The sequence below is a fragment of the Pelophylax lessonae genome (assembly GCF_965119305.1).
Source record: "Pelophylax lessonae genome assembly, chromosome: 1".
In the NCBI taxonomy this organism is placed as follows: Eukaryota; Metazoa; Chordata; class Amphibia; order Anura; family Ranidae; genus Pelophylax; species Pelophylax lessonae.
Genome location: NC_138768.1, coordinates 314879384 through 315023562, shown reverse-complemented (window position 1 = coordinate 315023562; position 144179 = coordinate 314879384). Strand labels below are relative to the sequence as shown.

At 44.4% G+C, this 144179-nt stretch overlaps 1 pseudogene across 1 annotated transcript; it reads right to left on the bottom strand.

The window, feature by feature from the left end:
• Positions 1 to 19173: 19173 nt before the first annotated feature.
• Positions 19174 to 20243, bottom strand: LOC309565567 (glycerol-3-phosphate dehydrogenase [NAD(+)], cytoplasmic-like; annotated as a pseudogene). Its single transcript has one exon. The product of its transcript is annotated as a glycerol-3-phosphate dehydrogenase [NAD(+)], cytoplasmic-like (transcript).
• Between the last annotated feature and the right edge of the window lie 123936 nt (positions 20244 to 144179).

Here is a 144179-nt window from a genome sequence, read left to right as displayed (position 1 = left end):
TCTGTACCACTTTGGTCACATCTGCCTCTTTCCTTCTGCTTCATGCTGATTTATGCCTTTATTATATGTGGCAATGTCTTGATCATCATTCTTGTAAAAACAGAAGCAAAGCTGCACACTCCTAGATACTTTTTCATAGCAAATTTCTCCTTTTTGGAGCTATGGTACACTACAGTAACTGTGCCGAGAACAATACGAGATCTAATAGTGGATGAAACATCTATGTCCTTCATTTCCTGCATCTTTCAGTTCTATTTTGTTATGGTCTGTGGGGGTAATGAACATTGTCTCCTAGCCGTCTTATCGTATGACAGGTTTATTGCTATCTGCCACCCTCTGCATTACAGTACACTTATGAGACTAAGGACATGTGTACTGATAATTGGTGGTGCTTGGATCATAAGTTTTGCAGCTCCTGCCTCTACTGCATTCTCCCTCTTCAAAGCCACGTATTGTGATGACAGCATCGATCATTTTTTCTGTGACATTTCTCCATTGTTGAAGATAGTATGCAGAGAAAGTGCAAAAGCAGGAACAGTTTTCTATATGGTGGCTGCTTTTATTATTCTAAGCTGCTTTTTTATGATATGTCTATCCTACTCATTTATTGTGTATACCGTGCTCAACATAAAATCAAACGAAGGACGTCAACAGGCTTTCTCAACCTGCGCTTCCCACTTTACTGTAGTTTCAATTTTTTACAGTTCTTGCATCTTCATGTATATTAGACCAAGTTCCCATGAAACCTTTCAAGGGGATAAATTTGTATCTCTAGTTTATACTCTTGTTGCACCTTTGTTAAATCCTATGATATATACATTCAGAAACAGGGCAATGAAAGCTGCCATAAGAAAAAAACTTATTATCAAAACAAAATAAATATTAATGGTCTGAAATATTTAGGCTCCGTTCACATATTGGCGTCCCGGATCACGGGCACAACCTCCACGATTCTGCCCGCAATCCCTGTCATCAGAGTACCCGAGTACCTGTCATCAGGAGAGAGAGAGTGAGGCCGAGTGGCAGCTCTGTGTCTGAATGGACACACAAAGCTGCATCTCGGCTCGGGTGCCCCCATAGCAAGCTGCTTGCTGTGGGGGCACTCAACAGAAGGGAGGGGCCAGGAGCACAGAAGGGGACCCAAATCGCGGGATGCCTGTGTGATTCTCAGGACCTGCAATGGCACCCCAAACGTGGCGCAATGTTGCTTCGATTGTCACCCGACGAATTGCAGTAAAATCTCACACACAGAATTGCGTAAAAAAAAGTACAATAACTTTTTTTTGGGCGACAGGCATCTCCCGATTCTGTTTGTGTGATTTTACTGCAATTCATTGGGTGGCAATCGCTGCAAAATTGCGCCGCGTTTGGGGTGCCATTGCAAGTCACAGGAATGGCACGGCCATCTTGTGATTTGCAATGATTCTGCCCGCGCTCGGGAGGGCAATATGTGAACGGAGCCAGAATTTATTTCTTAAATATTAGGGAGTTCACAAGAAGGACAAATTATTAAAGGAGTTGTAAAGGCAGAAGTTTTTTAATCTTAATGCGTTCTATGTATTCTATGTATTAAGATAAAAAGCCCTCTGTGTGCAGCAGCCTACCCGGCACCCCTAATACTTACCCGAGCCCCATTTCTGTCCAGCGATGTCCACGAGTCCCTCGGTTGTCCGGGACTCTCCCTCCTGATTGGCTGAGACACAGCAGCGACGCCATTGGCTCCCACGGCTGTCAATCAAAGTCAGTTAGCCAATCAGGAGAGAGAGGGTGAGGCCGAGTGGCAGCTCTGTGTCTGAATGGACACACAAAGCTGCATCTCGGCTCGGGTGCCCCCATAGCAAGCTACTTGCTGTGGGGGCACTCAACAGAAGGGAGGGGCCAGGAGCACAGAAGGGGACCCGAAAAGAGGAGGATCAGGGCTGCTCTGTGCAAAACCAACTGCACAGAAGAGGTAAATAGAACATGTTTGTTATTATTTTATTTTCTTAAACGAGACTTTGCAATGACTTTAAGGTGATGCAAACATTCAGACCAGAGTGGCAATAGCAGCACTCAAACACAATGTAAGTCAAAGCACAGTGACACGAATGAACCAGCGTTAACTTTGAATATCCAATCCTGTGCAGAGGTTCTTATTAATTCCCCTACACATGACTGGGTGCTGGAACACAGGTTCACCGCAACTCAGTTTACTGCCTTTTTACCTCATTGTTCACTTTAGCAAACTAGGCCCAGTAATAGTAACATTTCATTATGTAGACTCCCACAGACACACAATTTTTTTCTTCGCTTTTTGCGCTGACTATCCTTAAAATCCAAAGAAATACAATTATATAGCTATTAACAGTTTGGAGTGCTGCTATAGCTAGGAAATGTCACAGACATTTCACTTACTGTATGTCTTTTTCATCAATGATGTACTGATTGTTGGAAATATGCTTTGTTTAATGAACACAGAATAATTACATTTGTTTTATTTATTATTATTCATTTTAGATATTAAAATTAATGATAATGGTGATAATAATATTTAGGCCTACTTTTATTACTGCGGATAGTCCAACATACCTGGGATCAAGTGGACTGAATTTGTGTGTATAAGGCTCATGCACACTGCAGCTAAAAAAAAAGCTGGTTTTACAGGCTTTTGAGCTTTCATGAGCTGCCTAAAAGCTTAACGAACCTTGTACTTTTTTGTGCTTTTTTAATGGTCTTATTTGATCTATTATTAGCATTTGTTTTTTTCGTGCTGTGTCCTACTTTTTTGCAGGTTTTTGGGCACATAGGCGTCTTTTCTTCATGAAAGCTCTTCTAAAAAATGCGAGTTTGGAGGGAGGGGGGGGGGGGGTGTTCTGCCTGTAAGAGCATATGCCTGTAAACTCCTGAAAAAGCCATAGTGTGCACTGAAACACATTGGCTGACATGGAGGGGAGTTTCCAGGCAGAAAAAAAATGAGAGCTTCAAAAAGCCCAAAAGCCTGTAGGAGCCGCTTCTTTGAGATGTAGTGTGCATGAGCCCTAAGGCTGCATAAGGATTACAATGTCTATATTTTGGATGCTTAAGCTTTATTATGTGTGTCCATTTGTAACCAGTAATCATTATGATTATGTCTAATGAAAAGCTTGTAGTAGTTTTCTGTATGAGAGATGAGAGTATGTTGCTAGAGTTCTCTGTTGCAACTTTCTATGGAACACATGCGCATGTAAATTGTAATTTAGTTCTAATAAAAGTAGCTTTTAAGCTTGCAATTCTTTCTCTATGACCAATGTCCTAGCAAAGTGAAACGGGTAAGAAGAGTAGGTGGATTACCGCGGTACCAGAGAACAACAAAAAGATTCATCCCTGGCTTTTAGAAGGTGAGCGGTTCTAATTTTGTGCTTGGTGCTATATTTTTATTACTACTAGCAGTAGTTTTTGTAATCCCTTTTAAGAAAATTTTGTCAATTATGCAAAAAAGGGATCAACAGGAGCAAAGCATAGGCCAAAAAAGTGGTACTAGTCAAAGAATTGGCCATGTGGTCACTGAAACAGGGACTTGGGGGATTGACATGAGAAACAGCTGGCCAAACAGCCATTCAACTTAACCACTTGCCGACCACCCGACGCAATTTTACTGCAGCAGTTTGACTATTTTGTGCAATAGCCAGTGGTGGCACACACACGCCGATTGGCCAGAGGGGGAGCCAATCAGCGTGTCTGGTCACCCGCGATCGCTCCCTATAGAGACAGAACAGCGGTCTGCCTATGTAAGTAAGGCAGACTGCCATTCTGTCACAGATGAGCACAGGAATCCCGTGTTCCTGTTATTCAGGTACACAGATCTCTGTGTCCATCCAGTAAGTCCATCCCCATAGGGACACACTTAACCCTTTGATCGCCCCTGGTGTTAACCCCTTCTCTGACAGTGTCATTAGTACAGTAACAGTGCATATTTTTAGCACTGATTACTGTAGTAATGTCACTGGTCCCCTCAAACGTGTCAAAAAATGTCACTTAGGTTTCTGATCTGTTGGCCACAATTTCGCAGTCATACTAAAAATCAAAAATAAATAAATAAAAAATGCCATAAACGATCCCCTAGTTTGTAGAAGCGATAACTGTTGCGCAAACCAATCAATATACACTTATTGGGATTTATTTACCAAAATATGTGGCAGAATACATATTGGCCGAAATTTTTTTTATTTTTTATTTTTTTTTTACTGGCTGTGCTTTATAGCAGAAAGTAAAAAAAAAAAAAAAATATAAATATATATATATATATATATATATATATATATATATATATATATATATATATATATTCAGAATTGTCACTCTTTTTGTGTTTATAGCAAAAAAAATAAAAAACGCAGAGGTGATGAAATACCACTAAAAGGAAGATCTATTTGTGGGGAAAAAAAGGACATCAATTTTGAGTACAGCGTCACAAGACCGTGCAATTGTCAATTAACCACTTGCCGACCGCCGCACGACTATCTACGGCGGCGGTCAGCCCCTCACAGGCAAAGTGACGTAGGTCTACGTCGCTCGCCTGTGAGGGTTTAGGGAGCGAGCGCGCGCCGCCGGAGGCGCGCTCCCGCTCCCGCGTGGTCACGGACCCCCCCGCGCGTGTGACCGGCGGACCCGATCGCCGCCGGCCACTCTGCGATCGGCGGGGGAGAGGGAGAAAGTCAGGCAGCTTGTGTAAACAAGCTGCCTGTCATTCTCCTCTCTGTATGAGAGATGATCACATGGATCTACTATGTAGATCCATTGATCACTCTGCATACAGTTGAAGCCACAGCCAATCACAGTTAGAATCACGCCCCTAGGGACACACACAGCCCCTCCCTCTCAAATAAAGTTAACCCCTTCACTACCAGTGTATTTTTACAGTAACAGTGCATATATATAGCACTGATTACTGTAGAAATGTCACTGGTAACCCCAAAAGTGTCAAAAATGTCAGTCAAGGGTCCGATCTGTCCGCCGCAATGTTGCAGTACCGCAAAAAAAATCGCAGATCGCCGCCATTACGCGTTAAAAAAAAAAACAACAAAAATGACAAAAATCTTTCCCTTTGTTAGTAAACGCAATAACTTTTGCGCAAACCAATCAAAATACGCTTTTTGCGATTTTTTTTACCAAACATAGGTAGCATAAAACAAATTGGCCGAAAATATTAAAAAATTTTGATTTTTACATTTTTTTGGGGGGGAATTTCATATAAAAAAAAGGGAAAAATATTGCTATTTTTGCAAAATTTACGCTCTTTTTTTGTTTATAGCGCGTGATCAAAAAATCGCACAGGTGATCAAATACCGCCAAAAGAAAGCTCTGTTTGTGGGAAAAAAAGGACGCCAAATTCGTTTAGGTACAGCATCGCACGACCGCGCAATTGTCCGTTAAAGTCACGCAGTGCCGAATCGCAAAATACCCTCTGGTCGTTTAGCAGCCAAATCCTCCGGGGCTTAAGTGGTTAAGTAATGCAGTGCTGTGTTTTAAAAAATGGCTTGGTCATTAAGGGGGTAAAACCTTCTATTCCGGAAGTGTTTACAATTCTCTTTGAAAAAGTCATATGACTCCACACCACATTGAGGCCTAAATCCAAAGATTATAAAGCCAGGCATTTTTGCTAGCACTTTAACGCACATAATCTGCCTGGTAGGGTATTATTATAAAAATAATTTAGGCTGTGACTCCTCTTTAACCACTTTACCACCGGAGGATTTTGCTGTCTTCCGTCCAGGCCACTTTTTGCGATTCGGCGCTGTGCGACTTCAACTGACAATTGCGCGGTCGTGCGACGCCGTACCCAAACAAAATTTACGTCCTTTTTTTCCCACAGACAGAGCTTTCTTTTTGTGGTATTTGATCACCTGTGCGATTTTTACTTTTTGCGCTATAAACAAAAAAAGAGCGTTTATTTTGAAAAAATAACAATATTTTTAACATTTTTTTATATGAAATTCCCCCCAAAAAAGATGTAAAAACCAATTTTTTTAAAAAATTTTGGCCAATTTGTTTTATGCTACATATGTTTGGTAAAAAAAATCGCAATAAGCGTATTTTGATTGGTTTGCGCAAAAGTTATTGCGTTTACTAACAAAGGGAAAGATTTCTGTCATTTTTGGTGTTTTTTTTTTAACGCGTAATGGCGGCGATCTGCGATTTTTTTTGCGGGACTGCGACATTGCGGCGGACAGATCGGACCCTTGACTGACATTTTTGACACTTTTGGGGGTACCAGTGACATTACTGCAGTAATCAGTGCTATATATATGCACTGTTACTGTAAAAATGACACTGGCAGGGAAAGGGTTAATTTTATTGGAGAGGGAGGGGTTAATGTATGCCTGGTGCTTACTGACGTGTAGGGGGGGAGGTGACTGTGTGAGTCATGGACAGATCGGATGTCCAGCTATGCTGAACAGTCCGATCTGTCACTCCCTGTCACTATGGAGATCCGCCCGCTGTGTTTACACACAGCGGGCGGATCTCCAGACTCGATCCCCGACGATCGGGTAAGAGCAGCGGCGATCGCCGCTGCTCCTCCCCTGGCCCGACTCCCGCTGTGAATGAAAACAGCGGGAGCGAGCCTCCGGCGGCGCGCAAGCGCTGCCCAGAAGGGGGAGTGTCTAACGACGTTAATACTACGTCGCTGGACGATAACGAACCACTCTGCCGCAGTAGTATTACTGTGAGCGGTTCTAAAGTGGTTAAGCTGCACATTTCTTACAGATTATCTTTAACTGTGTCCAATTTCATTGGCATTTTAAAACAAGAAAAATAATATAATGCAAACCATGTTGATTTTCTTCTGAGCCACATAATGCTTTTACAGGGGTTTTAAATAAATTATTAATTATACGTTTTATCTGGTTGCCTTGTTGCCAACCTGTTAGCTTTAAAGCTTTGTTGCTAACAACATTTCAAAATTATATATAAATATATAACACAATATTTACATTTAAAAATGTTCCCAATTTTATAAGTTAATTTATGTTAAACTTTATAATAGTAATTTGTTTACCAGGTTAGCTTTGCTAACTTTTTTTTTGTTAAGTACACCTGTAGTGTGTTCTACAATATTAATAGACTTATTCACTGGGTTTTGTTTACTAAAGGAGTTGAACATCTTCATTTTCAAAGTGAATTTTTCACTTATGTTAGTGAATGAGGAGAAACAAAGTAAACATTCACCTTGAAATGAATACCCAGCCCAGCCATGTAAATATGAGATATTTGCTTGCACATGATTGGATTATTGAAGTCAGCACACCTTCACCTCGTTCACTAAGCTATGTTATTTCCTTTTTGTAGAGTCAATTTTTAGTTAGTATCATATAGCCCTTACTGCGCTTACTGTCCTATAGATGAAAAGCTGCCATCAGATCAACCGACATAAAGTTATCACAATGATAATATAATATAAAGTGCAGCGCTGAATAGTAACTGATACAAACCAATGACAGTGTATCAAAAAATGACAAAAGTGAAGAAAAATACAAATAAATATAAAGGTGAAAACGTAATAATGAGTTCCAAGTGTTGAAAAGTGAAGCATGTAAGTGGAACCTTCCAAAAGTGGTACAGGTTTTCAAATCTGGTGAACTTGTACAGATGATCAAACCAGGTAAGGAATCCCACACCAACACGTGAATATAGGAATATGCTCACCAGAGGATGTGGACCCAAGTACCACATAGCAAATGGGTCTATAACGCTTGATTTAATCCATAGATCTCACAATCAATGGTGGTCCTAGAAGGTATCATTCATAGGATGGTGATGAATCCCTGGGAGTGGGTGACCGGGGCTCCCAAAATATTATCCATATGCCAAAGTAGATGGCACAAACATAGTTTAATACCATTTTATGATGATTCTCAACGTGTGGCAACTGAAGAGACTGCCCTTTATACTCTGCAACAAGGACAACGAAAGGAAAGGAAAACTTAAATACCAGTATCGGCTCGATCAGTCTGAAGTCCTTAAGGACGAATTAGCCAGAGTTGAGACTCCTACTACCCTCGAAGACCTCATCAAACTAGCCATCCAGCTTGATCGCCACTTGCGGGAGCGACGATCAGAAAGGACTATGTCAGGAAAGGGCTCACCTGCTGGTGGCACTGTAGCTCCCAGATCCATAGGCTGCAGTTTCAGTGTCCACCAGCGGGTGTCTCTCAGCAGCCAGAAGCTGACATCTCATGCAATCAGTCATCACCTGATGCTGGTTGCAGGAAGTGTATTTAAACCCTGTGCATGCTCTTCCTCATTGCCTTGGTGTTGTCTCCATGTGCCCCTGACATGCGTTCCTGTGTCCCTGCATCCTGATCCTGAACCACGATCCTGACCCTGCAGCCTGATTCCTTCCTACTGTAGGATTCTGGTACCTTTGGTACCCTTATTGCCCATTTTCCTCTTCATATTGCGTCCCACCTTCTTAGTTAGGTGGAACGCATATACCTTTAAGCCGGATGACATAATCGCTGAGCGCCGCTCTGAGCGGCTATTTCAATCGCCGGCTTTCTCTCTCACGTTGTTCGTTCAAGCCACCTGTAAAGCAGCCATACCTGATGTCACTCGCTCTTGTATCTCGCTACCTGAACTTGTTTCACTATCTGATCTTGTATCTCACTACCCGATCACTCTTGGCATACCGCTTTCACTCTTGGCTATGTTACCGCATGCTCACAAGCCTTGTCTTATGCTGCCGGAGCCTCCAGCTATTCTCCTTTACCTGGAACAGACCGGAACCTCGCTACTGATCCCGTATCTCGCTACCGGATCACTCCCTCACTACTGGACCCCTCTACTTACTAACCTTACTAGTGATAAGTACCCCACAGGGGATTCCTCCATAACTAACTTACACTATCTACCTCTGCACATTAAGGACTGTTACTTTCTATGCATACTAATTCTATCATCTGCACTGTTACATAGATTGCTAGCTCTTGAGTCTACTACCATCTATCCTTGCACTGGGTTAGTCTATCCTGTATATGTCATCTGCTGTCCTCACCACCTGTTACCATACATGATTACTAACCTATCTGCATTCTACCTATTACCATCTACTACTCTCCTGAACATTACTATCAAGTGCTTATCATTGCTGTCACTGCTCACACCTGTCCCTTCAGCACATCACCTCCATACTGTCATATACATCCCATCACTCCAGGAACATCTTATTGAGTGTGTGTATATCTGTATGCTGAAGCAGACAGGCCCATAGTGATGAGTCTGGAGAGTTGGATCTGGTATTTTAACACATCTCTACATGACTACTGAGTGGAGATTCTGCAGCTGCAAATCCAGCTTACTATAAAAACGCAGGAGCATTACACCTACCTGCTTACTCCGTCTCCTGTTACCCTCTCCCTGTTCTGTCTTTTTCCCAGCTCCCTATGCTTGATCTCCCATGTAAGACCCTGGTTCTGTTACGATTACAATTCTTTTAGCCTGTTTTCTTTATATATTTGGTTTGAACAGTTGTTCATTGTGTGTCACTATTGTTTCGTAATCTGGTTGGATTTACACAGTTTTGGTTTTCTGGAGGTGCATTTACAATTGTGTTATTCACTTATTTTTAAATAAATTACATTCTTTTACACTATAATTGTGCCTGATATTCTCTGTGCCAGTCCACACGTTTCTGGTCACACCTGTTGCTGACATAACACCAAGGCCAGTCCTGACCAGAAGTGACGGCACAGGGAAGCCATCTTGACTCTGCTGTTGTTTTATGCAAGATGAATCCTGAGGAGGTTATCTACTTTTCTTTGCAAGTGACAGAGGAAAAAGAATATGGCTGCCAGATATTAAAGGAGTGGGCCAGTGACCAGCTGTTAGAATGCATTCATCTTGCTCATTTCCTAGTTGATTAGGGCAGGAAGCTGTTTGGTGATATTCAGCCATTGATTCAAGTTTGTGTGGAGTTGGCTTTGTCCAGTACTCCTAAAGGCAGTGATGACTTTTCTCCCCCTTCAGTATGATTCTGGTAGAATCACTGGTATGGTTATTGGAGGATGACTCGGATTATTTCTTTGAACACTATTCAGCATGTTCCCAACAGGTGCTAGTAGAGTGTATTAATATAGTGCAGTCTCTTGTCAGACAGGCAGAGTGTAAACTGAATCTTGCTCAACCGTCACTACAAGCATGGTCAGATATATTGCACTCAGCCTCAGTCAGCTTGAACCAACCCCTTCCTACTGTTAGACACTCGCCAGCTCTAAGATTCCTCTCCCCATTACCCACAGCAACCAGAGTTGCAGCCCAATATACCCTACTACCAACCATATGTTAGTACCCTGTTTCCACTTGATGGACCTACCCTGCCTTTAACCCCTTGAAGAATACCTCTTCCCTGCTGCCTGCGCCAATCCCTCAGAAATAATCCTTAGCAACTTCTTCCACTTTTTCAACATTCCCCAGCTTTTTTTACCATCAGCTGCTCCCCTTACTCACAGCCCTGTGTTCACATGCAGAACCTCAATGGTAAAACCCAAAAAGAAACAAAAGTTTTTCCCAACTCGCAAAATCAAGCCACTATCCAATTCTGGTCCCACGCCATCTCATCTGCTTCAGTCTGCCTCCACGCCAACCGATCTGCTCCAGCCTGCCTCCACGCCAGCTGATTAGCTCCAGCCTGCCTCCACACCAGCCAATCTGCTCCAGCCTGCCTCCATGCCAGCTGATCGACACCAGCCTGCCTCCACACCAGCCAATCTGCTCCCACCTGCCTCTATGATTGCCAATGAGGTTAGGCCAGCCTCTGACAATCTCGACCCTGATAACCCAACTGACCTTGCTGATCCTCTGCCCACTGCCCAGCCTGATGTGCCTCTGCTCGCTGCCCAACCTGATGTGCCTCTGCCCGCTGCCCAGCTTGATGTTTCAGTGGCCACTGCCCAGCTTGATGTTCCAGGGCCCACCGCCCAGCTTCATGTTCTGTTGCCTTCTACCCAGCTTGATGTTCCGGTGCCCACTGCCCAGCTTGATGTTCTGGTGCCCACTGCCCAGTTGATGTTCTGGTGCCTGCTGCCCAGCTTGATATTCCGGTGCCTGCTGCCCAACTTGATGTTTTGGTGCCTGCTGCCCAGCTTGATGTTCTGGTGCCTGCTGCCCAGCTTGATGTTTCAGTGCCTGCTGCCCAGCTTGATCCAGTGCCTGCTGCCCAGCTTGCTGTTCCAATGATCGCTGCCCAGCTTGATGTTTTGGTGCCCCCTGCCCAGCTTGATATTCCGGTGCCTGCTTTCCAGCTTGATGTTCTGGTGCCTGCTGCCCAGCTTGATGTTTTAGTGCCTACTTCCCAGCTTGATGTTCTGGTTCCTGCTGCCCAGCTTGATGTTTCGGTGCCTGCTGCCCAGCTTGATGTTCCAGTGCCTGCTGCCCAGCTTGATGTTTTGGTGCCTGCTGCCCAGCTTGATCCAGTGCCTGCTGCCCAGCTTGCTGTTCCGATGACCGCTGCCCAGCTTGCTGTTCCGATGACCGCTGCCCAGCTTGATGTTTTGGTGCCCGCTGCCCAGCTTGATATTCTGGTGTCCGCTTCCCAGCTTGATGTTCTGTTACCTGCTTCCCAGCTTGATGTTTCGGTGCCTGCTGCCCAGCTTGATGTTCCAGTGCCCGCTGCCCAGCTTGATGTTCCGGTGCCTGCTGCCCAGCTTGATCCAGTGCCTGCTGCCCAGCTTGATGTTCTGATGATCGCTGCCCAGCTTGATGTTTTGGTGCCTGCTGCCCAGCTTGATATTCCGGTGCCCGTTTCCCAGCTTGATGTTCTGGTGCCTGCTGCCTAGCTTGAAGTTTCAGTGCCTGCTGCCCAGCTTCATGTTCTGGTTCCTGCTGCCCAGCTTGATTTTTTTTGGGGCCTGCTGCCCAGCTTGATGTTCTGGTTCCTGCTGCCCAGCTTGATGTTTCGGTGCCTGCTGCCCAGCTTGATGTTCCAGTGCCCGCTGCCCAGCTTGATGTTCCGGTGCCTGCTGCCCAGCTTGATGTTCTGGTGCCTGCTGCCCAGCTTGATCCAGTGCCTGATGCCCAGCTTGCTGTTCCAATGATCGCTGCCCAGCTTGATTTTTTGGTGCCCACTGCCCAGCTTGATATTCTGGTGCCCGCTTCCCAGCTTGATGTTTCAGTGCCTGCTGCCCAGCTTGATGTTCTGGTGCCTGCTGCCCAGCTTGTTGTTTCAGTGCCTGCTGCCCAGCTTGATGTTCTGCTTCCTGCTGCCCAGCTTAATTTTTTGGTGCCTGCTGCCCAGCTTGATGTTCTGGTTCCCGCTGCCCAGCTTGATGTTCCGATGCCTGCTGTCCAGCTTGATGTTCCAGTGCCTGCTTCCCAGCTTGATGTTTCGGTGCCTGCTGCCCAGCTTGATGTTTTGGTGCCTGCTGCCCAGCTTGATCCGGTGCCTGCGGCCCAGCTTGCTGTTCCAGTGATTGCTGCCCAGCTTGATGTTTCGGTGCCTGCTGCCCAGCTTGATGTTACTGTGCCTGCTGCCCAGCTTGATGTTCTGGTGCCTGCTGCCTAGCTTGATGTTTCAGTGCCTGCTGCCCAGCTTGATGTTCTGGTTCCTACTGCCCAGCTTGATTTTTCTGTGCCTGTTGCCCAGCTTGATATTTTGGTGCCGGCTACCTAGCTTGATCCGATGTCTGCGTCCCAGCTTGTTGTTCCAGTGACCGCTGCCCAGCTTGATGTTTTGGTGCCGCTTCCCAGCTTGATGTTCTGGTGCCTGCTGCCCAACTTGATGTTACGGTGCCCGCTGCCCATCTTGATGTTCTGGTGCCTGCTGCCCAGCTTGATGTTCCAGTGCCTGCTGCCCAGCTTGATGTTCCGGTGCCTGCTGCCCAGCTTGATCCAGTGCCTGCTGCCCAGCTTGATGTTCTGATGATCGCTGCCCAGCTTGATGTTTTGGTGCCTGCTGCCCAGCTTGATATTCCGGTGCCCGTTTCCCAGCTTGATGTTCTGGTGCCTGCTGCCCAGCTTGATGTTTCAGTGCCTGCTGCCCAGCTTCATGTTCTGGTTCCTGCTGCCCAGCTTGATTTTTTTTGGGGCCTGCTGCCCAGCTTGATGTTCTGGTTCCTGCTGCCCAGCTTGATGTTTCGGTGCCTGCTGCCCAGCTTGATGTTCCAGTGCCCGCTGCCCAGCTTGATGTTCCGGTGCCTGCTGCCCAGCTTGATGTTCTGGTGCCTGCTGCCCAGCTTGATCCAGTGCCTGCTGCCCAGCTTGCTGTTCCAATGATCGCTGCCCAGCTTGATGTTTTGGTGCCCACTGCCCAGCTTGATATTCTGGTCACCGCTTCCCAGCTTGATGTTTCAGTGCCTGCTGCCCAGCTTGATGTTCTGGTGCCTGCTGCCCAGCTTGTTGTTTCAGTGCCTGCTGCCCAGCTTGATGTTCTGCTTCCTGCTGCCCAGCTTAATTTTTTGGTGCCTGCTGCCCAGCTTCATGTTCTGGTTCCTGCTGCCCAGCTTGATTTTTTTTGGGGCCTGCTGCCCAGCTTGATGTTCTGGTTCCTGCTGCCCAGCTTGATGTTTCGGTGCCTGCTGCCCAGCTTGATGTTCCAGTGCCCGCTGCCCAGCTTGATGTTCCGGTGCCTGCTGCCCAGCTTGATGTTCTGGTGCCTGCTGCCCAGCTTGATCCAGTGCCTGATGCCCAGCTTGCTGTTCCAATGATCGCTGCCCAGCTTGATTTTTTGGTGCCCACTGCCCAGCTTGATATTCTGGTGCCCGCTTCCCAGCTTGATGTTTCAGTGCCTGCTGCCCAGCTTGATGTTCTGGTGCCTGCTGCCCAGCTTGTTGTTTCAGTGCCTGCTGCCCAGCTTGATGTTCTGCTTCCTGCTGCCCAGCTTAATTTTTTGGTGCCTGCTGCCCAGCTTGATGTTCTGGTTCCCGCTGCCCAGCTTGATGTTCCGATGCCTGCTGTCCAGCTTGATGTTCCAGTGCCTGCTTCCCAGCTTGATGTTTCGGTGCCTGCTGCCCAGCTTGATGTTTTGGTGCCTGCTGCCCAGCTTGATCCGGTGCCTGCGGCCCAGCTTGCTGTTCCAGTGATTGCTGCCCAGCTTGATGTTTCGGTGCCTGCTGCCCAGCTTGATGTTACTGTGCCTGCTGCCCAGCTTGATGTTCTGGTGCCTGCTGCCTAGCTTGATGTTTCAGTGCCTGCTGCCCAGCTTGATGTTCTGGTTCCTACTGCCCAGCTTGATTTTTCTGTGCCTGTTGCCCAGCTTGATATTTTGGTGCCGGCTACCTAGCTTGATCCGATGTCTGCGTCCCAGCTTGTTGTTCCAGTGACCGCTGCCCAGCTTGATGTTTTGGTGCCGCTTCCCAGCTTGATGTTCTGGTGCCTGCTGCCCAACTTGATGTTACGGTGCCCGCTGCCCATCTTGATGTTCTGGTGCCTGCTGCCCAGCTTGATGTTCCGGTGCCTGCTGCCCAGCTTGATGTTCCGGTGCCTGCTGCCCAGCTTGATCCAGTGCCTGCTGCCCAGCTTGATGTTCTGATGATCGCTGCCCAGCTTGATGTTTTGGTGCCTGCTGCCCAGCTTGATATTCCGGTGCCCGTTTCCCAGCTTGATGTTCTGGTGCCTGCTGCCCAGCTTGATGTTTCAGTGCCTGCTGCCCAGCTTCATGTTCTGGTTCCTGCTGCCCAGCTTGATTTTTTTTGGGGCCTGCTGCCCAGCTTGATGTTCTGGTTCCTGCTGCCCAGCTTGATGTTTCGGTGCCTGCTGCCCAGCTTGATGTTCCAGTGCCCGCTGCCCAGCTTGATGTTCCGGTGCCTGCTGCCCAGCTTGATGTTCTGGTGCCTGCTGCCCAGCTTGATCCAGTGCCTGCTGCCCAGCTTGCTGTTCCAATGATCGCTGCCCAGCTTGATGTTTTGGTGCCCACTGCCCAGCTTGATATTCTGGTCACCGCTTCCCAGCTTGATGTTTCAGTGCCTGCTGCCCAGCTTGATGTTCTGGTGCCTGCTGCCCAGCTTGTTGTTTCAGTGCCTGCTGCCCAGCTTGATGTTCTGCTTCCTGCTGCCCAGCTTAATTTTTTGGTGCCTGCTGCCCAGCTTGATGTTCTGGTTCCCGCTGCCCAGCTTGATTTTCCGATGCCTGCTGTCCAGCTTGATGTTCCAGTGCCTGCTTCCCAGCTTGATGTTTCGGTGCCTGCTGCCCAGCTTGATGTTTTGGTGCCTGCTGCCCAGCTTGATCCGGTGCCTGCGGCCCAGCTTGCTGTTCCAGTGATTGCTGCCCAGCTTGATGTTTCGGTGCCTGCTGCCCAGCTTGATGTTACTGTGCCTACTGCCCAGCTCAATGTTCTGGTGCCTGCTGCCTAGCTTGATGTTTCAGTGCCTGCTGCCCAGCTTGATGTTCTGGTTCCTACTGCCCAGCTTGATTTTTCTGTGCCTGTTGCCCAGCTTGATATTTTGGTGCCGGCTACCCAGCTTGATCCAGTGCCTGCTGCCCAGCTTGCTGTTCCAATGATCGCTGCCCAGCTTGATGTTTTGTGCCCACTGCTCAGCTTGATATTCTGGTCACCGCTTCCCAGCTTGATGTTTCAGTGCCTGCTGCCCAGCTTGATGTTCTGGTGCCTGCTCCCAGCTTGATGTTTTGGTGCCGCTTCCCAGCTTGATGTTCTGGTGCCTGCTGCCCAACTTGATGTTACGGTGCCCGCTGCCCATCTTGATGTTCTGGTGCCTGCTGCCCAGCTTGATGTTCCGGTGCCTGCTGCCCAGCTTGATGTTCCGGTGCCTGCTGCCTAGCTTGATGTTCTGGTGCCCGCTGCCCAGCTTGATGTTTTGGTGCCTGCTGCCCAGCTTGATGTTCTGGTTCCTGCTGCCCAGCTTGATTTTTCAGTGCCTGCTGCCCAGCTTGATGTTCCAAAGCCTTCTGCCCAGCTTGATGTTACTGTGCCCGCTGCCCAGCTTGATGTTCCAGGGCCCGCTGCCCAGCTTGATGTTTTGGGGCCTGCTGCCCAGCTTGATGTTTCGGTGCCTGCTGCTCAGCTTGATGTTTGGTGCTTGCTGCCCAGCTTTATGTTCTGATGCCTGCTGCCCAGCTTGATGTTACTTTGCTCGCTGCCCAGCTTCATGTTACGGTGCCCACTGCCCAGCTTGATGTTCCAGGGCCCGCTGCCCAGCTTGATGTTCCGGTGCCTGCTGCCCAGCTTGATGTTCTGGTGCCTGGTACCTAGCTTGATGTTTCAGTGCCTGCTGTTCAGCTTGATGTTTCGGTGCCCCCTGCCCAGCTTGATGTTTCGGTTCCTGCTGCCCAGCTTGATGTTCCGATGCCTGCTGCCCAGCTTGATGTTACTGTGCCCGCTGCCCAGCTTGATGTTCCAGGGCCCGCTGCCCAGCTTGATGTTCCAGAACTTGCTGCCCAGCTTGATGTTTCGGTGCCTGCTGCCCAGCTTGATTTTTCGGTGCTTGCTTCCCAGCTTGATGTTTCAGTGCCTGCTGTCCAGCTTGATCTTTTGGGGGCTGCTGCCCAGTTTGATGTTCCAGTGCCTTCTACCCAGCCTGGTGACCTGGTGCCTGCTGCCCAGCCTGCCTCTGGACATCCTGTTACCAACAACTTGCCTGCCTCTGATGGTCTGCTGCTTGATGACAAGTCTACCCATAATGATCTGCTGTCTGATGACCTGCCTTCCTCTGCCTTTGATTCGGTGTCAGATGTCCAGTCTGATGGTCCCATGCTCAATGTCCAGCCTGCCTCTGATGATCCTCTTACCATTAACCAGCCTAATCTTAGTTCTCTTTTACCTACCACCCAGCCCGGTTCTACTGACTCAATACCAGCTGCTCAGTTTGATTGTCATTCAAAGGCTACGTGTTCACCTGCTAATGGGTCTGAAAGCTCTGAGTCCTCACGTGCCTAATATGGGTTACCTGTTTGGTCTGAGATTCGGTTGCCTCGGGTTAGTCCCTCTGGCAGTGTGTTGTTCCTATGGCTCCAAAACCTGGTGGTCCGGACATAACCATGGTAACTAGTAGCTGCATTTGCCTTCATGGCTCTGGTCACGGTAAGCTCCCGGGGAATGGCAGAGTACTATCTGTGCCTCGCCATGATCTGGATGTGCTTTCCTGCAGCTCTGGGCGCACTAGGGGACCTGGGTCGGGTAACCAGTGCCTCAGAGATACCTAGGCAGCTTTTGAAGTGCAAAAACCAGGCAAGCTACTTGGCTATGGGGAGACACTTCTGTGTCAGAGTTCTGATATTGTCACATGACCCCATGGCTAAGTCTGCAGATAACTTGTGGGACCCCAGTATTGGGGTACCTTCTGTTTTGTGGAACTTGGAATATTGACATCTGTACATCTCATCTGGCCAGCAGGACACCCAGCCAGTTGCTTGACCCCAGTGGTGGGATACCCAGTAAGTCACCTGACCCAGGCGGTGGGACACTTTTCCTATTGTTGGATCTTGGCAATGAGGTCTAGCTAGGGTTGTTTGGAGTGTCCTGAGGCCGCTCCTTGGGGGGGGGGGTACTGTCAGAAAAGGGCTCACCTACTGGTGGCACTGTAGCTTTCAGATCCATAGGCTGCAGTACCAGTGTACACCAGTGGGTGTCTCTCAGCAGCCAGAAGCTGACATCTCATGCAATAAGTCATCACCTGATGCTGGTTGCAGGAAGTGTATTTAAACCGTGTGCATGCTCTTGATCTCCCATGTAAGACCCTGGCTCTGTTACGATTACGATTTGTTTAACCTGTTTTCTGTGTAAATTTGGTTTGAGCAGTTGTTCATTGTGTGTCACTATTGTTTGGTTATCTAGTTTGATTTACACAGTTTTAGTTTTCTGGAGGTGCATTTACATTTGTGTTATTCCTTTTTTTTAAAACAAAACTATATTCTTTTACACTATATTTGTGCCTGATATTCTCTGTGGCAGTCGACACATTCCTGGTCACACCTGTTGCTGATAGACTAATTCCTACAGACCCTCTTGGATGCTGCCAAGAGTTCCATCCTTACCTACACCTATGCCAATTTCCCCACCTGCTCCTGCCACTGAAGGAGAACCAATGCAGATTGGACTGGTACGAAGCCCCTTATCTCCGGCTGAAAGGATGCGGCGGCAGGCTAATCTCTGCCTGTACTGCAGAGGCACTGGCCACTTCTTGAGCAACTGCCCTGCGAGATCTAGTAAGTTCCCCACTCCTTGTCCTGTCCAGGTCTCCGGATCTTCTCCTGCTCACCTTGTTTTACCCATCTTGTTGCAGGTGGCGGAAGGGGAAACCCAGCTCCAATTAATCATTGACTCTGGGGCATGCAGTTGCTTCCTGGACATTAACCTGGCAAGGAAACTTCAAATTCCGGACAAAAACAAAAAGCAGAGATTGAAGTCCACCTGGCCGATGGGACGATTCCCAGATAAGGACCTGTGACACAAGAGACTATACCTATCTTTTTTTTTTTAATTGTAAATAGGAGGTTTTATTTACAAGTGTGCATTTTAATCAAACATCTTTCTATTCATGGACAGTGAACATCTTGGATGGGTTTTTAGGACATTAAGACAATACATTAAGCAAGAATAATGCACTGGGTCATTATTAAAACCGATGCAAATGAAAAAGACAATCAAGCTTTTCATAGCAGCTTACCATAGAAAATGACAGCTGGAATCTGATTATTATGGGTCATGCATCCACTTCCTCTGCACCGGTACATTTTATAAATGAGCCCAGCAGAGTTTTAATATTACAGAAGAAATCTGCAAATGGCTGAATTTTATACCTGTCTGCAGATGATGGTATTCCAGTACAAACAGAAGAACTAGAATGTTAAAATAGGGTGGCCTGCATTTATAATCAAAGTTTCCATCTCATGCTTTTAGTTGTTATTTTCCCCCATCTTCCTACAGAGCATCCTATGCTAATAGGATTATAGAGTTGTATTGAGGTTTTCATATCTGGTGAATTGGAATGACCAGAAATGAAATGGGAACCATGGATGATATCATAATTTTATTTATAAACAAGGTAACAAAATTCCCTTGAGGAAAATACTTAAAAATATTCAAATCACCCCCAGAAACAGTTCAACCCGTCAATCTCTGGGTATGAGCACCGATTACAACTAATCTCTATCAGATCAGCCAAAGGGATACAGTCACAGAGTATGTTCTCGTTTCTCCACGTCTGCATATGGTGCATAGCTACACCCACAGACACTTGTATCCAAACATACATCCAACAACTTGAGTTCCTTCTTCTTTTTTTTTTTTTTTTGCTGAAAGGCGCAGGAGGTGAAGAGGATGAAGGTCAGAGTTCACTGGACCAGCTTACATGTGCTCGGGGTTATTCTGGAGGCATGTGATGAACTCTGTTACAGGTTTTCCTTCATAGCAGATCTGATATACAGCAGTGAAGAGAGGAAATTTCTGAACCATGTTTTTGCTCTTGAGGATGTGATTGAGCTCCGTTTAGGTTTGTGGTCCTTGCAGTTCCTGTCTATTCAGCATCTCATTCTGTAGCTGCTCTATGGACTTTCCAGTGCGTGCAAAGGCTTCACCACCTTTTCTGTTCCTGCCTCCATAACATGTTGTGATCAGATCAGAAACTTTGCAGCTCTCCAGGAAGGTGGCAGATGTTACCGTTGGGGCACAAATTAGTTTGGCAAAGGCGATCATCTCCATCAACCCGAGTCAGATAACAACAGCCTTTGTGTTATCTCCAAACCCAAGACCATCACAGAAACCAGCTCCCACTGCCACAATGTTTTTAAGAGCTCCACAAATCTCCACTGTGTCGGCTTCCTCCACCACCGTGATACGGAAATTTAATGTCTGGAACAATTCCTTCAAGATCTTGCCTTGCTCCTTATTTTTGCTGCCGATTGTTGTCTCACAAAGCTTTCCATGGCAACTTCATTGGCAATGTTGGCACCCATCAACATATTTATGGGGATGTCCAACCTCTTCCGAATGATATCTGATATGAGTCGGAGACCTTCTGGCCCTTCATCCACACCCTTTAAGAGAGAAACCCCAAATGCTCCTTTTTTATATGAGATTATATCTGATCACATAATTTCCCAATGAACTGATGGGGGACAACAAAGATGAAGATATTGGCCTCGGCTGGTGCGTCCTTTAATTCTGGCACTGCCACCACATTGGCAGGCAGCTTGTGTCCAGGAAAGTACTTGACATTTTCATATTCTGTGTTGATGATCTCTGTCAGTTTTTTCCCTCCTATTAATGCTTCAAATACCCACATGTACACCACATTATCAAACTGAGGCAGCTTTGCAGCATTTTTGCCCACTATTTTTGAAATGGCATGGCTTTGTGCTGAGCTGTACTCGGCTGTCACCTTGCACTTTGTAACTCCAGATCGGACTAGTCCTCTAATGCTCCCAGACAGACCGAGACTATACCTATCTTAACCTTGACAAACTCTGGTCACCAAGAATTCCTCTGTTTTGATATACTATGTTCTCCAATGTTCCCTATCATTCTCGGGATTCCGTGGCTTCGGCGCATAACCCTCAAATCAATTGGCCCTTGGGGAAGATCTCCTTCCAATCTGAATAGTGCTTACAGTACCATTTTGTTCCAGAACCCAGTAGTCCTTCAAGTTGTCTGACAGTCTAGCCTGTCACCAGTACCAGCCAAGTAGTACCACCAGCCTACCATGAGTACTTGGACGTATTTGACAAGAAGAAAGCTGATGCCCTACCACCTCATCGGCCATATGGCTGCCCTATAAAATTACTTCCAGGTGCAGAGATCCCTTTTCAGGAGAATTTTTCTATTATCTAAAATTAAACTTGAAGCTTTATGACTTTACATCAATGAAAGTCTCGAGAAAGGATTAATTCGACCATCTTCTTCGCCTGCTGGTATTTTCTCTTTGTTGAGAAAAAAGACCATTCACTTAGACCCTGTGTTAATTATTGGGAACTCAACAAGATCACGATCAAGAATTGTTACCTGCTGCCTCTTGTTCCTGAACTTTTTCAAAGATTTCGATCTGCCCGAATCTTCACAAAACTTGATCTACGTAGTGCCTACAATTTGGTTTTCATCCACGAAGGAGACAAATGGAAGACATCATTTCAGACCCACTTCAGGCACTTTGAATATCTTGTCATGCCCTTCAGGCTATGCAACGCCCCAGCCACTTTTCAAAATTTTGTGAATGACATCTTCCGATTTTGGGTCACTTTGTGATAGTGTACCTAGATGATATTCTCATTTTCTCTGCCACCCTGGATCATCATAGGATACATGTAAAGAAAGTCTTGTCCACACTAATGAAGCACGGACTATTTGCAAAGGTAGAGAAATGTGAATTTGAAAGACTATTTATCCAAATCTTGGGGCTAATCATATCCACAGATGGGATTTCCATGGATCCACAAAAGGTGACTGCCATCATTAATTGGCCTGCTCCCACTGTTAAGAGGTTTGGAGGCTTTGCCAATTTTTATAGAAGATTTGTCAAAAATGTTTCTACCATCACCCAGCTAACCCGCAGCATGTCCAGTTTCAATGGTCCCGGGAAGCCCAGTTGGCGTTTGATAAATTAAAAACTTTATTTACATCTGCTCCAGTGTTGCAACACCCAGATCCGGCCTTGCTCTTCTACATCACCCTGCAGCCTTCTTGTCTAGGAAAATGAGTCAGCCAGAGAAGAACTATGATGTGGGTGACCGAGAACTACTGGCCATTAAATCAGCCCTGGAAGAGTGGCAATACCTGCTTGAAGGTGCTACTCATCTAATCTTGATATTTACAGACCGTAAGAATTTAGAATACCTCAGAACTGCCAATTGATTAAGACCATGACAAGCCCGACGGGCCTTATTCTTTTCGAGGTTTAATTTTCATTTTACCTATTGCCCAGGGTCTAAGAACGGGAAAGCTGATGAACTTTCCCACATGTTCTCAGAGACTCCTGAAATGGCTGCTCCCAGTACTATTCTGTCACCGCACAACTTTTTACTGATCCAACCTGATCTAGGTACATCAAGCAAGCAAGCTTCTGCCTCGTGTCCTGAATCTGAAACCCTTGCATTGAGGAAACAAGAGGGACTCTTATGGCATGAAGACAAGATTTTCATCCCTCAAGAGGTGAGACCCCATGTTCTTAAAAGCGTGTCATGACCATCTGCTTGTAGGTCATTTTGAAGTTCAAAGGACGTGTGAACTCATTCAAAGATCTTTCTGGTGGCCCAAACTGCGACAAGATTGTAAAGACTATGTAAATTCTTGTGTGACCTGTCTTCGCAGTAAAGGCAGTAATACCAAGGCCTGGGGCCTGCTTAGACCCCTCCCTGTTCCAGAGCAACCTTGGAGAATGTTATCAATGGATTTCATTGTGGACCGACTTTACCTCCATCAGATGGATTCATCACCTTCCTAGTAGTAGTTGTCCAAGATGGCCCACTTTTTACCCATGATCAGCACTCCCTCAGCTACATATACGGCACATCTGTTTATCAAAGAAATCGTGCGGTTGCATGGATTACCCAGCAGTATTGTCTCCAACAGCGGGATGCAATTCACTTCCAGATTCTGTAAATCTCCTTGTAAAGTCTTGAAAAGAGAAGAACTAGAATAGAGAGAACTAATCAGACTCAGACTAAATCCCAGATATTCGGACCCCAAGGTAAATGACTAAGTTGTCCGTGGAGCCATTTGTTACTAATTTAAAAAAAAAAAAGAGGAGCATTGAAACCATTAAGTTGGGACAGTGAAACGATACAAGAAAAAACTAAAAAAAGTCTACATATAAAGAACTGTGAAATACAGCATTGCCTTTTTATAACAGAGGGTATTTACACTTCCTCACTTCCTGCAAAAAATCCAAAAGAAAGAAGCTCAATCTCTGCTCATTGGTAAGTGGAAAGAGTCATGCAAACCATTCCCTTTTGCCCCTTTTAGGGTATATAAATACCTTTTGTTATAAGAAGGCAGTGCTGTATCTCCCAAAAAAAAACAAAAAAAATGAAAGTGTAATTATCTACATTTTGTAGTCTTTTCTCTTAATTTTTGCCCAGTAATTAAGACAGCCTAAGATTTCCATATTCACAGTCACTTGTATGTTTAACCACTTCAATACCGGGCACTTTTCCCCCTTCCCCCATTGATGGGCAATTTATAGCTTTTAGCGCTGTTGCATTTTGAATGACAATTGCATGATCATGCAACACTATACCTAAACCAAATGTTTTTTTCCCACAAATAGAGCTTTCTTTTGGTGGTATTTGATCACCGCAAGGTTTTTTCTTTTGTGCTAAACAAATAAAAAAACACCGAAAAGTTTAAAAAAAAAAAAGGTTTTTGTTTATGTTATAAAATTTTATAAATAGATATTTTTTTCTTGCACTGATGAGCACTGATCAGGCCGCACTGACAGGCACTGAGGAGGAGGCACTGATGGGGTGGCACTAATGGGGTGGCACTAATATGCGGCACTGATAGGAAGCACAGATATGCAGCACTGATGGGCACTGACATGTGGAACTGATAGGTAGCACTGATATGCAGCATTGGTGGGCACTGATAGGCGGCACTGACGGGCACTGATAGGCGGCATTGATGGGCACTGATAGGTGGCACTGGTGGGCACTGATAGGTGGCACTGATCGGCAATGATGGGAGGCACTGATGGCTACTGATAGATGGCAGTGATGGGCACTGATGGGCACTGATAGGCAGCACTGTTGGGCAATAATGGGCACTGGAGGGCAGCACTGATAGATGGCAATGATGGGTACTGGTGGGCAGCACTGATGGGGAGGGCACTGGCGGGCTACCTGTGCCCTGATTGCCATCCCTGGTGGCCATGGTGGGCATCCCTTGGGTCATGGGTGGGCATCCCTGGGGTCATGGGTGGGCATCCCTGGTGGCTCTAGTGGCTCCCCCCAAGGGTATGCACTGGTAATCAATGCTCTGATTACCATTGCAGACCCCTCCCTGTCAGGTGAGCCACAGATCGGCTCTCCTCTACTCGTGCCTGTCAGGCACAAACTGAGGAAAGTTGATCAACGGCACTTCCTACGTCAGTAGGCTCTTTACCGAGATCGGAAATGTGGTGTGTCAGAGTGACACACCGCAGCACCGAACGTCGCCCTGCGCACCCCCAGGGGGCGGGCAGAGTGCATTATCCTGCCGCCGTCATATGACGGCGTGTCAGGATAATACAACCACCTTCCCGCCGTCAATTCCCTATAGGGTGGGCGGGAAGTGGTTAAATGACACATACTTCTAGTAATAGTTCCTTCCATCAGTTGAAAATGTTAATCTGTTTTAGTTGGCATTGGAACTTTTGCTACAAAGAAAACACCAAACCTAAAATGATATAAAGATATTTTACCAGAAAATGACAAGACATGCATTTAGCTAAATGCCACTCATGCTATACCTTTTCCATGTCATAACGCTACCTTTTTTAATATGTTATTTATGTTTAGACATGTGCAGTTTGTTTCATTCTGAATTAAAATTTGGACAAATTTTCAGTTTCCAAAGTTTGGATGTATCCTAATTCTCGAATTTCAAAAGTACTGAATTTAAACAAATCCATAAAATAACAGAAAAAAATTTGGATGAAATTCAAATTCAAATCAATTTGAATATTTTTTTTATTTTTTTGATTAGTTTTAGAATTTAAATCCATTTGAATTAGAATCGTTTTTTAATTCAAAAAGTTTTCGAACTCGAATAGTTTTCGATTTGTTTTATAATTTCCAAAGAGAAAAAACTAGAATTGAAAGTAAAGGAATAGAATAGAAAAAAAAAACTAGAATAGAATAAAATAGAATAGAATAGAAGAATATAATCATCTTCTGGAACTCTAATTTCAAATAGAATACATTTGAATTTGAATACATAAGTAAAGAAAAGAATATAATAGAAAAGAATGGAATAGGGAAAAAAATAATAGAATAACTATAATATGATAGAAAAGAATAGAATAAAATAGAAAAAAAAACAATAAACTCACATAAAATCAATTCAAATTTGAATAGAATAGAAAAGAATAGATTAGAATAGAATAGAAAATAATAGAATAGTATAGAAAAAAAACAACAGACTAGAATGGAATATAGTAGAGCAAATATAACCATCTTCTGAAATTTTAATTTTAAATAGAATAAATTAGAATTTGAATAGAAAAGAATAGAACAGAATAGAAAAGAACAGTCAAGAATAGATAAGAATAGAATAGAAAATAATAGAACAGAAAAGAAGAGAATAGAATAAACAAATAAAATAAGAATATAATTAAAAAAACTATTGAAAAGAATAGAATAGAAATATTATAACCATACTCCAAAATTCAAACAGAATCAATTCATATTTAAATAGAATAGAAAATTATAGATTAGAATATGTAGATGGTTATATTCTTTCTATATTGTTGTTTTTTTTCTATAATAGTCTGTTATTTTCAATTCTAGTCTAATCTAATCTTTTCCATTAAATTCAAATTGATTCTATTTACATTTTGGGAAATTATTACATTCTTTTTATTCTATTCTATTGTTTTATTAATTCTATTCTTTTGTATTCTAATATTTTCTATTTGAATTTCATAAGATGGTTATATTCTTTCTATTTTATTCTATTATTTTTTTATTCTATTCTATTCTGTTCTGCTCTTTTATTTTCTATTCTGTTTTGTTCTATTTTACTCTATTATATTTTACTATTTTATTTTCTGTTATATTATTTTCTATTCTATTCTATTTATTTCTATTCTATTCCTTTACCTTCTTATCTATTTTATTGTATTTGGAAATTGGAAAACTTTTCTTATTCGAAAAATATTTGAAATTATATGAAAACGATTCGAGTTCAAATTCAAAAAATTCAAATCGGTTAGAATAGGAATAAACAAAACAAATTCCGAAAATGAATCAAACGGGTGAAACAAATTTACCTAAATTAATTTATGCAAAAATCAAAACTAAACTAAACATTTTTTTTCGTTCTGCACATGTCTATTTATGTGTACATCAAATTTGACTTTAAAGGGTCGCCACTGATATACTATATATATATATATATATATATATATATATATATATATACTAAATATATATACTGATATATGACTTAATAATTGAACAGGAGAAAGAGGTAAGAGGATGTTTGTAGTAATAATACATTCATAATAAAAGACCAACATAGCTTTTATATATGTAAGCTGAAAATTGTCCTTGACAGAGCATGTCAGGCTTTTTCTGACATCATTATCCCAAAGTAAAGAGGGTACTTTACTTTCTTACAAAAGTAAATTTATGCCAAACTGTGATTTTGTAACCATTTATAAATGCCCCCCTTTTCTAAACCTGTTGTCAGTTGGCATATATTATTTACCTCTGTGACTATAATGGGCTTCTGTGAGACTAATAATATTATGAATTCTACCGATAAAAATTACAGGTTTAATTATTTAAATTGTACACTAGGTGTCTATTGTCCATACTCCCATGTTAGAATTGTCAAACCCCTTAAGGTTTAAAGGTAGGACATTACCTTATAAAATATCTCCTTCGTTCACTTTACTGTGTTCATTGTATACAATATAATAATATGACCATGATTATTTTTCAGGTAAGCTGAAAACAAGTACAGAGATAGATTTGCTGAGTTAAGTGCAGCATTTGTGTATATCTGTCATTATTTTGCTATAGCAGGATCTGTTTTCATTGGACAAATACATTGATATTCTGGTCTTGTATGCTTTACAGCATCTGAAAATTCATCTTTAGTTCAATTACTTCAGAGAATTTAAGGTTGCAAAACCACACATCATAACTTTAATAAAATATACAAGCCATCATTTTATTTTGAGCTACATTATTATTATTTTTTTTAATTTAAAAATCTTTCTTAATACCATTCATTTTTTACATAATTATGTTTTAGGTCCTTAAAATATTTACAATCTCCAGAAACAAAAAAAAAAATTAGGATCATTACCTGGTTGACTAGATTGTAAACCTATATATATTGTACTCAATTGTTTTAGAAAATTGGATAATATGACTAGGAATCAGACAACATTTAAGGAACTACTTATGAAACAATTTAGCACAAATCTGTCAGTTTTTTTTTTCTTTTTTATTCACAAATTCAGAAATGTAAAACCTGCTGCTTTACCGTACAGTCAGTTTGATGAAAGTGATAAAAGAGAACCACTCTGTCTGGCAAAGTACAGCACAGAATCATTTCACAATGTTATTTTTTAGGAGTGCCTTACCTAAATTAACTAATTTAACTGTGCTCAAGCCAGCACTTTTCTTTTTATAGATTGAAGTAATTGCTTGTGCTGCATACCATATTATAGCCTGTTTTAAAGACATATTTTCACCATTTAACTATAAACTCATGAACATCTTCCATAGATCACTAGTTGTTACAATTATCAATCTTATCTTTCCATAATTGTAAATAAATGAATAATGATTCATTAATCATTATTAATGAATAATTATTCAAAACTGTGATTCTGAAACTGCTCCTCTTTTATGCTCTTGTCTTTTAACTATGGTATGTTTATTTTGCCCAACCACGTGTAGACTGACTCTCATTAACAGCTTGTCATCCTGCCCCCAGCAACTCTTCGCTACCTTTAATTCTCTACTCTGTCCTCCACTGCCTCCTCCCACTGACTCACTCAATACCCAGGAGATTGCCAACTACTTCAAACACTAGATACCTTCCATGCTTTACGCTTCATGCCCACAGGTACGATCACATATTCCCTCATTCAACCCCACCACTATAGATGAGGTTGCTAAACTACTTGCTAACATCCACTTAACTATCTGCCCTCTGGATTCTGTTCCCTCGTAAATGCTACGTTCATCCTCTGGCCCTATTCTATGCTCCCTAACCCACATCTTCAATCTCTCCCTCTTTTCTGGCATCTTCCCCAACTCTCTAAAACATGCACTAGTCAGCCCCATACTTAAAAAGTCCTCACTGGACCCAACCAATCTTAAAAACCTACGCCCTATTTCCTTGCTCCCCTTTTTATCCAAACTCCTTGAACGTCTGGTCTATAACTGACTGTGCGACCACCTTGCCGAGCATAACCTCCTTGATCCCCTTCAGTCTGGATTTCGGCCTAAACACTCCACTGAAACTGCTCTCCTAAAACTGACAAAGGATCTACTAACCGCCAAAACCAATGGACACTATTCTGTACTCCTACCCCTGGACCTTTCTGCTGTCTTTGATACGGTTGACCATCCCCTCCTCCTCAAAAAACTCCATGCCTTTGGTCTCCGTGACTGTACTCTTCACTGGTTATCTTCCTACTTATCCAGCTGCACCTTTAGCGTTACTTACAATTCTACTTCCTCCTCTCCTCTTCTCTTCTCTGTTGGGGTCCCCCAAGGCTCTGTTCTTGGACCCCCTCCTATTTTCAATCTACACCTCCTCGTTGGGTCAGCTGATACCATCTCTATGCTGACGATACCCAAATCTATTCATCCACCCCTCAACCCCTTCCTTAGTCTCCTCACATATCCCTAATTTGATATCAGATATATCAGTCTGGATGTCACACCACTTCCTAAAACTCATTCCATCCAAATCCGAGCTTATAATTTTTCCTCCGCCACATGCCCCTTCCCCAGATCTCTCTGTCAATATCGATGGCACTACCATCAGCCCATCCCCGCATGCCAAGGTCCTAAGTGTTGTACTGGACTCTGAACTCTCCTTCAAGCCCCACATCCAATCGCTGTCCAAATCTTGCCACCTCAACCTCCGCAACATCTCCAAAATACGCCCCTTTCTAACCAAAGACTCAACAAGCTCTTAGTTCACTTCCTGGTCATCTCGCACCTGGACTACTGCACTTCCCTTCTCATTGGCTTACCTCTACACAGGCTATCCCCCCTTCAATCCATCATGAATGCCGCCGCCAGACTCATCCACCTTACCAATCGCTCAGTGTCCGCTGCTCCTCTCTGTCAAACCCTCCACTGGCTTCCGCTCACCCAACAAATTAAATTCAAAATACTAACAACATCTTACAAAGCCTTCCACAGCTTAGCCCCCAGGTACATCACTAGCCTAGTCTCAAAATACCAACTTAATCGCTCTCTTTGTTCCTCTCAAAACCTCCTGCTCTCTAGCTCCCTCGTCACCTCCTCCCATGCTCGCCTCGAGGACTTTACCAGAGCCTCTCCAATCCTATGGAATTCCTTACCCTGTCCGATTATCTCCTACTCTATTAGCTTTTAGGCAATCTCTGAAAACCCTCCTCTTCAGAGAAGCCTATCCTACCCACACCTAACAACTATACCTCTATTTTCTCCATTAGCCCATCCCCCACGGTTATTGCCTTTTGTTTCACCTGACCCTCCCTTCTAGATTGTAAGCTCTAACGAGCAGGGCCCTCTAATTCCTCTTGTATTGAATTGTATCGTAACTGTATTGTCTTCCCTCACATTGTAAAGCGTTGCGCAAACTGTTGGCGCTATATAAATCCTGTATAATAAATAATAATAATAATAATGATTCGTATGTTAATTTGTAACACAGATTTTAATATTTTAGCAAATACAATACCCACAAAGTACCATATTTTAAATGTATAATCAAATAAAAAATATTTCCATGTACTAATATTTAAACCTTAGCATTATTTTTTTAAAGTGTATTATTTAATTAATGTTTAATAACTTGTAACGTTTTATCTTTTGAAGATATTTTTTTGAACCATGAACAGTAATTATTCTCTAGTTTCTGAATTTATTATCTTGGGCTTGTCTACTCATAAAGAACTTGAAACTTTACTTTTTATTCTGTTTTTGATTATTTATATAGTGGCCTTGACCGGTAATGTAACCATCCTCCTCCTGTCCATCACAGATCCTGGTCTTAAAACACCTATGTATTTCTTTTTGGGACTGTTGTCATTTCTTGATATCTGGTGTACTTCAGCTACATTACCTAAGATGCTCTCAGCCTATGTGACACAGTCTAAGGTGATTTCATATTATGGCTGTGTAGCCCAGTTGTTCTTCTTCACATGGCCAATGGGTATTGAGCTTTTACTCCTTACAGTTATGGCCTATGACCGATATGTTGCAATTAGAAATCCACTTCGTTATGCATCAATAATTAATCGTAGAGTGTGTGTGAACATAGCAATTATTATCTCTCTTATTGGCTCTCTTAACTCAATGACACACACATATTGTACCTTTAGGCTTCCCTATTGTAATGACAATAGGATAAATCACTTCTTCTGTGAGATAATGCCTTTGCTGAAACTGGCATGTGCAGACACCTACATCAATGAGATTGTGGTCTTTACAGCTGATTTTATCCTTGGTATTTGCTGCTTCTTACTCACTTGTGTTTCATATGCATTTATTTTCAACACTATACTTAAGATACGTACTGCTGAAGGCAAGCGTAGAGCCTTTTCCACATGTGCTTCCCACATTGTAATTGTATCTATGTATTATGGAGCTGTCATATTTACTTACATCAGACCCAGGTCCAGCCTGTCTTTGGAAAAAGATAAAATAATATCTGCTCTATATGCTGTATTTACACCTACACTGAACCCTATCATTTATAGCCTGCGGAATAAAGAAGTAAAGGAGGCATTCCTAAGAGTGTTTAAGAGACTAGTACCACACGGGTTCCAGAAAAATGCACCACCTCGGTTAAGACTTTTTTAACATCTAAAATTCTGATTTATTTACAGTATGTTATGAAAAATATGCCCTCTATTGCCTGTTGCCATTTTACAACTCTTTCAAAAGAATTAAAAATAATCACAGTTTTAAGTTGCAGTGATTTTAGTAGTTAACCACTTCCCACCTGGCCTATTTACAAATGGTGGCTGAGCGAGAGCACTACATTTCTGAGTGGATATCTCATACCACCCACCTAGTCACACGCCTGGCATGCACCCTAGAGGCCACGCTGCAACATGATCTGCCACCTGGTGGATGACAGATCACTGTATCAGGCAAGCTCTGGTACCATGGGATTACTGTGACTAATCACAGTTATCACATGGCAGTTGAACACAATGAATGGCTTGTATACATAGCTATTCATTGTGTACTATTCCGATGATCTCTTTAATCGGTTACAGTGATCACATGATACAGACAGGGCCGATCACAGCGCATCTGTACCATGTAATAGCTGTGGCCAATCACAGCAATCACAATAGTACACCCTGTGAATGAATAGATGTCATTCATAAAAATTATTGACTGTAACAGTGATCATAACTGTCATAAGCAATTATAATGTAAAAAAAACCCTCCCCAGTGTAGTACAGTGTCACCATGGTAATACTGCCCTACTATGGTTACAGTATGTAAAGAAAAATTGTAAAAAAAAAAAATTGTAAAAAAAGAAAATGTTTAAAAAACATTACATTTTCTTTTTTTTGCATACAGTCACCAGTCAATATCCCTGATCACTGCCATGCCACTCATATGATGATGCTGTACTGCTCTGGTGACAGTATGTAAAAAAAAAAAAAATGTGGAGAAAAACTAAATTTAATTTAATTTATTATACACTGATTTGGGTTATTTTTACCATAAAAAAATGTAGCAGAATAAATTGTGGCCTACATTTATGAAGAAAGATTATTTATTTGCAAAATTTTGTAACAGAAACAAAGACAGATGTGTTTTTTTTCAAACTTTTTGGTATTTTTTAATTTATATACCAAAAAGTAAAACAAATCCAGTTGTGTTTAAATACCACCCAAAAAAAGCTCTATCAGTCTCATAAAATGATAAAATTTTCATTTTGGTACAGTGTTGCATGACTTAGTAATTGTCATTCAAATTGTGACAGTGCTTAAAGCTGAAAGCTGAAAATTGGCCTGTGCAGATAGGGGGTGAAAGTGTCTAGTATGGAAGTGCTTAAAGCTATAATTTAGTAGACATTGGGGGCACTTAATAAAAACTTTGATTTTTTACTACACAAGAATACTAAGGGCAAGAATTCCTGATCAGACCAAGTATAAGATTGTAAAATTCACTAGGAACTAACAATATGGGTTAAAATTCAGTATACATGCACAAAAAAAATTTACCTTCACTATGGTCTAAAAAAGTATGGTTAAACAGTTCAGTGACTTTATGATGTTTAATTTATTGATAGTCTATTTTTACTACTTTTTGTGTGTTTTGATAGCTAACAGATAAGCCAACCCACTCTCATGGTATTACTCCAGAATGAAATGCATTATGACATAAATTGTGTTATCCAGACAATTAGAATAAGAAACCAGTTGGAAGAAACCAATTTCAGTATTTTTTTTTTTTTAAATAAAAGTTGTTCATTTCCTAAATATTACAGAGAAGTGAAAAGTTACCAGTGTAATCCCATGGATGTTGGGTCATACAAACACCAAATACGGTATATTTTTTTGTATATTTAGATTTACTGGTCCTTTCGTGTAGCCTCTGTAAAATGTTTATCTTTTGTGTCACCTACAGCCATGGATGTTTTTAATGAAGATTTTAATGTTTGTGGAGGAATAAAGACTGATTTTAATTATATATGTATGATTAATTTGCTGAGAGGTCAAACCTTAAAAATCCTGTCCAACACTTTTCACTTCTTTGTCTTATGCTTATATCATTATTACTATTATTACTATAATACAGGATTTATGTAGCGCAAACAGTTTGCGCAGCACTTTACAACATTGGGATGTGGTATGACTTAGTGCCCTCTCCATATATAATAAATTACGCATTCTTTGATATTGCTTGCATGATGGTAAACACTGGTTGTATATTTTGGGGATTTATATGGGCATTATTTCTCAGCAATTTGCATATTAATGTTTTGTATGTAATTCGATTTTTAGGTAGTTAAAGTTGTTTGTATCACTGCTCTATGATGGTGCAATGTTGTGGTTAGGTGTGGGATCGTCTAATGAATAAAATTGAGTAGGATATATAATGTTCTAACCATGAAAGGACAGACCTGGAAATGTATGTATACCAGTTGAGAAAAAAGAAATCAAATTTATTTTGGCACATGAGGTTCTTTGACAATCATATTGAAAATATGTGTGCAATAGGAAATCTAAACTGCACATGGGAAGTCTATTTAAAATAAAATGCCCCATTTCATATGTTAGAAATCTTAGCAGATCATTATATGAGTGAAATAAAAATCGATGTCCAAATTCAAGAACTCTCAGCCAAAAATATAAGTCCAAATACTTTACCTGGATTTAAACAACAAATCACCAAGCTACAGAAATATGTGGATTAGTGATGGGCTTGATGTTCGAGTCGAACTTAAGTTTGAGTCGAACATCGGGTGTTCACCGAATAAACAAACACCAGGGGAGCTCAGCGGCAAGTTCGCCCCCCCCCGATGTGTGCCCCATAATGCACTGCGTGATTGCAATGCATTAAAGGCTTGGGATTGGCCAAAGCATGCACCTGGCCAATCACAGCACAATGTCCTGTCAGAGCCATGATTGGCCAAAGGCAGGGTGCTTTTAGCTAATAATGGCTCAGGGGCTAAGTCCACACCCCACACTATATAAGACTGCTGCTGACACGGCAGCTGTGTATAGTGTGTGATAATAGATATTAGGCAGGTGGTTAAGGTATAGTGTGTTGAGTCATGTTAGTGCAGTCAGTGTAGTGTACAGGCATACTTCACTTTTAAAATGTATAGATATGTTGTAGTCGTGGGTCCTCTCTCGGTTCTCCCCAAGTTTTGTATTCCTGTCACTTATAGTTCATGAGCAGTGCCATGCCAAGCTGACCAAGATTTCCCATAGACGCAAAGGTTAAAGACAGGGAGCAGTGCCATGCCAAGGTGATCAATATTTCCTATAGACGCCAATGAGCAATGAAAGCTGAACATTGGTCTAGGCAGGAAGGGGGCGAAAGTGCCCTGTAATTAAGTGTGTGCCCCCCCCCCCCCAAATCCATACAAGGCCCTTTGAGTCTGGTACAGATTTTAAGGGGAACTGCACGCCAAAAATTTAAAAAATTGTGTGGAGACTCCCCTAAGATCCATACCAGACCCTTATCCGAGCATACAGCCTGGCAGGCCAGGGTATAGGGGAATGACTGAGTGCCCCACTTCTATACCATACAAGGCTGCTTGCCCTCAATGCCATATGTCATTTTTCAGCTTTGACAGCTATTTTTTAGCCAAGGGGTGGGGCCATCGGGTTACGTCACTCGGTGGCACCGCCCCTTCTAATGTCACATGACCAAGTGGCCATGCTCCTTGCCTATAAAATAGCTGTCAAAACTTAAGAACGGCATACGGTGGGACGCCTCAGAAGAGGCAAAGCCTTTTTGAAATGTTTTCTATTTTTCGGGTCGGCGGGCGTCGTGATTGACGATGGATTTACATCAAGGGACACAATTTTTTTTTCTTTTTAATAAGGGACTTGTCAAAAACTGTGTTCTGTGGTTTTTCCTTTTTTACACTTCTTTGGTGAATAGGTCGGGGTACGATGTACCCGATACCCATTCACATGGGGGGTGGGATCTGGGGGCCCCCTTGCTAAAGGGGGCTTCCATATTTCGATAAGCCCCCCACCCGCAGACCCCCACAACCACAGCCAAGGGTTGTCAGGAAGAGGCCCTTGTCCTCATCAACATGGGGACCAGGTGCTTTGGGGGCACCCCAAAGCACCCTCCCCATGTTGAGGGCAAGCGGCCTGGTATGGTTCAGGAGAGGGGATGCTCGCTTGTGCCCCCCCCATCCCAGGTCCCCATACACTTTTTATGGCAATAACTTGCATATAAGCCTTTAAAATTAGGACTTTTGATTTTTTCACGTTCGTGTCCTTTAGACTTTAAAAGAGTTTGCATGTTCGCTAGAAAATTTTTCCCGTTCGAGATGTTCTGGTGCAAACCGAACAGGGGGGTGTTCGGCCAATCACTAGCAGCCACGTTACCCTGATTAAGTGTTAGAGACATTGTTATGAACAGTGCATGTTCTTGCCTTCTTGATCCTGTATTTCAATATTCTGCTATGAATTATTTTTTTTTGTCATATTGAACCTGTGTTGCATTATAAGTTTGTATCTGTTTAGTAAACTGTCTGATTATTTACCCAACTGTGTATTTTATTAACCAAAGTTTGCTTCTAAAGACAGAACCATTGTCATGCAGTGCGATCAACAGTACCTTCCATTGTAGTTAACTTGTAGATAGAGGAGGTTTATAAGCGGTTGAATCTAACCACCCACTGGAACACAAACATTTTTAAAATTCTACAGCATTAGGCTAGATAGATAGTAGATAGTATCATCAAACACAGAGTTTGTAATAATGAATAAAGGCATCTCAAAAGAGCTTTGAAAGTTAGTGGCTACCTAGCCTGAGCTTTTGGTACAACATTAACAATGTCAACTAAAAATAAGGGACTATCAATTAAAAGGGAAAAGCAGAACAAACAAATAATACAGTAATTTTAGAGTGTTGGAAAATGCAGAAGTATTTTTAACAAACATCACAATTCTGTTTTGGTAAAGCCCTGCATAGCACTGAAACAGAACCTTGCACATCCAAAATACCCAATACCAAAACCCAAGTGAAGTATCCTGGTATATGCAGTTCAGTGTAGTTTGGAATGCAAATATCTGTTCACTGGGTTGATTAAAACAACCACTTAACAAATGTGTGGCCCAGCATAGGTGGGAAAAATCTGCAGTTCAGGACTTAGCAGTCTTCCTACACCTTAATAATTACTACTTACCCTTTCTTGCATCCTCAGTGGCTGGTGCTCTCCACTGCGCGAAACTCTGAAATCTGTATGGATTTGCACCTGTATAATGCAGAACTTCTGGTTCTACATTGTATGGGATGATTTCAGAGAGCTCCAACTGGTTGAACAGGAGAATGGTCAAATGAAGAGGAGGAAGCCTGTGAAAGTGAGAAAAAAGGTAAATATATCACAATTTTCATCACCCCCTAGACAAAATGAGCAGCTAACACTTGCAGGGTGGAAAGGAGTTAAGCTTTAAGGAGTGCCACTTTTTTTATTTTACATGTTCTTGCCAAATTACATAAAAGGAGCTGAAATTGGGCTTTAAGTCACCCTTAAAGTCACAAGTTAAAACACATTTGAAGCTTTCTATGTATGTTTTGAGGACCAACTCAGGACTGAGAGGGGACTGTGTATGTTCCCTGCATTACCTGGAGAGTTTTCGTTTGGACTGGGAAGGTTGAGTGATATCAAGAAGGAAAATAAGAAAAAATGTACATATCATCTAATCCCGAGGACCCTTGCAAACTAATATTAGGCATTTTTGATCATGGCTTATCTGTTATCTAGATGTTTTAAGGTGTATTGCTAGCAGTTTAATTAAAGCAGCAATTTGTTCACCAGAAACTGACAATTTAAGCATGAATACTCCAGCTGCCGAGGAGGTTCTCATTCTCTCATGTTAGAAGCAAGGTAAGGGCTGCACTGCCAATGATGCTAGAAAGTTTGTGGACACTGGTGATGGTGGAAAGATGCTGCATTTTCTGAACAACTACCTGAATCATAGGGTTGCTTGTTTGTTGAAATCAGGTTTTTCAAAAAATTTGCAAATTCTGTATAATATACAGTATCTCACAAAAGTGACTACACCCCTCACATATATGTAAATATTTTATTATATCTTTTCATGTGACAACACTGAAGATATGACGCTTTGCTACAACGCAAAGTAGTAAGTGTACAGCTTGTATAACAGTGTAAATTAGCTGTCCCCTCAAAATAACTCAACACACAGCCATTAATGTCTAAACCACTGGCAACAAAAGTGAGTACATTCCTAAGTCAAAATGTCCAAATTGGGCCCAATTAGCCATTTTACCTCCCTGGTGCAATGTGACTCATTAGTGTTATAAGGTCTCAGGTGTGAATGGGGAGCAGGTGTGTTAAATTGGATGTTATTGCTCTCATACTGGTCACTGGAAGTTCAACATGGCACCTCATGGCAAAGAACTCTCTGAGGATCTGAAACAAATAATTTTTGCTCTACATAAAGATGGCCTAGGCTATAAGAAGACTGCCAAAACCCTGAAACTGAGCTACAGCACAATGGCCAAGACCATGTAGTGGTTTAACAGGAAAGGTTCCACTCAGAACAGGCCTCACCATGGTCGACCGAAGATGTTTAGTGCACGTGCTCAACGTTATAGCAAGAGGTTGTCTTTGGGAAATAGACGTATGAGTGCTGCCAGCATTGCTGCAGAGGTTGAAGGGGTGGGGGTCAGTCTGTCAGTGCTCAGACCATATGCAGCACACTGCATCAAACTGGTCTGCATGGCTGTTGTCCCAGAAGGAAGCCTGTTCTAAAAATGTTGCACAAGAAAGCGCGCAAACAGTTTGCTGAAGACAAGCAGACTAAGGACATGGATTACTGGAACCATGTCCTGTGGTCTGATGAGATAAACTTATTTGGTTCAGATGTTGTCAAGAGTGTGTGGTGGCAACCAGGTGAGAAGCACACAGACAAGTGTGTCTTGCCTACAGTCAAGCATGTTGGTGGGAGTGTCATAGTCTGGGGCTGCATGAGTGCAGCTGGCATGGGGAGCTAATAGTGCTGTAAAAATATGATTTGATTGTCTATAAAATGAACAATGCCACATTAATAATTAGACCCAGTGTATCACAGTGTATCCTTGCCCTAAAAACTCTTGAACATCTTAATGTCTGTTGATTGTCAGTAGTGACCTAACACCCCCCTGTTTGGTTCACACAAGAACATTTTGAACAGGAAAAAAGTTCTAGCGAACATGCAAACTCTATTAAAGTCTATGGGACACGAACATGAAAAATGAAAGTCCTCATTTTAAAGTCTTATATGCAAGTTCTTGCTATAAAAAGTGTATGAGGACCCGGGTACTGCCCTGGGGGACATGTATCAATGCAAAAAATGTTTTAAACAATCGTTTTTAGAGGCCCAGTGATTTTAATAATGCTTAAAATGAAATAATAAAAATTAAAAATTCCTTTAAATGTCGTGCCTGGGGGGTCCCCTTAATATGCCTGTAAAGTGGTGCATCTGTATGATGTATGTAGCCTGTTGCAGCAATACTGACATTTCTAAAGGAAAAAATGTAATTTAAACTTGCTCGCAGCTGTAATGTGTTTTCGGCCCCTGGCAATACAGATAAAAAAAATGAAAAATGGCGTAGGGTCCATACCAGGCCGCTTGCACTCAACATAGGGAGGGTGCTTTGGGGTGCCCAAGGGCCTCTTACCGACAACCCTGGGCTGTGGTTGTGGGGGTCTGTGAGTGGGGGCGCTTATCAGAGCCTGGAAGCCCCCTTTAACAAGGAGGCCCCCAGATCCCGCCCCCCCCCCCACGCGAATGGGTATCGGGTACATTGTACCCCTACCTATTCACCAAAAAAGCGTACAAATAAAAGAAACACAGAAGACAGTTTTTGACAAGTCCTTTATTCAAAAATAAAAATAAAAAAATAGCATCCATCGATGTAAATCCATCTTCAATCAAGACACTCGCCGCACCCGAAAAATTAAAAAAGCAAAGATGCTTTCCTCTGCTGAGGCTACCCGACAAATTATGCTCTTTTGCTTTTACAGCTTTGGCACCGCCCCGTCTGACATCGCGTGGCATCATGTGACATCAGAAGGGGTGGTGCAACCAGGTGATGTAACCGGGTGGCCCCGCCCCTTGCCTATAAAACAGCTGTCAAAGCTCAAGAGCCTCATTTGGCGGGACACCTCAGAAGCGTCTTTAATTTTTTTTCTATTTTTTGAGTGCAGCGAGCCTCGTGATTGACGATGGATTTACATTGAGGGACACTATTTTTTTGTTTTTATTTTTGAATAAAGGACTTGTCAAAAACTGTCTTTTTTCTTTATTTTTTTTTGTACATTTTTGGTGTCTGGGTAGGGATACGATGTACCTAATACCCATTCACATAGGGGGGGATCCAGGATGCTGGGGGCCCATTGTTGAAGGGGATTCCAGATTTCAGCAAGCCCCCCGCCCGCAGAACCCCACAACCACAGCCCAGGGTTGTGAGGCCCTTGTCCCCATCAACATGGGGACAAGATGCTTTGGGGGGCATCCCAAAGCACCCTCGCTATGTTGAGGGCAAGCGGCCTGGTATGGTTCAGGAGGGGGGCCCTCGCTCGTGCTTTTGTTTACCACTACTATTCCTTTATATTGACTTTTAAAGTTTACAAATGCTGCAGTTTAGACATTTGATAATAGGTTTAGCACTAATAAATAGATAAATAGTGCATTTAATATACAGCTGTATATCAGACCAAAATGAGGGACAAAAGAGGGGGAAAGAGGGACTTTGTTCCAAATCAGGGACAGTCCCTCAAAATCAGGGACATTTGGGAGCTATGGGGGAGCAATGAGAGGGGACCCAGGACTACAACATAGCTATACATTTTAAAAGTGGGGTATAACCTGAACACTACACTGACTGCACTAAACTAACTCAGCACACTATCCCCTAACTACCTGCCTAATTTCTATTATCACACACTATACACAGCTGCCATGTAAGCAGCAGCCTGATATAGTGGGGGGCTTGGACTTAGCCCCTGAGCCATGATTGGCTAAAGGCACCCTGCCTTTGGCCAATTATGGCTCTGACAGGACATTGTGCTGTGATTGGCCAAAGCATACAGGTCAGGTGGATGCTTTGGCCAATCACAAGCACTTAATGCATTGCAATCGTGCAGTGCAATATGGGGTGCTCATCGGTGGGTGAACTTGCCGCTGTGCGCCCCGGTTGTTTGTGTGTTCGGTGACGATGGGCTGGATGTTACGTTCGACTCTAACATCCAGCCCATCCCTAATTTCCAAAAGCATTCCCTTTTCTGTACCACACTTAATATGAATTTGAAAACACTCACTGTATGACAAAATCTTATTATTCCAAAAAAGCAAAATTAATTTTAAAGTTAAAGTATTACTAGGAAATCCTCACCCCACCCATAATACTCCACCTACTTAAACTAATTGGCCCAGAGTGCTCACCGCACCCATATTACTCCACCCACTTTAACTAATTGGCCCAAAAAAAACCAAAAAAAACAAACCTAAGTGGCTTAATTACTTACCAGAATGTGTGTTAATGTGACAGATTCCAAGCTTTCTCTACTTTGACTGCAGAGTAGAAGGGATCTGCCTTCTACTGGGTTCATTGATGGGGTTCTCTCAGGTGCCTGAAGATTACTGGTCATCTTTTCCAGAAGAGTTGCCATGGAGGGTCACATAATGGATTCAGGTAAGCTAAAAGGTGAAAGGAGCTTGAAAAAGGGGAATGGATGGAAATATGGTGGGTGAAAGGGATGAAAGGGTCCAATTTTGTCCAGAGATGAGGTTTGAAATAAATATTTTTCTTAAGTAGCTTAATAAATTGTTCACTTTGAATACCTAATCATATGCAGGTGAAATTAATAAACGGGATTTGTTTTTCACATTGAATAATTAGGTTGAATATTCACTCAATTTATTGAGTGAGGAAATACAGCATTACTGTACTTACAATGATAATCAGCTCTATCCAGTGGCCATATCGTAGTATTTTCTTGATTCACTCTATCAAGAACATTTATCCTGGAAAAAATAGCCTAATAGCATTAAATTTTGCCCCCTTCCGCACAGATCAAATGTTAATGCAGTTTCACGAATCAGATAAAAAACAAAAAATGTGAATCAGCACTTATGATATAAAAGATAGGCAGCTTGCAAAGAAGTGTAAGATATACATACACTGAAATACAAATAAAAAAGGGGTTGCAGCGCTTAAAACTATTAAATTGCAAACCTATTTAAAGTGCAACAATTACATACATTATCCCAGTGAGGGGATTATAACAAATCATGTGATGAATGTTCATTCAAGAAATATCACAAAGTTCATGAATAAATCCCGGTGCAGATGATGAAAAAACAGGGTTGACTAGTGTTGCTGTGTCCACCACCAATGAATGAAATTCAAACTCACCAGAGCCAGGTGCTGTCTAAATTATAGGACAGCGATAAGATATTATTAAACAGGCCTCGTTATCTTTGGACGTCTGGATATTCAGCGACATCCGGCCTTGGGAACAGTCTCCAAAAGGTTTATCGACTCAACATGTCACATGAGAGTTTAAAGTGAAAAAAGGAAGAGGCTCATGGTGTAGTATGAAGTGATGTAAAAATGTAATCAAAATTATATTCTTGTAACACTGACATAAATACAGTGTACATAAATGAAAAAGTATACAATAAAATCAAACAAAATAAGGACATCAAGAGCCACCACTACAAGATGGAGTGATGGCTGAACCTTAGGCGTTTGAGATACTTCACTAATCAGATAGTTCAGTGATTTTTCTTTATGAACACACTCATGTATGTTTTGTTGACAATCTCCTTAGTTCACAATGCAACAGTTCAGAAGGGTCTTTCAGCTTTTGTTTTTTATTCTGCAAGAAAAATATATCACGCACCTACAGTATATACCAAACAATGGGGTCCTACTGAAGGCTAATCCACTATCTACCACATAGGATCACCTTTTGTAACATGTTACATGTTACACCCGAATATACGCTCCAGTCCCCGCAGCCCCCTGAACCCCCATTGTGACAGCAGGTAAGGGATCCTCTTTCCTCACCCATTGTCAAAATTTGAAAATAGTACACCCATGTGGGGCTCCACCCACATGCCCATATCAGAGGTGCAGTCAGACATCTATCCTAAAAGTCTGCAGGAGCATTCTGCTGATTGCAGGTGCAATGTCCTGCAAGCTTCTTAGAAAAAAAATAATAAATGCACATTTTTTTACTTATTACAAACATTTTTATTTTTTCAAAATGTGAATTTAGCCTTTAAATCTCAGGTTTTTGTTGATAAACCATAGGCAATTTAAAAAAATGAAAATATTTCTCCTGGTAGCACTTGTTAGGTCTGTAACCCATTTTTAGTTCTATCGTGCACGTCTGCTGGGATTGTCATGTAAATTCTCCAATGACTTTAATCGTGGAAGAAAAACTATATAAGATTGATTGTAATTAGTTACCCTCATTTTATGTCAAGGGGAATTTCAAGATAGAAGATTTTTTCCATTACTTTTAAAGGTATTTAATTAGAATGGCCTTGTTTGTTTAAATGCCATACAAATAAATTAAGATTTTTGATGAGCCTAGTGTTGTATTAGTTACAAGCATTAAGAAACAGAAAATACTTTATAAAAGATTTTTAACATTCATAATTCATTTTTCCTGTAATTGCTATTTCTGTTTTTTTTTTGCTTTTTTTGCTTTTTTTTCTTAACAATTCTGTGAATGGCAGCAAAGAGAAATACCAAGTGACACAACTGAGTGCGTCATAGTGGGTACCTTAATCATGTTATTTGCATGTAATGTGTATTTGAACTTTATAGACTTGTTGCCATGATTTTACTATACAGAGATCCCATTGAGATATAAGTGCAAGGGTTGCCTTTGCTTACAAACTCAGAGGTTTTCAGGATTTTTTCTGATAAGTAATTTCTAGCTTGTGAAGAAAGGGTAAGTATAAAAAAAAAGTGCATAGCTTGCTTCAGATGTAAGTAAACCCTAACACTAAACTTATATTTCCTCCCCTTTTGTCTTTTAACTACCATTGAGAGTATTTTGTTAAATCTGTTTAATAAGTGTAAAAAATTATTGATCCTGCCCGAAATTCGGGGAACTGGTACATTTCTGTGCACTCTGCATGTGCTGCACAAATATCCCAAGAAGTAACAACAATCCTACTCAGATCTTTTTGTGAACAACAGAATACAAATCAAAAAAGTTCCAAGTGAACTTTTAGGGTACCCAAACATGTGCACATTTTAAAACATTTCATTTTTATTGTGTTCAATTCATTATTACATAGAATAAATTACAGCACAAATTTATTCAAAAAATGAAATTAATAAAACTCATCCAGAGATCCTGAGTATGGATGGGATGTGCAATCTTGGACAAAGCAAGAATATCACATTACAATAAGCATATCAAAAATAGAAAATGATGAGTACTGTGCCCACCACCAAATTTCACACACACGCAAACAAATATGTGTCTGTGGGTGTGCGTATTTGGTGGAGGGCACAGTACGTATCATTTTTTAGTTTAATAAAACTAGATTCCTGGAAACGTGTTAAGTTAAGGGCAGGTCCTGCTCCCAGTCTGATAATGTAACAGTGGGCAGAGCCTGTAATCTCAGAGCGAACAGAGTGGTGAATGACCAGAGGGCACTGGCTGCTGGCTTGTAGCAGTGAATGGTGAAACACATATGAGCATTGCAGCATGGCTAACAGTGTTGCTTGTTCGCTTGTTGTCCACAACATTGTGAGTGCATATTTTTTTTTTTTAATAAAAGTTAAAATGGTGAGCACTATGCATCTCGTTTGTCATTTTGGAACTGCATATACCTAAGAAAGTGATCTATGTTTTGGATGAGACATCTTGATGCTGATATTCCTCATTTTTCCTGGGATTAAAAAGATCACGCTGATTTTAACCTTTGTAGTGAGGGTCATTCAACCAAGTTGAGAGGGGTTGGTTAAGGTGCACATATAAAAGGAAAGTTGGTGACATCAAGAGGACACTTGGACATATATTTTGTAATTTTGATTTTGCCACATACACTATGTTGTCAAAAGTATTGGGGCACCAACTTTTACATGCACATTAACTTTAATGGCATCCCAGTATTAGTCCGTAGTGTTCAGTATTGAGTTGGCCCACCCTTTGCAGCCCTAACAGCTTCAACCCTTCTGGGAAGGCTGTCCACAAGGTTTAGGAGTGTGGCTATGGGAATGTTTGACCATTCTTCAAGAAGCGCATTTGTGAGATCAGGCACTGATGTTCCAGTGCACAAAGCAAGGTCCATAAAGACATGGGTGAGTGAGTTTGGGGTGGAGAAACTTGACTGGTCTGCACAGAGTCCTGACCTCAATCCTAAAGAACATCTTTGGAATGAATTAGCGTGGAGACTGCGAGCCAGGTCTTCTCGTCCAACATCAGTGCCTGACCTCACAAATGCGCTTCTGGAAGAATGGTCAAACACTCCCATAGACACACTCCTAAACCTTGTGGACAAGAAGAGTTGAAGCTGTTACAGCTGCAAAGGGTGGGCCAACTCAATATTGAATCATACGGACTAAGATTAGGATGCCATTAAAGTTTAAGTGTGTGTAAAGGCAGGCATCCCAATACTTTTGACGATATAGTGTATTTTATTTTTAACTAAATTGCATACTTTTTTCACTTTAGTTTTCACACTCTTTTTCCACTTTATACATATATTATTAAGCATGTTCTTGTACAGTATATAATTTTATTTATATCATGTTATTTATATGTTATTATAACTGCAACACACATTTCACACATACTGTAACAGTGATGATATCTCAATACAACTTATTATCACGTATAGATGCTAACTGCCTAGGTAATTATATTTCTATTATTAGGTAGAAGCTAGGCTGACCATCCAACACACACAAAAGAAAATTAAATAGAAACAGATATCTGGAGGTACAGTATCTCACAAAAGTGAGTACACCCCTCACATTTATGCCTGGGTCAGCAACAGCCAGTGATACTGGGGACAGCAGCAGCCAGTGATGCCTGACTGGGGGACAGCAGCAGACAGTGATACCCACCTGCCAGTGTTATGGATTGTTCTCAATCATCATCTGGGAAGACCAGGTGATGTCAATCTCAAAGGTTTTAAATGCCCAGACTCATCTGACCTTGCCAGCAGCAGGGAGCCAGCCATACCCGCCTGGAGGACAGCAGCAGGGAGCCAGCCATATCCGCCTGGGGGACAGCAGCAGCCAGCCATATCCACCTGGGGAACAGCAGCAGGCAGCAAACCATACCCCCTTGGGGGGTAGCAGCAGCTAGCCATACCCGCTCGGGGGACAGCAGCAAGCAGCCAGCCATATCCACCTGGGGGACAGCAGCAGCCAGCCATACCCACCTGGGGAACAGCAGCAGGCAGCCAGCCATACCCCGTTGGGGGGAAGGAGCAGCCAGCCATAACCGCCTGGGGAACAGCAGCAAGCAGCCAGCCATACCCGCCTGGGGGATAGCAGCAGCCAGCCATACCCACCTGGGGAACAGCAGCAGCCAGCCATACCCACCTGGGGGACAGCAGCAGCCAGCCATACCCACCTGGGGAACAGCAGCAGGCAGCCAGCCATACCCCCTTGGGGGGAAGGAGCAGCCAGCCATAACCGCCTGGGGGACAGCAGCAAGCAGCCAGCCATACCCGCCTGGGGGATAGCAGCAGCCGGCCATACCCACCTGGGGAACAGCAGCAGCCAGCCATACCCACCTGGGGGACAGCAGCAGCCAGCCATACCCACCTGGGGCACAGCAGCAGCCAGCCATACCCGCCTGGGGGACAGCAGCAGCCAGCCATACCCACCTGGGGGACAGCAGCAGCCAGCCATACCCACCTGGGGGACAGCAGCAGCCAGCCATACTTGCAAGAATCCTGAGGAAGAAGTGAAGACTGAGGTCAGTTTTTATTTAAAATGAAACCACAATGGGCATATCTGTTCTCTACACTAGGTACACTGGGCTTCTTTCAAACTGATCCGCAGGTGCAGTGCAACCTCAGGTGCAGCACAGTGCACATGTAGCTTTCCTGCGGGTTACCCGCACTGAGCCAAAGACTTCTCTTATTACCTGCGGGTGTGGTGCTCTTTTAGAAAGTGCACCACGCCGGCAAGATATAATAGAAGTCTATGGCAAAGTGCAGCTAACTCACAGGAAAGCTACATGTGCACTGTGCTGCACCTGCAGTTGGGGTAAACCCCAGTGCATCAGTGTGAAAGCAGCCTTAGGCCCCCTTCACACGACAAGTCAAGTCAGGTTTGCCTGTCCGTTTTTCAAGTGGACCAAAACAGTCCCTCCATTTACCTCTATGGAGCAGCAGATGTAAACTGATTTGTGTCTGTTTACATCCACTGATCTCCAATCCGATTTACTAAAAAAAATCAGAAGAGGATCCATCCCCCTCTGTCTGGGCGGATTGGATCGCCCATCGAGGGCTGTGCCCATGTCTGCTCTGCATATGCAATTTGGACAAGGACCTGCCATCTGCCCGCTCCACTTATTGGGGCCCGCATCCCATTACCAAGTCGCTTAAGTGGGCCTCGCTCTTCAAAAGGTTTGGCACCACTGATTTAAAGGGCACTTATGTTTTAACCCTTAATATAACATGATAAAAACATTATTTATATATTCAAAATAATACACAAGACATGATAAATTTGTCAAAATAGAAACTCAAAACTGAATAGGGTTAGAGCTTATACTGTAAATAAAAACATGTTCTTTTACTTAGGCTCTAGCTTTTAAATAGCTTAATATATAAAAAGCCAAAAGCTACATATAGCAAATAAGTGTAAAAACTCTCCATCGCCTTTAAGAGTTGGGAGCTGCCCTCATTGGGGATTGGGTGGTGGGGGTTTTAGCTAGAGAGAGGATGGGAGGAGAGTAAATTGGTAGGAGGAACTGAGGCCAGTGTCAATCATATAGTGGGGAACTGAGAAAGGAAATCCATATTTTTCCTTGCAAGGAGAATCTAGTATGAAATTTAGGGGGAGGAAGCCCTGCTAGATATTTTTTTTTGAGTGGGGGGCCCTTGACATCTATACCAGGCCCTTATCAAGGATGAGGGTCTGGCATGTAATTTTAGGGAAACCCCTTGCCATTTGTTTTATGGGGGTTCCCCATAAACATCTATATCAGACTCTCATTTAAGTTGCAGCAGTATTAAACCAAAAAGAAAACCTTTGTTATATTGCACCTTTACTAATTCTTAGATGTGATGGCTGTATGTGTTTCCTTTTGTAGACTTTCTTTCTTCTATTCTCTTCTGGTGATCAAGCCAGCAAGTCTGTTGTGTTTCAAAAGCAGCAGTTCTACATCAGAATGTATCAGTTTACATGGATGGGCAAACCACTTAACACACACAGGGGTGATTAAAATGATCAGCCTGTATTTATTCATGCAAAACCTTTATCCCAAAAGGAAAACAACTGTTTGCTGTAACTGCTTTTAAAGTGTAAGCTTGAGTTTGGGTTCAATTTGTTAGTGGTTCTAAATCTGCTAATACATTTAACACTACCCTCCTTCCCCACCAGACTGACAATGCTGCTGTCTGCTGTGCCTCCTGTGCTCATTCCTTCAGAGTGTCTCACTAATACAGGAGGTGTGTTATTGGCCAGATCACCAGGTGAAAACAAAGAACACCACATCTAATGATTGGTAAGCTGCAATATAATTCATTTTTGGTTTTGAGTTTAATGCCGCTTGAAGGGTCTGGTATTGATAAAATGCACCTCTGGCTGTTTGTTTAGCTGGAAGCTGTCATTTGCTGGCAGTAGTTTTATGCATGGCAGCTCATCTGTCATATATAGAAATGCAGGATCACACAGATGGAGTGGTGTGTGCAGTATTCTGCACCACTCTGCCCTGCCCTGCAGTGCGAAAGTGGGAACAGGGCTCCCACAAAACCATTGCTTTCTGTGTGCCCTTGTGGTGAGCTGCATTTTTTTCTATAGAAAATGCAGCTTTCTGCACTAGTGTGAACCAGTCCTTAGATGAGCTACACTAACAGATTACAACTGAATTTCAACTAACACTTTTTAAACATTACAACCATTTTTTTTTTTCCTTTTAGGATAAAGGTTTTACATAAATGAATAAAAGCTGACCATTGTAAGCACCCCTGTCAGTGGTAAATGGTTTGTCTCAGTCCTCCAACTGCCACTTTTGATGGACAGCTTGGTCTCTTAGAGGGTGTAGAAAAGGAACATTTACTGGCCAAATAAACAGATGAAAATAAAGGGGAAAAAAAAGCCGTAAAAAGGAAAACTAGTGCAGCCACCACATATAAGGATTGCTAAGGTGCAGTATATTACATTTTCGTTTTTTTGCTTTGTTTTAATACCCCTTTAGGGGGTTCCCATAGGCATGTAATTTAACTAGTTCATATTAATGCCTGGCTTTCACATGTAAACAATGAAACCAGAAGTGATAAAGATTTTATCACTTCCGGTTTCATATCCACCATTTTTTGGCCAATATAACCAGGGGACACATATAACCAAGCAGATATGTGCTTGATTAGATGCTGTGAAGGGCTGGGAAGAAATTGGGGTCTATTAGTCCCCTAGTGTCTCAAAAAAAAATACCTGTCACCTGCACAATGCTATCACATAGGGGTTGATTTATCAAGTAAAAATAAATAGATAAATAAAAGAAAACAGTAAAAAAAAAAAAAAGTTAAAATAAAATATATTTAAAAAAAATAAAAAAAGATTGCTGTAACCCAGGTTGCCCCGTACACATACACAAACGTAAATGCAGCCCATGGTGCGCACGTGTATGTAATCCATGGTCGCACCACCCATGTGACAAATCTCTGCGAACATCAGAGGGAGGACAATTATAGCACAAGGGCCCCTGTTTAACCACTTGCCGACCGCCGCACGCCGATCTACGTCGGCATTCAGCCCCTCACAGGCAAAGTGACGTAGGGCTACGTCACTAGCTTGTGAGGGTCTAGGGAGCGAGCCCGCGCCGCCGGAGGCGCGCTCCCGCTCCCGCATGGTCACGGACCCCCCCGCACGTGTGACCGACGGACCCGATGTCCGCCGGCCACTCTGCGATCGGCGGGGGAGAGGGAGAAAGTCAGGCAGCTTGTGTAAACAAGCTGCCTGTCATTCTCCCCTCTGTATGAGAGCTGATCATATGGATCTACTATGTAGATCCATTGATCACTCTGCATACAGCTGAAGCCACAGCCAATCACAGTAAGAATCACGCCCCTAGGGACACACACAGCCCCTCCCTCTCAAATAAAGTTAACCCCTTCACTACCAGTGTATTTTTACAGTAACAGTGCATATATATAGCACTGATTACTGTAGAAATGTCACTGGTAACCCCAAAAGTGTCAAAAATCTCAGTCAAGGGTCTGATCTGTCCGCCCCAATGTCGCAGTACCGCAAAAAAATCGCAGATCGCCGCCATTACGCGTTAAAAAAAAACAACAAAAATGACAAAAATCTTTCCCTTAGTCAGTAAACGCAATAACTTTTGCGCAAACCAATCAAAATACGCTTTTTGCGATTTTTTTTACCAAACATAGGTAGCATAAAACAAATTGGCCGAAAATGTTAAAAAATTTTGATTTTTACATTTTTTTTGGGGGGAATTTCATATATAAAAAAGGGAAAAATATTGCTATTTTTGCAAAATTGACGCTCTTTTTTTGTTTATAGCGCGTGATCAAAAAATCGCACAGGTGATCAAATACCGCCAAAAGAAAGCTCTGTTTGTGGGAAAAAAAGGACGCCAAATTCGTTTAGGTACAGCGTCGCACGACCGCGCAATTGTCCGTTAAAGTCACGCAGTGCCGAATCGCAAAATAGCCCCTGGTCGTTTAGCAGCCAAATCCTCCGGGGCTTAAGTGGTTAAAGTGGTTGTAAACTCATCCTGTCCATTTTCTGCCAAATAAAGCATTACTAAGCACTTATCTGATAGCTGTGTGTGAAATCCTTACAACTTCATTAGTTTGCTTGTAATTCGTCCTTTTACTTTTCATTACGTCACCGGCGCATGCACATGTTTGTCTCTTTTTACGGCATGCTCATCGTGCTGTAAGTCCTTTGATGACATGCCGGGGCTCTGTTATCTCCTGTGTCCAAGGCACAGCTCTGAGATATCACGAGATTTAATTTCCATTCAGAAAACAAACAAGCTTGCTAAAGAATTGCGGCGCATGCACGAGATTACGGGCTGGGAGAGGAAAAAGAGGCGGAATTCCCGAGCACATCAGATGCAGAAGACAGTAGTTAGTATGGCAGCGGCTACTCCCGGAAATGAGGAAAAGGAAAAACTAAGAAAAAAAAGTGAGAAACGTGCGATGGGGCTTCTATTTACTGTGCACTTGTTTAAAATGGTTTACTTTACTTCCTTCTTTGAAATTTAGCTTCAGAGGCTCAGAGTTTACTTTCTCTTTAACTCTAAACTGATGAGCTGTAAAAAGCTTTTAAAGCATCACCTCTGGAGATTTTTGGGTACCGTTGTTTTTTGGGATATCACGGGCACACACAATTTTAAGGCCTGGCATGTTTGGTATCTATTTATTCAGCACCACCTTATCTTTTATATTTTACCAAAAAAAGTTAATATATCACATGTGCTGGCACTAAAATTCATATTATTATATTTTTTCCTGAAAATTTGTGTTTAATAAACAATTGCGCAAATATCATGCCACATAAAAATTTGCTACTATTATCTTTTTATTTTACAGAGCCTTTGGTTTTAGAAAATATATAATGTTCTGGTGGCTTAAGTACATTTTTTGCCAAAAATGAAGACTTTTACACATGTGAAAAAAATGCAAAAATTTGCTCTAGAGCCGAACTGGTTAAGGGAATTAAGCATTTTAATCTTACCCTTAGAGCATTATTAAAATTGCTGCTCCTCACCAATTGAAATTTTCAAAAACATGATTTTTTGCTTTGGTGCATGTTCTCGAAGGCAGCGCTCAGCCTCCACTTCATTTGTTTGACAATCACTTGCCTTATAGCCTAGAAAATGGCTCTTACAGATCAGGCCTGCAGATGGAGGCGAAGCCTAAATGGAGGACCTACATGACTGGGTTTGCAGTCTAGGCTCCGCAGTACAGGGGTTAATTGGTGGGAGTAAGTAAATAAAATATGTCTTACCTTATTCGTGGAGGATAGGGTGGGGCAGGGTGTGGCCCAGGTGGTCTCCTGATGGTAGGTGGTGCTCAAGGCATCAGTTGCAAGGGACAGTGCAGGGAAAAGATTCTCCCTCCTGCCCTCCCTCAGTTGCTTTTTGTTCATGGTTATGAGGGGGGGTCTCATTTTTTCATAGGGTGGGGCCAGTTTTTTGTTGTAGCAGCCGGCAAAGGTTGATGTTAAGTGTCAGAAGTGATATGTGATTGATTATTTGGCTGTATTGGCTGGTGTGTTGTTAAAAAATTGTCCCCGAGCTGGTGTAGTTGCTGCTGGGGGCCATAGAGATGCGAGTGGGTGCCGGATATAGCCGGTTGGTCATTCAAGGGGTGCCTTCAAAATCCTAAGACCTAGAGGAAGTGTGGATAGTACATTAGGCTGTTAGTTATGATATGTTTTTCGAAGAATGTATTTTTGATGTAATTTTATGTAACAGAGATTTCATGGTTAAATGATGGTTATTTAATAAATAGGCTGCTATGGCCATTTAAACCCATTGTTAAGTTGTGTGGTCCGATTCATTACATTGGGAGGTAAAGAGGGAGGAAAATGTGGTGTCCTTGGGGAAGTGTCATGGCAGATGTAACATGGGCAATACCCCAGTCATGATTTTTAGCATTTGATTCGGCACTCAAACTTTACTCATGTTCTGCTAACCTGCATCAAACCAAACCCAGGAATGTTCAGCTTGTCATTAATCACTATGTGAATAAACAAGAATTTACTTGGGGAATGCAGTACTTGGCCATGTTCCCCCAGGAAGTATGCACTCCCCTTTGTGAGATTTTGAGAAGACATTTATTTAGGAGGAACCACATCTAGCAAAACCTTTGCTGGGGTGTTGGGTGACTCCCACATAAAGTTCAGGGTTGAAACGTTGTCTGGTTTAAAGATTGCCATGGGATTTCTTCCCTGAGAAATATGATGTGGAGATGTCCCAAGAAATGGCTGTTGGACTGTCGTCTGTGTTGGACTTGACTCCTTCACAGAGTTCTATGGTAGATGTTTCTGTAGACATGTTGAAACCTGAGGTGCCTTTCATTTTACAGCCCTGGAGGATTCCCCGATAGCAGTTTTAAGTATTTAGCTGCTATCTGTTGCCTTTAACTCTTGTGCATATTTTTTAATGCAACTGTTTTTTGTTTTTTTGCTGTACTGTTTATGTCTGGCGCTCATATTTAGCAAGGTTTGGCACACAAATGTGCCATAAAATACAGAGAGGGGTACATATCCCTTTAAGGGTCGATAGCCATGGAGGATTTAAATAGATAAGGAGCTGCGCCAAATATATGTAAAAACGATAATGACGAATAAAATAATCCAAGACAATAAAGTCCAAGAAAACAGTCTTATAAATAGAGCTGGATAAGGGAGAAAGAGACCAGATCTCAGCCAACCAATCACCAGTGCGCAGCAGGAAATCCTAATTGCACCCTGTGCTGACATTCATGGCTTCTTACCAGAGAGATTGACGCTCTTTTCACAGAGCGGTCAAAACAGGCATTGGATGATAAAAACCGTGGTGTGACTGGTAGATCCTAATTCACTTCCACAGCAGACACAAGACTTCTTAACATAAATATATGATGATTCCCAAAACCATATACCGTCTCTGGCAAAGTAAGCTCGAGGAGAGACAAAGGACAGCCAATAGTGAAGTAAGTCTAAACAAGCAGGGTTTATTAGAAGTAATGCACTTACATTTAAATCGTCATATCAACAGCATTGCAATATTTGAAAAGACCGCAGTGTGTTGCGTGCTCCACATCGATACATCCACCTTACGCGTATAATCAAAATTGTGACATCATCAGAGGCCCAGAAGTGACATGGCAGGAAGCAGTCACTACGTGCGTTCCACTCGTTCCAATACTGCAACCAAACACACAGGAAACAGGAACGAGTGGAACGCACGTAGTGACTGCTTCCTGCCATGTCACTTCCGGGCGTCGGGCTTTTAATAATGCGTGCTCACATCATCTTACCACGCCTCTGATGATGTCACAAGTTTGACGATACGCGTAAGGTGGACGTATCGATGTGGAGCACGCCACACACCGCAGTCTTTTTAAATATTGCAATGCTGTTGATATGACGATTTAAATGTAAGTGCATTACTTCTAATAAACCCTGCTTGTTTAGACTTACTTCACTATTGGCTGTCCTTTGTCTCTCCTCGAGCTTACTTTGCCAGAGACAGCGGTATATGGTTTTGGGAATCATCATATATTTATGTTAAGAAGTCTTGTGTCTGCTGTGGAAGTGAATTAGGATCTACCAGTCACACCACGGTTTTTATCATCCAATGCCTGTTTTACCGCTCTGTGAAAAGAGGGTCAATCTCTCTGGTAAGAAGCCATGAGTGTCAGCACAGGGTGCAATTAGGATTTCCTGCTACGCACTGGTGATTGGTCGGCTGAGATCTGGTCTCTTTCTCCCTTTCCAGCTCTATTTATAAGACTGTTTTCTTGGACTTTATTGTCTTGGATTATTTTATTCATTATTATCATTTTTACATATATTTGGCGCAGCTCCTTATCTATTTAATGTACTCCATGGGATTGTAATCTTCCTATAGAGCTGCTGCCTTTTTCATATGTTTTCATTTATGTTGTGTTGAATTTATGTCTTGAGCGCAAATATTTTTTTCTTTTTTGTTTTTTTAGCCATGGAGGATTGGCTGCTGAAAGTCTGATCTAGAGACAGAATTGGAGAATAATAAATTGGTAGAAGGGAGTGAGGTTAGAGTGAGTAAGACATATATCAAGTCTTTATGGTTCATGCAGCTGGGGGCTTGGCAGAATGTGCTATTTGCCTACATGCTTTGTGCTAAAAGGTGTCCCTCTTTTTTATGTCAGAAAGACTAGAAACATAGGATTTAGTCTGTAAAACTTTCAGTGCTCTAGAATACAGGAAACTGCAATCTGGATAACCTTTGCTTAATAAGAAATTGAGTGAAAAAATACTTAGGGTAGGAATCCATCCTAACAGTAGTTCAACAAGCAAATAATAAAGAAACCTCAAAGCATTGTTTGCAGTGTGTGCAGCATTGCCGCCTTATTTCTTTTTTCTATAGGTTTTAACTTTTTCTATACATTCCTACAATTATTTTCTTCTAGGTGCAATACATTATGAAGGGATGAATACCAGAAATGAAAGCCAAATGGCAGAGTTTATGCTATTGGGATTCCCCAGCAGCAGAGAACTGCAGTTACTTCTATTTGTGGTCTTATTAGGCTTCTACCTCCTTACCGTTTCTGCAAACCTGCTCATTATTGGGACTGTAACATTCGATTTGAATCTCAGGAAGATTCCTATGTACATTTTTTTGTGCCACTTTTCTTTTCTTGAGATTGGGTATATCACTTCTACTGTTCCCAAAATGCTGGTGGACTTCACAGTTAATAACAACTTAATTTCTTATAAAGGCTGCATCACGCAGATCTATTTCTTTTTTGCATTAGGATTCACTGAGCTCTTCTTCCTTGCCATGATGGGATATGACAGATATTTGGCAATATGTCATCCACTACGTCATAACTCCATTATGACAAGAAAACTATGCAATCAGATGGCAATGTGGTCCTGGATTTGTGGCTTTTCCAGCAGTTTCTTATTAACCATTCCCAGCTCTAGACTTTTATTCTGTGGTCCAAGAGTCATAAATCACTTTTTTTGTGATTTTGTTGCATTGCTAAGCATATCCTGCAATAAAACATTTGCTACAGATATGATTTTGTATGCCCTTGCTTGGATTGTTATACTCTACTCTTTTCTCTTAACTACTCTTTCATATGTACATATAATAAAGACAATTAGTCGCCTTCCATCTCTGTTAAGTAGAAGAAAGGCATTTTCCACATGTGTCTCTCATTTGACAGTTGTCTTGACCTTTTATGGCACAATCATTTTTATTTATATCCGCCCAACCACTCAATACACTTTACAAATGGATAAATTTGCATCTGTGTCTTATGCTATTATAATTCCATTACTGAATCCAATAGTGTACACGCTTCGAAACAGAGAGGTCCATGATGCATTAAGAAAAATAATTACACATGGATGTGTACTTATTTAGAGAAGGAATCCTTAAGGCTCATGCCAGGTGGGCGGTGAACATACCCGATCTTACACTTGATGGCTGGAAGGAAGTCTGTAGCTCCTATCTATATACTGTTATTTCTGCTAGGGATCAGTTAATACAGTTAAGGTATTTCCACCGAATGTATTATAACCCAAAAAGACTCTTTCTGATGCGTAGGCGGCCGTCTCCCATTTGTCATGAATGCGAGATGGAACAGAGGGACTTTATTCATATGGTATGGTCCTATAATACGGTCAGACCATTTTGGTCACCAGTCACCACATTTATCTCAGATACTTTTGCGCTCCCCAACATCTGCAGCCCCAGGTGGTGTCTCTTGGGGGTGTCTGGGGATGTTGAGCTTTCTACTAAGACTAAGTTGCTTTTGCGGTTACTACTTTATTATGCCAGAATAATGATTATATTGTATTGGATTTGGTCTGAACCCTTACATATAGGTCTGTGGGAATGAGTCATAAACCAACACGTCCTGTTATACAAATTAACTTATGAGGCTAGGGACTTCCCTATGAAATTCACCAAAAGTTGGGGTCCTTGGCTAGACTCACAAGACACGAGTGGCTCTTTGCTAAGTTTATTATTTAGCCCCCTCCCTCTCTAGTGAGGGAGTATTTAAAATTGGTGACAACGTTCAAGAGGCTTTTCATGATATGTGAATTTAATAGGTAACCATGTTGCTTGCACTCATTTTCCCTATATGGGAAGTACGGTTATAGATTTACTCTGTTTTACTCTGGTTTGTTTACTGTTCTTTATTCAACAAACAGATTTGAGTGATTGAGAGGTATGTTTCAGTATGTTCTCGCCTTATAATGCTGATATACTTAAATTCTGGTGGTAATATTGTGTAGATGATGGATTGCTGAGATGTATTCCTATGCTTTTCATTGTATATAAGGCAAAAACAGAAAAAATTCCCGGCTCAATTCACCAACCAATCTGCTTACCAACCGAATTAACCTATCTAACAGTATGCGTTAAAAACAGGGGTTTAGTTAAGGGTTTTTAACGCATACTGTTAGACAGCCTAATTCGGTTGGTAAGCAAACTGGTTGTTAAATTGAGCTGGGAATTGTTTCTGTTTTTGTCTCACATGCGTTGCCCTTTCATGTGCTCTATGCTATGAAGGCCAGTTTTAGGTGGGGGCAGGGGCCATTTTGTTTTTTATTGTATATAACCTGTATGCCTCTTCTGTTTCTTTCAATAAAACAAGTTAAAAAAAGGAATCCTTAGCTTTTACAGACATAATATTGTTTTATGAGATAATCATAAAAACACACATGTCTCAGATGCTTTCACATACAGTTCACACATGTGTGGTAGTTCAGTGTTTTTTTAACACTATAAATATCTATTCAACATTTTACATGCACACTAGTAGACCTTTTTAAAAAGCCAATGATAAATGAGCAAAGGGTAGTGTCTTATATCAACTTAGCACTTATAATAATCCTTGCAAATGTTACTTTGAGTAAAAGCCCTCTAGACAGTATGAAGGCTTACCAGTCACAGTCCAGAATTTACAGGACTGTTATTCCATATACAATTATAATGAATTTCATGGAATATGTTTGAGAGATACCATAAACTTTTAGGTCTCTGTATAAAACTGCCCCACTTCTTCACAGAAATTCAGATATTAGACATTCATGTGGAGTCTATTACTTTATGTGGAGTCGGCAACCAACAGAATGACAGGGTCTCAAGCAGATGTATATGGGAAAATATGATAGGGAAACCAAAATATAGTGTAAATCCATTTTTATTATAGTGAAAAAATAAAAGATAAAATTGGCTGCTTACAGTGTGTAGTGCCTTCTCCTGGCACTAGGTGGAAGCGCTGCAATATGTTTAGGGTGTATGGAAGTGACAACTCTGGTGCTCTGTAATAGGATACAAGCCTATAATAATGCTTACCTATAGGTACTGTAAATATCTCTTAAACTTGCACCGTTTAGGAGATATTTACATTGCATGCAGCCGATAACGTCATCGGCGCATGCGCTCTGAAGGAACGGCCACCCGTGCCATTCCTTTAGAGCCCTGTGCTGTGAACGGTGGCTCCTGTACGCATATGTGGGAGTGATGTCATTGCGCCTCCAGCCAATAAGATGGCCGGAGGACACGAATCAGGAAGTAGGATGGCTGAAAATGTCTGCGATTTTACCAGTGAGCAGGCGGCACTGCGGAGGCTTCGTTCTAAGGTAAGTATTTCATAATGAGCTAGTATGCAGTGCATACTAGCTCATTATGCCTTTGTCTTTTAGGTTTTTCTTTTTTTCTTTTTCTTTTTTTCTGAGGTTTAAAACCTCTTTACATTGGCAATGTGCTGTAAAGTTTTGGGGTTTGCAGTGATGTCATGCAGGATGCAGACTTGTGAAAGAATGTCTCCAATCTTTCAAATATTATAAATGTTCCTCTTTTGTAACAGACAAGAGCATCACAATGTACATGTAGTTCTTAATTTCAAATAAATTCTGTATATCAATTAACAATGGCAATATGAGAACTGGCCATGGGAATCTCTCCAGTTAAAGTTTATTGAGCAATTTACATGTTTTTCAATGTTAACACAACCCATGCACTAAATATATATAAGCTGGATTCACAATGGATTTTATGCTCTTTTTCATCCAACATACATGTTGGCCAAGCAGAATTCTATACGAGCCTGCATTCACTATATCTGGTCTCCCACAGTACACAGGACATGGAAATGCAATTATTTTAGTAAATATAAATTGTTAAATATCTTTTCTCATCAGCAGTTAGAGCAGTCTTGCGACTTCTATTAGTGTCTGCTTAAAGCATGTAGGAGTTTTCGTTCTCCTCTGATTGTCCTATGATGCTTCAGGACCCCCTGACCCTCTGTCTGGAGAGTGCTAATTGGCCCTGTGCTGATCACATGCACCCTCCCAAAAAAGAAAAAAAAAAACTCTCTAGCAATACACACCAAACTCAGCATGTGCATAGTGCCACCAAGGCTCTGTTCTATAAGCAGTGGCGGCCGGCCGATAGGGGGAACAGGGGCGCTGCCCCCCCCAAAAAAAAGAAAAAAAGATTTAAAAAAAAATGTCTATTTGTTGCCCACTAGGGGCGCCGGACTTAGTGCTGGGTATGGGGGGTGGGGTTTTTGACCCCACCCTCGGCCAGCAGAGGCGCTGATTGGCGCTCTTCAGGGGGTCATCGGGGCCCAGAGCAATGCGCCTCGACACTTTTCAGATGTCCGGGCTGTGATTGGTCCAGACTCCAGCCTGGACCAATCGCAGTAGGACATGGACCTGGTGACGTGACGCATGGGGGTGGTGCACCGCCCCGGCATCACGATCACTGCTTCCGGCTTCCGAAGACAGGACTCGGAGGAAGGACGCGCAAGTAGAGAGCCGCCCGCATCGGATCGCCTTCGGTCACGGTGGTGAGTCACTCCCAGGCAGCCGACTCGAGTCAGTCCACCAGACCAGTCCCGCTGCTCAGCCTCTCCCCGCATCATCGCGGCCAGGCCCAGGCAGGCCGCACGCACCGCGCAGAGAGTACTCCCCGCACCCACAGGCCGCACCTCAATTGGTCACTCCCAGACAGCCGATGAAGGGGGCCCTTTGAAGGGGGCATGCAGGCTGATCTCTGCATTGGGGACATGTACACTGGTCACTGCATTGAAGGCACGCAGGCTGGTGATCTCTGCATTGGGGACATGTATGCTGGTCACTGCATTGGGGACATGTACACTGGTCACTGCATTGGGGACATGTACGCTGGTCACTGCATTGGAAGCACGCACGCTGATCTCTGCATTGGGTTCATGTATGTTGGTCACTGCATTGGGGACATGTATGCTGGTCACTGCATTGAGGACATGTATGCTGGTCACTGCATTGGGGACATGTATGCTAGTCACTGCATTGGGGACATGTACGCTGGTCACTGCATTGGGGACATGTATGCTGGTCACTGCATTGGGGACATGTACACTGGTCACTGCATTGGGGACACGTATGCTGGTCACTGCATTGAAAGGGGGCATGTATACTGGTCACTACATTGAAAGGGGGCATGTATACTGGTCACTACATTGAAAGGGGGCATGTATACTGGTCACTGCATTGAAAGGGGGCATGTATACTGGTCACTACATTGAAAGGGGGCATATATACTGGTCACTACATTGAAGGGGGCATGTACTGTGGGGTTTGTGCTAGAGGGCCTGTACTGTGGGATTAGTGCTAGGGGGTCTGTACTGTGGGGTTTGTGCTAGGTGGCCTGTACTGTGGGGTTTGTGCTAGGGGGCCTGTACTGTGGGGTTTGTGCTAGGGGGCCTGTACTGTGGGATTAGTGCTAGGGGGCCTGTACTGTGGGATTAGTGCTAGGGGGCCTGTACTGTGGGGTTAGTGCTAGGGGGCATGTACTGTGGGATTAGTGCTAGGGGGCCTGTACTGTGGGGTTAGTGCTAGGGGGCATGTACTGTGGGATTAGTGCTAGGGGGCATGTACTGTGGGGTTTGTGCTAGGGGGCCTGTACGGTGGGGTTTGTGCTAGGGGGTCTGTACTGTGGGGTTTGTGCTAGGGGGTCTGTACTGTGGGATTAGTGCTAGGGGGCCTGTACTGTGGGGTTTGTGCTAGGGGGTCTGTACTGTGGGGTTTGTGCTAGGGGGCCTGTACTGTGGGGTTTGTGCTAGGGGGTCTTTTCTGTGGGATTTGTGCTAGGGGGCCTGTACTGTGGGGTTTGTGCTAGGGGGTCTGTACTGTGGGGTTTGTGCTAGGGGGTCTGTACTGTGGGGTTTGTGCTAGGGGGTCTGTACTGTGGGGTTTGTGCTAGGGGGTCTGTACTGTGGGGTTTGTGCTAGGGAGTCGGTACTGTGGGGTTTCTGCTAGGGGGCCTGTACTGTGGGGTTTGTGCTAGGGGGTCTGTACTGTGGGGTTTGTGCTAGGGGGCCTGTACTGTGGGGTTTGTGCTAGGGGGTTTGTGCTTGAGGGGTTTGTGCGGGGTTTGTGCTTGAGGGGTTTGTGCTAGGGGGTCTGTACTGTGGGGTTTGTGCCACTCTCAGTCATTGTATCCCATAATAGGGTGTCTCTCACAGTATATCCCATAATAGGGCCCCTACTCCCTATTATGGGGTATACTAGTACTGATGGACCCCTTAATATGTGATATATTGGGAGAATTTGTTCACGCAAGCAAAATACAGGGGACAAAATGGGTGGAGTCTATAAGGGGTGGGGCTTCTGAGAAATGGGAGGGGCCAGGATGGAAGGGCGGGGTCTTGCCCCCCCATCTTAAAACTTCACCAGCCACCACTGTCTATAAGCAGATAGGTTGGGCACAGTGGAAGAAGGGGAGGCTAAGAGAAGACAGGATCAAACTGATTTTTTACACAATGCAGAGGATTAGGTTCCACAGTGAGTATAACAAGCATGCTTTACTTCATATACTGTACAGACTGATTTTACTGTTGTGGGTTTAGTAACACTTTAAATCCTGAATATCAGTCTCTATGAATCCTGTCCCTGTAAACTAATCAACTCAAGCATCCAGAAGCTGTAAATCAGTACAAACAATATTTTATTGCCCATCATACACAGAAAAAACAGCAGTTAAAAATAACATAATAAAACTCCTAAAAATATCCCATCCTTCCCCCTAAAAGTGGATGCACAACTTTTTTCAGCATACACCAGAGCAATGTTGTGGTGCAAACTGAGACAATTTCAGACAATGCACTTTGCCTTGTCTATGCATTAGGGCTGCACTGGAAATAGCTGCCAGCACAGCCCACCACATTGGATTACTGCAGAGTAGGGATGATCGAACGGTTCGGGTCGACCATCGGTTCAACCCAGAACATTGACTGTTCGAAATTCGGCCGAATTCCAAACTTTTTGCGGTAAAAGTTCTGAATTCGGCACCAGAACTGCCCAAAATGCAATGGGACAGGGACTGGGCTTTAAAAGCCCGTGATTGGACCAGAAACGTCAGTAAAAGCCAATTGAGGGGGCAGGAGGATGCTAGGAATGTGATTGGAGTGACTAGGGGGTCCAGAGGCCAATCAGTAGTGAATATGCCCCCCAGAATATAACATAGCCCCGCCAAATCTCTAGCACTGTAATACAGGGGCTGTGGAAGAGAGTGGAAGCAGTTCTGTTATTCCTGCTGCAAAAGTGTAATTTAGCAATTATTAGTGTGAGGAAAGGGATATGCAGTGTAGTTAGGGTACTATATACCACTATAGTTAGATTCAATAATCTAGTTTCTGTAGGGAAAGTGTTATGTGTCAGGGTGACCGTAGTGTAGTTTAGGGTGAACTGACTCTGACTGCTATGCCAGGGTGACAGAACTCATCCATGTCAGGGTGACCGCCATAAGAAAAAGATAATTTTTCTTAGAATTATTAGTAGAGCATGGATGGGGCTCCGCTCCTTTTATGCCAGGGTGACAGAACTCATCCATGTCAGGGTGACCGCCATAAGAAAAAGATCATTTTTCTTAGAATTATTAGTAGAGCAGGGATGGGGCTCCGCTCCTGTCACACCTGGGCGTTTTTGTTTCAGGCGTTTATTGGACTTTTCTGTGGACGTCTTTGGAGGCAGGCATGACATCTGAACTTCTGTGTAGGGGTATATATACACACACACATATATATGTATATATACACATTCACACATATAGGTGTAAAAGGAGCGGAACCCTATCCCTGCGCTACTGAAATGATTTGCAGGGATGGTGTTACCCTCCTTTCACACCTATATGTGTGTATGTGTATATATATATATATGTGTGTGTGTGTGTGTGTGTATATATACCCCTATACAGAAGTTCAGATGTCATGCTTGCCTCCAAAGACGCCCAAAAAATGCCCAATAAACGCCTGAAACAACACACCTGGGCATTTTTGTTGCAGGCGTTTATTGGGCATTTTTTGGGCGTCTTTGGAGGCAGGCATGACATCTGAACTTCTGTATATGGGTATATATATACACACACACACACACACACACACATATATATATATATATATATATATATATATATATATATATATATATATATATACACACATATAGGTGTGAAAGGAGGGTAACACCATCCCTGCAAATAATTTCCGTAGCGCAGGGAAAGGGTTCCGCTCCTTTTACACCTATACGTGTGTATGTGTGTATATATATATATATATATATATATATATATATATATTGTGGGGATTCGCTTGGTGGTAGGCGTGGATGACCCCTTTGGGGGGTGCGTTTACACAAGTAGATCGCCGAGAAGTGGTTGCAAAAAGTTTGGTTTATTCATGCAATTTTCTTTACCAGACTGCATGCAGCAAAAACATCCAAAATAAAATAAAACACAAAATAAATCCTTGCCACTGTGGGCGGCTACCTTCTCACACAGGAACCTACTTAAGAGTCTGTCCCCAACCTACTGTTGGGCAGACTTGCTGATCCTACAGCGGACACTCAATAGTCCATGTTTTATCTTCACACAACAAATGTCCATTGAACATGTCCCTTTACTCTTCACATTGAGAATGTCCCTTTGCTTGTCTCTTCACATGGCGAACATTCCTTTATTTCTTCCACATAGAAATAGTTTGTTTTCTCACCTTGAGAAGTCTTCACAACTGTTTACCCTCCTTAGCGCACATCACTTCAGGGGGTCTTCTCCCATGCTCACACAGCTTGTTGGGAGGCACACATCTGACTGTCCTCCTCTACCCACACGGCGTCAGGAGGCAGCAGTCCTTCTCCCATGCCCACACGGTGTCGGGAGGCATACGTCTGACTGTCCTCCTCTTCCTAGCTCACACAGCGACAGGAGGCAGCAATCCTTAGACTTCCTTTGGACAAATTATAGAGGCCTTAATTTCCTCATTCTGAACAGCTGAATGGTTTTCAACTTCCTGCTGGCTATCTCTTCAGCCGACACCCTATAGTAATTGGTGAACTTTCCAAACCAGGTGGGAATGTATCTCCTGTCTGTGACTACATCCACAGATTTACCTGACTTCCTGTCACAATATATATATATATATATATATATATATATATATATATATATATATGTGTGTGTGTGTGTATATACCCCTATACAGAAGTTCAGATGTCATGCCTGCCTCCAAAGACACCCAAAAACACCCAAAAAAGGCCCAATAAACGCCTGAAACAAAAATGCCCAGGTGTGACAGGAGCAGAACCCCATCCCTTCGCTAATAAAAATTCTAAGAAAATTCTAAGAAAAATTATCTTTTTTTTCTGGTTCTGGACATGCTACAGAGCTGAAACTTCACAGGTACTTTTTAGACCCCCCAGACACTAAATCCAAAGAAATCTCTTTTTTCTTTTTTCAATAATTTTTTCAATAATTGGCTCTCTATCAAAAACGACAATTTTTAAGAACTTTTTTTGTGTGATTAATAGGGATGATCAAACTTTTGAGAAGTTTGGTTCGACCAGAACACCTGAATTTCCCGAAAGTTCGGTTCGGATTCCAGAACCCAGTTGAAATAAAAGGGACCCGAACTTCTGTAATCACAAAACACAATTTTGAAGCCCTAAAACCCAATAAATGCCGCTAAAAGGTGCCTAGGGTTCTGGGTCATGCCCCAGGGACTATGAATCAGGAAAAAAAAAGTTCTTAAAAATTGTCATTTTTGATAGAGAGACAATTATTGAAAAAATTATTGAAAAAAAAAATGAGATGTCTTTGGATTTAGTGTCTGGGGGGGGGGGGGTCTAAAAAGTGTACCTGTAAAGTTTCAGCTCTGTAGCATGTCCAGAACCAGAATTATAGCATGCCAAACCTTCAAAAATGACTTTTTTGCTTAACCGCGCCTTTCTTTTGCTCCTAATCAACTGCACAGCCAATGTGTATGATGGGGACATAATGCAGTGCACTGGGAACAAGATTAGAGGTTTTTTTGGAAAAAGGTGCTGTCTCTTTAAATGTGGATATAATTAACGGGTGTATTTTCACAATGGGACTATTATTACCAAATGTTTTCAAGAAGTCAAAAGATGTATGTAGATGCACTTTATTTCATGTAAAATGGTGTTTGGTGCACTTTAACTTGAATTCTCACAAGAAACAGACATACAGTATATGCACGGATACATTGAGGGTTAGGGGTAGGGGCCACAATGTAGTGCACAGTGAACAAGATTAGAGATGTTTTGGATGAATACCGTTGTCTCTTGACTTTGAATAGAAGTAAAGGATGCTTAAAAATTGGGCCTTTGGTGGTGCCGACGATGACTTGACACCATAACCCTATGAAAGTGCTGGTCATGAAGGAAATAATTGCCTTTGTAAGGAAAAAAATTGTAATGATATGCATCTGTGAAACAGGTGCACAAAAATTGTTGTTTGGGTGTTGGCGGAGCCATACCACTGTAAGCCCAAAGAGCAGGTGTTGAAGAAGGCGTAAAAATTATGAAGGTGTGCACCTGTGGAACAGGTGCGCAAACATGGTATTTTTGGTGTTAGCGGAGCCTCCCCACCATAAGCCCAAAGAGCTGGTGTTGAAGAAGGCGTAAAAATTATGAAGGTGTGCACCTGTGGAACAGGTGCGCAAACATGGTATTTTTGGTGTTGGCGGAGCCTCCCCACCGTAAGCCCAAAGAGCTGGTGTTGAAGGAGGCCAAAAAATTATGAAGGTGTGCACCTGTGGAACAGGTGCGCAAACATGGTATTTTTTGTTTGGGGGAGCCTCCCCACCTTAAGCCCAAAGAGCTGGTGTTGCAGAAGGCCAAAAAATTATGAAGGTGTGCACCTGTGGAACAGGTGCGCAAACATGGTATTTTTTGTTTAGCATAGCCTCCTCACCGTAAGCAGAGTCCAAGCTGGGGAGACCGCTCCAGGTGAGACTGGGATCAGGTGCTGGTCGGATCCGCAATCCAGGATTACATCAAGCAAAAAGGAATGACCGCACTTACGATGAAATTCAGAAAAAGGAGTGTCTTTATTCCACATCAATCAAATGGCAAATACAGGTACACACTGTGAGTGCAGGACAAAAACGGTAGACGCGTTTCACGACTGGATGTGTCGCTTACTCATTACCAAGTTCACTCTGTGCATCGGCCATATATACACCCCATACATACAGCTGGCAACAATTGGAGTCATCAAACTAGTTGTTCATCCCATCGGTCAGCTGTTGGGAATCTACGGCTAGATTGCACAGACAGAGTGACCCCAACGAAATCCAAATTTAAACACACTTGTGCAGAAAACATTTTCCATGTATATAAATGTAAATCAAATACAATAAATATCCTAGTGATAAGTGCTAAAGTGAGGGAACAATCAAGAGTAAAGGAACCCATATTCAATATTTTGGTGCATTTGTCATATATAGAATGAAGGTATACATATCTAAAAAAGCATAAAATAAATTAAAAAATGTGTGTGGGAAAACTTTGATGGTGACATTGAAGTAAAAAAATGTGAAAAGTAATCATAATAATAAAAAATGATGAAAAAAGTGTATACAGTGTCACGAAAAAATTCTTGATTTCTAAAAAACCTTTTTGACCGGCTGCAAAAAACGATGTAATGTATTCAAGATAGGAGCAATATAGACATCAAAAAAATCAAAAAAAATAAATAAAAAAAAACTCCAATCTGTGATTTCTGCCTAACAATCATATGTGGAATAGAGGTGTACCGAACTGTTCGCCAGCGGACAGTTCCCGGCGAACTTGCGTTCGCGGCGAGCATGTTCGCGTTCGCCGCTGCCGGCGAACATATGTGATGTTCGGTCCGCCCCCCATAATACATCATTGAGGCAAACTTTGACCCTGAACTTTACAGTCAGCAGGCACATTTCCAGCCAATCAGCATACCTCCCTCCCACACCCTCCCACCTCCTATAAATAAGCAAGGGCAGCATCCATCTTAGATCATTCTGAAGCAGTGTGTGTAGTGAGAGCAGGGAGAGCTGCTGCTGCTGCTGCTGCTGCTGCTGTTAAGCTAGGGACAGTTAGTCAGTGTTCCTGGTCTTGCAGTGTTCTTGGTCCACTACTGCTGTAAGGACAGCACCCCAAAAAGCCCTTCTAAGGGCTGGTATTTGTGTAATTTTTTTTATATATATATATATATATATATATATATATATATATATATATATATAGCGTCCCCAAAGGCCCTTTTAAGGGCTGGTAATTGAGTTTTTTCTTCTTATATATATATATATATATATATATATATATATATATATATATATCTAGTGTCCCCAAAAGCCCTTTTAAGGGCTGGTAATTGAGGAATTTTTTTTTTATTTATATAAATACTTATATATATATCTAGTGTCCCCAAAAGCCCTTTTAAGGGCTGGTAAGGTAAAAATATATATATATATTTTTTTTACTTTGCAAGCTGCTGTGCCACCTTATATATCAGTGGTGGGTGGGCAGTGGCACAGTACACTCTCTGTGGACCTGACAGCAGTCACTGGCACCCAGGCAACTGCAATTATAAACAATATATATATTTTTTTACTTTGCAAGCTGCTGTGCCACCTTATATATCAGTGGTGGGTGGGCAGTGGCACAGTACACTCTCTGTGGACCTGACAGCAGTCACTGGCACCCAGGCAACTGCAATTAAAATATATATATATATATATTTTTACTCTGCAAGCTGCTGTGCCACCTTATATATCAGTGGTGGGTGGGCAGTGGCACAGTACACTCTCTGTGGACCTGACAGCAGTCACTGGCACCCAGGCAACTGCAATTAAAAAATATATATATATTTTTTTACTTTGCAAGCTGCTGTGCCACCTTATATATCAGTGGTGGGTGGGCAGTGGCACAGTACACTCTCTGTGGACCTGACAGCAGTCACTGGCACCCAGGCAACTGCAATTAAAAAATATATATATATTTTTTTACTTTGCAAGCTGCTGTGCCACCTTATATATCAGTGGTGGGTGGGCAGTGGCACAGTACACTCTCTGTGGACCTGACAGCAGTCACTGGCACCCAGGCAACTGCAATTAAAATATATATATATATATATATTTTTACTTTGCAAGCTGCTGTGCCACCTTATATATCAGTGGTGGGTGGGCAGTGGCACAGTACACTCTCTGTGGACCTGACAGCAGTCACTGGCACCCAGGCAACTGCAATTAAAAAATATATATATTTTTTTTTACTTTGCAAGCTGCTGTGCCACCTTATATATCAGTGGTGGGTGGGCAGTGGCACAGTACACTCTCTGTGGACCTGACAGCAGTCACTGGCACCCAGGCAACTGCAATTAAAATATATATATATATATATATTTTTACTTTGCAAGCTGCTGTGCCACCTTATATATCAGTGGTGGGTGGGCAGTGGCACAGTACACTCTCTGTGGACCTGACAGCAGTCACTGGCACCCAGGCAACTGCAATTAAAAAATATATATATTTTTTTTTACTTTGCAAGCTGCTGTGCCACCTTATATATCAGTGGTGGGTGGGCAGTGGCACAGTACACTCTCTGTGGACCTGACAGCAGTCACTGGCACCCAGGCAACTGCAATTAAAAAATATATATATATTTTTTTACTTTGCAAGCTGCTGTGCCACCTTATATATCAGTGGTGGGTGGGCACACAGTGGCACTGCAGTGGGCACAGTACACTCTGTGGACCTGACAGTCACTGGCAGCCCAGGCAACTGCAATAATAAAAAATATTTTTTTTTTCAATTTGCAACAAGATGCTGTGCCACCGTATATATATCAGTGGTGGGCAGTGCACTGCAGTGGGTACAGTGCACTCTGTGGACCTGACACAGCACTCACTGCAATTATGACAGAGGAAAAAAAAAATATGTTTTAAAATGCAAGGTACTGTGCCTGTGCCACCCGAAATTAGTGTGGTGTGCACACAGTACAGTCTGTGGTAGGTCTGTGGCCTTTCACACACAGCGGGCAGGCAACTGCAGTGTACAATAGATATATATATATATATATATATATATATATATATATATATATATATATAAAGAAATAAATCTATTTATAATTGCAGTTGCCTGGGTGCCAGTGACTGTCAGGTCCACAGAGTGTCCTGTACCCACTGCCCAACACTCCTATAGGGTGGCACAGCACCTTGCACTCATAGTACAACACATTAAAAAAAAAAAATGACAGGCAGAGGCAGGCCACCCCGCAAGGGCCGTCGTGGTCGTGGTGCTGTGATTTCCTTAGGCCCTAGAACTCAAAAAATTCTGAGGACATAGTTGACTGGCTTACACAGGACACCCAATCGTCTACAGCTTCCGCTCGGAACCTTAATGCACCATCCTCCTCCAGCTCAACTTCGGGCACCTCTCAATTTACCACTCGCCAGCCCGCCGGCACCACCACCAACACTAGCACCACAGCTGCTTCACTTGATCCGTCAGAGGAGTTATTTTCACATCAGTTGGAAGAAATAAGTGATGCGCAACTATTAGTGCCAGAGGATGTAGATAACGGGGATATGTCTCAGTCAGGCAGCATTATACACATGGACGTACATTGTGATGATGATGATGATGTTGTACCTGCTGCTGCTGCCTTTGCTGAGTTGTCAAGTGAATCGGCTGATGATGACGATATGTCTGTGGATGTCACCTGGGTGCCTGCTCGATGAGCAGAAGAAGAGGGGGAAAGTTCAGATGGGGAGACAGAGAGGAGGAGGAGATGAGTTGGAAGCAGGGGGAGGAGGTCATCGCAAGGAGCTAGTGGCGCAGTCAGACAGCATGTAGATTCGGCACCCGGGGTCAGCCTGACAGCACGCCAATCAACGCAAGCTGTTGCCACCACCAGAATGCCGTCCTTGCAAAGCTCAGCAGTGGGGCATTTTTTTTGTGTGTCTGCCTCTGATATCAGCGATGCCATTTGTAACCTGTGCCAAAAGAAACTGAGTCGTGGGAAGTCCAACACCCACCTAGGTACAACTGCTTTGCTAAGGCACATGATTTCACATCACAAACGCCTATGGGATCAACACATGAGTAAAAGCAGCACACAAACTGAAAGCCACCATCCTCCTCCTGGTCCAGCATCTTCAGCCACGTCAACCACTGCTGTCCTCCATGCCCCCTATCAACAACCCGCCCCTCCGCCTCTCACCTTCAGCAGTTCCTGCTCACCTGCCCACAGTCAGGTGTCTGTCAAGGAAATGTTTGAGCGTAAGAAGCCAATCTCACAGAGTCACCCCCTTGCCTGGCGTCTGACAGCTGGCTTGTCGGAACTCTTAGCCCGTAGGCTTTTACCATACCTGGTGGAGTCTGAGGCCTTCAAAAAATTTGTCGCTATTGGGACACCGCAGTGGAAGGTACCCGGCCGAAATTATTTTTCACAAAAGGCAATCCCCAACCTGTACTCTATTGTGGAAAAGGAAATCATGTCACGTCTGGCACACAGTGTTGGGGCAAGGGTCCATCTGACCACTGATAGCTGGTCTGCAAAGCACGGTCAGGGCAGGTATATAACTTACACTGCGCATTGGGTAAACCTGCTGGCGGCTGGCAAGCATGGAATGCGTGGCTCTGCTGCAGAGGAGTTGGTGACACCGCCACGACTTGCAGGCAGGCCTGCTGCCACCTCCTCTACTCCTCCTACTCCATCCTCTTTGCTAACCTCCTCGGCTGAGTCCTCTTCTGCTGTTGCGTCTTGCTCCACACCAACTGCACCCCCCCAGCTCCCCAGAGGCTATTCCACATGCCGGATATGACAGTGTCACGCTGTCTTGGGGTTGACTTGCCTGAAAGCAGAGAGTCACACCGGACCAGCACTACTGTCCGCCCTGAACGCACAGGTGGATCAGTGGCTGACCCCGCACCAACTGGAGATCGGCAAAGTGGTGTGTGACAACGGAAGCAATTTGTTGGCGGCATTGAATTTGGGCAAGTTGACACATGTGCCGTGCATGGCACATGTGTTGAATCTGATTGTGCAACGCTTTGTGCAGAAGTACCCAGGCTTACAGGACGTCCTTAAGCAGGCCAGGAAGGTGTGTGGCCATTTTAGGCGTTCCTACACGGCCATGGCGCACTTTGCAGATATTCAGCGGCGAAACAACATGCCAGTGAGGCGCTTGATTTGCGACAGCCCGACGCATTGGAATTCAACACTGCTAATGTTCGACCGCCTGCTCCATCAAGAAAAAGCGGTCAACGAGTATTTGTATGACCGGGGTGCTAGGATAGCCTCTGCGGAGCTGGGTATTTTTTTGCCACATTACTGGACGCCCATGCGCAATGCCTGTAGGCTCATGCGTCCTTTTGAGGAGTTGACAAACCTAGTGAGTCGCACCGAAGGCACCATCAGCGACATCATCCCATATGTTTTTTTCCTGCGAAGAGTACTGGATCAGGCCGTAGATGAGCGTGAAGAGGAAGAGGAAGAGTTGTGGTCACCATCACCACCACCAAAAACAGCCTTACCATCGCTTGCTGGACCTGCGGCAACACTGGAAGAGGAGTGTGAGGAAGAGGAGTCAGAGGAGGAATGTGGCTTTGAGGAGGAGGAACACCAACCACAGCAGGCATCCCAGGGTGCTCATTGTCACCTATCTGGTACCCGTGGTGTTGTACGTGGCTGGGGGGAAGAACACACCTTCAATGACATCAGTGAGGACGAGGAAAAGGACATGAGTAGCTCGGCATCCAACCTTGTGCAAATGGGGTCTTTCATGCTGTCATGCCTGTTGAGGGACCCTCGTATAAAAAGGCTGAAGGAGAACGACCTGTACTGGGTGGCCAAGCTACTAGACCCCCGGTATAAGCAGAAAGTCTCTGATATGTTACTCAATTACCGGCAGTCGCAAAGGATGCAGCAGCTACAAAATAAATTGAAAAGTATGCTTTACACAGCATATAAGGGTGATGTCACAGCACAACGGGAATCCAACAGGGGAAGAGGTGAAAGTAATCCTCCTCCTACCACCACAACCACGCCGGCAAGGACAGGACGCTTTACAGACGTCTTGTTGATGGAGGACATGCGGAGCTTTTTTAGTCCTACGCATCGCCACAGCCCTTCGGGGTCCACCCTCAGAGAACGACTCGACCGACAGGTAGCAGACTACCTTGCCTTAACTGCAGATATCGACACTCTGAGGAGCGATGAACCTCTTGACTACTGGGTGTGCAGGCTTGACCTGTGGCCTGAGCTATCCCAATTTGCCATTGAACTTCTGGCCTGCCCCGCTTCAAGTGTGCTGTCAGAAAGGACCTTCAGCGCAGCAGGAGGTATTGTCACTGAGAAGAGAAGTCGCCTAGGTCAAAAAAGTCTTGATTACCTCACGTTTATTAAGATGAATGAGGCATGGATCCCGAAGGGACTGACAGTGGGGGATGCATTTGACTAAAAAAGGCCTGGTGATGACTGAGATGCCTTGGGCTAAAAATGGTCCACACGCTGCTGTATTTAATCATTCTCTACATGCCGGATGACTTACGTGACGTCTCCGCCACCAACTACGGTTCAAGCCGCAATGTTTTAGTGCACTTTCTGCCTTGAAAACCTCAATTTTTCAGGCCGCTGCTACAGCAGTGGCTGCAATAATACCTACTTTTTCATGCATGTGTACATGCCTAATTTTTCTGGCCTCTGGTGCTACACTGTGGCTGCAAAAAAACAAAAAACAAAAAAAAGGCACATACATGTGTCAATTCCCCTTCGTGATCGTTACCTTGTCGTGGTGAAGGGGCTTGTGTATCACAATGAAGCGATCACCTCTAGGAGTGTGTTGGCACACCCCAGATGATAAGGTCGTTGCTTCATTGTGAACAGACAAAAAGCGATCCGCAGGATAATTTTTCATAGAAAAAACATTCATTTTCTTTCATTCTTTCTGCGGAGCTGGGTATTTTTTGGCCGCGTTACTGAATGCTCATGAACAATGGCTGTAGGCTCATGCCATGCTTCCTTTTGTGACAACCCTGGTGGTCAGTCGAACCCAAGGCAACATCATCGACCTCATCCCATATGCGTTTTTTCTGGAGCGTGCCCTGCGAAGAGTACTGGATCAGGCTGTAGATGAGCATGAAGAGGAAGAGTTGTGGTCCCCATCACCACCAGAAGCAGCCTTGTCGTTGTCAATTGCTGGACCTGTGGCAACGCAGAGAGAGGAGTCTGAAGAAGAGAAGTCAGAGGAGGAAGGTGGCTTTGAGGAGGTGGAATACCAGCCACAGCAGGCGTCCCATGGGGCTTGTTGTCACCTTTCGGGGACCCTTGGTGTTGTACATGGCTGGGTGGAGGAAGAGACCTTCAATGATGTCAGTGAGGACAAGTAACGGGACATGGCTAGCTTGGTATCCAACCTTGTGCAAATGGGGAGTTTGCGGTTGTGCAAATGGACTGACTGACTGTTAAACGGGGAGTTTGGTCTGTCAGAGTTTGGTCTGTCACTGTGAAGCGGGCGTAACCCTTACACTACTTGACCGATAAAACATCATACCTGATCGTATTCACACACTGGATGTTTTAAAGCACGTTATTCCAAACAATTTAGGAATGTTAGGTGATTTATGCCCTTTATGGATCAAAATCCGACTCTGCGTCAACTACGTAATTTTCCATGGGAGTTTTGCCATGGATCCCCCTCCGGCATGCCACAGTCCAGGTGTTAGTCCCCTTGAAACAACTTTTCCATCACTATTGTGGCCAGAAAGAGTCCCTGTGTGTTTTAAAATTCGCCTGCCTATTGAACTCTATGGCGGTTCGCCGGTTCGCGAACATTTGCCGATGTTCGCGTTCGCCGTTCGCGAACGGCGAATTTTAGGTTCGCGACATCACTAATGTGGAACAATATGATAGAATATGTGGAAGGATGGAAAGTTCATAGTACATGTAAATTACTGCATAGATGTCTCAAATGTAAATACATTTTCCATAAACAACTATGAGTAGTGAACACTAATAAAAATGCATGAGAAAAAGTCACATATGTGTGAACCATGTATATTTAAGAATATAAAAATATAAAAAACAATTATTTCCATATATAAATGGGTATACATGGTTTACATTAATCAAATATGACATATATAAAGTGCAGTGCACACTGATGTAGCTTGTGTTCTTATGTAATTGTATAAATATGTGTATAGGCAGCAATAAGTGTCAGTCAATGTAACCACATTGTAACAACCCGTTGCTGTATTGAAAGATGCTACAAATACCAGTATGCACATACTTTCTCATGGACTAAATTCCTTACATAGTGTTTAAAACCACAAAAACCTCTTTCTAGAAAAAACTTTCCAGAGAAGGTTTTCCGAAAAAGGAAAGAAATATTTGGGAAGAAAAGGAATACAAAAACAAAATCGGGTGCAGATCACTACATACCAATTGGCTAAATTTGGCTAAATATAGCTCTCCATCTATGTTAGAGTGGCCAACCATTGTTATAGAGAACCCGATATATTTAAAATCGGCCGGTCTATGGGTTAGTGTGGGAATTTATCTCGTCCAATTCAATCCAAGCAATCAAAGCAAAATAATTGTTATATTGTTGCTATAAAGACTGACATCACCCACAGATCCCAGAGGCGGGGGAAAGAAAATTCGGAAACAAACCTCCAATGTGATGTTATATTTGTATATCTTATCACTGAGGATCCATGACAATACAGATGGCTTCAGGACTCTTGATCAAATGTATCAAATAATATGTCACATGTACATATATCCCACACGAGCATATAGAGTCCGGAGTCATTTCTTTGATCATCATAGATCCTGAGAAAAACTTAATAGGTGCTATTAGAGCTCTTGTGTATATATATACATCCTGGCTAAATAAATAAAAGCCTCGGATATTCCTGTGTGAAAAAATGTCACAGGATATCTGGTGTAGAATTACCAAAGTAGGGAAATATGTGCATTGTAATAGTCATGTTTCTGGACAATGTTTATACTGGTAAATATTAGGTGTAAAAGTGTGTCACGTCCCACTCAAAGGTCATGCCTTCAGGTAATCTTGTACGGAGTTTAAATATCCAGAAAACTTCACGTTTGCAAAGTATCTGAAAAATATCTCCTCCTCTTTTGGGTTTTAAGATTTTTTCAATGACCTGGACCATGACCAGAGAAGTGTCCCCTTCATGTAGGTCATTGAAATGACGAGCGACATTGGTTGATTTGAGACAACGAATGTCGCTTAAATGTTCTCTAAATCTGTCCTTTAGTCTCCTAGTTGTTCTGCCCACATACTGGGTTAAACACTTTTTGCAGGTAATCAAATATATAATGTATTCAGAATTGCAATTGAATAACTTATCTATTTTGTAGATCCTGCCACTAATAGTGGATTGAAATTGGGGACTTTTTAGAATATGGGGACAGGTGACACAGTCCTGTGCCCCACATCTGTACTTTCCTCTACAATGTAACCACGTTTGCGATGAGGGGGTTGTTTTGGTTTGATACATGCTAGGGGACAATACATTTCCCAAAGTGGTCGCTCTCTTAGCCACAATATTGAATCCCTTCCCCAAAATTTCATTACATGCATGGTCTAGATGTAAAATAGGTAGATGTTTCCTTATTATGGATTTTATGTTGTTAAATTCTAGACTGTATGGGAGTGCCAATGTGACCAAAGGTGTGGATTTATCATTTTTGTTGTTTCTCCCAAGGGCTAGTCGATAGGCTCTGTCCAACATCCACCTGGGATAGCCTCTCTGGAGAAAGCGCTGGTATAGGGAATATGATTCCTCTTTAAAGGTGTCATTGTCACTGCAAATCCTTCTGAGCCTTAAAAACTGCCCCACAGGAATTCCTTTTATTGTGTGGAGAGGATGTCCCGACTTGGCATGTAATAAGCTATGACTTGCCTGGGGCTTTCTGTATAGGGAGGAAATAACTTTATCACCTGCATGGTTCAAAGTTATGTCCAGGAACATAATTTTGTCTGAACTGGAAATACCCGTGAAGGAGAGGTTCAAGTCGTTATTGTTCAAAAACGATATAAATGATTCAAGATCAACAGATCTATGACAGATAAATAGTAAATCGTCAATGTAGCGACGGTATAAAAAAGTATTATCCCTGTATGGGTTCCCACCTCCAAAGATGCGGGACCTTTCCCACCAACCCATGTAAAGATTGGCTAGGGAAGGTGAGAATTTGGCTCCCATCGCTGCCCCGCATCTTTGGAGGTAGAACACACCATCAAAAGCAAAATAGTTATGTGTTAATAAGTAGTCAAGGACTTCTATCACAAAAGCCTGTAAAACAGGTGACATCTCCGTATATGTTTCTAGACTGTAACCAACTGCTTCCAGTGCTAATGTGTGTGGAATGGAGGAGTACAGACTGGACACGTCACACGTGATCCAGCTGTACTCCTCGGACCACACGAAAGAATCCATGATTTTTAGCAAATGGTTTGAGTCTTTCAAATAGCTTGGAAGAACTTGTACTATATGCTGGAGTTGTCCATCCAGCCATTCTCCTAGTCGTTCGTTGAGGGAGCTAATGCCTGATACAATTGGGCGTCCATGTACTGGATCCAGTCCCTTATGTATCTTCGGCAAGTGATGGAAGATTGGTATTATTGGGAACTCCGGGATCATATTTTCAAATTCCTTGATGGAAAAGGCACCTATGGCTGCCCCTTTCTTGACAAGATGCTTTAAGACATTTTTAAACTTGTTAGTCGGATCACTTTTTAGAGTTTGATATGTATTTGCGTCCATTAGTTGTCTCATAGCTTCCGCTTTATAGTGTGTTTTATCGAGGACAACTACGGCTCCTCCCTTGTCCGCATTTTTAATAATGATAGAATCATCTTCCTGTAGTAATTTCAACGATTTCCTTTCATTCACGGACAAATTATCTGCATTGATTTTGACATATGTAGATAGGTTTGAAGCCAGCTTAAAAATGTCCTTTTCGACTAGTTTTTGGAACTTATCCATTTCAGCTGACCGAGATTGTATGGGATAAAAAGATGATGGTATATTCAAATTAACCCGACGTGTTCCCTCATCCCTATCGGGGTATGATGAATGTGATTCATGGATTAGCTCCTCTAGTTCCGAAACAGCACATTGTTCACGAAACGACAAGATTGGAGAGTGTATTTGGCTGTTGTCGGGAGGATTGGAGTCCAAATTGGTTTCTTCAATCATATTGTCCTCTGTGTCCACAAAGAAATGTCTCCTTAAAGTTAAATTTCGTATAAATTTGTTAATATGTAGTGTAGTATCAAATGGGTCAAAGTGAGTATGGGGACAAAAATTTAGTCCTTTAGATAGTAAAGATATTTCATCTGATGTAAGACTCCGCTGAGACAAATTTACTACATTACTATACATCACTTGCGATGTGTCCTCAGATTGTATTGACCATTTGAAAAATCGCTGGTTTTTCTTTCCTCCTCTCCTTGTTTTGGCTTTTTTGATGATTTTTTCTTTTTTGTTGCATTTCTGCCCTTTCTTGGTTTGTTTTTTGACCCATTAAAGGAACCAGAATGTGGTCTGAGCATCTGTGTATAATCAATAGATGTATCGGACGATGTATAGGCTACTGATGTGTCAGTGCCTGTAGTCTCCGGATCTGAAAAGCTGACTTTTTTCTTCTGGTAATGGCGATTCCAGGTGTTCGTTTTTTTCCAAATATAGACATTATTTGTCTCATAGTCAACTTTATCTCTTGATAGCTTTTCTTTTTTACCGCTGATCGTGTTGGTTTCCAATTTGTTTATTTTATCGATTAATTTAAGATCCAATTCCATAAACAAAGGGTTACTTTTTAACTGAGTGATTTCTTCCTGTAGTTTTGAGATTTCATCTTGTAACCTTTTTAGTTCCAGTGTCTTGGAGTCTACTATGAGCTTCATAAGTTTAAAGGAACAGGTGGAAAGTGTATCGGTCCACTGCTTTTTTAATTCTTCATTAAAGAGATCGAATGTGGGGAACTTTTTTATTCGTAAACCTCTCGGGATACGCTCCAAGTCCAGATACTCATTAATAGTGTTTTTTTCCCAATAGGCTTTTATTTCTTTCACCATAAGTTTTTCCAATTTGTAGAACAATGGTTTTATGGAGACTGAGCTGTCCTCCCTTGTTTGCTTTAAAGTTGCATGTGCATTGCTTCTAAGGGGGTTTGTGTTCAAGTCTCTTAGGGTTCTACTAGTGGATGGTTCTTCCATGTCCATATATGCAACTCACAGGTATGATGATATATATTAAATGCCTTTGTTCGCTGAACAAATGATGTATAGGAATATAAACTCCAAATGAATATATCATGAAAGACACTCACCGAGCTGGTCTATAGTCATGGAGGAATAGGCAGAGTCCAAGCTGGGGAGACCGCTCCAGGTGAGACTGGGATCAGGTGCTGGTCGGATCCGCAATCCAGGATTACATCAAGCAAAAAGGAATGACCGCACTTCCGATGAAATTCAGAAAAAGGAGTGTCTTTATTCCACATCAATCAAATGGCAAATACAGGTACACACTGTGAGTGCAGGACAAAAACGGTAGACGCGTTTCACGACTGGATGTGTCGCTTACTCATTACCAAGTTCACTCTGGATGTGCATCGGCCATATATACACCCCATACATACAGCTGGCAACAATTGGAGTCATCAAACTAGTTGTTCATCCCATCGGTCAGCTGTTGGGAATCTACGGCTAGATTGCACAGACAGAGTGACCCCAACGAAATCCAAATTTAAACACACTTGTGCAGAAAACATTTTCCATGTATATAAATGTAAATCAAATACAATAAATATCCTAGTGATAAGTGCTAAAGTGAGGGAACAATCAAGAGTAAAGGAACCCATATTCAATATTTTGGTGCATAGGTGCCTTTTCCATCAAGGAATTTGAAAATATAATCCCGGAGTTCCCAATAATACCAATCTTCCATCACTTGCCGAAGATACATAAGGGACTGGATCCAGTACATGGACGCCCAATTGTATCAGGCATTGGCTCCCTCAACGAACGACTAGGAGAATGGCTGGATGGACAACTCCAGCATATAGTACAAGTTCTTCCAAGCTATTTGAAAGACTCAAACCATTTGCTAAAAATCATGGATTCTTTTGTGTGGTCCGAGGAGTACAGCTGGATCACGTGTGACGTGTCCAGTCTGTACTCCTCCATTCCACACACATTAGCACTGGAAGCAGTTGGTTACAGTCTAGAAACATATACGGAGATGTCACCTGTTTTACAGGCTTTTGTGATAGAAGTCCTTGACTACTTATTAACACATAACTATTTTGCTTTTGATGGTGTGTTCTACCTCCAAAGATGCGGGGCAGCGATGGGAGCCAAATTCTCACCTTCCCTAGCCAATCTTTACATGGATTGGTGGGAAAGGTCCCGCATCTTTGGAGGTGGGAACCCATACAGGGATAATACTTTTTTATACCGTCGCTACATTGACGATTTACTATTTATCTGTCATAGATCTGTTGATCTTGAATCATTTATATCGTTTTTGAACAATAACGACTTGAACCTCTCCTTCACGGGTATTTCCAGTTCAGACAAAATTATGTTCCTGGACATAACTTTGAACCATGCAGGTGATAAAGTTATTTCCTCCCTATACAGAAAGCCCCAGGCAAGTCATAGCTTATTACATGCCAAGTCGGGACATCCTCTCCACACAATAAAAGGAATTCCTGTGGGGCAGTTTTTAAGGCTCAGAAGGATTTGCAGTGACAGTGACACCTTTAAAGAGGAATCATATTCCCTATACCAGCGCTTTCTCCAGAGAGGCTATCCCAGGTGGATGTTGGACAGAGCCTATCGACTAGCCCTTGGGAGAAACCGCACTGATCTCCTGCAACTTACTGCGCCTAATCACACCGCACCCACAAATCAGGAGTCTGATCCCAATTTTGCACAAGCGATAAAGGGTCCCTCTAGTGACAAATATATAAGAAACAACAAAAAAGATAAATCCACACCTTTGGTCACATTGGCACTCCCATACAGTCTAGAATTTAACAACATAAAATCCATAATAAGGAAACATCTACCTATTTTACATCTAGACCATGCATGTAATGAAATTTTGGGGAAGGGATTCAATATTGTGGCTAAGAGAGCGACCACTTTGGGAAATGTATTGTCCCCTAGCATGTATCAAACCAAAACAACCCCCTCATCGCAAACGTGGTTACACTGTAGAGGAAACTACAGATGTGGGGCACAGGACTGTGTCACCTGTCCCCATATTCTAAAAAGTCCCCAATTTCAATCCACTATTAGTGGCAGGATCTACAAAATAGATAAGTTATTCAATTGCAATTCTGAATACATTATATATTTGATTACCTGCAAAAAGTGTTTAACCCAGTATGTGGGCAGAACAACTAGGAGACTAAAGGACAGATTTAGAGAACATTTAAGCGACATTCGTTGTCTCAAATCAACCAATGTCGCTCGTCATTTCAATGACCTACATGAAGGGGACACTTCTCTGGTCATGGTCCAGGTCATTGAAAAAATCTTAAAACCCAAAAGAGGAGGAGATATTTTTCAGATACTTTGCAAACGTGAAGTTTTCTGGATATTTAAACTCTGTACAAGATTACCTGAAGGCATGAACTTTGAGTGGGACGTGACACACTTTTACACCTAATATTTACCAGTATAAACATTGTCCAGAAACATGACTATTACAATGCACATATTTCCCTACTTTGGTAATTCTACACCAGATATCCTGTGACATTTTTTCACACAGGAATATCCGAGGCTTTTATTTATTTAGCCAGGATGTATATATATACACAAGAGCTCTAATAGCACCTATTAAGTTTTTCTCAGGATCTATGATGATCAAAGAAATGACTCCGGACTCTATATGCTCGTGTGGGATATATGTACATGTGACATATTATTTGATACATTTGATCAAGAGTCCTGAAGCCATCTGTATTGTCATGGATCCTCAGTGATAAGATATACAAATATAACATCACATTGGAGGTTCGTTTCCGAATTTTCTTTCCCCCGCCTCTGGGATCTGTGGGTGATGTCAGTCTTTATAGCAACAATATAACAATTATTTTGCTTTGATTGCTTGGATTGAATTGGACGAGATAAATTCCCACACTAACCCATAGACCGGCCGATTTTAAATATATCGGGTTCTCTATAACAATGGTTGGCCACTCTAACATAGATGGAGAGCTATATTTAGCCAAATTTAGCCAATTGGTATGTAGTGATCTGCACCCGATTTTGTTTTTGTATTCCTTTTCTTCCCAAATATTTCTTTCCTTTTTCGGAAAACCTTCTCTGGAAAGTTTTTTCTAGAAAGAGGTTTTTGTGGTTTTAAACACTATGTAAGGAATTTAGTCCATGAGAAAGTATGTGCATACTGGTATTTGTAGCATCTTTCAATACAGCAACGGGTTGTTACAATGTGGTTACATTGATTGACACTTATTGCTGCCTATACACATATTTATACAATTACATAAGAACACAAGCTACATCAGTGTGCACTGCACTTTATATATGTCATATTTGATTAATGTAAACCATGTATACCCATTTATATATGGAAATAATTGTTTTTTATATTTTTATATTCTTAAATATACATGGTTCACACATATGTGACTTTTTCTCATGCATTTTTATTAGTGTTCACTACTCATAGTTGTTTATGGAAAATGTATTTACATTTGAGACATCTATGCAGTAATTTACATGTACTATGAACTTTCCATCCTTACACATATACTATCATATTGTTCCACATATGATTGTTGGGCAGAAATCACAGATTGGAGTTTTCTTTGATTTTTTTGATGTCTATATTGCTCCTATCTTGAATACATGACATCGTTTTTGCAGCCGGTCAAAAAGGTTTTTTAGAAATCAAGAATTTTTTCGTGACACTGTATACACTTTTTTCATCATTTTTTATTATTATGATTACTTTACACATTTTTTTACTTCAATGTCACCATCAAAGGTTTCCCACACACATTTTTTCATTTATTTTATGCTTTTTTAGATATATATACCTTCATTCTATATATGACAAATGCACCAAAATATTGAATATGGGTTCCTTTACTCTTGATTGTTCCCTCACTTTAGCACTTATCACTAGGATATTTATTGTATTTGATTTACATTTATATACATGGAAAATGTTTTCTGCACAAGTGTGTTTAAATTTGGATTTCGTTGGGGTCACTCTGTCTGTGCAATCTAGCCGTAGATTCCCAACAGCTGACCGATGGGATGAACAACTAGTTTGATGACTTCAATTGTTGCTAGCTGTATGTATGGGGTGTATATATGGCCGATGCACATCCAGAGTGAACTTGGTAATGAGTAAGCGACACATCCAGTTGTGAAACTCGTCTACCATTTTTGTCCTGCACTCACAGTGTGTACCTGTATTTGCCATTTGATTGATGTGGAATAAAGACACTCCTTTTTCTGAATTTCATCGGAAGTGCGGTCATTCCTTTTTGCTTGATGTACTCCTCACCGTAAGCCCAAAGAGCTGGTGTTGCAGAAGGCCAAAAAATTATGAAGGTGTGCACCTGTGGAACAGTTGCGCAAACATGGTATTTTTGGTATAACTAAAATGAGGTTCTGTGAACCTAAACAGAACGAGAAGAGGGTTGGAGGGTGGCACCCTGGTCCAGGCTTAAACTGAGGCTCAGCAGCCACATCGCAATGATAGACTAGTCTACAAGGTCTGCATCAGGTGCATCAAAGCTTGATATCCACGACTGATTCATTTTAATGAATGTCAAACGGTCGACTGAGTCGGTGGAAAGTCTCGTTCGATGGTCTGTGACGAATCCTCCTGCTGCGCTGAATGCCCATTCTGATAGGACACTGGAAGCAGGGCAGGCCAACAACTCCATGGCATACTGGGCCAGTTCTGGCCAGTGGTCTAATCTTAAGACCCAGTATGCCAGTGGATCGGATTCCTCACAAGAAAAGCCCTCTGTGTCACTTTGTGCCCTGACATAATCGTCCACCATGTGATGCAGACGCTGTCGATGCGATGTGGCAGCTGAGAGGCCTGGGCGGTGAGGACTAAAAAAAGACCGAAAGGCATTCGTCAACCGCACGCCTTCTCCAACGCTCCTCTCGTGACCCGCAGTAGAGTCCATGGTAGGTTGTCCCCGCCCCTGCACCCTACGGGAGTCGGGGAACGTGTTCACCAGAATCCTCTTGAGACTGTCCTCAAGGGATTTGATCCTGTGGACTCTATGGGGGATGGGAAAAGCTCAGAGGCTTTTGACTTGTACTGGTGGTCAAGTAGGGTGGCCAACCAATAGTGGTCAGTCTCTTTAATGGCTTTGATTCTGGGGTCCTTTCGCAGGCTCTGAAGCATGATGTTTGCCATGCGTCGCAAATTAGCAAAGGTCAGAAGCTGACTCCTCGGGGTCACTCAAAACGACATAATCTTGAACGTGCTCCTCCTCCTCCCAGCCACGTACTACTCCAAAGTGTCCCGAGGGAGTCCATCTAGGCCTTGTAGATTGCCGCATGTCTTCCTCCTCCTCAAAGCCTGCAAAAGTTCCCGAAGAATCGTCGTCCTCCTCCTCCTCTTCCACCCCTGGATCCTGCTCGGGCCTCTGGGAACTAAGCATAATGGGGTCAGGATTCTCAGGATAAAGGGGGCCTTGAGAGGCAAGGAAGTCCTCCTCTTTCTCCTGCTGCTCTGCCTCCAGTGCCCTGTCCATAATGCCACGCAGAGTGTGCTCCAACAAAAACAGTACCGGTAGGGTTTCACTGATGCATGCGCTGTCCCGGCTGACCATCCTTGTGGCCTCCTCAAATGGCGAGAGGACAGCGCATGCATCCTTAATCAAAAGCCACTGCCATGGCGAAAAGAAGCCCAGGCGCTCTGAGCCAGTGCTGGTGCCGTACTCGCAGAGATATTCATTGAGGGCCCTCAATGAATATGCGTGTACAGGCGCTGCAGCATAGCTACGGTGGAGTTCCAGCGGGTGGGCATGTCACAGACGAGGCGGTGTACCGGTAGGTGAAACTCGCGCTGCACTTCGGCCAAATGAGCAGTGGCACTGTACGACTGCCTGAAGTGACTGCACACCCTTCTTGCCATCCTTAGCACATCCTGCATTCCCGGGTACGAGTTCAAAAACCGCTGTACCACGAGATTCAGGACATGTGCCAGGCATGGCACATGTTACATAGTTACATAGTAGGTGAGGTTGAATAAAGACAATAGTCCATCCAGTTCAACCTGTGTAGGTGTGTGTGGCTGTAATCATCTCACATACCCCCGGAATGTTCTCATCCTTGAGATACGTCTAATAGTCTTTTGAAAGCCACCATACTACCCGCAGAAACCACTTCTTGTGGTAGAGAATTCCACAATCTTGTAGCCCTAACAGTAAAGAACCCCCCACGTTGCCTGAGGTTAAAACGCTTCTCCTCTAATCGCATTGTGTGCCCCCGAGTCCTCATGCAATCCCTTCGACTGAACAGCTTTTTTTCTAAGCTGAGATCCCCATTGAGATATTTAAAAATTGCTATGATGTCCCCCCTCAGGCGTCTCTTCTCCAGGGAGAATAAATCAAGCGATTGGAGACGCTCTTCATAATCAAGGTCCTCCAGTCCCCTAATTATTTTAGTTGCCCTTCTCTGTACTCTCTCCAGCTCCAACACATCCCTTCTGAGCACTGGCGACCAGAACTGGACAGAATACTCCAGATGCGGTCAGACTAGAGTTTTATAAAGTGGAAGGATTATAGTCTTATCTCTGGAAAACATCCCTTTCTTTATGCATGCTAATATTCTGCTAGCCTTGGTAGCCGCCGCTTGACATTGCAAGCTATTGCCTAGTCTATCATCAACCAAGACTCCCAGATCCTTCTCCATTTTTGATTCCCCCAAGGGTTCCCCTCCTAACGTGTATTGTGCTTTTATGTTTCTAGTCCCCAAGTGCAAAACCTTACACTTCTCCGCGTTAAACCTCATTTGCCAAGTCGTTGCCCACTCCGTTATTTTGTCCAGGTCATTCTGTAGGATATCTGCTTCATGCTGTGCTGTTATTGCCCTGCCTAATGTTGTGTCATCAGCAAAAACTGATATCGAACTACTGATCCCGTCCTCAATGCTGTTTATGAATAAATTGAACAAGGTTGGTCCTAGGACTGAGCCTTGGGGGACCCCGCTTACTACCTCAGACCAGTCTGAGTATGCGCTGTTTATTACCACCCTTTGGATACACCCTTTTAGCCAGTTCCGTATCCAAGAGCAAACCCTGCTGTCGATACCTGCAGACCTTATTTTATAAATTAAGTGCTTGTGGGGAACTGTATCAAACTCCTTAGCGAAATCTAGGTACACCACATCCACTGGTTTGCCCCTATCTAGCTCACAGCTCACATCCTCGTAGAATGTTAAGAGATTTGTTTGACAAGAACGCCCATTTGTAAACCCGTGCTGGTTACTACTGATGATGCTGTTGTCCTTAGCAAACTCTACGATATAGTCCCTTATCATCCCCTCCAGAAGTTTACATACTACTGATGTCAGACTGACCGGCCTATAATTTCCCAGTATATGCCTCTGACCCTTTTTGAATATCGGAATCACATTTGCTTTCCTCCACTCCCCTGGTACATCTCCTGTCCTAATACTGTTGACACGGGTCAACTTTCCCTGCCTAAGGGCGGCCAGGAGGTTTGACCCATTATCGGTAACCACCATTCCTGGCTGCAGCTGGCGTGGTGTCAACCACCTCTGGGCCTGTGCCTGCAGAGCCCCAAGAATCTCAGGGGCAGTGTGCTGCCTGTCCCCTAGACACACAAGCTGCAGCACTGCGTGACCCCTTTTGGCCTGAGACATAGAATAGCCCTTTGAACGCTTACGTGGTACCTCATCATATTGAAAGGACCATGCTGCAGAGGAGGGCATGGAGGAGGATGAGGAGGAGGAGCAGGAGGGGGTAGAAGTGATCGATCTACCCGGATCAGAGACACCACCAGCTGTTTGCAGACGTGGGGGCAATACTGGCTGCAGCACCGAGCTCTGGCTACAATCCCTTCCGCTGTCAAGCAGTGTCACCCAATGAGCAGTGACAGAAATGTACCATCCCTGCCCATGTTTGCTTGACCAAGTGTCAGCCGTCAGGTGTATCTTACAGCTGACTGACTTGGCCAGGGACGGCACTATATTGCTTTCCACATGTTGGTATAGGGATGGCAGGGCCTTACGGGCAAAGTAATGCCGACTTGGCACCTGCCACTGTGGAACTGCATATTTTGCAAAGTCGCGGAAGGGAGCAGACTCTACCAGGTTAAATGGTAAGAGTTGCAGAGCCAGTAGTTTTGACAAACTACTGTTTAGACGCTGGGCATGTGGGTGGCAGGGAGTATACTTTTTTTTCGTTCCAGCATGTGTGGAATCGAAATTTGGCATCTAGATGTTACAGCTGGTGGTGTGCTGGAGGTAGATGCGACACTGCCTGCTATATCATCATCCCTGCCAGTGGAGGCTGCCAACAGGTGACGAGTGACTATAGCAGGGACAGATTGATGTGCAGGTGGAGCACGAGGAGGAGCGCGAGGAGGACTAGGAGGCCGACTGACCGATCTTTGGCCCTTTTGTGGCTTCTTCAAATGCTCCTGCCAACGGGCCAAGTGGTGGGTTGTCAAATGCCTGGTTAGGCAGCTTGTACCCAAGTGGTTGACATTTTTGCCACGTTTTATTCCCTTATGACAAATCTTGCAGATCGCAACTGTTCGATCTGCATGAGATGTCTCAAAAAAGGCCCAGCAAGAAGAGGTTTGTATAGTGGCCCCGGGAGACAACAGGTGCGGCCTTAGATGGAGTGGGCCATCTGCTCTCCCCTCTTGCTTGCCCTTCCTCCTCCTCAACCTCAGACCCAACATCTGACTCCATAAAGGACTGAGCATCAGGCGTGACCCAGGAGACAACAGGTGCGGCCTTAGATGGAGTGGGCCGTCTGCTCTCCCCTCTTGCTTTCTCTGCCTCCTCCTCAACCTCAGACCCAATATCTGACTCCATAAAGGACTGAGCATCAGGCGTGGCCCGGGAGACAACAGGTGCGGCCTTAGATGGAGTGGGCCCGTCTGCTCTCCCCTCTTGCTTGCTCCGCCTCCTCCTCAAGATTAGACTCCATAAAGGACTGAGCATCAGGCTGGAGTAGATGGCAGACACTGTGGTCAAACAGCTCAGCTGACTCCTCTGCCATGTCTGAAGTTGGGTCTAAGGGAGGACGTGAGGTGGACATGGACTCATCTTTATTTGTTCTGCCAACTGCAGAAGACTGACCACTTTTCTCTGCCTGGGTCACTGTAGTTGCAGATGATGACAATGATGAGGGTTTGGTAATATAGTCCACCACCTCCTGTACGTACTGTGGACGTAAAGCTTGGCCACTGCGGGAGAACAATCGCAATGGTGGCCTGGCTGAGGACTGACCACCACGTCCACCCCTGCCTCTAGACACCCCAGAAGCTGTGCCCCTTTCCGCAGCAGGGCCACGTATGCCTTTCCTTGGTCTACCTGACATATTTGTCACTGAGACTTTGGCAACTCTGCGCGGTGAAAAACGCACACTGCTATGCGACCCAAAGTTGTCGCTGAATACAGCACAGCAGATGTGTGTGACGCACAGTAGCAAAGCCTTTTGCACAGTGGACTTAACGCTTACAAGAACAGGCGTTAAGTTGTCACTGAGGCTTTGGCAACTCTGTGCGATGAAAAACGCACACTGCTATGCGACCCAAAGTTGTCGCTAAATACAGCACAGCAGATGTGTGTCACGCACAGTAGCAAAGCCTTTTGCACAGTGGACTTAATGCTTACAAGAACAGGCGTTAAGTTGTCACTGAGGCAATGTATTTTGCTGACTAGCAAGCAGGTATACCTGCTGTAGATATATCAGCAGTGCAACGTGCTCACTAGACGGAACCCTGACACTTTTAACTATCCCTACAGAAACTAGATTGTTGAATCTAACTACAGTGGTATATAGTACCCTGCATGTCCCTTTCCTCACACTAAAAGAACAGCTCCATACAGCAGAAGACAATTTCTAACTGACACTGTCCCTTTAAATTTTTTATTTTTTTTCTAATTCAAACAAACAGCACAGTCGCTGTATTTCTAACTACACTAACTGTCTGTAAGCTGAATGCTCTTCTGCTGATATGGAGCTTTAGAATCACTCTGCTATGGAGCAAACATTGTGTAACAAAGCAGGAGTAAGAGAAATGCTTCCACTCTCTTCAACAGACTCTGTATCACTGTGCTAGGGTTGAGCGAACACGGACTGTATTATTCGTGTTCGTACCGAATAATTGGTTTTTTGTTACCCGAACACGGACCCGAAAACTTTACTGTATATTCGGGTAAAAATCCGTGTTCGGTCGTTTTATTTCCGGGTTTTGCATGCATTGGTGCGCTTTTCATGGCGGGCTTTCAACAGCCAATCAACAAGCGTTTAACTGCTGTGCCTTAAGCCATCCCAGCCATGCCTACAAATGTATTAGTAGCTGTGATTGGCCATCTGAAGCATGTGACCAAGTCTTTATAAGTTCCAGCCAGCGCCGTGCGGCGTCATTCTGCTGTGTACTAGTTCAGGGACAGAGCACACATACGTGCTGGCTGCTGATTAGGGACAGACAGGCAGGCAAAACTCATTTGTGTCCGCATAGAATTGAGGGACAGGTCGGAGTGTGTTAGGCAGGGCGAGTTGTAGGCATTTTAGGGCGAGGCTGCTGCTGATTTTTAGGGTCAGTTTTCTACGATCGATTTTGCTGTGTGGGAGGGGTTTTCAGTGACCGATCTACGATCTTATCAATCCTTTTAGGGAGAGGCTGCTGCTGATTTTTAAGGTCAGTTTTCTACGATCGATTTTGCTGTGTGGGAGGGGTTTTCAGTGACCGATCTACGATCTTATCAATCCATTTAGGGAGAGGCTGGAGATAGGCAGGTGTCAGTGGTCCACATCGATTTTGCTGTGTGTGGGGTGCAGTGAACACAATTTTTTTTGCCCACTAAGGAGGAGGGAGAAAAGTATTTTTTTATCAGTCACTGTGTGCAGCGTTTTTCCTTCAGCTGTGCTGTGCTGACTGATCATACACTGCTGTGTTCAGTTCACATGTGCTATTATTGAGTGGTTTCAAAAATCATACACTTTTTTCTATTCCACTATTCAATATACAGCCTTGGGTTAAAAAAAATTAAATTGTGGCCTGCAGCAAAGCTGAATGATATTTGGGGTTTTTGGGGTTCATCTCATACTTCTGAAGATTTGAGGGTGCTGCCTGTTCCAAACTCCTCCTACTCCTCATCCAGCCTTTTAGGGGTACAAACAATAGTAATTGGGGCCTAGTGTGGTTTTGTACGTGTGAGATACATACACTTTTTTTGATCATATTTTCTATTCCGCTATTCAATAAAAACCTTTGGGGATCAATTAAATTGCGGGATAGTCTGTGTTGGTACATGTGAGATCCACCTTTCCAAGTTTTTGGGGTTCATCTCATACTTCTGAAGATTTGAGGGTGCTGCCTGTTCCAAACTCCTCCTACTCCTCATCCAGCCTTTTAGGGGTACAAACAATAGTAATTGGGGCCTAGTGTGGTTTTGTACGTGTGAGATACATACACTTTTTTGATCATATTTTCTATTCCGCTATTCAATAAAAACCTTTGGGGATCAATTAAATTGCGGGATAGTCTGTGTTGGTACATGTGAGATCCACCTTTCCAAGTTTTTGGGGTTCATCTCATACTTCTGAAGATTTGAGGGTGCTGCCTGTTCCAAACTCCTCCTACTCCTCATCCAGCCTTTTTAGGGGTACAAACAATAGTAATTGGGGCCTAATGTGGTTTTGTACGTGTGAGATACATACACTTTTTTTGATCATATTTTCTATTCCGCTATTCAATAAAAACCTTTGGGGAACAGTTAAATTGCGGGATAGTCTGTGTTGGTACGTGTGAGATCCACCTTTCCAAGTTTTTGGGGTTCATCTCATACTTCTGAAGATTTGAGGGTGCTGCCTGTTCCAAACTCCTCCTACTCCTCATCCAGCCTTTTAGGGGTACAAACAATAGTAATTGGGGCCTAGTGTGGTTTTGTACGTGTGAGATACATACACTTTTTTTGATCATATTTTCTATTCCGCTATTCAATAAAAACCTTTGGGGATCAATTAAATTGCGGGATAGTCTGTGTTGGTACGTGTGAGATCCACCTTTCCAAGTTTTTGGGGTTCATCTCATACTTCTGAAGATTTGAGGGTGCTGCCTGTTCCAAACTCCTCCTACTCCTCATCCAGCCTTTTAGGGGTACAAACAATAGTAATTGGGGCCTAGTGAGGTTTTGTACGTGTGAGATACATACACTTTTTTTGATCATATTTTCTATTCCGCTATTCAATAAAAACCTTTGGGGATCAATTAAATTGCGGGATAGTCTGTGTTGGTACGTGTGAGATCCACCTTTCCAAGTTTTTGGGGTTCATCTCATACTTCTGAAGATTTGAGGGTGCTGCCTGTTCCAAACTCCTCCTACTCCTCATCCAGCCTTTTAGGGGTACAAACAATAGCAATTGGGGCCTAGTGTGGTTTTGTACGTGAGATACATACACTTTTTTTGATCATATTTTCTATTCCGCTATTCAATAAAAACCTTTGGGGATAAATTAAATTGCGGGATAGTCTGTGTTGGTACGTGTGAGATCCACCTTTCCAAGTTTTTGGGGTTCATCTCATACTTCTGAAGATTTGAGGTTGCTGCCTGTTCCAAACTCCTCCTACTCCTCATCCAGCCTTTTAGGGGTACAAACAATAGTAATTGGGGCCTAATGTGGTTTTGTACGTGTGAGATACATACACTTTTTTTGATCATATTTTCTATTCCGCTATTCAATAAAAACCTTTGGGGATCAATTAAATTGCAGGATAGTCTGTGTTGGTACGTGTGAGATCCACCTTTCCAAGTTTTTGGGGTTCATCTCATATTTCTGAAGATTTGAGGGTGCTGCCTGTTCCAAACTCCTCCTACTCCTCATCCAGCCTTTTAGGGGTACAAACAATAGTAATTGGGGCCTAGTGTGGTTTTGTACGTGTGAGATACATACACTTTTTTTGATCATATTTTCTATTCCGCTATTCAATAAAAACCTTTGGGGATCAATTAAATTGCGGGATAGTCTGTGTTGGTACGTGTGAGATCCACCTTTCCAAGTTTTTGGCGTTCATCTCATACTTCTGAAGATTTGAGGGTGCTGCCTGTTCCAAACTCCTCCTACTCCTCATCCAGCCTTTTAGGGGTACAAACAATAGTAATTGGGGCCTAGTGTGGTTTTGTACATGTGAGATACATACACTTTTTTTGGTCATATTTTCTATTCCGCTATTCAATAAAAACCTTTGGGGAACAGTTAAATTGCGGGATAGTCTGTGTTGGTACGTGTGAGATCCACCTTTCCAAGTTTTTGGGGTTCATCTCATACTTCTGAAGATTTGAGGGTGCTGCCTGTTCCAAACTCCTCCTACTCCTCATCCTGCCTTTAGGGGTACAAACAATAGTAATTGGGGCCTAGTGTGGTTTTGTACGTGTGAGATACATACACTTTTTTTGATCATATTTTCTATTCCACTATTCAATAAAAACCTTTGGGGAACAGTTAAATTGCGGGATAGTCTGTGTTGGTACGTGTGAGATCCACCTTTCCAAGTTTTTGGGGTTCATCTCATACTTCTGAAGATTTGAGGGTGCTGCCTGTTCCAAACTCCTCCCACTCCTCATCCTGCCTTTTAGGGGTACAAACAATAGTAATTGGGGCCTAGTGTGGTTCTGTACGTGTGAGATACATACACTTTTTTTGATCATATTTTCTATTCCGCTATTTAATCAAAACCTTTGGGTATAAACAATTAAATTACGGGATAGTCTGTGTCGGTACGTGTGAGATACACCTTTCCAATTTTTGGGGCGCATCTCATACTGCCGAGGATTTGAGGGTGCTTCAGTCTGCCTCCTGCCTGTTCCGAACTCCTCCTGCTCCTCATCTTGCCTTTAGGGTACAAAAAATTGTAATCAGGGCCTAGATTGTGTTTGTACGTGTGAGATACACCGTTTTGTAAAATTTGTCCTATTCCGCTTTTCAAAATACACCCTGTTTGAGTGTAAAAAATTAAATTGCAGGATAGTCTGTATCGCTACATGTGAGATACACCTTTTTAAATTTGTTTGGCGCATCTCCTTCTACCGCCAAGGATTGCAGGGCGCTTCAGTTTGCCTCCTGTTCCCAACTCCTCCTACTCCTCTCCCTCATCCTGCCTTTAGGGTACAAAAAATTGTAATCGGGGCCTAGTTTGTGTTTGTACGTGTGAGATACACCGTTTTGTAAAATTTGTCCTATTCCGCTATTCAATATACACCCTGTTTGAGTGTAAAAAATTAAATTGCGGAATAGTCTGTATCGCTACATGTGAGATACACCTTTTTAAATTTGTTTGGCGCATCTCCTTCTACCGCCGAGGATTGCAGGGCGCATCAGTTTGCCTCCTGTTCCCAACTCCTCCTACTCCTCTTCCTCATCCTGCCTTTAGGGTACAAAAAATTGTAATCGGGGCCTAGTTTGTGTTTGTATGTGTGAGATACACCGTTTTGTAAAATTTGTCCTATTCCGCTACTCAATATACACCCTGTTTGAGTGTAAAAAATTTAATTGCGGGATAGTCTGTATCGCTACATGTGAGATACACCTTTTTAAATTTGTTTGGCGCATCTCCTTCTACCGCCGAGGATTGCAGGGCGCTTCAGTTTGCCTCCTGTTTCCAACTCCTCCTACTCCTCTTCCTCATCCTGCCTTTAGGGCACAAAAAATTGTAATCGGGGCCTAGTCTGTGTTTGTACGTGTGAGATACACCGTATTATAACATTTTTCCTATTCCGCTATTCAATATACACCCTTTTGGAGTGTAAGAAAATTAAATTACGGCATAGTCTGTATCGGTACGTGTGAGATACACCTTTTAAATTTGTTTGGCGCATCTCCTTCCAACGCCAAGGATTGCAGGCGCTTCAGTTTGCCTCCTGTTCCCAACTCCTCCTACTCCTCTTCCTCATCCTTCCTTTAGGGTACAAAAAATTTTAATCGGGACCTAGTCTGTGTTTGTATGTGTGAGATACTCCGTTTTTTTATCCTTTTTCCTATTCCGCTATTCAATATACACCCTTTTGGGGTAAAAAACATTAAATTGCGGCATAGTTTGCATATTTGACTGTCAGATACACCCGTGCGATACTGTTGTTGTTTTGTTCCGCTATTCAATAAACACCTTTCTAGGGCAAGATCATAAATTACAAAAATATGAGGAGACCGTCAAATAGGGGCCGTGGCCTGGGTCGTGGTGCTGCTGGTAGAGCTCCTGTTGCAAGGAGAGGACGTGGTCGATCTGTGCCAGCTACACGCACAAGTGAAACACCTTCCTCAAGTGTGAGTAGGCGACAGAACCTGCAGCAGTATTTGGTAGGGCATAATGCGCCTCTAGACGTGATGAGGCCTGAAGAAGTACAGGCGATAGTAGATTGGGTTGCTGACAGTACCTCCAGGTCCTTCACATTGTCTCCCACCCAGTCTACTGCAGAAAGGTCAGAGTTGGCACCTGCAGCCAATGTCCAACCGTCTTTCACCTCACCCCCTTGGAAATCAGGCAAGCAGTCTGAGCCCCAAGCCATACAGCAGTCTCTTCTTCTTTTTGAGGACTCTGTTAGCAGGGTTTCCCAGGGCCATCCACCTAGCCCTGCCCCAGAAGTGGAATAGATTGAGTGCAGCGATGCCCAATCACTTATTTCTCAAGATGAGTACATGCAAGGACCATCGCAGCACGTCTCCGATGATGACGAAACGCAGGTGCCAACTGCTGCGGCGTTCAGAATTGTGGAGACCGACAAGGAGGGCAGGGGTGAAGACTGGGTGGAAGATGATGGGGAGGACGATGAGGTCCTCGACCCCACATGGAATGAACGTCATGCAGGTGACCTGAGTAGTTTGGAGGAAGAGGCGGTGGTCGCACAGAGCCACCAGCACAGCAGAAGAGGGAGCAGGGTGCAGAAGCGGAGCGGCCGTGCACTAGACACTACGCCTGCTACTGCCCAACGCAGCCCAACCAAAGTCAGCTCAAAGGAGTTCTCTAGCGTGGAAGTTCTTTAGAAAATGTGCTGATGACAGGACACGAGTGGTTTGCACCCTGTGCAATCAGAGCCTGAAGCGAGGCATAAACCTTCTCAACCTGAGCACAACCTGCATGATCAGGCATCTAAGTGCAAAGCACGAGCTGCAGTGGAGTAGACACCTTCAAAACCAAGAAACGTCTCTGGCTCATCCTGCTTCCTCTTCTGCTGCAGTCTCGGCCGCTCCAGCCACATCTGTAGTGATACCGGCACCTGCCACCCCGCAAACAGAGGATCTGTCAGCAACACCACCACCTGGATCACCAACCATCTCCACAATGTCCCGTGGAAGCGTTCAGCTTTCCATCTCCCAAACACTTGAGAGGAAGAGGAAGTACCCCCCTACCCACCAGCGATCCCTGGCCCTGAATGCCAGCATTTCAAAATTCTTGGCCTTTGAAATGCTGTCATTCCGTCTGGTGGAGACGCACAGTTTTAAAAACCTTATGTCGGTGGCTGTCCCACAGTACGTCGTGCCCAGCCGCCACTACTTTTCCAGGCAAGCCATCCCTTCCCTGCACAACCAAGTGGGGGAAAAAATCAGGTGTGCACTGCGCAACGCCATCTGTGGCAAGGTCCACCTAACTACCGATACGTGGACCAGTAAGCACGGTCAGGGGCGTTATATCTCCCTAACGGCACACTGGGTAAATGCAGTGGCGGATGGGCCTGAGGCGGATAGCAATTTGGCGCATGTCCTTCCACCACCGAGGATTGCAGGGCGCTTCAGTTTGCCTCCTGTTCCTAACTCCTCCTACTCAGCTTCCTCATCCTCTACCGCCTCCTCATCCAGACAGCGTAACACCTTCACCACCAACTTCAGCACGGCCAGGGGTAAACGACAGCAGGCAGTTTTAAAATTTGCCTGTTTGGGGGAAAAACCACACACCGCGTAGGAGTTGTGGAGGAGCATGGAACAGCAGACAAATGAGTGGTTGCTGCCAGCGAGCCTCAAGCCCGGCCTGGTGGTGTGCGATAACGCGCAAAATCTCATAGCAGCTCTGGGCCTAGCCGGTTTGACGCACATCCCTTGCCTGGCGCATGTGCTGAATTTGGTGGTGCAGAGGTTCCTTAAAAACTACCACGATATGTCAGAGCTGCTGCAGAAAGTGCGGGCCGTCTGTGCGCACTTTCGGCATTCTCACCCTGCTGCTGCTCGCCTGTCAGCGCTGCAGCGTAACTTCGGCCTTCCCGCTCACCGCCTCATATGTGACGTGCCCACAAGGTGGAACTCCACCTTGCACATGCTGGAAAGACTGTGCGAGCAGCAGCAGGCCATAGTGGAGTTTCAGCTGCAGCACGCACGCGTGAGTCGCTCTGCGGAACAGCACCACTTCACCACCAATAACTGGGCCTCCATGGGAGACCTGTGTGCCTTGTTGCGCTGTTTTGAGTACTCCACCAACATGGCCAGTGCCGATGACGCCGTTGTCAGCTTAACTATCCCACTTCTATGCCTCCTTGAAAAAACAATTCGGTCGATGATGGAAGAGGATGTGGCACAGGATGAGGAGGAGGAGGAGGAGGATGAAGAGGTAACATTTTCAAGGCTTTCAGGGCAGTCATTCTCAAGGGGCTCCGAGGGTGGGTTCATGCACACACAAACGCCAGGACACAATTGTCCAGCAGGGGCACAGTTCTGGAGGATGAGGAGGATGAGGAGGAGGAGCTGGAGGAGGAGATGGAACCATGTTCACAGCAGGGTGGCACCCAGGCCAGCTCATGGCCATCACTGGTGCGTGGCTGGGGGGATACAGAGGACACGGACGATACACCTCCCACAGAGGACAGCCTTTCGTTGCCTCTGGGCAGCCTGGCACACATGTGCGATTACATGCTGCAGTGTCTCCACAACGACCGCCGAGTTGCCCACATTCTAATTTGTGCTGATTACTGGGTGGCCACGCTGCTGGATCCCCTTTACAAGGACAACGTACCGTCCTTAATTCACTCACTGGAGCGCGATCGCAAGATGCGCGAGTACAAGCGCGCGCTGGTAGACGCAATGCTGCTGGCATTCCCACCTGACAGCGGGGCCACAGTGGAAGCACAAGGCAGAGGAGGAGGAGGAGGAGGAGGAAGAGGTCGCCAACGCAACCAGGGCACCGCCAGCACCTCAGAAGGCAGGGTTAGCATGGCCGAAATGTGGAAAAGCTTTGTCAGCACATCACAACAAACAGCAGCACCAGCAGCTCATATGGAACGTCTTAGCAGGAGGCAGCATTTCACGAACATGGTGGAGCAGTATGTGTGCACACGCCTAGACGTACTGAATGAGGGGTCTGCCCCCTTCAACTTCTGGGTCTCCAAGTTGGGCACATGGCCTGAGCTTGCCCTTTACGCCTTGGAGGTGCTGGCGTGCCCTGCAGCCAGTGTATTATCTGAACGGGTATTTAGCACGGCTGGGGGCGTTATCACAGACAAGCGCAGCCGCCTGTCCAGAGACAATGTGGACAAGCTCACGTTCATTAAAATGAAGCAGGCATGGATCTCACGGGACTTTTCCGTACCTTGTGCAGAATAGCGATGGATACCGACCTTACCCAGCCATTGTTCTATTTTTGCTCTTTCTCACTCTTTTGGGGTGTACCCTCATTTAAAATTTCTGAAAAGAAGCAGTGTTGGCTACCTCATCCTCCTCAGGGCCAGATTAACGTAGGGGCTATTGGAGCTGCAGCTCCAGGCCCCTACCTTTATATAGGCCCCGGGTTGACCATATTCACTGTTACCGCTCTTCTGTCACTTGTAAACACAGAAGTCTGGCTTCTATGCTCGCTTCCCCAGGCAGCTCCCTCAGAACCTCCCCACACAGCACGAAGGCCGGACAAGGAGGGACAGTTGCCGATGTATGGACGGGTTTATGGGCTTCAGAGACAGCATCCCATGTTGAATTAGGCATGCATGGCTGCACCCTTCCTCCTCTGGGTGCATGCCAAGGCACGGCCCTTAAGGCCCTTCAAAATCCTCAGCACCAAGCCCATGATGCTCTTAATCCGGCCCTGGTCCTCCTCCTCTGCCGCTTCCACCTACACCGCCCATAGGTGTGCGCAGCCTATTGCATTAGGGTGTGCACCCCAAAGTTTAAATACACATGCATGTGTTTGCCTACATGTACATGGCCCCGATACATTACTCTCCCTGCTGGCAAAGTGAAATAGAGCAGAGCAGGTCCGAGGGAGATCGTTCCCATCTCCTCACTGGCAAACAGAGCGATAATGCTATGTGCCCTAGGTGATTAGCGTGTGCCCAGGCACATCCGGCACACCCTGTGCGCACGCCTATGAGACCGCCACATCCACCACCACCTCAACCTCCCTCCTACTCCATATGGGCCTCGTCCTTCAGAGATGAAGAACATTGTTTTATTTTTCTGTTTTGTTTTTTTTTGTTGTTTTAAGTTATTTCCCTATCCACATTTGTTTGCAGAGCACTTGCCATGCTCTTAGCTACGTTTTGCTGCACTCTAGCCCTTTCCATTGGTGTTTTAGAGCCATTTTAGTGCCTGAAAGTTCGGGTCCCCATTGACTTCAATGGGGTCCGGTGTCCGGGAAAAGTTTGGCAAAAGTCCGGGACACGGACCCTGACTTTTTTTTAAAGTTCGGCCGAACCCGCCGAACACGGACATCCAGGTGTCCGCTCAACTCTAGTTATATACTGTGGGGCATATTCACTCCCGATTGGCCTCTGGTCCCCGTAGTCACTCCAATCACGTTCCTAGCAGACTCCTGCCCCCTCATTGGCTTTTGCTGACGTTTCTGGGCCAATCACGGGCTTTTAAAGCCCAGTTCCTGTCCCATTGCATTTTGGGCAGTTCTGCTGGCCGAATTCCGAACTTTTACCGCAAAAAGTTCGGAATTCGGCCGAATTTCGAACACCCAATGTTCGGGTCGAACCGATGGTCGACCCAAACCGTTCGATCATCCCTAGTGATTAATAGTCCCTGGGACATGACCCAGAACCCTAGGCACTTTTTAGGGGCATTTATTGGGTTTTAGGGCTTCAAAATTGTGTTTTTTGATTACCGAAGTTTGGGTCCCATTGATTTCAATGGGGTTCTGGAATCCGGACCCGAACTTTTGGGAAGTTGGGGTGTTCTGGCCGAACTGAATTTTTTAAAAGTTCGATCATCCCTACTGCAGAGATCTAAAAATGAAAAAAATGAATGTGGTGTTAAACCCAAAGACAAAAATGTAACATATTTCAACTTACCAATTCTTAACTACTTGCCGATCGCCCGCCGTAGTATTACTGCGGCAGGGCGGCTCGGCTGTGCTCAGTCACGTAGTACTACATGACTTAGTGCATGTGGTTTCAGCGGCGCGCGCGCTGCCGGAGCCGTGCTCCCACTGTGTTTAGACACAGCGGGAGGTGGGCCGCGGGAGGAGCGGTGGCGATTGCCGCTGCCCTAACGCGATCGTCGGAGAAACCGAGAGAAAACCCGCCTTCTTATGTAAACAAAGCAGGTGGATCTTCTGTCACACAGTATTAACCCCTTCCCTGCCAGTGTCATTTATACAGTAACAGTGCATATTATTTAGCTCTGATTACTGTATTAGTGTCACTGGTCCCCAAAAAGTGTAAAAAATGTCAGTTAGGGGTCCGATATGTCCGCCGCAATGTCACAGTCCTGCTAAAAATCGCTGATCGCCGCCATTACTAATAAAAAAACAAATAAATAAAAAGTCCAAAAATCTATCCCGTAGTTTGCAAACGCTATAACTTTTGCGCAAACCAATTAAAATACGCTTTTTGGGATTTTTTTTACCAAAAATATGTAGCAGAATACAAATTGGCCTAAACTGATAAAAAAAAATTTAATTTTTTAATTTTTTTTATTGGGAATGTTTTATAGCAGAAAGTAAAAAATATAGCGTTTTTTTCAAAATTGTCGCTCTTTTTTTGTTTATAGCGCAAAATCTAAAAACCGCAGAGGTGATCAAATACCACCAAAAGAAAGCTCTATTTGTGGGGAAAAAAAGGACATCAATTGTATTTTGGTAAGGTGTTGCACAACCGCGCAATTTTCCATTAAAGTAATGCAGTGCAGTATCGCAAAATGGCCTGGTCATTAAGGGGGTAAAACCTTCCGGGCCGAAGTGTTTAAAGGCTGGTTCACACCAAAATGCAGTGCAGAAAATGTGCATTCTGTGTGCATTTTCAGCACCACAGTTGAAAACGCTGCCCTTGAGAGACCTATCCACATTTGCATCTTGCAAATGCAGCACATTTGTGGCCATCAAATTGCTTTGTACTGCAGTACTACAGTGCTTGTACTAATTAGTATGAGTCACCTGATTGCTGTGATAGCATCTGATTTGCTATGACAGTGATCAGTCACTGTACAGTCTGCCGTTGTGTGTGTGTGTTTTTTCTCTCCTGAATAGAGAGAAAAGCCCCTTTCACATGGGCGCCTCCATTTTGCAGAATTTGCTTGCTCAGCAGAGATCGCTCCCCTGATCCCCACTGAGCAGGTGGATGACAGGTCCATACCTGCTCACTGTGCAGAGTCCCGATCTCCTCTATGGAGAGATTGGTGGAAAACAGATCGCCTGTCCATTTTCATTCGATCATATCCAATCTGATCCGCCAGACGGATAAAAAATAGGACCACAATCCATCTGGATTTTGTGGACAGGATCAGATAGGGGTGGGTGCCAGCGGACATGTCACCGCTGACATCTGCAGCTCCAAAGGAGTAAATGGAGGGTCCAATTAGGACCACCTGAAAAACTGACAGGCAGACCTGATCGGACAGCCCAAGTGAAAGGGCCCAAAGGTACATAGGGGTTAACTTAATAAAACTGGAGATTGCAAAATCTGGTGAAGATTTGCATAGAAACCAATCAGCTTCCAGTTTTTTTTTTTTTGTCAAAGAGTATTTGAACAAGCTGAAGTTAGAGGATGATTGGCTACCTTGCACAGCTGCACAAGATTTTGTACTCTTTAAATTGTAGTAAATTAACCCCATTGTATCATTTTCTCCTTGCTCAGGGAGAATAATGTAAACAAAAGTGTGTTAAAAAAATATATGAAAAAAAAGAAGGGTTTAAATCTAGGTCAGGGTTACAGCTAGGGACAAGGACAAAAGTCAAGGTCAGAGTCATGGGTCGGTATATTTTAGGTAGGCTGTAAAGTAATATTAAACCTCAAACCAAAAATGTAATATTGGACAGCTTACCAATCATTTAGCCCCGGTTCACACTGCGGCAGCTTCAAAGTCACGCAAATTCCAACTGACTTCAACCCGAATCCCAGCGCAACTTCAGCATTACTTACATATGACTTTAACTTGTTGCCATCCGCGCTATAGCCGAAGTACGGCTGCAGCGCGGACTCACATTTCCGGGAGGCTGTCTTTAAACGGCCTCCCAGAGACAGTCTCCCCGCGCGCTCCCGGGGAAATTCTGTGTCGGCCGTGTCCCTTGGACACAGCCAATCACGGATCGTGGTAAATGGCCAATCACAGCGGCCATTTACCACGTGATCGGCCCATGCAATGAGAGATGATCTCATATGTAAACATCATCTCTCATCGCCAGCGCTCCTTCCTCACACAGAGACTGCAGTGTGAGGAAGGAGGAGAGACGATCAGCCGTCGGGGACACAGTGGAATGTAATCAGGGCACTGATCACCAGTGCCCTGATTACACAAAGGTAAAAAAAAAACACTAAGTGCCCACCATCAGTGCCCGCCATCAGTGCCCCCCATCAGTGCCCATAATCAGTGCCCATAGTGCTGCCAGTCAGTGCCCATCAGTGCCTGCTCATCTAGGCACTGATGAGCACTGACTGGCAGCACTATGGGCACTGAGTGTGGGCACTGATGGTGCTGCCCATCAGTGCTCATCAGTGCCACCCATCAGTGCTCATCAGTGCCACCCGTCAGCGTCCATCAGTGCCACCCGCCAGTGCCCATCAGTGCCGCCTATTAGTGCCCATCAGTGCCGCCCATCAGTGCCACCTCTCAGTGCCCAGCAGTGCCACCTCTCAGTGCCCAGCAGTGCCACCTATCAGTGCTCATCAGTGCCGCCTATCAGTGCTAATCAGTGCCGCCTATCAGTGCCGCCTATCAATGCTCATCAGTGAGGCATATTAGTACCTCCTCATCAGTGCCACCTCATCAGTGCCCATAAGTGCCCATAAGTGCCACCTCATCAGTGCCCATTAGTGCAGCCTATCAGTGCCCATCAGTGCTGCCTCATCAGCGCACATCATTGAAGGAGAAAAATGTATTTATTTTAAAAATGTACTTGCAGAAAATAAGAAAAACTTTTTTTTTCAAAATTTTCTGTCTTTTTTCTTTTTTTTTGTAAAAAATAAAAAACCCAGAGATGATTAAATACCACCAAAAGAAAGCTCTATTTGTGTGAAAAAAATGATAAAAATTTCATATGGGTACAGTGTAGCATGACCGCGCAATTGTCATTCAAAGCGTGAGAGCACTGAAAGCTGAAAATTGGCCTGGATGGGAAGGGGGTGAAAGTGCCTGGTAGGCAAGTGGTTAACAGAAGTCAATGCAAGTTGTGCCAAAGTCGGACCAAAAGTAGTGCAGGAACCTTTTTCTAAGTTGGAGCGACTCAAGTCGCTCCTATTAGAACAATTCCATTGCACTAAATGGAGTGCGACTTCTGATGCGACATGTGCTCCCAAAGTTGGAGCGCATGTCGCATCAGTGTGAACCAGGACTAAATTTGATGTCTGCATTTGTTTTCTTTTTTTTAGGCTTTCTTTCCTTTGTTTTCACCTGATGACCTGGCCATTAACATATCTGTTTTAGAGAGCCTCCACTCTGAATGAGTATGAGCACAGGGGGAATATTTGGACAGCAACATTGTCAGTCTGGGGGGAGGGGAGTATTAGATGTAGAGATGTACCGAACTGTTCGCCGGCGGACAGTTCCCGGCGAACTTAGCATGTTCGCGTTCTCCGCTGCGGGCGAACATATGCGATGTTCGGTCAGCCCCCTATAATACATCATTGAGGCAAACTTTGACCCTGAACTTCACAGTCAGCAGGCACATTTCCAGCCAATCAGCATACCTCCCTCCCACACCCTCCCACCTCCTATAAATAAGCAAGGGCAGCATCCATTTTAGATCATTCTGAAGCAGTGTGTGTTAGTGAGAGCAGGGAGAGGGCTGCTGCTGCTGCTGCTGTTAATAGCTAGGGACAGTTGTTAGTCAGTGTTCCTGGTCTTGCTAGTCAGTGTTCTTGGTCCACTACTGCTGTAAGGACAGCATCCTGACAGCACCCCAAAAAGCCCCTCTAAGGGCTGGTATTTGGGTAATTTTTTTATATATATATATATATATATATATATATATATATATATCTAGTGTCCCCAAAAGCCCTTTTTAGGGCTGGTAATTGAGTATTTATATATATATATATATATATATCTATTGTACACTGCAGTTGCCTGCCCGCTGTGTGTGAGAGGCCACAGACCCACCACAGACTGTACTGTGTGCACACCACACTCATTTCGGGTGGCACAGGCACAGTACCTTGCATTTTAAAAAATATTTTTTTTTTCCTCTGTCATAATTGCAGTGAGTGCTGTGTCAGGTCCACAGAGTGCACTGTACCCACTGCAGTGCACTGCCCACAACTGATATATATACGGTGGCACAGCATCTTGTTGCAAATTGAAAAAAAAAAATATTGTTTATTATTGCAGTTGCCTGGGCTGCCAGTGACTGTCAGGTCCACAGAGTGTACTGTGCCCACTGTAGTGCCACTGCGTGCCCACCCACCACTGATATATATACGGTGGCACAGCAGCTTGCAGAGTAAAAATATATATATTTTTTATAATTGCAGTTGCCTGGGTGCCAGTGATTGTCAGGTCCACAGAGTGTACTGTGCCCACTGCAGTGCCACTGCCCACCCACCATTGATATATACGGTGGCAGGCATGACTTTTTTTGGATTAGTGTCTGGGGGGGTCTAAAAAGCGTACCTGTGAAGTTTCAGCTCTGTAGCATGTCCAGAACCAGAAAAAAAAGATCATATAGGTATAAAAGGGGTTCCCACCATCCCTGCTCTACTGAAAAATGATCTTTTTTTCTGGTTCTGGACATGCTACAGAGCTGAAACTTCACAGGTACACTTTTTAGACCCCCTAGACACTAAATCACACAAAAATGTTCTTAAAAATTGTCATTTTTGATAGAGAGACAATTATTGGAAAAATTAAAAAAAAAAGAGCTTAAAAAAAAAAATTCTTTGTATTTATTGTCTGGGGGGTCTAAAAAGCGTACCTGTGAAGTTTCAGCTCTGTAGCTTTTTCAGAACCAGAAAAAAAGATCATATAGGTGTAAAAGGGGTTCCCACCATCCCTGCTCTACTGAAAAATTATCTTTTTTTCTGGTTCTGGACATGCTACAGAGCTGAAACTTCACAGGTACACCTTTTAGACCCCCTAGACACTAAATCACACAAAAAAGTTCTTAAAAATTGTCATTTTTGATAGAGAGCCAATTATTGGAAAAATTAAAAAAAAAAAAAAAACTTAAAAAAAAAATATTTCTTTGGATTTATTGTCTGGGGGGTCTAAAAAGTGTACCTGTGAAGTTTCAGCTCTGTAGCATGTCCAGAACCAGAAAAAAAATAGAATTAGGGTTAGGGCTAGGGTTAGGGTTAGGGTTAGGGCTAGGGTTAGGGTCAGGGCTAAGGTTAGGGTTATTTTTAGTGCTTAGGGTTAGAGGGTTAGAGTTAGAGGGGTAGGGGTAGGGCTACTAACTCTAACCCTAAGTATCTCACCGTAACCCTAACCCTAGCCCCTAACACTAAACCTAACCCTAACCCTCTAACCATAACCCTAACCCTCTAACCTTAACCCTAACCCTCTAAGCCTAGCCATAAAATAACCCTAACCCTAGCCCTAACCCTAATTTGTATTTTTTTCTGGTTCCGGACATGCTACAGAGCTGAAACTTCACAGGTACACTTTTTAGACCCCCCAGATGCTAAATCCAAAGAAATTTTTTATTTTTATTTTTTTTTAATTTTTCCAATAATTGGCTCTCTATCAAAAAATTACAATTTTTAAGAACTTTTTTTTGTGTTATTCAGTGTCTGGGGGTCTAAAAAGTGTACCTGTGAAGTTTCAGCTCTGTAGCATGTCCAGTGGCGGAGCTAGACTTTTAAAACAGGGGTGGCAAAGGGGTGGCTAGGTATTATTTTGGGGGGTCAATATACAAAGTGTAATTTAGTGTCAGATTCGTCCACCGCAATGTCGCAGTCCCTCTAATGATCGCTGCCATTACTAGTAAAGACAGGATACAGGTGGTGGTGATCAGAGGATACAGGTTTGCCCCCAATGATTATTGCAGTGAGACAGCAATGCCCCCAATGATTATTGCAGAGTGAGACAGCAATGCCCCCAATGATTATTGCAGTGAGACAGCAATGCCCCCAATGATTATTGCAGTGAGACAACAATGCCCCCAATTATTATTGCAGAGTGAGACAGCAATGCCCCCAATGATTATTGCAGAGTGCGACAGCCTTGCCCCCAATTATTATTGCAGAGTGCGACAGTAATGCCCCCAATTATTATTGCAGAGTGCGACAGCCTTGCCCCCAATGATTATTGCAGAGTGCGACAGCCTTGCCCCCAATTATTATTGCAGAGTGCGACAGCAATGCCCCCAATTATTATTGCAGAGTGCCACAGCCTTGCCCCCAATGATTATTGCAGAGTGCGACAGCCTTGCCCCCAATTATTATTGCAGAGTGCGACAGCAATGCCCCCAATTATTATTGCAGAGTGCGACAGCCTTGCCCCCAATTATTATTGCAGAGTGCGACAGCAATGCCCCCAATTATTATTGCAGAGTGCGACAGCCTTGCCCCCAATGATTATTGCAGAGTGCGACAGCAATGCCCCCAATTATTATTGCAGAGTGCCACAGCCTTGCCCCCAATGATTATTGCAGAGTGCGACAGCCTTGCCCCCAATTATTATTGCAGAGTGCGACAGCAATGCCCCCAATTATTATTGCAGAGTGCGACAGCCTTGCCCCCAATTATTATTGCAGAGTGCGACAGCAATGCCCCCAATTATTATTGCAGAGTGCGACAGCCTTGCCCCCAATTATTATTGCAGAGTGCGACAGCAATGCCCCCAATGATTATTGCAGAGTGCGACAGCCTTGCCCCCAATGATTATTGCAGAGTGCGACAGCCTTGCCCCCAATGATTATTGCAGAGTGCGACAGCCTTGCCCCCAATTATTATTGCAGAGTGCGACAGCCTTGCCCCCAATTATTATTGCAGAGTGCGACAGCCTTGCCCCCAATTATTATTGCAGAGTGCGACAGCCTTGCCCCCAATTATTATTGCAGAGTGCGACAGCAATGCCCCCAATTATTATTGCAGAGTGCGACAGCAATGCCCCCAATTATTATTGCAGAGTGCCACAGCCTTGCCCCCAATGATTATTGCAGAGTGCGACAGCCTTGCCCCCAATGATTATTGCAGAGTGCGACAGCCTTGCCCCCAATTATTATTGCAGAGTGCGACAGCAATGCCCCCAATTATTATTGCAGAGTGCGACAGCCTTGCCCCCAATTATTATTGCAGAGTGCGACAGCAATGCCCCCAATTATTATTGCAGAGTGCGACAGCCTTGCCCCCAATGATTATTGCAGAGTGCGACAGCAATGCCCCCAATTATTATTGCAGAGTGCCACAGCCTTGCCCCCAATGATTATTGCAGAGTGCGACAGCCTTGCCCCCAATTATTATTGCAGAGTGCGACAGCAATGCCCCCAATTATTATTGCAGAGTGCGACAGCCTTGCCCCCAATTATTATTGCAGAGTGCGACAGCAATGCCCCCAATTATTATTGCAGAGTGCGACAGCCTTGCCCCCAATTATTATTGCAGAGTGCGACAGCAATGCCCCCAATGATTATTGCAGAGTGCGACAGCCTTGCCCCCAATGATTATTGCAGAGTGCGACAGCCTTGCCCCCAATGATTATTGCAGAGTGCGACAGCCTTGCCCCCAATTATTATTGCAGAGTGCGACAGCCTTGCCCCCAATTATTATTGCAGAGTGCGACAGCCTTGCCCCCAATTATTATTGCAGAGTGCGACAGCCTTGCCCCCAATTATTATTGCAGAGTGCGACAGCCTTGCCCCCAATGATTATTGCAGAGTGCGACAGCCTTGCCCCCAATTATTATTGCAGAGTGCGACAGCAATGCCCCCAATTATTATTGCAGAGTGCGACAGCCACAGCATTTGCCCGCAATCATTGCAGAGTGCCAGCGTCCCCCCCGTGAGACCAGCTTACTTACCTCACGGACGGTCCGCGGCTCCCTGCATCTTCTCAGTCCTCCCGCCGGCGCCTCCTCGACCAATGGCACAGCGTTTGCCATTCGGCCAATCAGGAAGCGGGAGGACCCGCTCCCTGATTGGCCGGAGGAGGATCCATGTGACAATAGCGAATTTTCATTCGCTATTGTCACAGAATGGGCGGGCTCGGCTTCGGGAGTCGGGACGCACTGCTTTGCTGCTCCCTGACCCTGGCCGCCAGCTTAGAGGGATCAGCCGGTTCTGCGAACCGGCTGATCCCATCCCACCACTGCCTGTGATTCTCCGCTGCCAGCCAGGATCGGGGTGGCAACAGGGGTGGCAGGGACTTTTTCTGGGGTGTCAATTGACACCCCAGCTAACCCTCTGGCTCCGCCACTGAGCATGTCCAGAACCAGAAAAAAAATTAGAATTAGGGTTAGGGTTAGGGCTAGGGTTAGGGTTATTTTTAGTGCTTAGGGTTAGACGGTTAGGGTTAGAGGCGTAGGGGTAGGGTTACTAACTCTAACCCTAAGTATCTCACCGTAACCCTAACCCTAGCCCCTAAAACTAAACCTAACCCTAACCCTTAAAGCCCAGTTCCTGTCCCATTTTGGTCGGTTCTGGTCTGTTTGCGGTGCGTTAAACGGGGAGTTTGGTCTGTCACTGTGAAGCGGGCGTAACCCTTACACTACCTGATCGATACAACATCATACCTGATCGTATACACACACTGGATGTTTTAAAGCACGTTATTCCAAACAATTTAGGAATGTTAGGTGATTTATGCCCTTTTATGGAATAAAACCCGACTCTGCGTCAACTACGTAATTTTCCATGGGAGTTTTGCCATGGATCCCCCTCCGGCATGCCACAGTCCAGGTGTTTGTCCCTTTGAAACAACTTTTCCATTACTATTGTGGCTAGAAAGAGTCCCTGTGGGTTTTAAAATTCGCCTGCCTATTAAAGTCTATGGCGGTTTGCAATGTTCGCCGGTTCGCGAACATTCGCCGATGTTCGCCGTTCGCGAACGGCGAATTTTATGTTCGCGACATCACTACTTGCCAGGGGTCTGACCAGGAAGGGGACCACTCCAGTGGAGAGTCAGTGAACAAGGGCTAGCACACACAGCAAGTGAGAAAGGTGGTGCCAGATTAGGACCCTGAAGAGGAATTCATTCAGGAAAAATCTACTCACTAGGGGGGAAACCTCTGGGTGAATCTAAGATGAAAAAGGACAAGGGGGTCCTAGTGGACAACAGGCTTGACAGTGGCATGCAAGGCCAAGCCGCTGCAAGCAAAGCCAACAAAATACTGGCATGCAGAAAAATATATACAAAGTATATTCCACACGCCAAAGATAAGGTGTATAGTTGGTGTGTTTATAAAAAAAATCTGAAAAATATAAACTGGGGTATAGCAGCTGCTGTACGGTAAAAGGTAGATATGTCAAAAGAATGGTCTTAAAAAAGGCCAGATACAGCGCTTGCTAATTAGATTGCATTATCCATGCTAATCTCTACAATAAGTGGGTATAAAAATATATATATGTATGTAAAAATTCCCAATATTTGATTGAACCTGTGTTATAAAGTGCACATGTGACTCAATATATGACATATAAAATATCAGGTATAAAATTCGTAATAAAAGAATAATTCAAAGTGAACAGTGATTATGTGCTCAAATTATAGTCCTTTGTGCATAAGTGACTTATGACATAAAAAATTATAAATATCGAGCAATAAAAGATTTTGAAATCAGCAATAAAAAATTCAGCAGTATATTCAAACGATAAAGAGACAGTCCAATAGTACACGGTGACTTTAGTGCTCAAAATATTGTCCTTAGTAAGAGTGATTCCTAGCAAATTGGAAGATGCAAGTGCTTTGGCTTGATTGGCTAAGATATCGATTTTCTTGTCCCGAGTGAAATGAGTAAATTGGGTCACTTACCAGATGTCGTGGGTCTTATATGTTGTATGACATTAAGACCATTCAAGCTTTAATAGCCCCCTGGGCCAAGTGGGTTAAATGGTCCTATAGGCTGGTGTTTGCTCCTCTGGACTCCGGGGTGTGACGACCCAATGTGATAGGGAAGTAGGGAAGGAGAAAAGAAGGCTCCAAAAAGCGTAATAAGGTTTAAACAGTTTATTACCCATGCATTGGGTTCAGGAATATAAAAGACAGAATTAAAGCTTTCCCTGGTGGTCAGCGGTGCGGGCTGCGCGTCCTCCTCGCGGAATCACAGGCTGGCTTCTGGCTTGCGTTCCACCTGCGGTCCAAACTGACACGTTTCGCCACATCCGGTGACGTCTTCAGACTAAACCTAACCATTAGGGGCTATAACAAGGGCACTGTTTCAGGCATGCAGAGTTATTCTGAGGCACTTGGAGATCAGAGAACCCCACACACATATATAAAATCACTACTGTGCATGGGCAACACACTTAGAATGGAAAAATACATTTATAAACATAGGGGCTGGCCCAATAAAATGGAATAAAGAACTCTGGACTCCTTGGATGGAAAACCTTGGCTTGAATCCAATTGAGTTGGTAGTAGGCCGGATCCTCTGTAGTTAGGGAGTAATTGTGCTCCTTTTATTGTAATGTATATTAAAGCGATATTAAAGTTTTGTTTTTTAAATAACAAACATGTCATACTTACCTGCTCTGTGCAGTGGTTTTGCACAGAGAAGCCCCGATCATCCTCTTCTCAGGTCCCACGCCAGCACTCCTGGCCCCTCCCTCCTGCCGGGTGCCCCTACAGCAAGCAGCGTGCTGTGGGGGCACCCAAGCTGGCGCACTCCCGAACCGCAGCTCTGTGTGTCCATTCACGCACAGAGCCATAGCTTGGTCCCGCCTCCTCCATCTCCTGTCTGGCTCACTGGCAGTGATTGACAGCAGCGACAGCCGATGGCTCCAGCGGCTGCCAAAAGCCAATCAGGAGTGCAAGTCCCTGGAAAACCAAGGCTCTGGTGGACATTGCATAGAACCCCAGTGTTTATTTTGTTGTGGAATGACTCTGAGCCCATAGGCTGTATATACACTCATCGGCCACTTTATTAGGTACATTTTTTCAATTGCTTGGTAACACAAATTGCTAATCAGCCAATCACATGACAGCAACTCAATGCATTTAGGCATCTAGACGTGGTGAAGACAGCTTGCTGAAGTTCAAACCGAACAATAGAATGGGGAAGAAAGGGGTTTTAAGTGACTTTGAACGAAGCGTGGTAGTTGGTGCCAGACGAGCTGGTCTGAGTATTTCAAAAACTGCTGATCTGCTGGTATTTTCACACAAACCCATCTCGCGGGTTTGCAGAGAATGGTCCAAAAAAGAGAAAATATCCAGTGAGCGGCAGTTGTGTGGATGAAAATGCCTTGTTGATGTCAGAGGAGAATGGGCAGACTGATTCAAGAAAGGCAACAGTAACTCAAATAAGCACTCGTCACAACCAAGGTATGCAGAATACCATCTCTGAACGCACAACACACCGAACCTTGAAGCAAATGGGCTACAGCAGAAGAAGACCATACTGGGTGCCCCTCCTGTCAGCTAAGAACAGGAAACTGAGGCTAAACTTTTCACAGGCTCACCAGAATTGGACGATAGAATATTGGAAAAACTTTGCCTGGTCTGATGGGTCTCAATTTCAGCTGCAACATTCAGATGATAGGGTTAGAATTTGGTGTAAACAACATGAAAGCCTGGATCCACCCTGTCTTTTGTCAACGGTTCAGGCTGGTGGTGGTGTAATGGTGTGGGGGATATTTTCTTGGCACACTTTGGTCCCCTTAGTACCAATTGAGCATCGTTTAAACGTCATGGCCAACCTGAGTATTGTTACTGACCATGTCCATCCCTTTATGACTACAGTGTACCCATCTTCTGATGGCTCCTTCCAGCAGGATAATGCACCATGTCACAACGCTCAAATCATCTCACCACTGGTTTCTTGAACATCACAATGAGTTTACTGTACTCCAATGGCCTCCACAGTCACCAGACCTCAATCCAATAGAGCACCTTTGGGATGTGGTGGAATGGGAGATTCGCATCATGGATGTGCAGCCGAGAAATCTGCAGCAACTGCATGATGCTATAATTTCAATATGGACCAAAATCTCTGAGGAATGTTTCCAACACCTTGTTGTATCTATGCCACAAAGAATTAGGGCAGTTCTGAAGGCAAAAGGGGGTCCAACCCTGTACTAGCAAGGTGTACCTAATAAAGTGTCCAGTGGATATACACCCTAGCTCTTCCGCTGTATTACTACAACATACCCTGGAAAATGCCGGTCCCCCTTCCAAATGCTCTGTCACAATTGGTTTCTGGGCTTCGTGTTCTCATCGGTGAACCTAGATCCTGCATGAAGGTTTCCACTGGGGGGAGGGGAAGAGGATCAGCAAATGTCTATTTCTTCTCTCCTTTTCCTGTTTGACGGTTGGAATTTTTTTTTTTTTTCTAATCAAAATAACAAACACGTTATACTTCCCTTCTCTCTGCATTGGCGTTGTACAGAGTGCCCCTGAACCTCCTCTTCTTGTGTCCCCCGCTGGTAGGCTTGTGTCATCTTCCACCTGATTTCCAAGCCCTGCACCCATTGGGAAACCTGGAACAGCATTGCGGGTGCTGCCGGGTAACTATTTTCATGTACTCTGATTAAACCAAGAGTCCTTTGGTGAAATCAATTGGCCAAAAGTGAAGCTCTCTAGAGAGTAGTGATCACTCCCAGTCACTGGCACGCTTTGACCAAGAGATTCCAAGCCTGCCCACCACGACAAGGTAGACTCTTCTAGGGCAGGACCTACACTAACTACACTAAGCTACCCTACTTGATGCTAGTCATCATTTTTTAATGTAGACAGGCTGAGGAAGAAGCTTGGAAACATGTTCCTGTATCCTCCTGTGCATGTGAACATCGGCTACATGGGGGGGCCTCCACTTCTGGGGTTGTGGAATGGCGACAAACATTGGTACTTAAAAATCCCCGTAAGCGACATTTTAAAAATGTCTACAGGTTACCAGCTTAGAGTTACAGAGGCGGTCTAGGGCTCAAAATATTTCTCTCGCTCTAACGATCACGGCGATACCTCACGTGCGTGGTTTGGACACATATGTGGGCGGGACTTGTGTATGCGTTCGCTTCTGTGCTCGAGCTAACGGGGACAGGGCGCTTACATTTTTTTTTTTCTATTTATTTTATTTATTATTTTTTATTTTTACACAGTTGTAAAAAAAAAAAAAATGTTGATCATTTTTATTCCTATTACAAGCAATGTAAACATCCCTTGTAATAGAAATAAGCATGACAGGACCTCTTAAGTGTGGGATCTGGGGTCAAAAAGACTAAAAAGAATTGCTGAAAAAAAATCTGGTTGCTAGGCAAAGATGTTTGACGTCACTCCGGTCCTCCAAGACCATAGAGTCGAGTGGGGGGCCATCTTGCCCTCACTCGACTTCCTGTCTGTGAGGAGCGGGGACACGATCATTTTCCTCGCTGCCGGCGGATCTGGTAACCTGGGAAAACGGCCAGGACGCGGCGGGAGGGGAGGGGCGCACGGTAAGGGTGATCCCACGGAGAATCCCCCGCTGGGACCACTGTTATCTGAAAGCAGATCAGCCGCCGTTTAAAAAAAAATACCGGGTATTTAGCGTTAAAGGACCGGCGTATAATGACAGAGGGCGGTCGGTAAGTGCTTAAGGGGGGGGGGGCTTTCTTTCTTTTTAAGGGAAACATCATCTACAACTAGTATACATATCCTGTATAAAAATAAAAGATTGATTAAACTATACATTTACACTTATATAGTTATACATTTTATGAGGGGGGGGGGGGCTTTTTTTTTGTTTTTTGTTTTTTTTTGTTTTTTGGGAAACATCAACTACAACTAGTATACACATCCTGTATAAAAAGAAAAAATATGTTATACTATACATTTTTTTTAAATCATTAGCTATTAAAACACAATTATAAACATCCTGTATAAAAAGAAAAAATATGTTACAGTATCGAGGTTAATAGCACATACCGAACACCATTCTCACCAACCCATATGGAATAGAAGTTGTCGATGAGGTCTTGATTGCTGATTTCCTCCATCCTGACCAGTCTCCGTCTGATGACCTGCGGTTGTGAGTTGGGAACAGCAGCCCGGCACAGTGGACACGTTGCGCTCTGCTGAAGCCATTGTTGGATGCAGCCGATGTGGAATCGGTGAGCGCAGGTCAGAATCCTGGTGTCTTCGCCATCTTCATATCCTGAAAGACAAATGGGACAGTTTACCTCCTCCTCGCCGCGTGGCTCCATGGGCGGTGGTGGTGCTGGGTGGTGTTCAGCAGCCCTGTTGCGGTCTCTTGGTGAACGGCTCCTGTTGATTGGCTCGTCCTCCTGTCTCCGCCGATGTTGCACTCTGGACCTCGTCCGGTGGGCGATTGGTGACTCTTCGCCTTCCTGACGGGAGCGTCTTTGCCGGAATCGGGGACGTGAAGGACGAGGCATCCTGATGGTATTGGATGCCTGTGTACCTGAAAACGGCTAAAAAAACTGAATATTAATACTAATATACAATACAAACTATAATAATACGATGATAAGAGCTGTAAATATAAATAAAAGTTATAATATTCGCAGTAAGTAGCAGTAAATAGCAGTAAATAGCAGTGAATAGCAGTGAATCGCTGGAGCTAGGCCCTGACGATGTCACCTCGGCAACTCGCTATGGAGAAGTGACCTGAGACACCTCAGGCTGCAGGTAAACAACAGGACCTCACACCAACTGTCACTTTTCAGGCCTACATTTCAGGCCTACATTTCAGGCCTATATTTTGATTGGCGATATGTCGGTCATACAACACAGTAACCATATAAATTTTATATCATTTTATAGATTTTACATTGAATTATACAGTAATGGGTTATTTGAATGGTTATTTTTCAAATCGGCCAGAAGATGGCGATGTCATTCTACAATGTAATACCGATCCTCGCCATAGAGGTCACCCTTCCTGATTACCTGAATAGAAATCAGAGAGAATAGAGAACAATGTGTTATTTCTATCAGACATGTGGATGTGAGGAGGTCGGATGAAAGATTGTGAGGGGGGAGAAAATGGCGGCCGGGGGGAGCAGAGCTGAGCAGGTGAGGAGGAGAGGGAAGGAGAAGGGTGATGGAGGTCGGGGGCTTTATGGAGAGACTGGGGGGGTTATAGAAAGGCCTGATAGATAGAGAGGTGATGTCTGGAGAAAGTGGGGGGCTACAGACGTAGCTGGACCCCCCTATTACCCCCCCCAGTGTTCTCTCATCTGCCAACCCCCCTCCCCCTATATATATCTACAATAATCCCCCTCCTGTATATACAATAATGATCCCACCCCCCCCCCCCCATCCCCCGATTGCTCAGATTGTGATCCGTGTCATACAATTAGTGAGGTCACATCCGGGCGTTTGCAATCGCAGGCAGAATCGCCGCAGTTCTTCCCGCCATCCCAAAACATTCTGCAAAACCGCATCATGCAAGGTTTGACACCCAGAAGAAGCCCCGCCCCTTTCTCAGTAACGCGCTTCGCACCATTTATCACACAACAATGGCGGCAGAACCGCGCCCATGTTTAGGTGCCATTGAAAACCAATTTGTAAAAAAAAAAAAAAGATTTGTCAGCTTTGCAGAGCGTGTTTGGAATGGCGGCAGAATTGCGGTGATTCTTCCCCGGATCGCAGACAGCCGGGTGTGACCGGGGCCTGAAGAATAAAATGATAACTCAGGGCCGGTTCACACCATAGAAATGCAGTCTGGATGCGTTCCGGATGCTTTGTTGCACACGCGTTTTTGATGCATTCTGGTGCATTTTTTTCCTTCACCTTAAATAAGGACATTGTGTATTCCGATGCGTTTTTGATGCGTTTTACTGCTTTCCAGTTTAGTGCAGACAAAATGCCGCAAGTTCTACTTTATTTTCTGGAACTGGAATGCACTGGTGAGATCCATGCCATTGAAAACCATAGAATCTACTTTACATGCGTTTTTGATGCAGAAAAAGAAGTGCACTGGACCGCATGTTGTGTGAACCGGCTTTTTTATCTTTGGACGGAGTAGAGAGGGATTGGAGCCCCTGTCAGGTTTTTATGGCTGTCTGTGTCCCCATGAGGGGGATTCATCCTCTCTATTTATCCTGTTTACCATTATCATCCAAAGTGTCCCCAGAAAAGTCATAGAGGAGAAATCGTCCAATGGGGACACTAGTTCTGGTCACCTGGGGGGTCCCTAAGGAATCCCCTTATTTGCAGGGATTTCCTCTTCCTGTTTTGGCTATGGGGACAGGAAGTGAAGGGAAATCTGGGACACAGATGGCAGAAAATAATCTGACCGGGGTGACCCCAATAGCACGGGGAATCGGTGCGGTCGGGCCGGGGAAATTACAGAAGGAAACCCTGTGCAGCTCTCTGCAGCAGCTGAAAGCCAGTTTCTCCCCCTCCTGCCAACTTTCAGCTTCTGCGGGAAAAGAGAGACAGACATAGGGCATCGTTCCGGTAATTACTTCTCCAGCACTGATCCCCCTCCCTGTTCTGCCTGCTTCTGATCCCCTCCCCCCCCCCCATGTGCCCCCATTTCCCAGTACCTCCTGTGTAACTCCACACTGGTAACCTGTCAGGGAATTTAAGTGTCGCCTATGGAGAATGTTAAGCACCGTAGTTTTCCGCCATTCCACAGGCAGACAGAATTGTAAAGTGTGACATGTTAGGTATCTATTTACTCAGTGTGACTTCATCTTTCCCATCATACAAAATATTGGGAAAATTTAGTGTTTTTTTTTTTTTTACCACTTAAAGACCGGAAGGATTTGCCCCCTTAATGACCAGGCCCTATTTTGCGATTCGGCACTGCGTTACTTTAATGGACAATTGCGCGGTCCTGGTATTTGATCACCTCTGCGATTTTTTTTTTTTTATTTTTTTTATTTTGCGCTATAAACAAAAAAAGAGCGACAATTTTGAAAAAAAAAAAAATATATTTTTCACATTCTGCTATATGACATTATCAAATAAAGATTTAAAAATCAATTTTTTTTTTAACATTTGAGGCCAATTTGTTTTGGGCTATATATTTTTGGTAAAAAAAATCACAATAAGCGTATTTTGATTGGTTTGTGCATCTACGTACTACGGGAAAGATTTATTTCATTTTTAATGTTTTTTTTTTTCTTCTTTTACTAGTAATGGGGGCGATCTGCGATTTTTTTTTTTTTTTTTTGCGGGACTGCGATATTGCGGCTGACAGTTCAGACCCCTAACTGACATTTTGATACTTTTGGGGGGACCGGTGACATTACCACAGTAATCAGTGCTAAAAATATGCACTGTTACTGTAATAATGACACTGGCAGGGAAGGGGTTAACAGTATAGGGGATCAAGGGGTTAAATGTGACCCTAGGGGGGTGATTCTAACTGTGGGGGGGGGGGGGTTAACAGTATAGGTCAGTGATGGCGAACCTTGGCACCCCAGATGTTTTGGAACTACATTTCCCATAATGCTCAACTACACTGCAGAGTGCAGGAGCATCATGGGAAATGTAGTTTCAAAACATCTGGGATGCCAAGGTTCACCATCACTGGTATAGGTAATCAAGGGGTTAAATGTGACCCTAACTGTGGGGGGGGGGGAGGGGGCGTGGCTTCTGAGATGACCATATAGACATGTTCCTATATAGAAGGATCACATGGGCTCTGTGATCATTTCAGGGAGAAGGACGGTCAGCTGTGTTTACAACAGCCGACCGTCCTTCTCTCTCTGCGGGGAGCGATCGCGGGGGTCAGACGGCAATCAGAGCCGCCTGACACACGTGTCGGCTTACCCGCTGACGATGGGGGATGGAAGCGCGTCCCCTAGCTCCTCCCAGGCGAGTGACGTAGATGTACGCTGTTTTGCCTGTATGAGCCAGCCTGCCGCAGTAATTATACAAGAGCTGGTCAGCAACTGGTTAATTCATGAAAATTCTATTTTTCCTCAAAAAATTGCGTTTGAAAAAACGCTGTGCAAATACCTTGGGACAGAATAAAAAATTCCAACACCCACCATTTTATTCTAGAGGGCCTCTGCTATAAATATATATATATAATGTTTGGGGGTTGTAGCAGAAGTTGATTTTTCCATGTTGGAGCGAAGTGTCAGAATCGGCCCGGATAGGAAGAAGATAACAGAAATGTCCGGATAGTTTCCCAGTGCTGCACAACAATCCAGTTGGTGTGAAAGTGTCTCAGCTTGTATGGCAGCGCTCCAATATTCACACTTCTTCCAGAAGGGTTTCATCCACAACACTCTTCCCTTGTCCTGTACCTCACACGTGTTGGTGAAGGAACCTCTCCCCAATGCAGAGGAACCCCCCAGATATTAACCACTTTACAACCGGAGGATTTTGCTGTCTTCCGTCCAGGCCACTTTTTGCGATTCGGCGCTGTGCGACTTCAACTGACAATTGCGCGGTCGTGCGACGCCGTACCCAAACGAAATTTACGTCCTTTTTCTCCCACAAACAGAGCTTTCTTTTGGTGGTATTTGATCACCTGTGCGATTTTTACTTTTTGCGCTATAAACAAAAAAAGAGCGTTTATTTTGAAAAAATAACAATATTTTTCACATTTTTTTATATGAAATTCCCCCCAAAAAAGATGTAAAAACCAATTTTTTTAAAAGTTTTTGGCCAATTTGTTTTATGCTACATATGTTTGGTAAAAAAAATCGCAATAAGCGTATTTTGATTGGTTTGCGCAAAAGTTATTGCGTTTACTAACAAAGGGAAAGATTTCTGTCATTTTTGGTGTTTTTTTTTTAACGCGTAATGGCGGCGATCTGCGATTTTTTTTGCGGGACTGCGACATTGCGGCGGACAGACCGGACCCCTGACTGACATTTTTGACACTTTTGGGGGTACCAGTGACATTACTGCAGTAATCAGTGCTATATATATGCACTGTTACTGTAAAAATGACACTGGCAGGGAAGGGGTTAATTTTATTGGAGAGGGAGGGGTTAATGTATGCCTGGTGCTTACTGACGTGTAGGGGGGGAGGTGACTATGTGATTCATGGACAGATCGGATGTCCAGCTATGCTGAACAGTCCGATCTGTCACTCCCTGTCACTATGGAGATCCGCCCGCTGTGTTTACACACAGCGGGCGGATCTCCAGACTCGATCCCCGACGATCGGGTAAGAGCAGCGGCGATCGCCGCTGCTCCTCCCCTGGCCCGACTCCCGCTGTGAATGAAAACAGCGGGAGCGAGCCTCCGGCGGCGCGCAAGCGCCGCCCAGAAGGGGAGGAGTCCAGTCACGTTAATACTACGTGACTGGACGGGAACGAGCCACTCTGCCGCAGTACTATTACCGTGAGCGGTAGTAGAGTGGTTAAACTTTATTTCATGTGGGTGTGACACCCCTAACTAATGTCCCCGCAGTGATGACCTCCGTTCCTCCCCGCCACTACAACAACCGCCTCCTTTAGGTTCTCCTACCCAGAAAACAGAGGGGGGTCATAGCGGGAAACCTTTTTATGGAGCTTAAAGCAATTGCCCGCACATTAGTCGGTGCATTTAGGGCCGCTCACACCATGCATGCATCTGAATCGCACAGAAATGCGCCATGCGTTCCTCTGCGATTCATCCCGCATGCAAAATACACAGATTTGTGATCTGCAGCGAGTGTCATAAGAATTAAAGGACATCCCAAACACAGGTCAGAAACGCAGTGGGTTTTCCCATACCTGCCCACACCAGATCACATAATACTTTTGTACCATGCGATTTGGTTGCAGTGCATTTTAGAATGTAGTGCATGCAGTACTTTTGGCACAGTGCAGTTGTAGCCCAATCAAAGTGAATGGGTTTGGAATGGCTGGCACAGAGCCGCACAGGAACGCAGAGCTGCGGGGGTGGTGGGAAGCGGCACTCAGTGTACAAACGCCGGCTCCAGGCTGGTGAGCACAGGGGGGGTACAGGACAAGGGAAGAGTGTTGTGGAGCACTTTGTTTATGGATTGAAGCTCTTCTGGAACAAGTCTGAATATTGGAGCACGTTAACCCCTTTTTCACACTGATGCGGTTCTGATGCGTTCCAGAACTCACTGATTTGCCTGTCAAGGGAGATAACATGGCTTTCTATGGAGGTCGTTCACAGCTATGCACTCCAAACGCAATGTGATTTCCAAATGGGTGCAGTGCGATGCGGTGCGTTTTTGAGCCCCATAGACATGAATGGAAACAGCAATGAAAATACTTAGGTATTCAGTTGCAATGCGGTCTCAGTGCGAGATGCACCGATTTGTAATGTCACATAATTGGCTAGGACAGAAATCGCAGCTATTTAAATTTGCGTCAGAATTGCCACAGAATCGCACGGCAAGTGCTCCTGAAATCGCAGATGAAGACGCATAGAAATTGCACCTCATCAGTGTGAACCTGGGCTGATACAAGTTGGAGCACTTTGACACAAATTGGACTATTCTGCAGAACTTTGAAACTGTTTGGTCATTATTGTTGATTTCTTTTATATTTTTAAGGTGATTGAATGTATTACACAGAGGAGTTTATGAAGAGCGGAGGAACGCTCTGCTGGGGTAATGATTGTATGCATTGCTCTCCTTTCCTGACTCTCATGTGCCACTTGCTGGATAAGTCTGATGATCTGGCCCTAATAGTGAATGGCAATCCCAACCTTTAGATTATCGCCAATCCTTACATCTGGTGGCTGCATTACATTTCATGTTGGGCTTTTTTATTTAACCACTTGCTGACCACCGCCGTAATATTACTGCGGCAGAGCGGCTCAGCTGCGCTCAGTCACGTAGTACTATGTGACTTTGTGCACGTGGTTTCGGTGGCGCGCGCGTCCCGCCGGGGCCACGCTCCTGCTGTGTTTAGACACAGCGGGAGGCGGGCCGCGGGAGGAGTGGCCGCGATTGCAGCTGCCCTCCTGCGATCGTCAGAGAAACTGAGAGAAGACCCGTCTGCTTATGTAAACAAAGCAGGCGGATCTTCTGTCAGACAGGCAGGGAGAGCTAAGCTGAAACCCTAATCTATCTGTGCCTGTCCCCCCCCCCCCCCCCCACAGTGAGCAAGCACTTTAGGCATACATTTAACCCCTTCGATCACCCCCAGTATTAACCCCTTCCCTGTCAGAGTAATTTATACAGTAGCAGTGTATAATATTTAGCACTGATCACTGTATTAGTGTCACTGGTCCCCAAAAAGTGTCAAAAATGTAAGTTAGGGGTCCGATCTGTCCGCTGCGATGTCGCAGTCCCGATAAAAATCGCTGATCACTGTCATTACTAATAAAATAAATAAATAAATAAAAAGTCCAAAAATCTATCCCGCAGTTTGTAAACGCTATAACTTTTGCACAAACCAATTAAAATACGCTTTTTGGGATTTTTTTAAACCAAAAATATGTAGCAGAATACAAATTGGCCTAAACTGATAAAAAAATGTAATTTTAAATTTTTTTATTGGGAATGTTTTATAGCAGAAAGTAAAAAAATATGACTTTTTTTTTTTTTTTTCCAAAACTGTCGCTCTTTTTTTGTTTATAGCGCAAAATCTAAAAACCGCAGAGGTGATCAAATACCACCAAAAGAAAGCTCTATTTGTGGGAAAAAAGGACATCAATTGTATTTAGGTACAGCGTCGCACGACCGCACAATTTTCAAAGTAACACAGTACCAAATCGCAAAAAATGGCCTGGTCATTAAGGGGGTAAAACCTTCCGGAGCTGAAGTGGTTATTTACTGCAGGTGCTTATATATCGCCGTCACTTTACACAGCGCTTTACATATTCTACATTCACATCAGTCCCTGCCCTCAAAGAGCTTACAATCTAATTCACATTCATACAAACACATATTAGGGCCAACTAAGACATGAACCAATCAACCTAGCAGCAAGTCTTTGGAGAGTGGGAGGAAACCGGAGTACCCGGAGGAAACGCATGCAGGCACAGGGAGAACATGCAAACTCCAGGCAGGTAGCGCTGTGGTTGGGATTTGAACCGACAACCCTCGGGCTGCTCGGCGGAAGTGCCGGCTTTTTTCTTCTTTTCACCTGCTGATCCCACCAGCATTACACTTTTTATCCAATACTGAGTTGGCCCATCCTTTGCAGCTATAACAGCTTCAACTCTTCTGGGAAGGCAGTCCCCGAGGTTTAGGAGTGTGTCTATGGGAATGTTTGACAATTCTTCCAGAAATGCCTTTGTGAGGTCAGGCACTGATATTGGACGAGAAGACCTGGCTCGCAATCTCTGCTTTAATTCATCCCCCTATGGGGGTTGAGGTCAGGACTCTGTGCAGGCCAGTCAAGTTCCTCCACCCCAAACTCATTAATCCATGTCTTTATGGACCTTGCTTTGTGCATTGGTGCGCAGTCATGTTGGAACAGGAAGGGGCCGTCCCCAAACTGTTCACACAAAGTTGGGAGCATGAAATTGTCCAAAATGTCTTGGTATGCTGAAGCCTTAAGAGTTCCCTTCACTGGAACTAAGGGGCCAAGCCCAACCCCTGAAAATCAACCCCCCCCCCCCCCCCACACACACACACACACACACACCAAATGATTTGGACCAGTGCACAAAGCAAGGTCCATAAAGACTTGGATGAGCGAGTTTGGGGGGGAGGAACTTGACTGGCCTGCACAGAGTCCTGACCTCAACCCGATAGAACACCTTCGGGATGAACTAGAGCGCAGACTACGAGCCAGGCCTTCTATTCCACATTGGTTGCTGACCTCACAAATATGCTTCTGTGCTCCCAAGTTCCAGTGAAGGGAACTCTTAAGGCGTCATCATACCAAGACATTTTGGAGAATTTCATGCTCCCAACTTTGTGGCAACAGTTTGGGGATGGTCCCTTCCTGTTCCAACATGACTGCGCCCCAGTGCACAAAGCAAGGTCCATAAAGACATGGATGAGCTAATTTGGGGTGGAGGAACTTGACTGGTCTGCACAGAGTCCTGACCTCAACCCTATAGAACACCTTTGGGAGGAATTAGAGCAGAGACTGCGAGCCAATCCTTCTCGTCCAACATCAGTGCCTGACCTCACAAATGCCCTTCTGGAAGAATGGTCAAACATTCCCATAGATACTCCTAAACCTTGTGGACAGCCTTCCCAGAAGAGTTGAAGCTGTTATATCTGCAAAGGGTGGGGCAACTCAATATTGAACCCTACGGACTAAGACTGGGATGCCATTAAAATTCATGTGCGTGTAAAGGAAGGCGTCCCAATACTTTTTAAAAAACAAACACAACGGCGCACTGGCCTACTGCATTCTCCTCCACAAAGATTGTATTGTTACAAGGTATAAAATGCTCACAAACAAGTTCTTGGTAGAAGCATATCAAATGGATGTATAGCCATCAGCATCCGAACCAAAGGCTGTATCGTCCTCTGGAGCTTGAAGGCTTCTGTGTCCGTGGCTTCGCCTCTTCCGCAGACCCTCTCCCCCCAATACTTTCTGACAGTATAATGTATAACATTTTTGTTATTTTTTTTTTTTTCAATTGCCTTTAACCACTTCCCGACCACCCGCCACCTTTTTACTGCGGCAGGGTGGCTCTCCTGCGCAAACCGACGTAGACCTACAACCGCGATGGCTCCTCGCTGAGAGGATGGTCAGCTGTTGTAAACACAGCTGACCGTTCTTCTCCCTGAAATGATCACAGAGCTCATGTGATCCTTCTATATAGGAACATGTCTCTAGGGTCATCTCAAAATCCACGCCCCCCCACACTTAAAATCACATAAAAACATAGAAACATAGAATGTGTCGGCAGATAAGAACCATTTGGCCCATCTAGTCTGCCCAATATAACTGAATCCTATGAATAGTCCCTGGCCCTATCCTATATGAAGGATAGCCTTATGCCTATCCCATGCATGCTTAAACTCCTTCACTGTATTTGCAGCTACCACTTCTGCAGGAAGGTTATTCCATGCATCCACTACTCTCTCAGTAAAGTAATACTTCCTCATATTACTTTTAAACCTTTGCCCCTCTAATTTAAAACTGTGTCCTCTTGTGGTAGTTTTTCTTCTTTTAAATATGCTCTCCTCCTTTACCGAGTTGATTCCCTTTATGTATTTAAAAGTTTCTATCATATCCCCTCTGTCTCTTCTTTCTTCCAAGCTATACATGTTAAGGTCCTTTAGCCTTTCCTGGTAAGTTTTTTCCTGCAATCCATGTACTAGTTTAGTAGCTCTTCTCTGAACTCTCTCTAGAGTATCTATATCCTTCTGGAGATATGGCCTCCAGTACTGCACACAATACTCCAAGTGAGGTCTCACCAGTGTTCTGTACAGCGGCATAAGCACTTCTCTCTTTCTACTGCTTATACCTCTCCCTATACATCCAAGCATTCTGCTGGCATTTCGTGCTGCTCTATTACATTGTCTTCCCACCTTTAAGTCTTCTGAAATAATTACTCCTAAATCCCTTTCCTCAGATACTGAGGTCAGGACTGTGTCAAATATTCTATATTCTGCCCTTGGGTTTTTACGCCCAAGGTGCATTATCTTGCACTCATCCACATTAAATTTCAGTTGCCAGAGTTCTGACCATTCTTCTAGTTTTCCTAAATCCTTTTCCATTTGGCGTTTCCCTCCAGGAACATCAACCCTGTTACATATCTTTGTGTCATCAGCAAAAAGACAAACCTTACCATCGAGGCCTTTTGCAATATCACTTATGAAGATATTAAACAAAATTGGTCCCAGTACAGATCCCTGAGGTACCCCACTGGTAACATGACCTTGTTCTGAATGTTCTCCATTGACTACAACCCTCTGTTGTCTGTCACTCAGCCACTGCCCAAAAGCCTTACTAAAATCTAGATATGCAATGTCTACTGCACCTCCACCGTCTATTATTTTAGTCACCCAGTCAAAAAAATCTATAAAATTTGTTTGACATGATCTCCCTGAAGTAAACCCATGTTGTTTTTCATCTTGCAATCCATGGGATTTAAGATGTTCCACAATCCTATCCTTTAATAGGGTTTCCATTAATTTGCCGGGCTGCATGCTCGTATAAGGGTCTGGTATGGATTTTGGGGGGACCCCAAATTCCATGACGGACCCGAAGGGCCTGGTTTGGAACCTGGGGGGGACCCCCACGCCATTTTCTTCCCATTTTTGGCGTGGAGTTCCCCCTTAAGATTCTCACAGCGCAAGTCGCGCCGCAATTCCGACTTGCGGTGTGACTTCTATTCAAATCAATAGGCTCCCATAGGGAACCATTGGTTTTGAATGGAGGGAGAAAAAACGCTGCTAAAAGCAACGTGGCCAAACGTGCAATAACGCCAAAGGAAAAAGCTACTGAAAGCACGTTTGACAGCTGCTTTTTCCCAGCGTCAGAACTGGCTCTGCAGCACATTTTTTTCTAACGTCCCGTGTACATGGAGCCTTAAGAGTGTTAATGGAGGTGATTTATGGATCTATAGCTCACCAAAGTCCGCACTGGGGGTCACCGGAAGCATCTGATCACTTCACTTTATATGAACTTTATCTCATTATTTACCAGCACCAATTATATTGATTTGACCTTATTTCTGGATTACCATACAGTTTTTTTTTTTTTTAGACTGATCACAGAAGTTGTCACGTGGATATATTGTTTCACTATCACATTTGTTTATTGCCAATTTTTGTGCAAACTGAAGAGTTGCTAGTGGTTCGCCCTTCATATCATTTTTTTATTATTTTATTATTCCCCATTCTTCTCACTTGTTTACACACTGTTTATTTCATGGTATGATGATCACTGTTGCCACCACCTATTGATTCACTTTGTTTCATTACTGAAGAGTTACAGTGGTTTACTCTTCATAGGGCACTTTTTCATTTTTATATTTTTTCTTTGCTTTTTCCGGCTTATTTTTGATCAGTATATATATGCAACTGATTTCTTCACAGTTGCTCACTTTTGCACAGGATATTCACCTAGCCGTAACCTATTTTGGTAATTCTTGATCACCTTTCATATCACGCAAGCACATTATCAGTATTCTTTGTGATACCTTATTTTGCACATGAGCACTTTACTATTTATTGTTTGAAGATTGATGAAGATTATTTATTATAAGAGTATTTATTATCTATTTTTATACATATATTTATGGTTCACCTATTTTAGAGTATCTGCGCTGATTTTTACCCCCCTGTTCTACAGTGTTTACTGCATTGAAGGGGGCACAGCACAGTGTTCATTGCATTGAAGGGGGCACAGCACAGTGTTCATTGCATTGAAGGGGGCATGCACGCTGAACTCTGCATTGAAGGGGGCACGGCACAGTGTTCATTGCATTGAAGGGGGCACAGCACAGTGTTCATTGCATTGAAGGGGGCACAGCACAGTGTTCATTGCATTAAAGGGGGCACGCACGCTGAACTCTGCATTGAAGGGGGCACAGCACAGTGTTCATTGCATTGAAGGGGGCACGCACACTGATCTCTGCATTGAAGGGGGCATGCATGCTGGTCACTACATTGAAGGAGGCATGTATGCTGGTCTCTGCATTGAAAGGGGGCATGTACGCTTGTCTCTGCATTGAAAGGGGGCATGTATGCTGGTCTCTGCATTGAAAGGGGGCATGTACGCTGGTCACTGCATTGAAAGGGGGCATGTACGCTGGTCACTGCATTGAAAGGGGGCATGTACGCTGGTCACTTCATTGAAAGGGGGCATGTACGCTGGTCACTGCATTGAAAGGGGGCATGTACCATCTCCTGTACCATGACCTGTGACATGCCTGTACCATATCTGTGCCATGCCTATACCATGCCCTTACCATGACCTGTGCCATGCCTATACCATCTCCTGTACCATCACCTGTGCCATGCCTATACCATCACCTGTGCCATGCCTGTTTTTTTGACGCGAAGCAATACCTATTACATTTTTCTTTTTGCGCCCCCCCCAAAAAAAAATTTTGAGCACCAGCCGCCACTGTTCAGTATGAAGGCGATTATCCATTTTGTGGCTCCCAATTACCATCCTTTTAAAAGCGATTCTCAATTGTGACCACTAGGTGTCAGCAGCAACATACCAACTAAGCTGACAACCAAGTACTGTAATCATTAATTTTAATTGTGCAAAAACTGTTGCCGGTAAGGCTCCATGTACACGGGACGCTGGAAATGGCCGTTTAGGAGCAGTTGGGCGTTTTTGTCAGAAGCCCCTGAACGCAGCTCCATGTTATCTTATCTGTCCATGTACACATGTCATCTGTGACATGAGGGGGCTGGGCCTCCCGATGACGTCATCGGGCCACGCCCCTAATGGCTATATAATAAGCTGCAGAGACCGGAGACCGGCATAATCACCGGAGACGTCGTCGGAGGAGGACCGGAGGAAGAAGAAGAGCCGACAGCAAAAGAGCAGAAGACCAGAGAGGAGAAGAAAAGAAGAGAGGACAGCAGAAGAGCGGACAGCAAAAGAGCAGAAGACCCCGGAGAGGAGAAGACCAGAAGAGCGGACAGCAAAAGAGCAGAAGATTGGAGAGGAGAAGACAAGAAGAGCCGGATGAAGATTTTTTAATAAACTTTTCAAAACATCTCCTGTCGTTATTTCCATACACTGCCTTTTATGTGGTGAATGAGTAGGGGTACAGTGTACCCCATACCCATTCACATAGGGAGGGGGTCCGGGATTTGGGGGGCCCCCTTGTTAAAGGGGGCTTCCAGATTCCGATGAGCCCCCTGCCCGCAGACCCCCACAACCACCGGCCAGGGTTGTGGGGTGAGGCCCTTGTCCTCATCAACATGGGGGCAAGGTGCTTTGAGGTGGGGGGTGCAGAGCTCCCCCTGCCCCAAAGCACCAACACACCCCCATGTTGAGGGCATGTGGCCTGGTGTGGTCCGGGGGGGTGGGGCCGCTCGCTCGTCCCCTCCCCTTTCCTGGCCTGCCGGGCTGCATGCTCGGATAAGGGTCTGGTATGGATTTTGGGGGGACCCCACGCCGTTTTTTTTCGGCGTGGGGCTACCCTCAAATTCCATACCGGACCCGAAGGGCCTGGTTTGGAACCTGGGGGGGACCCCCACACAGTTTTTTCCCATTTTTGGCGTGGAGTTCCCCCTCAAGATTCTCACAGTGCAGGTCGCGCCGCAAGTCGGATCCGCATTGTGGTTTGAAAGGAAAGGTGAGTATGGTGGCGTGGGGTAAGAATTAAAGGAGACTGTAGTAGATTAAGCTCGATACCTAAATTGTCATATACTTTTAGCTTTATGTAGCACTGCCCCCTAAAGGACTGCTGAGTATTACACTTTCTTTATTCCCCTGGGTAACCCTTAGCAACTGATAGCAGATAATTAGCATTGAAAGTCCTTGTCTCAGTCAATAATCAATCCAGGGGATGTTGGTTTTTTGTGTTTTTAATTAGAACTGGGATAGGAGAAGGGATGAGTGGGATACTCCAACTATGAAGGGGAAGCAGAGAGCACTGGAGGAGCTGAAGGGCACGGGTGGGGGGGGGGGAAACTGGAGAGAATTAAGGGGGGGTTTGGAAAGCATTGCAGGGGGGTTGGAAGGCGGGGGGGCATGGAAAACCAGGGGGATGGAGAGCACAGGGGGAGAGGGGGGGGGGACTGGAGAGCACTGTCTGGGGGGAACTGGAAATCACTGAGGGGGGAGCCAGGGAGCTGGAGAGCACTGGCGGAGCCAGAAAGCATGGGGGGGAGAGATGAAAAGCACTGTGGGGAGCTGAAGAGCACCGGGGGGGGGGCTAAGAGCACAGGGGGGGGCTAAAGAACACTGGGGGGGGACTAAAGAACACGGGGGGGCTAAAGAACACTGGGGGGGCTGTTATTGCTGCTGCTGGCCAGTCACAGTGTCTCCAGGCAAACCGCGGTCGGCCCTCCCCGCTGCCAGTGATTGGTTCACGATCATCTCCTCAGCTGCTGCTGGCCAGTGACAGCGCACGGGCATACCGCGGACCCGGAAGGCAAAGTAAATAGTATGTGGCACTGGCAATAAAACATTATGGAATAAAATAATAAATTAAACTAATTAAGCATCCGCTCCCCGCTCCTCCCCAGTATATATTTTCCATGACTTTTCCAAAACCTTTACATTCAAAAATATCAATGTTTTGTTGGATTCTTTATCGTATTTCTATTTTTGCTGGTTGGTCTTTGGACTGAAGATTTGCCGCCAACAGTTTTTGCACAATTAAAATTAACTCTCCCAGAGGCAGGGGAAAACAAACTCCCAGCCTGTGAAACCACAAGCAGACCAAGGCAGATGTTCATTGCTCCTCTAAATACAGGCAAGCCAAAAACAAGATTTCTCTAGCATTCTATACTAGGAGGGTACTACATGTAAACTACTGCCCACTTACACATACAGTATTTTTGTTTTTGGTTTATTGATTGAAATGGAACATTAGACTTCCGGTTCCGGTGCCGAATGCTGTGAACGCATCCCTCCTCGGCTCCCGCGGTCGGACTAAACTGCTTATAAAATCCCCACATCGCCTCGTACAGGACGCTACCTGCCTCCCCGACCTCCGGGCACCTCATCGGCTCCCATTAATCCGCAACATGGACAAATTCTTGGAGAAAGGCGGTCCGCGCGCTCCGCCGGATCCTTCACCGATGGAGTGGCGGATGCCTCTCATATGGACACCCACGTCCCCCAGGCTTCCACAGTGCCCTCTCTGGGGGACCCTCAGTCAGACCGCATTGCACAAACCGTGGTGGCTCTCCTATCCCCCACCATAACCGCAGCAGTGCAAACTGCGGTTGCAGCTGGAATGCAGGAGATAAAGCAGCTTTGAGAAAACTCAGGACAAGACCAACCATTTTATATTACAAAAACTGGAGGACTTGGAAAACAGAGCGCGCAGAAGTAACCTCAGGTTTATAGGGATACCGGAATCGGTGCCGCCATCTGCCATTCCTGACCTATGCTGTAAGAGAATTCCAGAGGCCCTGGGCCTACAAGGTATCTGCGTTGTTGAAAGAGCCCACCGCATGGGGATTCATTCTTCGGAACGATCGACCGATTATCGCCAAATATCTGAACTGCGCCGACAAGTCGGCAATTCTTCAAAAGTTCAGGCAAGCCAAGTCTTTCCAGATCGACGGCACAAAAGTACTGATCTTTGCGGATTATTCGGTCGAAGTGGCCAGAAAGAGAAAAGCTTTCCAGACGGTATGGGCCAAGCTGCATCAAGCGCAGATCAAATTTACGCTGGCATTCCCAGCTATCCTTCGACTGCGATCACCTTCAGGCGAACAATTGGCCTTCCAGGATGCATCGGAAGCGGATTCTTTCATCAACTCTCTCAATAAAGATGGCTCTGGCTCCATGGACACCAGGCTTTCGCCGGTCCCGCGATCTCTGGTCCCGAGGAGTCCTCGTAAAGAGTCACCCAAAAGACAAAAATATTCTGAAGCGGTCAGCGGACGCTCTCATCATCATCGCTGATGTACCAACGCTGCGGGACATCTTACTCTCCTCTTACTGAGGTGCTGCGTTTAAACGTGAAGTATTACTCTCTACGTACTTTTTAAGTTAGCACTTTGGTCTATCTGTGAGGCTAGGCCTCGGATATGTAGTTACTGCACTGTTGCGCTATTGCGTTATTTTTTATCAATAGTTCTGAGTCTGCTGGTTATATTTACAGGTCGGTTCCTTTTTTTGTGTGTTCTGGCACTGACAATGCTGGCACTGTGGAGGACTCGGGCTATTTCGTCCTGGGCCTTTGACAACCACTCGTCTCCCTGCGCCCTCGGGGTGAGGTGGGCCGAGGTGTTTCTAGACCTGTTTTGTGTCTGTACCAAGGACCTTGCCGTCTACCACAGTTGCAGCATCCGGAAAAAAGTGAAGTTCACGATGTTATTCCCGATTTCCTATGTATGTTTTGTTGTTTTGGTTGCTCTCCTCCTTACCCTGGGTTATTGCCCCCCGCACTTCTAACTAAATCCAAGGTTGGAGCCAGATCCTTCTGGCTCCTAGTATCATATATACTCCTGCAACTTACAGCACCCATATACTTGGCATTACATCTCTTTGCTGCCCCTCGATATGTCATGCCTATACCTCTTGCACCACACCCAAATCACCCTGACCCTCCATGAAAATTATCTCATGGAATGTCAGGGGTCTACGTTCCCCCTTTAAACGGATGAAGGTCCTTAGACACCTCAAACGACTTAAGGCGGATGTTGCACTGATTCAGGAATCCCATCTACCCCTAACAGATGAAAAAAATGTGGGTGGGCACGGTATACGGATCGGCGGCGGTAGGTAGAAAAGCTGGCGTCCTGATCTTAATCCACAAAAATCTGTCATGTGAACTTCTGTCCCTAGTTACGGACGATAGCGGTCGCTATGTCTCGGCACACTTGAAGCTGAACAATAGGGAAATTTTGCTGACTAACGTATATGCCCCCAATGTACCCGATCAATCATTTTTTAGGGCCCTATCGACCCATCTGCTTAAATTCCCCCACGTTCCGCACCTTATCGGCGGCGATTTTAACTTGCTTATGGACCCAACCATGGATAGATCCACGGTGAAATCTAAGACCTATCAAACTAATACCCCAACCCTGAATCCGTTAGTTAATATCGTAGACTCCCTCCACCTGACGGATGTGTTGCGACTCCATCACCCCACCGACAGAGAGTACACATTCTACTCCCACCCCCATAACGTGTTCACTAGAATAGATTACTTTTTCTCCTCCACATCTGTCACACATAGGATCGAAGACCCTGAAATACATGACATCGTCATTTCTGACCACGCCCCTATCTCAATCACACTAGATCCCCTGGATAAAAACGCGGACTCCCATCTGTGGAGATTCCCGAGCTATTTACACAACAACTCAGACTTCCAGGCCTTTCTAGCCCGGGCCTGGAATGAATACTCGGCAGATAATGTATCCCATACCTCTCAGCCAAATCTGTTTTGGGAGGCTGGTAAAGCCTTCCTTCGCAGAAGAATCATTTCCTACGCTTCCGCCTATCGGAAAAATGCCTCGGCGAGTTTTATCCGAGCTAGTGAGTGCCTTCGTTTAGCCCAGAGGCGGGCAAACTACTAGCGCGGCTGTGCAGGGGCCCCTACAAACCCACACATATAGCCTCCCTCCGGCGCGCTTCGGGCATGGTGGAGTCCACTCCCGCGGGAGTGCAGTCGATCATGCGCGACTTTTATACGTCTCTCTACTCCCCTGACCCTTTCGATGTCACTCAGGCAAACTTTTTTCTCAACAGCGTAGTACTACCCAAGATATCACCGACCCAGTTGGAGGCCTTAAACCCCCCGGTGACACTTTCAGAAGTACAAGATACCATAAAGCATCTTGCCCCTAACAAAGCTCCCGGCCCAGACGGCTTTACAGAAGAATTCTACAAGAGTGCTCTAGAGACACTGGGACCTACCCTGCTGGAGGTTTACTCAGCCGTCTGGTCCGGAGGCCCCTACCCCCCTACAGGTAATCAGGCCATAATTAAGCTCTTGGCGAAAAAAGGAAAAGATCCCTTGGAACCTGGCTCATATAGGCCGATTTCGCTTTTAAATTTGGATGTCAAAATCCTTTCAAAAATAATTGCGTCCAGGCTTGCCCTGATTATGCCTTCATTGATCCACCCGGCGCAATCCGGTTTTACCAAGGGCAGATCAGCTGCATAAAACCTACGCAAGGTCCTTTTGGCCCTGGACCATGCTAGGGTGTACTCGGAGAAAGATCTGGCGATCATCACCTTGGACGCGGAGAAGGCCTTTGACAACGTGAATTTCGCATGGCTTTCCGAGGTTCTGACCTCTTTCGGTTTCTCGGGACCTTTTACGCATGTTGTCAAAGCTATGTACGCCTCTCCCGCTGCCAGGCTCTGGGAGGCCGGGTCTCTCACCGACGAATTTTGTCTTTTCAAGGGAACGAGACAGGGCTGCCCCCTGTCCCCACTGCTCTTTAATCTGGCTCTGGAACCTCTATCCAGATACCTTTTGGAGACCGCGCCACTCCACGGTATCCTGCTAGGTAACTATGAACTTCGTATATCGCTTTTCGCAGATGATGTTCTAATTTTCACTCAAAACCCCTCCTCAGACATGCACACCATTATCTCTATATTTGATAGGTTCAAACTCTGCTCTGGCCTGCGGATAAATTATGCAAAGAGCGAGATACTTCCCTTAGGTACCAGACACAGGCCAACCTGGGCCTCTTCTGCCCCCTTCACCCTGGCCACCTCTCACATTACGTACTTGGGTATCAAGATAGGCAAAATCCCATCTTCAATATACTCCTTAAATTACCCCCCGCTGTTTCAGAAACTCATACAGGAATTGGATAGTTGGATGGATCTGCCTCTCTCGCTCTTGGGTAGATGTAATTTGGTCAAAATGGTCAGCTTTGCCCGACTTTTATATCCACTACAAACGATTCCCCTGTTAATCAAGCATAATGACACCAAATTAATTAATAAGGCTATCTCCAGGTTTGTCTGGCGGGGCAAGCGACCACGCATCTCTTTCAGTAAACTTTGTCTTCCCAGGAGCGAGGGGGGTACAAGTCTGCCTGACGTTAGAATGTACAACCTTTCATGCCTTCTTAGGATATCCTTAGATTGGCTCTCGCAGTCGTCCTGCTATTCAAATTATGACCTGGAATCGCAAATGTCTGCTCCCTTCTCGCTGGCGGCGTTGTTACACGCCAAATGGAAAAGTATGCCACCCAGGCTTCAACATAATGTACTTCTGAGAGACACGGTGATTGCCTGGAGAGAGACTAGAAAGCGTTTAAAGCTTCCACTTTCCATATCCAAATACTTACCCATTAAGGGAAACCCTGCTTTCCTCCTGGGACTACATTCACGTACTTTTGACACCTGGCAACGTAAAGGCCTCCAAAACTTCTCGGATCTCTGTGACCCCGTATCAGGAAAGCCAAGATCTATAAGTGATATCTTGGAAACCTACCATCTATCGGCCTCACATACCTTCTCTGTTCTACAATGCCTCAGTTTTCTTCAGTCAACGAACAGAGGCCCAAACAAAGGCTTTCTTGACCCTCTACTGGACCCTTTACTGACGGCGGGGAAATACTGTATCTCTGATATTTACAAACCTTTTCAAAAGCTCACATCTTTCCACCATGCCAGTTCCTCGGCGGCTAATTGGGCGAAAGACTTTCCTATTGAGGACATAGTCGCCAAACTATTTCAGGGATACAACAGAACTTTACGCTTAACCCCTAATGAAACCTGGAGAGAAACACAGCTGAAAATCTTGCATAGGGCTTATATTCCATTCACTTGCAACAAAGACGATCCTTCTACCAGCCTCTGTCCCTATTGCAAGGCCGTCAGCCCGAACCTACACGATAGGTTCTGGTCGTGCTCTTTCATATCCACGTTTTGGGATCAAGTACTTCTATTCATTAAAAGGATTACCCTCCTTCAATTGCCCAAAGATCACCTCCTACTAATATTTGGACATTGGGACAAACAGCTCCAGATTTGGTCCAGCCGCCCGCCACCATACCCTCGGGTATGGACTCTTACGTGTTTGCTGATTAGCCCGCAGAATAATACTGGCCAACTGGATAACGGCAGTGGCTCCTTCCGTCTCGTAGATTCATAAGGAACTGCTAGCCCTTATGACCAAGGATCGACTTAACACGGACTTTCATCTTCCATCATCTGCTGACCGCTATTCTCACACATGGCAGGACTTTATGGATTCACTACCCCAAGATGTCACTACTACTCTGCAAGAAGATACGTTCTCATACCATCTCCCGGGGTAGGACTCGGGTGCAATGGGTTTGGAGCTAGCCCCCCCCCCCTTTCATAGTCCTGCTTCCACTCACTTGTTCCCTGCTCCTCCGCCTCCCCCCCCCTCTTTTCTTGTTGAGTTATGATAAATACACAAGATCCATCCAACTAGGGTTCTAGTATTTTTGATGATTGTATCTTATTTACTGCAAAATACCCCTACTTTAGAGTCAGCTACGAGCCCCTGCTCTTGCTCGGCCTCTGACTCCCATAAAATGTAAAATGTGTTTTTCAATGTTGTTATATTTGCATTTTCCATGTACCGTATCATTGCTTCAATAAAGTTTTTTCAAAAAAAAAAAAAAGAAATGGAACATTATTTAACTGATAATGTGTACAGGCCTATTGGAAGAAATGAGCTGCATTCAGATCTGTAATAAAGAAATGCCTGTACACCTAACACATGGTGTTTTAGTGTCTGTTATCTTGCTCCACAGACACCCATTGACATGTAAAATCACATTGCACTATTGCTTTTATCACAGTAATCAGCAACCCAAAACATTTTCATTTAAATTTTATTGGGAAATGTACAGCACTTACAGTGCCTTGCGAAAGTATTCGGCCCCCTTGAACTTTTCAACCTTTTTGCCACATTTCAGGCTTCAAACATAAAGATATAAAACTGTAATTTTTTTTGAAGAATCAACAACAAGTGGGACACAATCATGAAGTGGATCGAAACTTATTGGATATTTCAAACTTTTTTAACAAAATCAAAAACTGAAAAATTGAGCGTGCAAAATTATTCAGCCCCCTCAAGTTAATACTTTGTAGAGCCACCTTTTGCTGCGATTACAGCTGTAAGTCGCTTGGGGTATGTCTCTATCAGTTTTGCACATTGAGAGAATTAAATTTTTGCCCATTCCTCCTTGCAAAACAGCTTGAGCTCAGCGAGGTTGGATGGAGAGCATTTGTGAACAGCAGTTTTCAGTTCTTTCCACAGATTCTCGATTGGATTCAGGTCTGGACATTGACTTGGCCATTCTAACACCTGGATATGTTTATTTGTGAACCATTCCATTGTAGATTTTGCTTTATGTTTTGGATCATTGTCTTGTTGGAAAACAAATCTCCGTCCCAGTCTCAGGTCTTTTGCAGACTCCATCAGGTTTTCTTCCAGAATGGTCCTGCATTTGGCTCCATCCATCTTCCCATCAATTTTAACCATCTTCCCTGTCCCTGCTGAAGAAAAGCAGGCCAAAACCATGATGCTGCACCACCATGTTTGACAGTGGGGATGGTGTGTTCAGGGTGATGAGCTGTGTTGCTTTTACGCCAAACATAAGGTCTTGCATTGTTGCCAAAAAGTTTGATTTTGGTTTTATCTGACCAGAGCACCTTCTTCCACATGTTTGGTGTGTCTCCCAGGTGGCTTGTGGCAAACTTTAAACGACACTTTTATGGATATCTTTAAGAAATGGCTTTCTTCTTGCCACTCTTCCATAAAGGCCAGATTTGTGCAGTATACGAAGGGGGCGGTAACCATTTTGGTTACCGCACCCCCGCGTCATCACGTTCATGCGGCCGGCCCGCCCTCCAGTGACGCTTCCGCTGCCTGTGATTGGTTTGTTATCTCCCGGCTGCTATTGCTGCTGCTGGCCAGTCACAGTGTCTCCAGGCAAACCGCGGCCGGCCCTCCCAGCTGCCTGATTGGTTCACGATCATCTCCTCGGCTGCTGCTGGCCAGTGACTGACAGTAAGGGCAAACTGCGGAACCGGAAGGATACCTACCTGTACCAGTGCTATACGCTGAATGTAAAAATGCCCCCCCTCAGTGTTCTTTAGCCCCCCCCGGTGTTCTTTAGTCCCCCCCAGTGTTCTTTAGCCCCCCCCGTGTTCTTTTGCCCCCCCCAGTGTTCTTTAACCCCCCCCCCTCGTGCTCTTAGCCCCCCGGTGCTCTTCAGCTCCCCACAGTGCTTTTAATCTCCCCCCCCATGCTTTCTGGCTCCCCCAGTGCTCTCCAGCTCCCTGGCTCCCCCCTCGGTGATTTCCAGTTCCCCCCAGACAGGGCTCTCCAGTCCCCCCCCCTCTCCCCCTGTGCTCTCCATCCCCCTGGTTTTCCATGCTCCCCCCCAATCCTTCCAACCCCCCTGCAATGCTTTCCAAACCCCCCTTAATTCTCTCCAGTCTCCCCCCCCCCCCGTGCCCTTCAGCTCCTCCAGTGCTCTCTGCTTCCCCTGTGCTCTTCTATCATGTCCGCAGACTCTGACCACCTCCTGTATCATGTCTGCAGTCTCTGACCTTCTCTTGTATCATGTCCGCAGCCTCTGACCACCTCCTGTTTTATGTCTGCAGTCTCTGACCTTCTCTTGTATCATGTCCGCAGCCTCTGACCACCTCCTGTATCATGTCCGCAGCCTCTGACCACCTCCTGTATCATGTCCGCAGCCTCTGACCACCTCCTGTATCATGTCTGCAGCCTCTGACCACCTCCTGTATCATGTCTGCAGTCTCTGACCACCTCCTGTATCATGTCCGCAGCCTCTGACCTTCTCCTGTATCATGTCCGCTAAATGTACACTGTGTGTCATAAAACATTTGACATTTCGAACATGGGAGAGGCAGCGCTGTCTAGCCACGCTAAAGGTGCAAAGCACCAGTCTGCAGCTGCGTGCTTGACAGCTTCCAATCCGATCGCTGGCTTCTTCACCCGTGCGCCTGAAGTGACATCAGTTCCCAGCTGCGGCAGCGGTGCTTCCATCTCAGGAAGGGACCATTTTGAGTCACGCTATATCCAGAAACGAAACCCTAACTGTAGAGGTACTGTACACTACAAAGATTGTCATTTATTTTAGTAAAAATATGCTGGGAGTGACATGGATTTTCTTCTTATTTAACATGTATACATAGACATTTCATGAAACATTAGGTCATGAATATTTACGTGAAGTCATGGAAAAGTCATGGAATTTTATTGGTGAAAATGTGTATGAACCCTTATAAAATAATAGACAATTAGCATAGAATGTCTTACCAAATTGTATAAAACCCACTAAGGATTCAACATACAGACCTGTCTGTACATTATTATTTTTTTATTTATATAAATTTTATGTACATTTTTGCCCACATGCTATCTATCTTTCTTAAAGCGGTAGTACCCCGCTTTTTGACACTTTTACCTACAGGTAAGACTATAATAAGGCTTACCTGTAGGTACAAATAATATCTCCTAAACCGGCACAGTTTAGGAGATATTTGCAGTGCATGCAGCCGCTCGCGAGAGCGGCGCATGCGCTCTGAAGGTCCGGGGGGACCTTCAGTTTTGCTTGCCGGGAGCTTGCCGGAAAATCACTCCCGCGCTCATGTGCGGGAGTGACGTCATCGCGGCTCCGGCCAGTCACAGCGCCGGAGCCGCCGAACCCGGAAGAGTCGCTGAGGGATCATGGCAGCACCTGCAGCGATGTCCGGGGGTCCGTGTCGGGGCTTCGTTCTAAGGTAAGTAACACATAATGGGCTAGTATGCGATGCATACTAGCTCATTATGCCTTTGTCTTGCAGGTTTTTTTTTTTTTTTCTTTTTAGGGTTTACAACCGCTTTAAGTTGGGGCAAAATACGATTTCATGTAGAACTATCTTCAAGGTACAGGTTTGGCACCATTTTGAAAAAATACGGTTTTATTATGTTGATAATTTTGCCACATTGATGTAACTGTTGTATTTTTTTTAAGTGAACCAGAGTTCCAAACAAAATAAAAAAAAATAGCAAGTGTGCATCATGTAATTTTTTTTGTCCTGAACAAAGCTGCAGCAGTACCTGCACTGAAGGGCTTATGCAAGTTCCCTGCAGTTGAAGGCAAGTGTCTAATCATGGTGTTTGGCACATTAGAAGAGGAGTTGTTGTATAGAAATACATTGGGATTGATTTACTTATATCTGGCTTTACTTCTAGGCATTGCAGGACGGCATGGTAAATCACCTGATACCGTATGGCAAGGGTATAGCGTATCGCATTCTAACTGACATGCAAACACATATGCAGATGATGTCAATGCCTCTGAGCTGCACCCACCACATTGTGATGTGCCGCATTGACAAAATACTGAAAGCATGTTTTTCGGTGTGTTGATATTATGCAATTCAATGCAAACAAATTATTGCTTACAGCACATGAATTATGAGATCCTCATATGTGATTTGGCTCTGAGGGAGTACACAAACTTGTATTCACTGATCCAGTAATGTGCAAAGGGTATTTATGTATACAGCATTTGGCCACTGGATGGCACTGAGGGGGAGATTTACTAAAACTGATGCAGCTGTGCATGGTAGCCAATCAGCTTCTCCCCTCAGCTTGTTCAATTAAGCTTTTGCAATAATACCTTGAAGCTGATTGGTTTCTATACAGTGTACCTGATTTTGCACTCTCCAGCTTCAGTAAATAAACCCCTAAATATTATAGGAGATTCCTATATTACACTATTTTGTCAAAAGTATTGGGACACCTGCCTTTACACGCATGTGAACGTTAAGCCCCGTATAAGGTTGCCACCTCATCCCTTTAAACCAGGACACATATTAATTACACAGGTTCTGAGGCTCATATAATGCAAATAAGGCATTAAATGAGTTTAATTACCACCCTAATTAGCCACAGAACATGTGTAATTAATGTGTGTCCTGGTTTAAAGGGATGAGGTGGCAACCCTAGCACCGTACACACGTACCGATCGTCGGCCGACCGATCGGCCGTCTTTTGTCCCCGGGCTGTCGTGTCTGCTGAAAAGTGCAAAAGACTGCACACGAATTTTGTCGGCCAACAACAGCCGACTGCAGAAGTGATGTCATGTGATGGTTAACTTTCCGTGTGTTTTTTCTTTTCTGAGCATGCCCAGTCTTGCAAATCTGCTGTCTGTCGGCCGAATTCTGTACTGACTGGCGAACAATCGGCCGTTCTGGTGTCGGCATACAAAAATTTTAATGCTTGCACGACAGATTCTGTTTGGCCGAAAGTGCGCTGTCGGAAGCATCATACTAACAATCCTACAATCGGCCGATCGGTCGTCGGCCGAATCTTTTCGGCCGACAATCGGTACGTGTGTACCGGCCTTTAATGTCATCCCAGTCTTAGTCCGTAGGGTTCAATATTGAGTTGCCACACCCTTTACAGCTATAACAGCTTCAACTCTTCTGGGAAGGCTGTCCACAAGGTTTAGGAGTGTGACTATGGGAATGTTTGACCGTTCTTCCAGAAGGGCATTTGTGAGGTCAGGCACTGATGTTAGAGGAGAAGGCCTGGCTTGCAGTCTCTGCTTTAATTCATCCCAAAGGTGTTCTATCAGGTTGAGGTAAGGATTCTGTGCAGGCCAGTGAAATTCCTCCACCCTATACTCACTCATCCATGTCTTTATGGATCTTGCTTTGTGCACTGGTCCAAATCCTTTGTTGGATGAGGAGATTATGGTGTGGGGTTGTTTTTCAGGGTTTGGGCTTGGCCCCTTTAGTTGAAGGGAATTCTTAAGGTGTCAGCATATCAAAACATTTTGGTCAATTTCATGCTCCCAATATTGTGGGAACAGTTTGGGGATGGCCCCTTCCTGTTCTAACATGACTCCGCACCAGTGCACAAAGCAAGGTCCATTAAAGATCATGTGCATGTAAACAGGGCTGCTGATAGGTCAATACAACCAGCCCTTTGGTACCGGGCCCGGAATCCTCGGCTCAGCAGGGGGTCCCGGGCAGCTTTGCAGATGATCAGTGCAGAAAAAAAAGGTCTTTCTAAAGTACACCCCCTCCTACTAGCTTATAGGGGTGTACTGTACTATTATTATCTTCTGAGCCTCTCTCTGTTTATTTATGTTGGTGGGAGTGGAGGAACTTTTTTTTCATTTCCGGGCGCATGCCCAGTGCATTCTACTCCTGCTCTGCATAGTCTGGCTGCCTGTTGCTGTCTGTTTCCTTCCCTGGCAGAGTGATACAGTGGGTACGGAAAGTATTCAGACCCCCTTAAATTTTTCACTCTTTGTTATATTGCAGCCATTTGCTAAAATCATTTAAGTTCATTCTTCTTCCTCATGAATGTACACACAGCTCCCCATATTGACGGAAAAACACAGAATTGTTGACATTGTTGCAGATTTATTAAAAAAGAAAAACTGAAATATCACATGGTCCTAAATATTCAGACCCTTTGCTCAGTATTTAGTAGAAGCCCCCTTTTGATCTAATACAGCCAGGACTCTTTTTGGGAAAGATGCAACAAGTCTTTCACACCTGGATTTGGGGATCCTCTGCCATTCCTCCTTGCAGATCCTCTCCAGTTCTGTCAGGTTGGATAGTAAACGTTGGTGGACAGCCATTTTTAGGTCTCTCCAGAGATGCTCAATTGGGTTTAAGTCAGGGCTCTGGCTGGGCCATTCAAGAACAGTCACTGGGTTGTTGTGAAGCCACTCCTTCGTTATTTTAGCTGTGTGCTTAGGGTCATTGTCTTGTTGGAAGGTAAACCTTCGGCCCAGTCTGAGGTCCAGAGCACTCTGGAGAAGGTTTTTGTCCAGGATATCCCTGTACTTGGCCGCATTCATCTTTCCCTCGATTGCAACCAGTCGTCCTGTCCCTGCAGCTGAAAAACACCCCCACAGCATGATGCTGCCACCACCATGCTTCACTGTTGGGACTGTATTGGACAGGTGATGAGCAGTGCCTGGTTTTCTCCACACATACCGCTTAGAATTAAGGCCAAAAAGTTCTATTTTGGTCTCATCAGACCAGAAAATCTTATTTCTCACCATCTTGGAGTCCTTCAGGTGTTTTTTTAGCAAACTCCATGCGGGCTTTCATGTGTCTTACACTGAGGAGAGGCTTCCGTCGGGCCACTCTGCCATAAAGCCCCGACTGGTGGAGGGCTGCAGTGATGGTTGACTTTCTACAACTTTCTCCCATCTCCTGACTGCATCTCTGGAGCTTAGCCACAGTGATCTTTGGGTTCTTCTTTACCTCTCTCACCAAGGCTCTTCTCCCCCGATAGCTCAGTTTGGCCGGACGGCCAGCTCTAGGAAGGGTTCTGGTCGTCCCAAACGTCTTCCATTTGAGGATTATGGAGGCCACTGTGCTCTTAGGAACCTTAAGTGCAGCAGAAATCTTTTTGTAACCTTGGCCAGATCTGTGCCTTGCCACAATTCTGTCTCTGATCTCTTCAGGCAGTTCCTTTGACCTCATGATTCTCATTTGCTCTGACATGCATTGTGATCTGGAAGGTCTTATATAGACAGGTGTGTGGCTTTCCTAATCAAGTCCAATCAGTATAATCAAACACAGCAGGACTCAAATGAAGGTGTAGAACCATCTCAAGGATGATCAGAAGAAATGGAAAGCACCTGAGTTAAATATATGAGTGTCACAGCAAAGGGTCTGAATACTTAGGACCATGTGATATTTCAGTTTTTCTTTTTTAATAAATCTGCAACAATGTCAACAATTCTGTGTTTTTCCGTCAATATGGGGAGCTGTGTGTACATTCATGAGGAAGAAGAATGAACTTAAATGATTTTAGCAAATGGCTGCAATATAACAAAGAGTGAAAAATTTAAGGGGGTCTGAATTCTTTCCGTACCCACTGTATCTCCCTAGTTCCTGTTTTTAGAAACCCAGGGTTTGAACCAGGTCTGAGACTATCTTGTTTCCAATGGTGGATGAACAAGGGCTTCTTATGCAAAGGTGACTTTATTTAATGACGACAAATTATACACCCATGGATGAGAGGCCCTGCAAATGCACCCTGCTAAAACCTTTTTCGAACTTTTGTCCTATGTCAGAACCAAACTTTGGCCACTTGACGGTTCCCTGACTTTGACATTGTTTGAAATATCCTGCCAATCTAGGTCCTTCGTGAAGGGACAAGTTTCTATAGTATACAACTTACTAACCGACCTAAACTGTAAACTTCCCTACATTTACCTGTGGGAACAAGATCTAAATCTGAGTTTTGACTTATCAGAGGAAGGCTGTTGCCAACAATCGATCTAAATCTATCTAAAGTCTCTATCAATACAACCCTGATAGAATCTAATTATAAAACACTTTTTCAATGTTCTTGTATTTTTACTTATGAGACCCTTTCAGGTCAGACAGCGTCATTTCCGTCCTCTGTACATGCAGGAAATAAAAAAATTGAAATATAAGAAATTGCAACTTTTTGATTCACGATGCTTTAGCATAACAAATGTCATCCAGTTAGGGTTTACCTTTACTGTAAGGCCCCTTTCACACTTGTGCGAATTCCTTCCTTATGGTCCTATATCCATTGGCCCACCGGTGAGAGATCGACTACTGGAGTCCAAAAGATCCCATTTCAATCCGGACTAAGTGAGATTGACCCACATGCAGTATTGCTAAGGGGTCCTGGCAGTCTGGTAAGTGGAAGTGTCCATAGGGAGTGGACCCTCACATCATTGCACCTTATTCTTTGGCACGGATGGTCACTGATTTATATTTTAAGGAGCACTTAAAGCGGTAGTATCCCTCTTTTTGACACTTTTACCTACAAGAGAAGGCTCTTCTCCCCCGATAGCTCAGTTTGGCCGGACGGCCAGCTCTAGGAAGGGTTCTGGTCGTCCCAAACGTCTTCCATTTGAGGATTATGGAGGCCACTGTGCTCTTAGGAACCTTAAGTGCAGCAGAAATCTTTTTGTAACCTTGGCCAGATCTGTGCCTTGCCACAATTCTGTCTCTGATCTCTTCAGGCAGTTCCTTTGACCTCATGATTCTCATTTGCTCTGACATGCATTGTGATCTGGAAGGTCTTATATAGACAGGTGTGTGGCTTTCCTAATCAAGTCCAATCAGTATAATCAAACACAGCTGGACTCAAATGAAGGTGTAGAACCATCTCAAGGATGATCAGAAGAAATGGAAAGCACCTGAGTTAAATATATGAGTGTCACAGCAAAGGGTCTGAATACTTAGGACCATGTGATATTTCAGTTTTTCTTTTTTAATAAATCTGCAACAATGTCAACAATTCTGTGTTTTTCCGTCAATATGGGGAGCTGTGTGTACATTCATGAGGAAGAAGAATGAACTTAAATGATTTTAGCAAATGGCTGCAATATAACAAAGAGTGAAAATGTCATCCCCTCACCTTCCTGTCTGAGTAAGCAGGCTGCCTAGCCCTGATCTTCAGGAGAAAGTACAGGCTACTTCTAGAAGCCCATGCACACTTTTACAGCCCGCCCCTTCTGATGACACCATCACTTGTCTTCAGAGAGAAATCTGTGGTTACCATCCTGCAGCTGCATTTACATGAGGCTTCATGAAAGTTAAAGCTGCTTTCTGGGCCCCTCTCTTAAATTGATGGGACCCGGGCCCCTACAGGAAGCCCATTTATACCCCCTCTTCCAATTCCTGTGGGGACTGGAACAGAATACTCTCTCTCTCTACAGCTATGTCCAAAGGACAGCGCAAATTCCTATTCCCCCCTCACTTACCAGCCAGCCTGCAAAAAAACGAATTACCCTGTCCAACAGTTTAGTTTGCACACATTTGCAAATAAATGCTTAAGATAGGCTAAGGGTTCATTTAAGGCCCGTACACACGTAGCGATTGTCGGCCGTAAATATTCAGCCACCGACCGATCGGCCGATTGTCGGCTTGTTAGCATGATGCTTCCGACAACCGACAGCGAATTTTCGGCCGAACAGAATCTGGCGTGCAGACTTTAAAATTTTTGTTGGCCGTCACCAGAACGGCCGATTGTTCGCCAGTCAGTACAGAATTCGGCCGACAAACAGCAGATTAGCAAGACTGGGCATGCTCAGAGAAGAAAAAACACACGGAAAGTTAACCATCACATGACATCACTTCTGCAGTCGGCTGTTGTTGGCCGACAAAATTCGTGTGCAGTCTTTAGCACTTTTCAGCCGACAGGACAGCACCGGACTAAAGACGGCCGATCGTTCGGCCGTCAATAGCTACGTGTGTACGGGGGTTTAGAGGTGTGCTGAGACCTGTCCTCTGTGCTAACTTGCTTTTTTCTGTGTGTGCATCCACCTCGAAGCTGCGTGCAGGCAGTCTGTATAGAAGTGGATGCAGACTCAGCGGCTGCATGGAGAGAGTCGCATGTCAACATTTGGGGTGCACAGATCTGAACGCACAGTGCCTGCATTCAGATCCGTGCACTCTCTTCTGCCCTCATGTCAAATATTCACTACACAAATGGCAAATTTTACTACACACTCCAACAGAGGCCTTTGTCGTTTAGAATACTGACCGGCATTTTGTCTTTCCCCACCTGCTTGACAGCCCTCAAGAGAACACAGGATTGGGACCCCCAGAGAATTGGGAGGGAGCTCATCCTGTGTGAAGACAGAAGTTATCTCCACCTGCGATCACAGAGGGTTGTGCCTTACATCTAATTAGGTTGCAGTCACCCCATGTGGTGTCATTTTGTTTTTTTTCTATTTAAAAGAGAAGTATGCTGCACCTGTCCCCTGCCTGGCTGTAAGACTGAGAAATGAGCGATCAAACACCGCTGGTCACTCAGTTCTCACTGTTTTGTTAACAGAGAGCTGGTGGCTGTCAGTCACTGGCTCTCTGCTCTGCCCCTCCAGTTCTCACTGGAGCGCCGGGCTGTGGAGGGGGTAGGAACGGATGGTTCAGGCTCTAAGCAGACTGCTGAGATGCTGAGCCAGCTGGCTAAGTGACATCAGGCGACAGCGGGCTTCAGCTTAAAATTGGTCACATGAGTGCAGAATGAACTGCACTACAATGATCCACAGGAGATGTAGAACCAAACAAGCTTTGGTTATACTTTTCCTTTAAAGGGTAAATTCACCTCTACAGAAAAAAATGTCCCTTGGTTGAACTGGATGGACTTGTCTTTTTTCAACCAAAAAAATGATGTAACTATGAACTAACACCGTACACCCTTCCCAACCCTCCAGTCCTTACTCTGCCTATCTCCGGCAATCCTGTGCAAGTCCAGTGATCCAGAGATTTGAAATCCTCACTCTTCTATGTATAGCACTTCCAGGACAGACCAGATCAATTCACTGTGATGGCGGTGATCAATCATAATTGCTCTTGTCCCTGAATTCCTGCAGGGAGAAGGAGGAGAAGAGCGGGAATTTCAAATCCCCAGATCGCTTAATCGGCTACAGGAGCCCTGACAGCTCAGAATCGACAGAGGGTGTATACAGCAGGGAATGAGGGAGGGATCGTACAATGTTAGTTCACCTTTACATTTATTCTGTGTAGCACCCTCCTAAGTAGGTGCTAGGTTGGTAAAAGCTTAGCAGCTCTATCTGCTTATCAGGGGAGCCTGATTGTTAGTTCTGCCTGTTGCATGTGTCCAGGGTGCGATTCATCTGGGCTGAGAGAGTGTCCCCCACTGTATCCAATGGGAGAGCCTGTTGGACAGTGGAGGAAACTGGGCTAGTGACACACAGGCTTTTGTGGCTGCCCCAGTGGGTTGGCACAACAGTGGTGCATTCTGGGATAGGTCATAAAAGCAGGGGGCACATGTGACAGGGAGTCTTTGAGCAGGAAGCCAGGTCCAAGGAGGAGGGTGACGGCTGTCTCTCCTCCTGTCAGCAAGGAAGGTGGTCACAGGCGGTCGGTCTAGTGGACCAAGATTGTGATGCTGAGTCAGGAGGTCCAGGATACTGATGAGTGGAGCTGAAGGCAGAGCAACCCAGGGAAAAACAGTGTCCGTGAGTACCGGAAGCTTGCCAGTAGAGATGTACCGAACTGTTCGCCGGCGGACAGTTCCCGGCGAACTTAGCATGTTCGCGTTCGCCGCTGCGGGCGAACATATGCGATGTTCGGTCTGCCCCCTATAATACATCATTGAGGCAAACTTTGACCCTGAACTTCACAGTCAGCAGGCACATTTCCAGCCAATCAGCATACCTCCCTCCCACACCCTCCCACCTCCTATAAATAAGCAAGGGCAGCATCCATCTTAGATCATTCTGAAGCAGTGTGTGTTAGTGAGAGCAGGGAGAGGGCTGCTGCTGCTGCTGCTGTTAATAGCTAGGGACAGTTGTTAGCAGTGTTGGAAG